This window comes from Coregonus lavaretus (assembly GCF_964263955.1).
Source record: "Coregonus lavaretus genome assembly, chromosome: 32".
Taxonomy (NCBI): Eukaryota; Metazoa; Chordata; class Actinopteri; order Salmoniformes; family Salmonidae; genus Coregonus; species Coregonus lavaretus.
Genome location: NC_140019.1, coordinates 33,109,590 through 33,251,508, shown reverse-complemented (window position 1 = coordinate 33,251,508; position 141,919 = coordinate 33,109,590). Strand labels below are relative to the sequence as shown.

The following is a 141,919-nucleotide window of genomic DNA, read 5'->3' as shown; positions in this document are numbered from 1 at the left end:
CCTGTTCCTGCTCCACGCACTAAACCTACGGTGTGCGTCGCCAGTCCAGCCCGGCCGGTTCCTGCTCCACGTACTAAGCCTACGGTGTACGTGGCCAGCCCAGCCCGACCTGTTCCTGCTCCACGTACCAGACCCACGGTGTACGTCGCCAGCCCGACCCGGCCTGTTCCTGCCACTCGCACCAAACCTACGGTGCGCGTCGCCAGCCCGGTCCGGCCTGTTCCTGCCACCCGCACCAAGTCTACGGTGCGCGTCGCCAGCCCGACCCGGCCTGTTCCTGCCACTCGCACCAAACCTACGGTGCGCGTCGCCAGCCCGGTCCGGCCTGTTCCTGCTCCCCGCACTAGCCCTGAGATGCGTGTCCTCAGCCCGGGACCACCAGTTCCGGCACCACGCACTAGGCCTTATGTGCGTCCCCAGGGTCCAGCATGCCCTGTTCCTTCTCCCCGCACTAGACCTGAGATGCGTGTCCTCAGCCCGGTACCTCCAGTTCCGGCACCACGCACCAGGCCTCTAGGGCGTCTCGGCCGGCCAGAGTCTGCCGTCTGCCTAACGGCGCCTGAACTGCCCGTCTGCCCAACGCCGTCTGAACTGTCCGTCTGCCAAGCGCTGCATGAACTGCCCGTCTGTACTGAGCCTGCTAAGCCGCCCGTCTGCCATAAGCCTTCAGAGCCGTCCGCCAGACCGGAGCCGCTAAAGCCTTCCGCCAGACAGGAGCCGCTAGAGCCTTCCGCCAGACAGGATCAGCCAGAGCCTTCCGCCAGACAGGATCAGCCAGAGCCGTCCGCCAGCCATGAGCAGCCAGATCCGTCAGCCAGCCATGAGCAGCCAGATCCGTCAGCCAGCCATGAGCCGTCCAGCCGGGATCCGCTAGAGCCGTCCAGCCAGGATCCGCCAGCCAGCCAGGATCCGCCAGAGCCAGCCAGCCAGGATCCGCCATTCAGTCCGGTGCGGCCCCTTAGTCCGGTGCTGCCCCTTAGCCCGGTGCTGCCCCTTATCCTGGTGCTGCCCCTTATCCTGGTGCTGCTCCTTATCCTGGTGCTGCCCCTTATCCTGGTGCTGCCCCTTATCCTGGTGCTGCCCCTTAGTCCGGTGCTGCCCCTTAGTCTGGTGCTGCCCCTTAGTCCGGTGCTGCCCCTTAGTCCGGTGCTGCCTCTTAGTCCGGTGCTGCCCCTTAATCCAGTGGGGTTAAGTTGGAGGGTGGTCATTTGGAGGAGGCTACGAAAGCGGGTAGTGACTATGGTGGGGTGGGGACCACGACCAGTGCCAGAGCCGCCACCGTGGACAGACGCCCACCCAGACCCTCCCCTAGACTTTATGCAGGTGCGCCCGGAGTTCGCACCTTAAGGGGGGGGTTATGTCACACCCTGGCCTTAGTTATCTTTGTTTTCACTATATTTTAGTTAGGTCAGGGTGTGACATGGTGAAGTATGTGTTTTGGTTTGTCTAGGGGTTTGTAGGTTTATGGGGTAATGTCTTGTCTAGGTGTTTGTATGTTGATGGCTGCCTAGATTGGTTCTCAATTGGAGACAGCTGTGGTTTATTGTCTCTAATTGGGAGCCATATTTAAGGCAGCCATGGGCATCATGTGTTTGTGGGTAATTGTCTATGTTGAACGTTTGTTGCTTGTGTGTGCACTTACGTTATTTAGCTTCACGGTCGTTTGTTGTTTTGTAAGTTTTGGATAGTGTTCGGTTTCGTGTTTTTCTCTCTTCCAAAATAAAGAGATGTATTTTGCACACGCTGCGCCTTGGTCCTCCTCTATGCTTGACGATCGTGACAAAAACTGAGTTTAAATGTATTTGGCTAAGGTGTATGTAAACTTCCGACTTCAACTGTAAATATTCATAACTGGCACGCAGATCGGTAGAAATGGTAGGATAAATTGTAAGCTTCCCCAAACTTGAAACTCATGAGCTGCCTATGGTCTACCCATATTATCCTGACAGCTTCTGGTTGGTAGTTGTGACCCATATTATCCTGACAGCTCCACTTAATTGGGCCCAGCAACTATTCATACACTCTCTCAAGCACTTTCTTAGTTCAAAAACTAGTCCAAAAAAACATCACATCACTAAAACTTGAAGAAGAAAATACATTTACACATTTACATAATCTGAAGGACATTCAGATAGAAATGAGCTGTTACTCTTTCTCTTTCTAAACTCATTAACTCTCTCTCTCTCTCTCTCTCTCTCTCTCTCTCTCTCTCTCTCTCTCTCTCTCTCTCTCTCTCTCTCTCTCTCTCTCTCTCACACACACAGAGGGTGGGACTATGGCTGCCGAGAGTCTGGCTGAGCTCCGTGATTGGCTCTTCCTGCTTCTCCTGTGCCTGACTCTATTGGCCGAGATGCTGGAGTTGGCGGCGGCAGCAGTTGCCATGGAGGAGGGCGAGGAAGAGTTCCCGTGCCCGTCGGTGTGCCGGTGTGACGAAGGCTTCGTCTACTGTAACGACCGGGGCCTGAGCATGATCCCTCCGCTACCGTTAACGGCTACCGTTCTCTACCTACAGAGCAACCAGTTGGCCAATTCGGGCCTGCCGCCGTCGTTAGAGCGCAGCAGTAGTATCCGTGTGGTCTACCTTTACGCCAACCAACTAGACGAGTTTCCTATACACCTGCCGCCATCGCTACGGGAACTACACCTGCAGGACAACAACATTCGGACGTTGCCACGCACAACATTGGCCAGGTTACCATTACTAGAGAGGCTACACCTGGACGACAACTCCATCTCCACGGTGAGCATCCAGGAGCGGGCCTTCTCCGGCACGCCGCGGCTGAGGTTACTCTTCCTCTCCCGGAACCACCTGTCCAGCATCCCAGCCGGCCTCCCGGCTTCTTTAGAGGAGCTGAGGTTAGACGACAACCGCATCAACACCATCCCCACCCACGCCTTCCGGGGCCTGGCCTCACTGAGACGCCTGATCCTGGACGGGAATCTCCTGGCCAACACCCGCATCGCCGACGACACCTTTTCCCGCATGGCCAACCTCACGGAGCTGTCGCTGGTCCGCAACGCCCTGCAGGCCCCGCCCATCAACCTGCCCAGCACACACCTGCTGAGACTGCACCTGCAGGACAACGGGCTGATCCACGTGCCCCGGGGGACCCTGGACGGGATGAGGAGGCTGCAGAGGCTGGACCTGTCAGGTAACCAACCAGGGGTTGGAACAGAGTTCCCAAAGCTAAATAATTCCCATAGCTAGAATCCTAAGATTTTACATTGCTGAGTTTCCAGAGTCTAGACTAAAACGCAGCCTGTATTTTGCAGAGTAACTTTAGTGAACTACTCAGAAAATATGCAGCAGATTAGCGTATTATATTACAGCAGGTCCCATACTAGTGACTTGTGTCCATTTCCATCCCTGCAGGTAACAACCTGACCACTCTGCCCCGGGGGCTGCTGAGGGACACGGACGGCTTAGAGCTGTTTCTGCTCCGGGGGAACCCCTGGTACTGTGGCTGCAACCTGCACTGGCTCCAGGCCTGGCTGTATGGCCGCGGGGCAGCGGTGACGGTACGGGGCCTGACCTGCCACGGGCCGGAGGCGGTGCGAGGCCAGGCCCTCAGGGACATCTCTGGGCTCATGGACCAGTGTGAAGGCCCCCCAGGAGGGGTGAACACTGTCTCTAGTACTACCACCACCTTCCCCCCCACCCAGGGCTCTATGTTTACCCTCAGGGCCATGCGGCCGGGCCTGGTGATGACGTTACCACCGGGAGGAGGAGAGGCAGGGGGGCACGCCTCACACGACACTCTAGAACTCACGGTGAAGCCTCTGTCTGCGGACAGCGTGCAAGTGACGTGGCTGTGCCCACGGCCGGCGCCCTCCTTCCGGCTGTCATGGCTAAGGCTGGGCAGCAGCGCCGCTCTGGGTTCCATCACAGAGACGCTGGTCCCCGGGGAGAGACAGCAGTACCTACTGACCCAGCTCACGCCACGATCACACTACCTCATCTGCCTGCTCCCCCTGCGCTCCTCTTCCTCCCACTCTGGAGGGTCACAGAGAGGACCGCAGCAGGAAAAGGACACAATGGACCAGAGCCCCGTCTGCGCTCAGATTGAGACGGGGGAGGCTCTGCGCCCCGAGGGGGGAGACGGGGGTGAGGACTCGAACACAGAGATGGCAGCCCTCCCCCTGGCTGAGATCATCGGCGGAGCCACGGCCCTCGTCTCCCTCATACTCATCTTCGGCATCTTCTGCTGGTACGGCCAGCGCGCCGGGTACGTCTCGGGGGAAACAGACTCCTATGGGGTCAGAGGACAGCGCGGGGTCGGAGTGGGGAAGCCGTATGATGACTACGTGGAGTCCGGCACTAAGAAGGACACCTCCATCCTGGAGATCAGGAGCCCCAGCTTCGCCATGACGCCCATGACGACCCATCAGCCACTGCAACCCAAAGGAGGGGAGGACGTGACTTACGTGCACACAATCTTCCCCTCATCGCACGGTAACGGCACCTACCGGAGCGACCAGAGTCACAACGGCATCATCAACCAAATGGGTCACACAGCGGGCTACAGGACCAACCGGGGTTACCGGGAGCAAGGGATGATCCCGGATATAGACTACACCTACACGTGATGACATCATCTCAGACACACTTCTCCCACCCCCCACCGGTTGGACGCTGTTCTAAGGATACGGTTCTAGCAGGCGGTTGGTTGGTTGGTCTCCTTGGTTCCAAAGTATCCTCTGTGCCTCCTCAGTTCTGCTCTGAATCTTATTGCTCTGTTACTTAGCTGACTGGCTTGGGCTGCTGTGTCCCCACAGGGCCATCATACATACCTGTTAACTGGGTGACGGAAGTGCCAGTCAAGTCGTACCACACTGGGTATTGACCTACTATAATGTTTCAGTGCTTCATGTTTAAACATTGTTTTGAGGTCTCAGTATCTTTACAGCTACTGTACTCTTCCTTCTATTCCGTAAAACACAGTTAGTAGTTTGAGGTGGATGTTTAGGCCTAGGTAGACGATATAGGTAAATATATACCAGAGAGAAGCACTTATGTAGATGGCTATACTGCTACCTACTTCTGTACACGCTGTGTAGACACACATGTAAGGGTTTGATGGTACTAGTCATAACAACCTACAAACAACAACTCATCATCACTGACTGACAAAAAATATATGTTTCTATCTTAGAGATATATTTCTATCAGAGAGAGAGAGAAATAGAGAGAGAGAAATAGAGAGAGAGAGAAATAGAGAGAAATAGAGAGAAATAGAGAGAGAGAGGGAGAGAGAGAGAAATAGAGAGAGAAATATATATATAGAGAGAGGGAGAGGTATATATATATATATATAGAGAGAGAAATATATATATATATATATATATATATAGAGAGAGAGAGAGAGAGAGAGAGAGAAATAGAGAGATAAATATATATATAGAGAGAGAGAGGGAGAGATATATATATATATATAGAGAGAGAGAGGGAGAGATATATATATATATATATATAGAGAGAGAGGGAGAGATATATATATATATAGAGAGAGAGAGGGAGAGAGAAGAAGCCTTTGTTCTAGCTGAGTGGAGCTGACAGTTCTGATAACAGCGCATAAGGGATGCTACTGCCGCTGCCTGCCCCTGGACTCTAATGAGAGAGAGAGATAGTGAGAGAGAGAGAGCGAGAGTAGGAGAGGGGGGAGAGAGAGAGAGGGTGAGAGGGAGAAGGAAGAGAAAGGAGGTTAAGAGAGAGACAGAATAATTGAGGAAGAGAGTGAGAGAGGAGATAGGGAGAGAAGGTGGAGAGTTAAGAGGGAGAGCAAAGAGAGAAGTAATGACAGAGTGAAACGGTGAAAAGGGAATTCAAGGAGAGTATTTTGCTTATTGTCATCACAATATGAAAAGCAAAGGCATGTTAACTGGACAATCCTAGAGAAATGTCTCCAATCAAATTACTCAAATCAACCCAAGGTAAAAGGCATTTTCTATTGGTCTATTGGTTGCTATCAGGAAAGATGTAGAAAAATACATGCATTTACACTGATGTACCCATTCACCCCACAAACATCTGAACACAGTAAGCTGTAATAGCCGTAATAACTGTACCATCATACAGCGCTATTATACTATATGATAGCTCCCCATTATATAGCTACTTAGTATCTCTATGTACAGTACCAGTCAAAGGTTTGGACACACCTACTCATTCAAGGGTTTTTCTTTATTTTTACTATTTTCAACATTGTAGAATAATAGTGAAGACATCAAAACTATGGAGTAACACATATGCAATCATGTAGAAACCAAAAAAAGTGTTAAACAAATCAAAACATATTTTATATTTTTTATTCTTCAAAGTAGACACCCTTTGCATTGATGACAGCTTTGCACACTCTTGGCATTCTCGCAACCAAATCAAATCAAATTTGATTTGCCACATGCGCCGAATACAACAGGTGTAGACATTACAGTGAAATGCTTACTTACAAGCCCTTAACCAACAATGCAGTTAAGAAAAGAGCAAATAATTGAAGAGCAGCAATAAAATAAAAGAACAGTAGGGAGGCTATATACAGGGCGTACCGGTACAGAGTCAATGTGCGGGGGCACCGGTTAGTCGAGGTAATTGAGGTAATATGTACATGTGGGTAGAGTTAAAGTGACTATGCTTAAATAATAAACAGAGTAGCAGCAGCGTAAAAGAGGGGGTTGGGGTTGGGTGGGGTGGGGTGGAAATGCAAATAGTCTGGGTAGCCATGATTAGCTGTTCAGGAGTCTCATGGCTTGGGGGTAGAAGCTGTTAAGAAGCCTTTTGGACCAAGACTGCTTCACGAGCAAAGCTTTTCCATCAATCTTGAAGGAGTTCCCACATATGCTGAGCACTTGTTGGCTGCTTTTCCTTCACTCTGCAGTCCATCTCAATTGGGTTGAGGTCGGGTGATTGTGGAGGCCAGGTCATCTGATGCAGCACTCTATCACTCTCCTTCTTGGTAAAATAGCCCTTACACAGCCTGGAGGTGTGTTTTGGGTCATTGTCCTGTTGAAAAACAAATGATAGTCCCACTAAGCGCAAACCAGATGGGATGGCGTATCGCTGCAGAATGCTGTGGTAGCCATGCTGGTTAAGTGTGCCTTGAATTCTAAATAAATCACAGACAGTGTCACCAGCAAAGCACCCCCACACCATCACACCTCCTCCTCCATGCTTCACGGTGGGAACCACACATGCGGAGATCATCCGTTCACCTACTCTCCGTCTCACAACGACACAGAGGTTGGGACCAAAAATCTCAAATTTGGACTCATCAGACCAAAGGACAGATTGCCACCGTTCTAATGTCCATTGCTTGTGTTTCTTGGCCCAAGCAAGTCTCTTCTTATTATTGGTGTCCTTTAGTAGTGGTTTCTTTGCAGCAATTTGACCATGAAGGCCTGATTCACGCAGTCTCCTCTGAACAGTTGATGTCGAGATGTGTTTGTTACTTGAACTCTGTGAAGCATTTATTTTGGCTGCAATCTGAGGTGCAGTTAACTCTAATGAACTTATCCTCTGCAGCAGAGGTAACTCTGGGTCTTCCTTTCCTGTGGCGGTCCTCATGAGAGCCAGTTTCATCATAGCGCTTGATGGTTTTTGCGACTGTACTTGAAGAAACTTTCAAAGTTCTTTACATTTTCAAGATTGACTGACCTTCATGTCTTAAAGTAATGATGGACTGTCGTTTCTCTTTGCTTATTTGAGATGTTCTTGCCATAATATGGACTTGGTCTTTTACCAAATAGGGCTATCTTCTGTATACCACCCCTACCTTGTCACAACACAACTGATTAGCTCAAACGCACTAAGAAGGAAAGAAATTCCACAAATTAACTTTTAACAAGGCACACCTGTTAATTGAAATGCATTCCAGGTGGCTACCTCATGAAGCTGGTTGAGAGAATGCAAAGTTGTGTTCAAAGTTCTCATCAAGGCGAAGGGTGGCTACTTCGAAGAATCTCAAATATAAAATATATTTTCATTTGTTTAACACTTTTTTGGTTACTACATCATTCCATATTTGTTATTTAATAGTTTTGATGTCTTCACTATTATTCTACACTGTAGAAAATAGTAAAAATCAAGAAAAACCCTTGAATGAGTAGGTGTGTCCAAACTTTTGACTGGTACTGTACATCACAGACAGACACAGTCAGGTCACAGGTAGGGGGCAGAGAGTTCTGTAGAAATCAGGGATGAACCAAACTTAAGCACTGTGCATCTCTGCACTCTAATCACACACACAAATGCCACACACACACACACACACACACACACACACACACACACACACACACACACACACACAAGGAAACATAGTGAGAAACAAGGCTCAGAAGAGAATCTCTGTCTATGTATAGTATAACAATGTTCTGGCCTCTTGATCACAATTTAATCATAATGCAGAGGAGAATAAAGGGAGTGATGGGAAAAGGAGGGAGAGAATGATAGCAGAAGAAAAGAGAAAGATATGTATAGACTATAGGTTTTTATAAACCATGATAAACTTAATTAGCCTTATGTCTTTTTCCAATCCAAAACTCCACTGGGAGAAGCACTCTGGTGTGAGAGAAAAGCTCTAAAACCTCTTCACTGTCTTAGAAACCTTTCCTTTAAATACTCTCAGCTTTTCAGAAAGAATAAAGTCTTATGTATAAATCTAAACGGTGAGAACTGTTTGTTTGGTTCAGTTTGTTTGTTTTTCTATGCGAATAAAAAAGGATGGATAAAAGTGAAAATGTTTTCATACTCTATGTGTTTTAGTGGGAGGTGGTGTTGGGTTGTGCTAAATTATACTGTACAAATAAACTGGCAGAATATTAGAAAGAATCAATATCAACATAAATACATAATGAGGCAGTGATGTTCATTAAATATACTCTCTGAATACATAGTAGCTGTGTTATTATTACTGACTAGATTTACTAGCCTTGGGAAGCTACCTATCGATGTGTGTGTGTGTGTGTGTGTGTGTGTATCAACATGGTCTGGAGACCTGTGTGTCTAGTCTACATGGTCAGTCTGTGTGTTAACATGAGGACATGCCTCCAATTCTAAATGAGTGCTAATGCTGTAAGCACAAATCAATATAACGAGCCAGAGAGGGTGTAAGTGTCTATCTCAGACAAACAGATTGTGAAACACAGTACAGGCTCTCTCTCTCTCTCTGTGTGTGTGTGTGTGTGTGTGTGTGTGTGTGTGTGTGTGTGTGTGTGTGTGTGTGTGTGTGTGTGTGTGTGTGTGTGTGTGTGTGTGTGTGTGTGAGCGTCTGTCTGTGTGAGTGTGTGTGTGTGTGTGTGTGTGTGTGTGTGTGTGTGTGTGTGTGTGTGTGTGTGTGTGTGTGTGTGTGTGTGTGTGTGTGTGCGTGCGTGTGTGCGTGCGCTAGGGTTGCAAAGACACCGGTAGTTTACCAGAGTTTTAAAAAAATATATTCATACATAGTATACATTTTTCATATCTGTGTCCATATTGTTCATGTGTTTCTAGTAGATAGATCATATGGTTAAAGAGAAAATAGCCTAATTAATAGAAAATGCATCTAATCAACAATGGCATTATTTTCAACTAATTCTGTAACTCTTACAACTATTTACTTTTTTCACAACTGCCACCAGTTTGAAGTCAAAACATTGACAACAAATACATACTGACATAGTAAAATAAATAAGTGTGTAAAAAAATTATGATGGATATTTCATGCTTAAACCCTCAAATTAAACACTAATGGTGTTCACTAAATTGATGGTTTATATTTAGGATAATGTTTTACAGCTTTGACATTCTATTTCATCTTATTTAATTATTTCATATATTTGACATGTTATAAGGCCACACAGAGGGCCAGAGAAACAGTGCCTTCAGAAAGTATTCACACCCCTTGATTTTATCCACATTTTGTTGTGTTACAGCCTGAATTGAAAATGGATGAAATTGAGATGTTTTTGTCACTGGGCTGCCTACGCACAGTACCCTATAATGTCAAAGTGGAATTATGTATTTCAAAAATTTTGCAAATTTATTAAAAATGAAAAGCTGAAATGTCTTGAGTCAATAAATATTCAACCCCTTTGTTATGGCAAGCCTTAATAAGTTCAGGAGTAAAAATGTGCTTAACAAAAGACATTACATGACCAAAAGTAGAGAGACCTGTGGTAGAGAGACCTGTGGTAGAGACCTGTGGATGTGGACACCTGCTCGTCAAAGATCTCATTCCAAAATCATGGCCATTAATATAGAGTTGGTCCCCCCTTTTCTGCTATAACAGACTCCACTCTTCTGGGAAGGCTTTCCACTAGATGTTGGAACATTGCTGCGGGGACTTGCTTCCATTCAGCCACAAGAGCATTAGTGAGGTCGGGCACTGTTGTTGGGCGTTTAGGGCTGGCTCACAGTCGGCGTTCCAATTCATCCCAAAGGTGTTTGATGGGGTTGAGGTCAGGGCTCTGTGCAGACCAGTCAAGTTCTTCCGCACCAATCTCAACAAACCATTTCTGTATCGACCTCTCTTTGTGCAGGGGGCATTGTCATGTTGAAACAGGAAAGGGCCTTCCCCAAACTGTTGCCACGCAAGTTGGAAGCACATAATCATCTAGAATGTAATTGTATGCTGTAGCATTAAGATTTCCCTTCACTGGAACTAAGGGGCCTAGCCCGAACCATGAAAAACAGCCCCAGACCATTATTCCTCCTCCACCAAACTTTACAGATGGCACTATGCCATCCGCAAAACCCAGAAAAATACATGATCTAAGTGATTGATAGTTGGCATTTGTCAGTCAAAAGTATGCCTTTTTAATTTGAAGAACTACAAAATAGTGATTTTGTCAGACAGCATAGGCAGCATCTCTATAGAGATGAGATGATGACTTGGAATTAAATAATAAAGTAATCAAATAAAACAAATGTAATATACACAACAACTGAAATATTGTATTAAGGTAAAGTAATGTGAATAAATGATGGTTAATAAGTGATAAGCAGTAATGGGCAGTCACTACCATCAAAAAGCATTAATCGCTAAGCACTACCACAATGCAAAACAATATAAATAAACAGAAGAATAGGAACATTAAGTAAAAGGCTCAGTAGAATAGAATGAACATTTTAGCATCAGTATAATACAGGAAGGCACAATTTATAGTCCAATATTTACATGTGTTTTGGGGAAGGGGGGATGGGGAGGCAAGTGTTTATACAGTGAGGGAAAAAAGTATTTGATCCCCTGCTGATTTTGTACGTTTGCCCACTGACAAAGACATGATCAGTCTATAATTTTAATGGTAGGATTATTTGAACAGTGAGAGACAGAATAACAACAACAAAATAAAAAATGTTATAAATTGATTCGCATTTTAATGAGGGAAATAAGTATTTGACCCCTCTGCAAAACATGACTTAGGTCAGACGTTTCTTGTAGTTGGCCACCAGGTTTGCACACATCTCAGGAGGGATTTTGTCCCACTCCTCTTTGCAGATCTTCTCCGAGTCATTAAGGTTTCGAGGCTGACGTTTGGCAACTCGAACCTTCAGCTCCCTCCACAGATTTTCTATGGGATTAAGGTCTGGAGACTGACTAGGCCACTCCAGGACCTTAATGTGCTTCTTCTTGAGCCACTCCTTTGTTGCCTTGGCCGTGTGTTTTGGGTCATTGTCATGCTGGAATACCCATTCACGACCCATTTTCAATGCCCTGGCTGAGGGAAGGAGGTTCTCACCCAAGATTTGACGGTACATGGCCCCGTCCATCGTCCCTTTGATGCGGTGAAGTTGTCCTGTCCCCTTAGCAGAAAAACACCCCCAAAGCATAATGTTTCCACCTCCATGTTTGACGGTGGGGATGGTGTTCCTGGGGTCATAGGCAGCATTCCTCCTCCTCCAAACACGGCGAGTTGAGTTGATGCCAAAGAGCTTGATTTTGGTCTCATCTGACCACAACACTTTCACCCAGTTCTCCTCTGAATCATTCAGATGTTCATTGGCAAACTTCAGACGGCCCTGTATATGTGCTTTCTTGAGCAGGGGGACCTTGCGGGCGCTGCAGGATTTCAGTCCTTCACGGCATAGTGTGTTACCAATTATTTTCTTGGTGACTATGGTCCCAGCTGCCTTGAGATCATTGACAAGATCCTCCTGTGTAGTTCTGGGCTGATTCCTCACCATTTGCGAATAATCGCACCAACTGTTGTCACCTTCTCACCAAGCTGCTTGGCGATGGTCTTGTAGCCCATTCCAGCCTTGTGTAGGTCTACAACAGGGGTGTCAAACGTCCGGCCCGCGGGCCGGATCAGGCCCGCAAACGGGTTTAATCCGGCCCGCGAGATGATAAAAAAAATATATATATAAAAAAAAAAAAAACATTGTAAAGTATAAAAATGCGCTGCAATTTTTCTATTAAATTAACTGCTGTTCCAATTGCGTCCACTGGATGGCGCAATAGCAATTGTGTTAAGCAAGCAAACTGTTTATACCGGGGCAGAGCAAGTAGGTCAAGCACGTGCAGCCAATGAGCTACTTTGTTTTGCCCGCGATATTTATTACGGCTTCTACTTTTAACATTATGTGCTTTGGCACCCTCATTGCCCCAATATGTCTCTGTCAAAAAAGAGAAAAGTGGACGCAGAGTGCAGAGTGTTCCAAGAAAAATGGTCATCCTATTTATTCACGGAATTGAATGGGAAAGCTGTATGTTTGGTGTGTTCAGAGCATGTTGCAGTGCTGAAAGAATATAACCTTCGTCGCCACTATGTGAGTCTTCATGCCGACAAATATGACAACTTTCAAGGACAGCGGAGATGAGAGAAGGTGAATGAACTGTTGGCGGGTCTGAAGAAACAGCAGTCTGTGTTTACTCACAGCCGAGACATCAGTGACGCTGCAGTGAAAGCTAGCTACCTCATTGCTAATGAAATCGCAGTGGCTTCAAAACCATTTAGTGAGGGTGAATTTGTAAAAACATGCATGATGACGGCAGCGGAGATTGTGTGCCCTGAAAAGCGGCAGGCTTTTGCAAATATCAGCCTGACAAGAAACACAGTTGCAGACAGGATTTCCGATCTTTCAGTGGATTTGGACAGCCAGTTGAAGCAAAAAGTAAAGTCATTTATTGCGTTTTCGGTTGCAATTGATGAAAGCACGGACATTACAGGTGTTGCACAACTGGCCATTTTCATCCGCGGAGTTGATGACACATTGACCGTCACCGAGGAGTTCGTGGAGTTGGTGCCGATGACAGATACAACGACAGCAGCTGATATTTTTACCGCACTCGTCGGCGCGCTGGACAGGGTCGGAGTGGACTGGTCCCGCGCTGTCAGCCTGGCTACAGATGGTGCGCCCTCAATGATCGGGAAAAAAGCAGGCGTTGTGACAAAGTTCAGAGAGAAAGTGCAATCTGCAAATGGAGGACGTGATTTTTGGACTTTTCACTGTATTTTGCACCAGGAGGCTTTGTGTTGCAAGTCATTTAAGATGGATAACGTCATGAAGGTGGTCATCCAAACTGTTAATTTCATCCGATCCAGAAGCCTGAATCACCGTCAGTTTGACAGCCTTCTCAGAGAGAAAGACCACATCTATGGCCTGCCATACCACACTGAGGTAAGATGGTTAAGCCGAGGTGCTGTGCTGAGGCGTTTCTTTGATTTACGAGAAGAAATTGAACAGTTCATGGAAGAAAAGGGCAAACCAGTGTTAGAATTTCATTCCGCAGAATGGATGCAGGACCTTGCATTTATGGTGGATGTTACAGAGCATCTGAATAACTTGAACAAACAGCTGCAAGGGCGCAACAAAGTTGTCACGCAGTATTATGACAGCATACGTTCTTTCAAGTTGAAGCTGTCATTGTGGGAGACGCAACTTGCCGGTGGTGATGCAGCTCACTTCCCCTGTCTGAAAAATGTGTGCGCGACCCAACATGTGGCAGACATGAAGCGGTTCAAAGATAAAATAACGGGACTGTTACGGGAGTTTGAGCAACGCTTTCAGATTTATGTTTATATGTTTTTATGTTGATGTGCTATTGTTTTTAATTGATTTTATTTTATTTGTATATTTAACCTATTCTTGACTCTGTGGTTCTTGCACTTGTTTGGGGAACAGGATTTCATTATTTTTATCTACATTTCTGCCTGAGAAATGACACCCTGATATAGTTCTGTGATCTGTGAAACAGTTCTGTTAATCACTGAGGCATTGTGTTTGTGTGTTCTTTTTCTTTAGAATTTTCAAATAAACTTGACGTGTTTTATGATTAATAGTGATGTTGTGCTTGTACTATTTTGGACACACTGTCCTCAGGCTCCAGCTTTATGTTGTATGTTGATCGTATTAAAACAAAGAAAACAATCTGAAGTTGTTGTTTTTAAGTTATATATACCATGATTTTTCTGGTCCGGCCCACTTGGGAATAGATTTTCCTCCATGTGGCCCCTGAGCTAAAATGAGTTTGACACCCCTGGTCTACAATCTTGTCCCTGACATCCATGGAGAGCTCTTTGGTCTTGGCCATGGTGGAGAGTTTGGAATCTGATTGATTGATTGCTTCTGTGGACAGGTGTCTTTTATACAGGTAACAAGCTGAGATTAGGAGCACTCCCTTTAAGAGTGTCTTTCTGATTGAGAGGGGGTCAAATACTTATTTCCCTCATTAAAAAGCAAATCAATTTATAACATTTTTGACATGCGTTTTTCTGGATTTTTTTGTTGTTATTCTGTCTCTCACTGTTCAAATAAACCTACCATTAAAATTATAGAGTGATCATTTCTTTGTCAGTGGGCAAACGTACAAAATCAGCAGGGGATCAAATACTTTTTTCCCTCACTGTATCAGACCTGTTGGTATCAGACCTCACGGTAAGTGTGTGTGTGTGTGTGTGTGAGTGAGTGAGTGAGTGAGTGTGTGCACCAGCCATCTAATCTCTGAAACCTTTCAGTGAGCTAGCCTACTTGACTGTGCTCTCCATGTCCATTTAGCTACCTCTCACTGAGTAGTACTAATTGCAGTACAGTACAAAACTCTGACAACCTATGGCGATGACATTCAATTTATAAAACGTAATTAAGAGCAGTAGGAGAGTGAGAATACACATGGGGGACACGCACACTGCTTCAGCGTCAGGAGAGCTGTCGGGCAGCACTGAGCCTCTCTCCGACCTACAGAAGAAACACTGCCTAATTTCCACCTCTCACAGAAGCCATGACCTAATCAATGACCCTAATCAATGACCCTACTCAATGACCCTGCTCAATGACCCTACTCAATGACCCTGCTCAATGACCCTACTCAATGACCCTAATCAATGACCCTACTCAATGACCCTACTCAATGACCCTAATCAATGACCCTAATCAATGACCCTACTCAATGGCCCTACTCAATGACCCTACTCAATGACCCTACTCAATGACCCTACTCAATGACCCTACTCAATGGCCCTACTCAATGACCCTGCTCAATGACCCTAATCAATGACCCTACTCAATGACCCTACTCAATGACCCTAATCAATGACCCTACACAATGACCCTACTCAATGACCCTACTCAATGACCCTAATCAATGACCCTAATCAATGACCCTAATCAATGACCCTACTCAATGACCCTACTCAATGACCCTAATCAATGACCCTACTCAATGACCCTACTCAATGACCCTAATCAATGGCCCTAATCAATGACCCTAATCAATGACCCTAATCAATGACCCTACTCAATGACCCTAATCAATTACCCTAATCAATGACCCTACTTAATGACAGGAACAGAAAAGGGAAAGTATGAGCTCAGAACAATACAACCTTGTAGAATGGGTTCCTGTAGAATGGGTTCCTGTTCCAAGGGAGTTTCATCCTCATCTCTGAAGTGGGTTTGCTAGCTCTTAGAATTAGCAACACAAGTCGAGCATGCCGAGGGGGTTGACTGGGGGTGAGAGCGTCGATCCCAATATTACCCATGTAGGTTGTGGCAATATTGGTTATGGTTTTCAGCAGTGTTGTAGTACTCGAGTCACGATTTGTGACTTGTGACTCGTGACTCGACCATTGGTGACTTGGACGTGAGATTCGCCTTCTCGACCACTCACCATTCCATGCCTTGTATTTCCACTTGAACTGGATAGGCTAATAATGTGTAGATTTTGTTATAATGTTTGAGTGACTCAGATAGCATAAGCCATGGCAAGATGTGTAGAATTGCAGGACATTTGCTTTAAAACTGCAAATTTGTCTCTCAGCCTCATGGCAAAATGTGTAGAATTGCAGGAAATTAGCTTTAAAACTGCAACATTATATCTCCGCCACATGGCAAAATGTGTAGCATTGCAGAAATTAGCTTTAAAACAGCAACATTTTGTCACTGCGGCCAACAGGAGGGCTTCTAAAATGTTCGGTCGGCGAGCGCACAATTGGCCACGCCCACGCCACCACCTAAGCCCCATTTTGATCCAGAAAAAAAACTTTTAAACAACAGTCTAGCTACTTGTCGCTCCCTCCCCTTGAGTATAGAAAAGTAGGCTGTCTTTGACTTATCGCTCTGTCCTCCCTGCATCCCACAGCAAGTCTCCCTTTAGATTTAACGCTGCAATAAAAAACCTACACAAATATCAGATTACAAAAAAGTAGCTGAGAGCCTGATTTACCATTCATGTATGTAGTATATACAGTGGGGAGAACAAGTATTTGATACACTGCCGATTTTGCAGGTTTTCCTACTTACAAAGCATGTAGAGGTCTGTAATTTTTATCATAGGTACACTTCAACTGTGAGAGACTGAATCTAAAACAAAAATCCAGAAAATCACATTGTATGATTTTTAAGTAATGAATTTGCATTTTATTGCATGACATAAGTATTTGATACATCAGAAAAGCAGAACTTAATATTTGGTACAGAAACCTTTGTTTGCAATTACAGAGATCATACGTTTCCTGTAGGTCTTGACCAGGTTTGTACACACTGCGGCAGGGATTTTGGCCCACTCCTCCATACAGATCCTTCAGGTTTCGGGCTGTCGCTGGGCAATACAGACTTTCAGCTCACTCCAAAGATTTTCTATTGAGTTCAGGTCTGGAGACTGGCTAGGCCACTCCAGGACCTTGAGATGCTTCTTACGGAGCCACTCCTTAGTTTCCCTGGCTGTGTGTTTCGGGTCGTTGTCATGCTGGAAGACCCAGCCACGACCCATCTTCAATGCTCTTACTGAGGGAAGGAGGTTGTTGGCCAAGATCTCGCGATACATGGCCCCATCCATCCTCCCCTCAATACGGTGCAGTCGTCCTGTCCCCTTTGCAGAAAAGCATCCCCAAAGAATGATGTTTCCACCTCCATGCTTCACGGTTGGGATGGTGTTCTTGGGGTTGTACTCATCCTTCTTCTTCCTCCAAACACGGCGAGTGGAGTTTAGACCAAAAAGCTCTATTTTTGTCTCATCAGACCACATGACCTTCTCCCATTCCTTCTCTGGATCATCCAGATGGTCATTGGCAAACTTCAGACGGGCCTGGACATGCGCTGGCTTGAGCAGGGGGACCTTGCGTGCGCTGCAGGATTTTAATCCATGACGGCGTAGTGTGTTACTAATGGTTTTCTTTGAGACTGTGGTCCCAGCTCTCTTCAGGTCATTGACCAGGTCCTGCCGTGTAGTTCTGGGCTGATCCCTCACCTTCCTCATGATCATTGATGCCCCACGGGGTGAGATCTTGCATGGAGCCCCAGACCGAGGGTGATTGACCGTCATCTTGAACTTCTTCCATTTTCTAATAATTGTTGCCTTCTCACCAAGCTGCTTGCCTATTGTCCTGTAGCCCATCCCAGCCTTGTGCAGGTCTACAATCTTATCCCTGATGTCCTTACACAGCTCTCTGGTCTTGGCCATTGTGGAGAGGTTGGAGTCTGTTTGATTGAGTGTGTGGACAGGTGTCTTTTATACAGGTAACGAGTTCAAACAGGTGCAGTTAATACAGGTAATGAGTGGAGAACAGGAGGGCTTCTTAAAGAAAAACTAACAGGTCTGTGAGAGCCGGAATTCTTACTCGTTGGTAGGTGATCAAATACTTATGTCATGCAATAAAATGCAAATTAATTACTTAAAAATCATACAATGTGATTTTCTGGATTTTTGTTTTAGATTCCGTCTCTCACAGTTGAAGTGTACCTATGATAAAAATTACAGACCTCTACATGCTTTGTAAGTAGGAAAACCTGCAAAATCAACAGTGTATCAAATAATTGTTCTCCCCACTCTCTACCTCTCTCCTCTGGCTTACAGCTCTCTCTCTCTCTCTCTCTCTCTCTCTCTCTCTCTCTCTTGCTCTCTCTCTCTCTTCCTCTGGCCTACAGCTCTCTCTCTCTCTCTCTCTCTCTCTGTCTCTCTCTCTTTCATTCTCCCTTTCATCCTGTCTGCATCACTCTTTCGCTCTGTTGCTGAGGGCTGAAAGAGAACACATATAACATCCCAAACACTAATCGGCATATCAAATACTTGTTCTCCCCACTGTAAGTAGTTAAACACAGGTATTGAGTAGAACTTGTGAGGTAGTGATGAATGGTAAATTAGTTGGTTTCCTTCACAGGGGCTCTGCCTGCTCGGCAAAGCGCAAGAAGTATGAATGCCCTGACTTCTGCAGAGTTGTTGTAAAGGAAGTTGTCAAGGAAGTGAGTTTGTGTGTAAGGTAGACGCAGGGAGTCAGGAAGCAAGTGCAGTTAGTGAGTTTAATGATGAAGACCATGAACGATACAAAACAAGAAAAGCGTCTAAACATGGAACCATGAACAATATTGCCTGGTGGGTAATCACAACGGAGTGCTACAGTGGCTTGCGAAAGTATTCACCCCCTTGGAATTTTTCCTATTTTGTTGCCTTACAACCTGGAATTAAAATTGATTTTTTGGGGGTTTGTATCATTTGATTTACACAACATGCCTACCACTTTGAAGATGCAAAATATTTTTTATTGTGAAACAAACAAGAAATAAGACCAAAAAAAACAGAAAACTTGAGCGTGCATAACTATTCACCCCCCCAAAGTCAATACTTTGTAGAGCCACCTTTTGCAGCAATTACAGCTGCAAGTCTCTTGGGGTATGTCTACTATAAGCAATTTTCAAGGCAAAACTGCTCCAGCTCCTTCAAGTTGGATGGGTTCCGCTGGTGTACAGCAATCTTTAAGTCATACCACAGCTTCTCAATTGGATTGAGGTCTGGTCTTTGACTAGGCCATTCCAAGACATTTAAATGTTTCTCCTTAAACCACTTGAGTGTTGCTTTAGCAGTATGCTTAGGGTCATTGTCCTGCTGGAAGGTGAACCTCCGTCCCAGTCTCAAATCTCTGGAAGACTGAAACAGGTTTCCCTCAAGAATTTCCCTGTTTTTAGCGCCATCCATCATTCCTTCAATTCTGACCAGTTTCCCAGTCCCTACGATGAAAAACATCCCCACAGCATGATGCTGCCACCACCATTCTGTGGGGATGGTGTTCTCGGGGTGATGAGAGGTGTTGGATTTGCGCCAGACATAGCGTTTTCCTTGATGACCAAAAAGCTTTATTTTAGTCTCATCTGACCAGAGTACCTTCTTCCATATGTTTGGGGAGTCTCCCACATGCCTTTTGGCGAACACCAAACGTGTTTGCTTATTTTTTTCTTTAAGCAATGGCTTTTTTCTGGCCACTATTCCGTAAAGCCCAGCTCTGTGGAGTGTACGGCTTTAAGTGGTCCTATGGACCGATACTCCAATCTCCACTGTGCAGCTCCTTCAGGGTTATCTTTGGTCTCTTTGTTGCCTCTCTGATTAATGCCCTCCTTGCCTGGTCTGTGAGTTTTGGTGGGCGGCCCTCTCTTGGCAGGTTTGTTGTGGTGCCATATTCTTTCCATTTTTTAATAATGGATTTAATGGTGCTCCGTGGGATGTTCAAAGTTTCTGATATTTTTTTATAACCCAACCCTGATCTGTACTTCTCCACAACTTTGTCCCTGACCTGTTTGGAGAGCTCCTTGGTCTTCATGGTGCCGCTTGCTTGGTGGTGCCCCTTGCTTAGTGGTGCTGCAGACTCTGGGGCCTTTCAGAACAGGTGTATATATACTGAGATCATGTGACAGATCATGTGACACTTAGATTGCACACAGGTGGACTTTTATTTAGGTTTATTTAACTAATTGTGTGACTTCTGAAGGTAATTGGTTGCACCAGATCTTATTTAGGGGCTTCATAGCAAAGGGGGTGAATACATATGCACGCACCACTTTTCCGTTATTTATTTTTTCGAATTTTTTGAAACAAGTTATTTTTTTCATTTCACTTCACCAATTTGTACTATTTTGTGTATGCCCATTACATGAAATCCAAATAAAAATCAATTTAAATTACAGGTTGTAATGCAACAAAATAGGAAAAAGGCCAAGGGGGATGAATACTTTTGCAAGGCACTGTATATAAAGGGGAAGTAATCAGAGAGGTGATGAAGTCCATGTGTGCCTAATGAGGTGCAAGTGTGCTTAATGAAGGTTGCCAGGTGTGCATAAGGATTGGTTGCCAGGACCTGTGGTTAGTAGATCGCGCCATAGAGGGGGAGCTGGAGTGGAGGTGACATTGTGTTTATTCAGGACCTCCCGCCCCCCACCTACTGACAACCAATCATGTCAATGCGGAGCTATATGGAGCCCTCCACATTGTTACAAAGTTTTGCAGGCACATGGCAATGCGGTACTCAATTTGGGCTCTGCATGCCTCCAGAGGCTCTGCAATTGCGTCACACCATCCATACAGCGCCTCCGACCACATTTTCGGATCAAGCATAAATCTCTCTCCAGAATGCACTCTCTCCTGCCAATTTGTTTATATCTATCCATTCCCCATGATATATATCACCAGTAGACCATTTACCGTTAATTCCCATAATTTCTCATCTACAATGTTTGGTTACAGTAATTTTTGTTAATGCATTCAATATATTATTATTCCATTAAGAATGACAATAGTTCCTCAATGTATTTGAAAAATCTTTCCAGCTCTCTCCCTTTCGATATCCACTGCGTGAAAGGGAAAAATGTCATGCTCTGATCCAGTGGAAACGTAATAAAATAGGCCTACCTGACTACTTCTTATCCCTTGCGCAAATAGCCTACAGCTGTGTCTGTCCGGAGCTCACTGGCGGGGGTAACTCTGAGGGCCCCGAATATTTTATACAATGTTGCAGGTTTGCTAGCAGGAGCTTCGGGGCTGGACCCAAGTTAATAGTTATTTCAAGTTCGTTGCAGAGAGGCCATGATTTATAGGATATTTATTTTTATCAGTATATTTTCTACCTGCAGGCTGCAATGTTTATATTTGTTGGCTTTATGGGCTATTTTTACATAGTTGGCAATGGCAATAGAAGTTCCTTTTTAGGTTTGTATCATTTTCATTTAGATTTGGATAGAATTTTGATTAACCACATGACAATGATTTTGAGATACGAAGACGTTATTTATCACGACTCAGGATGAGACCCAGATGCAGACACAAGAGGCGGATAGTTCAATTCTCAGATTATTTATTACAACACACGGGGCAGGAAAAGGGCAGGTTGGGGGCAGGCAGAGGTCAGAGTCAGGCAGGTACAGGACGGCATGCAGGCTCAGGACAGGCAGAAAGGTCAGAACCGGGAAGACTAGAAACAAAAACTTTAGAACAGGGGAAACACGCTGGTACGACATGACAACAGATAACGCAGGTATAAATACACAGGGGATAATGGGATTTGTGTCTTATTTCATCAAACAGTGCGCTTAAAGCAGTGGTCACCAACCAACCGGTCGATCTCCAAGCCATTCCTAGTCGATCACCAACCATTTATGTAAAAAACCCAAAGATAAAGCCTTGCTTTCCTATTTTTTTTATTGGTTTCACGCTGTTGACGGTAGATGCATTTGATTCAGCAGCACTAGCGCTGGGAAGTTTTCCCATTTTGAACCATTTCATGTGTCTGAAGTAGAACTCTGCCTGCCCAGCAGGCGCAGAGAGCAAATCAAGTGCACCTATAGGCCTACCGCTGGCCAATCAGATAGCTCAGATCACCGTGTCTGCACAGTTTCCTTGCGCAATAGGCTGTAAAAAATAAGCCTATAATGCACAGCGAAGTTGATAATGTGAGATTTCAAAACTTTTAAAACCATGACTAGAGAGAGACTCAACAAATACAGCAAAGCGCTGCTTTTTTATGAGTAAGTTCATGTTTAAGTTGTTATTCAGCACTGTCAACACTTTGTTCAACACTTTTATAAGCCATAAAATGCGCGATAAGCTTGCGCTGTTATTATTTGCGGCTTGTGCCTTTTTTTTTATATCGAGGAATATTTCAATTTCTCTGGTCATTGGAGCGAGTAACAACATGAATTGGTGCATGAGGCAAAAGTAATGCAGTGCGACTTAAGTTCCGCCATCAGCTGGAAGACTGTCCCCTTTTCTCAGCGGAGGGACGGTGAGTAGGGTGAGAGGCAACCTCATCGCTGCTCCCTCCCTCACATCAGACTGACCATCAGATGCAGGCCATCAGTCCAGTAAAAATAAAGCAAATGATTATGCTCACTCAGCTGTGCCTCACAAGTAAAACAACAAATGAACAATTACCAGTGTGATCATATACCTACAATTTGTTTTATTTCATTTCAAAATGGTCTGAGAAGAACAACATTGGCAGGGCAATTCAAGCTAGCCAATATGCAGTGATAATAAATAATAATATGCCATTTAGCAGACGCTTTTATCCAAAGCGACATATAGTCATGCGTGCATAAATTTTTTTGTGTATGGGTGGTCCCGGCGATCGAGCGTTACAAGCGCCGTGCTCTACCAGCTGAGCTACAGATGACCACCATAATGTATTGGGCCTATAGCCTACTGGACAAACCTCGTTGCTACAGAACTGTTTTTAATTGGTTAATGTTGCATAGGCTTACGTTTTTCAAGTCATGTTTAAAAAAAATCTCAGCGGTAGATCTGGGCTTGCATTTTGACTCAGAAAGTGATCTTGACTCAGAAAAGGTAGGTGACCCCTGGCTTAAAGCATTAGACAAGCTCAGTGCATATATGGAAAAATACACATGTACAATTTTTTTACCAATCGATTGTTCAACATTTGTTTTTTGTCAGGGACAGCCATAGAACATACTTAGGCCTAATTAAGGTCTAGCTCAGTTGAACACACAACAAAGCACGTAGCCTTGATGAACACAGCCTTAATGAACGCAGCCTTGATGAACACAGCCTTAATGAACGCAGCCTTGATGAACACAGCCTTAATGAACGCTGCCTTGATGAGCACTGTGCTGATGAGCAGGCCGACTCCTCTCTGAAATTTCCACATTGCTCTAGGCCAATCAGGCTAATGAGCCTCTCACTTCCTCTATTCGAGCTAAAGTGGCGATTGATTGGGGTGGTGGGAAGCCTTTTACGGAGGGGAGAAATAATTGCTATGAATGGGCGATCTGCAAACTTACCGACATACCGGTCATTAGGAATTGACTCTGGGGGCTCCTGTTAACTTGTCAATGTCAAACATTTAAATGAAATATAAATCAGACTGCTGTAAATTCTTCTAGGATAATTTGTCTGTCTGTTTTTGGAGCGCTTCAGAATTGCAGTGGTTGCTGATGGTGGTCCGACCTAGCTGAATGTGTGTGTGTGCGTGCATACAAACTTCCTAACTACAGTGTGGATACAGTTGGCCTACAGTAGAGTATCCACAGTTAGAGATACACTAACTAAAACTGACAGAAATAGCCTGAAGTCACTACAGAAACTACAGCAGAGTTCAAGTAGAGATAGCAGTCAGTTACAATACCTACAGCCAGAGATATAGGCCAGCCAGCAGCCAGTAGAGATAGCAGTCAGTTATAACAACTACAGCCAGAGATATAGGCCAGCCAGCAGCCAGTAGAGATAGCAGTCAGTTATAACAACTACAGGCAGAGATATAGGCCAGCCAGCAGCCAGTAGAGTAGACATTGCAGTCAGTTATAACAACTACAGCCAGAGATATAGGCCAGCCAGCAGCCAGCAGCCAGTAGAGATAGCAGTCAGTTATAACACCTACAGCCAGAGATATAGGCCAGCCAGCAGCCAGTAGAGTAGACATTGCAGTCAGTTATAACACCTAAAAGCCAGATATAGGCCAGCCAGCAGCTAGTAGAGATAGCAGTCAGTTATAACAACTACAGCCAGAGATATAGGCCAGCCAGAAGCCAGTAGAGATAGCAGTCAGTTATAACACCTACAGCCAGAGATATAGACCAGCCAGCAGCCAGTAGAGATAGCAGTCAGTTATAACACCTACAGCCAGATATAGGCCAGCCAGCAGCCAGTAGCGATAGCAGTCAGTTATAACACCTACAGCCAGAGATATAGGCCAGCCAGAAGCCAGTAGAGATAGCAGTCAGTAGAGTAGACATTGCAGTCAGTTATAACAACTACAGCCAGAGATATAGGCCAGCCAGCAGCCAGTAGAGATAGCAGTCAGTTATAACACCTACAGCCAGAGATATAGGCCAGCCAGCAGCCAGTAGAGTAGACATTGCAGTCAGTTATAACACCTACAGCCAGAGATATAGGCTAGCCAGCAGCCAGTAGAGATATCAGTCAGTTATAACAACTACAGCCAGAGATATAGGCCAGCCAGCAGCCAGTAGAGTAGACATTGCAGTCAGTTATAACAACTACAGCCAGAGATATAGGCCAGCCAGCAGCCAGTAGAGATAGCAGTCAGTTATAACAACTACAGCCAGAGATATAGGCCAGCCAGCAGCCAGTAGAGATAGCAGTCAGTTATAACACCTACAGCCAGAGATATAGGCCAGCCAGCAGCCAGTAGAGTAGACATTGCAGTCAGTTATAACACCTACAGCCAGAGATATAGGACAGCCAGCAGCCAGTAGAGATATCAGTCAGTTATAACAACTACAGCCAGAGATATAGGCCAGCCAGCAGCCAGTAGAGTAGACATTGCAGTCAGTTATAACAACTACAGCCAGAGATATAGGCCAGCCAGCAGCCAGTAGAGATAGCAGTCAGTTATAACAACTACAGCCAGAGATATAGGCCAGCCAGCAGCCAGTAGAGATAGCAGTCAGTTATAACAACTACAGCCAGAGACATAGGCCAGCCAGCAGCCAGTAGAGATATCAGTCAGTTATAACAACTACAGCCAGAGATATAGGCCAGCCAGCAGCCAGTAGAGATAGCAGTCAGTTATAACAACTACAGCCAGAGATATAGGGCAGCCAGCAGCCAGTGACTAAAACAGGAGCCCTAGCTAAATGACTAAAATGTCAAATGTAAATGTAAGTACAGTGTAGATAAGTATGGAGGTAGTGTACCTGTGGGGCCTGTACTGTAGATTACCTCCCGTCACTGAGAGTGAAGCGGTGGAAATCACTCAAACTCCCTGTGGCTATTGGGGCCAGCCACCAGTCAGTGCTGCTGCTGTGTGTGTGTGTGTGTGTGTGTGTGTGTGTGTGTGGCCAGTCAATGCTTCTGTGTTTTCTCTAGACTACAGTGTTTAAGCGTTGAGGTTGAAACACAGCTGCTCTGCTCCTGTCTGTGGGGCCTGGACCTGGACCGACAGGATTGGCGTTTATCTTGTATCTGAGCTACTGCTGCCACGGAGACAGTGAGGGTTCCCCATGGCAACCAGGGGTCTCTTATCGCTAAGAGGCTGGAGACCATGGAATCTAATCAGCGAGAACATTTAGCCTCTGCCCATACCTTCCATAACTCACACTGTCTGACAGCAGGTAGTCTAAATTGAGCTGTGGGTTTAATTTAAATAAAATAAATAAATAAATGCAATCTAATACATTTACATTTACGTCATTTAGCAGACGCTCTTATCCAGAGCGACTTACAATACAACAACAGAACTAAAAGCTTGTTGATTTTACCAGAGTGTAAAGTTGCACACCCACTCACATTCACCTCATCACTCCAATGACAATTCACAATTCATTGCGTAATCCATCTTAATCAAATAGCCCATCAGAGACAATATATCCTCCCCTCAATCTCTTTCTCTCTCCGCTGAGGTCGGATGGAGTGATTGAGGGGTGTAAAGAAAAGGATGTTTTACCCTCCAACCCGCCCTCCTCCCCATCTCTAAGACAGCTCTTAAGTGCTTGTGGGTTTTTATGTTTGCAGTGTTTTATAGGAGAATGCAGGAGCCAGCAGCAGTAAAAGGTTGAAGGGGTGGGAGTGGGGAGGTACTGTAAATCCAATCTTTATTGAGAACGACACAAACTACAAAAACAGTCCTCCCCTATCCTCGATCAGCAGCACAGTGAATGAAGTGATGCGAGTGTGTGGCGCTGTGTGTGTGTGTAGTTCTTCCTCTATCATTACTGTAGCAGGGAAGGCCCCCCCCCCCCACCAAACTCCATGTTACCATAGTGACAGAGATACTCAGGAAAGGTCCCCTTCAGCCATCTCTCTGTTACTCCTTTCTCACTGTAGCTTTGTCCAAAATCGTACCCTATTCATTATATAGTGCACTACTTTTGGTGTGCACAATATTGGTGTCCACATTTGTCTGGCCAAAAGTAGTGCGCTAAATAGGGAATAGGGTGCCATTTGGTTTCGGACACACCCTCAGTCAGCCCGTCTCGTTCCCTCACCTTGCTCTGCCTGTCCCCTCTCCTCCAGGGGTTGTTTACAGCTCTGTGTATCTTGTTATTCAGTGGCACTTTGCATAGTGAGAGTGGGACTCTATAAAAAGCCTTGTAAAACATACAGGCTGTTGGCTCTGATGTTGGAGCCAACATGATGTTAATGAGAGATGAGTTTTTCACACAGCACCACACCATGTTGTTTTATGACAGTTGACACTAAATTACCAATGAAGAAACATAATTTTCTATGCAAAACCTGATCATCAAGTAGCTCTTTTCATGTTGGACTGGACACATCACCCACTGTGATGCCAATTCAATGCCAAACACAGTACTGATGATTAAAGTCTAGCAATGATCACAAAGCAACTTCAGGCTGATATAGTATGATACACTTGACTTTACTGCCATCTAGAGGTGGACAGTTACATTACACCCAAATGGCACTGAGCAACCAGTGTATCCTATGATATTAACATCTTTCTAAATCACACATAATAAATACATAAATACGATTCTGATTAGTTAATACTATAGTTTGGCCCTGCAGACAGCCAATTGGGCGATCTCTTGCTGGAAACAGGGTCAGGGTGGGTAGTTCAACAACAGAAGTAGAGCATAACCATTAGCTCTTTAAAAGCTCTCTGAGTGTCACTCTGAGTACAGTACAGTAGTCACACACGCACACACACACACACACACACACACACACACTCACAAAGAAGATACGGTTTTCAACAAACTCCCAGAGCATTATTTCCCAAAATGGAGGGATTATAAATGTGGGTGTGTAATCAGGTCAACTGTGACGTGGGTCGTGAAATAAATTACAGTTCACTCAAAAATCTATAATATAATATAATATAATATGCCATTTAGCAGACATTTTTGTGTATGGGTGGTCCCGGGGATCGAACCCACTACCTTGGCGTTACAGGCGCCGTGCTCTACCAGCTGAGCTACAGAGGACCACGATGGGATCAGGAAAATGTATCACCGCCAGGACATGGCCTGTCTTGGTTAGAGTCAAAACTCTATCAGTACGATAATACTTCTAATTTCAGAGTGATTTGTCCCATATAGAGTCCTGAGGCCTCAGGATATGCACAATATGTTATACTATAACAAATGTTACTTATTATTACTATAGGTAACATTTTATTACTTTAAGTAGTGCTGTCTTACTTATTACTAGTAAAGTTATTTTATTACTATGTAATACTATATTATTACTAAGTAATGTTATTACTAAGTAATGCTATGTTATTACTAATTAATGTTGTGTTATTACTAAGTAATGTTATGTTATTTCTAAGTAATGTTATTACTACAAGTTAAAGTTGGAATCCTTAATGGTGAAACAGCCACATCCGTTTGCAATATTACAATAACAAAGAGGTAACTGCAACCAACGAACACTGTTTTCCCCCCTTGGACATCATTGCATGCGCGATAGAAGAGCACAATGTGTATGCTGCTCAACGATCTTCAGATCGGTAACAAAAACACTAACAAAGGTGGAGGGGCGACAAGTGGCGCTGTTTCCCCCTACAGCAGATTCCATCTTTAAGTTAAGTTATTACTATGATGTTATGTTAATATTAACTAGGTTACTATATGATCACCTGCATTGACGATCTGATCGATCTCCAGCTTGGTGATGTCACAACTGAACAGGGAAATCTTCTTGTCCAGAGCTTGGTTCCTCTTGAAGTGGGGCCGTTTGACTGAATCACCTGGGAGACAGAGAGGAAAACCTGCTCCTGTCAACGCTGTTATAATAACATGTTTTTACTGTTTATGTGATCTTTTCAGATGATCAACAGTGGACAGTCATGCTGGTCCCCAGTGTTTTACAACTCCAGTCTCGGGGACCTATAGGCTTACTAATCCAGCATTAACTAATTGACAGTGCGTAGTGCTGGGCTGGAACAAACACATGTTGCCCTGTGTTGTGGGTTCCAGAACGGGTGTTGAGAAACAACACAGGTTTAGAGTGAGGAAGGAGAAAGAGGAGACACCTGGCAGTAAGGGAAGATAATTTACTTGATGTGCAGCAGGTACTTAACATGCTAGCTGACTTGGCAGTCCACACAGGCACCTCGTCCAGGGACAGGTAGGTAGTCCTGTAGTGCTTTCTTCTCTCCTCCTGACTCATACGGAGCAAGGCATCTGAGGAAGAGGAGAGGAAGGGACAGAGAGTTGATGATGATGATGATGATGATGATCATTCCATTAATCACTGCTCTTTTCTATCCCCGGGTGTGAGCAATGTAGAGACAACATAGTGAAAATGGAAAAGACAAATGAACTGCTGTAATGCACTAATGGCTTGGTAGTAACCTAGTACCACATAAGGCCATGATGAGCCACTGCAAAGCACCTTCAAACTTTGAGAGTAGAAACCTACTTGCTTTCTATTTCAATTTAGGCCTCACAGCTTTGACAACTTTACTTGTCAAATCAAATCAAATTGTATTTGCCACATGCGCCGAATACAACAGGTGTAGAAATTACAGTGAAATGCTTACTTACAACATGCAACAGGTCCTGATGAACAACCAAACCCTCAACATGAGCAGCTATAGTCTCCCACCCAGTGGTGGAAAAAGTACCAAATTCTCATACTTGAGTAAAAGTAAAGATACCTTAATAGAAAATGACTCAAGTAAAAGTGAAAGTCACCCAGTAAAATCCTACTTGAGTACAAGTCTAAAAGTATTTGGTTTTAAATATACTTAAGTATCAAAAGTAAATGTCATTGCTAAAATATACTTAAGTATCAAAAGTAGTTCTCTTGATAAGTGTGTGAATTAGACTATTTTCCTGTCCTGCTAAGCATTCAAAATGTAACGAATACTTTTGGGTGTCAGGGAACATGTATGGAGTAAAAAGTACATTATTTTCTTTAGGAATGTAGTGAAGTAAAATTTGTCAAAAAAGATCAATAGTAAAGTAAAGTACAGATACCCCAAAAAAACTACTTAAGTAGTACTTTGAAGTATTTTTACTTAAGTAAAATGCACCTGACGATTTGCAACAACGAAAAAATTATAAATTTGGTGCACACACCGATATCACTAGTATTAAAGTCATCACTACGGGAAAGTGGACCAATGGCTCTGACACGTGAAGAGAGAGTTGATATTTAAAATGCCATGACGTGAGTGTGATACAAAAGTCAAACCGCCACAGAACTACAACGTCAGTTGCAGGTGTGTATTTCAGTTCGGTAGTTCGTTTCGTTTTCGTTATTTAAAGCGCTTTTATCCAGTTTGAATATGGAGGAAGAAATACTTGGCATGTGCCATTTTGTTGTAAACAATGACGCATGGATTGTACCAAATGGGAGGGGAGCTTAATGACCTATATAAAGTATGACTATAAGGAAAGTCTGTCTTGTTGTGTTATACGACACCATGCAGAATATAAACAAATGAAATGTTCATATCGAGGTTCACTCCTCTGCCTATATCGAATCATCAACCCCGTGTGTGGAATGTGAATATATTATGGTAGGAGCTCAGATTTGAGCTGATCTAGTTTACTGTTTCTCTCACCACCCCACTACTGGCCAACAGCTAAAATGACATCTTACTGTATAACGTCATTTGTAGCCTAATGACAGAGACCAATGGAAAAGAAAAACAATACAAATGTTACTTAGAACTCATCTCCTTTTTCCTCATCTCCTCATCTCCTTTTTCCTCATCTCCTATTTCCTCATCTCCTCTTTCCTCATCTCTTCTTTCCTCATCTCTTCTTGTACTCTTTATTTTCAGGTCACCGACCACAGAGGAAACATGAGAAGGAGAGAAGAGGAAATGTAGAACTGTTGGGACATAGCCTTGCTTTAGCTTTTGAAGGATGTCTCATCCAAGTGTCAAAGGTAATATAACAACACCCCTTACTCCTGTGTGTGTGAGAGAGAGTGTGTGTGTGTCTTTCACATGTCAATTGTCACATAGGACTAGGGTGGCTGGAGTCTAACAATTTTTTGGCCTTCCTCTGACACCGCCTGGTATTATTTTATTTTTTATTTTTTGTTGTTGTTATTTAACCTCTATTTAACTAGGCAAGTCAGTTAAGAACAAATTCTTATTTACAATGACGGCCTACACCGACTAAACCCGGACAACGCTGGGCCAATTGCCGCCCTATGGGACTCCCAATCACGGCCGGTTGTGATACAGTCTGGAATCGAACCAGGGGGTCTGTAGTGACGCCTCAAGCACTGAGATGCAGTGCCTTAGACCGCTGCGCCACTCGGGAGCCCATAGATGTAGAGGTCCTGGATGGCAGGAAGCTTGGCCCCAGTGATGTACTGGGTCGTACACACTACCCTCTGTAGTGCCTTGCAGTCGGATGCCGAGCAGTTGCCATACCAGGCAGTGATGCAACCAGTCAGGATGCTCTCGATGGTGCAGCTCTAGAACCTTTTGAGGATCTGAGGACCCATGCCAAATCTTTTCAGTCTCCTTAGGGGGAATAGGTTTTGTCGTGCCCTCTTCACGACTGTCTTGGTGTGCTTCGACCATGTTAGTTTGTTGGTGATGTGGACACCAAGGAACTTGAAGCTCTCAACCTGCTCCACTACAGCCCTGTCGATGAGAATGGGGGCGTGCTCGGTCCTCTTCTTTTTCCTGTAGTCCACAATCATCTCCTTTGTCTTGATCACGTTGAGGGAGAGGTTGTCGTCCTGGCACCACATGGCCAGGTCTTTGACCTCCTCCCTATAGGCTTTCTCGTCGTTGTCGGTGATCAGGCCTACCACTGTTGTGTCATCGGCAAACTTAATGATGGTGTTGGAGTCGTGCCTGGCCATGCAGTCATGAGTGAACAGGGAGTACAGGAGGGGACTGAGCACGCACCCCTGAGGGGCCCCCGTGTTGAGGATCAGCGTGGCGGATGTGTTGTTACCTACCCTTACCACCTGGGGGCGACCCGTCAGGAAGTCCAGGATCCAGTTGCAGAGGGAGGTGTTTAGTCCCAGGGTCCTGTCCTTAGCTTAGTGATGAGTTTTGAGGACACTATGGTGTTGAACGCTGAGCTGTAGTCAATGAATAGCGTTCTCACATAATTGCAAATTGGAGTGGGTCTAGGGCAGGGGTGTCAAACGTCCGGCCCGCGGGCCGGATCAGGCCCGCAAACGGGTTTAATCCGGCCCGCGAGATTATTTTTTGTAAAGTATAAAAATGCGCTGCAATTTTTCAATAAAATAAACTGCTGTTCCAATTGCGTCCACTGGATGGCGCAATAGCAATTGTGTTAAGCAAGCAAACTGTTTATACCGGGGCAGAGGAAGTAGGTCAAGCACGTGCAGCCAATGAGCTACTTTGTTTTGCCCGCGATATTTATTACGGCTTCTACTTTTAACATTATGTGCTTTGGCACCCTCATTGCCCCAATATGTCTCTGTCAAAAAAGAGAAAAGTGGACTGTAGTTTATTAGGATTATGTCTTTGTTAATGTTTTTTAAGTGGAACTGAAAGGAGGTTTATTTTAGTGTCAGAGGGAAGGTTTTAATGGGACACCCCGGATAGGACAGAGAAGTCTGTGTGTTGTAGACAGGGGATTGGACAGTAGAGGGAGCCACCCATATCTTGGGAAGATTATATATACTGGGTAAAAAGCGAAGAAGAGGTTAGAACGGCCATTGCAATCTGGGACGCCGTTCTCCGGGTGTCATGACATCCGTCACTTATGCTGAAATCTTGTGATATGAATAAAACGTATGATCAAAGGTTCAGTATGAGCGGACTCCTTTGTTTGACAGCAATGAGCACCAACAGCGACAAGATACACGACAGGACGCAGAGTGCAGAGTGTTCCAAGAAAAATGGTCATCCTATTTATTCACGGAATTGAATGGGAAAGCTGTATGTTTGGTGTGTTCAGAGCATGTTGCAGTGCTGAAAGAATATAACCTTCGTCGCCACTATGTGAGTCTTCATGCCGACAAATATGACAACTTTCAAGGACAGCGGAGATGAGAGAAGGTGAATGAACTGTTGGCGGGTGTTACGGATACAGGTATCCTGTGTTTTTGTGTGTTTCTCTCCTTCTGCCCTAATCACAGGTGTCCTGTATGTTCCTGATTGGTGGTCGTTGAGGTGTCTGCTGATTGGACCAATCAGTGAACATTCCTGTGTATTGCACCACCTGTTACTCGTTTGTTCAATCACACATCCCATTGTATAAAAACCAGTCTTGTGTTTGTTGAGAGAGAGAGAGAATATTTCCGTATGTGAGTATGGACACGGTGGTGTCCTGTTTTTGATTACTCACTAAGTGCTGTTTACTATGATTGGTAATTCTGTTAGACTACTGTTTTGTATGTGAGTAATGGATACTGTGATGTCCTTTGTTTAGAGTACTCACTAAGTTGCTGGTTACTCTGTTTGGTAACTATTGTGTGTTTCTGGGAAAAGGGGAGTTTGAGCTAGCTGCCCTTGGGCATACATTTCCCGTAGAAAGAACTGTCTATAAACACTAGTTAGACCTGAGCGGACCACCCACTGTATTTTTGTATGGTAGCAGTAGCCTAGCGGTTCTTGAGGCAGGCAAGATCAGTTTAGAGGTGTTTTACACTATTGTTTCATTTCTTGGGTCCTGCTCAGCCCTTTTTCCCAAACCCCATACCGTGTGTTCAGAAATAAACCATTTGTGTTTGACGGTAGTTCATGGTAGTTGTGTCATATTTGTTCTCACTGGTCCATGCCACACTTATAATTTACATGCATTATGTTACGGGTCTCATGTCCATCACCCTAGACGTTCAAAGCCACGGGGTTCGTAACATAAAGTGGGGGCTCGTCTGGGATCTATCCCATGCTACTCATGCAAATTAGCAAGTGTCTGGTTCAGTGTTGAGCTTGGCAGCTGTACTACCTGTTTTTTTTTGTGTTCAGTAGTCGACGGCTCGTGTTGCTAGTAGGATGGCTACTTTTGAGTTGGAGGCATTTTTGGAAAACCCTACGTGGGAGGTTTTTGATAATTGCCGTAGAGTGGATCTACAGGCTTTGGCTGACCATTTTTCTGCACCCATACCGAGGGGTTTAGTGAAAGCAGAAGTTAGGGAAGTAGTGCTAGCGATGTTGTTGAACGAGCGAGTGCTTGAGTTACCGCCGCCTGAGTCTGCTGCTCCTGTAGGGGAGGTGGTGGCTGTTCCTGTAAGCCCATCAGTGTCTGAGGAGGAGGCTAAGGCTCCAGCCACATTGCCCCGTTATGACCCACTCTCCCCACTGACTGACAGTGATGCCAGGATCGATGTCCGCTCGACACGGCTCCAAATGGAGGCGGAAGAGCGGGCACAAATCAGGCAAGACAAGCTGGAGATGCGTAAAATGGAGCTAGAGGCAGAACAGGAGACGCGTAGGCTTGATCAGGAACTGGAGACGCGTAAGATGGAACTGGAGACGCGTAGGCTTGATCAAGAACTGGAGACGCGTAAGATGGAACTGGAGGTGCGTAAAATGGAACTAGAGGCAGAAACAGCGAGGTTAGTCTCTGCTAATACTATGCCTGCTAGTGAGCCATCCTCACCAGCTGTGTCGGCTGCTACGTTTGATATTAGTAGGCAGATCACCTTGGTACCTGTGTTTAGGGAGTCAGAGGTTGATTCCTATTTCAGTGTTTTTGAACGTATAGCAGTAGCATTGAAATGGCCCAAAGAGGTATGGTGCCTATTACTTCAGTGTAAACTAACAGGTAAAGCCCAAGAGGTTCTGGCAGCGCTACCTCTTGAAGACAGTTTGAATTATGACGTGGTCAAAGCTACTGTTCTTCGTGCCTATGAGCTTGTTCCTGAGGCATATCGACAGAGATTTAGGTCTCATAAAAAGTCTCCTACTCAGACTTATGTGGAGTTTGCTAGAGACAAAGGAAATCTGTTTGACAAATGGCACAGTGCTAGTAAAGTAACTGATTTTAACTCTCTACGGGAGTTAATCTTGTTAGAAGAGTTTAAAAATTGCTTACCCGAACGCATTGTAGTTTATCTGAACGAACAGAAAGTATCCTCACTGTCGGAAGCATCTGTATTGGCAGACGAGTTTGTGTTGACGCATAAGAGCGTGTTTTCGGCTCGGACGGAGGGCAGGGTTGCGGAGTTGCTAACTTTTAATCCTAGTCGACCAGCAGTACATCCAGCACGCCCAAAAGATGTGCGTCACTGTTTCTATTGTCATAAGGTGGGACATATGGTTAATGATTGCTTTCTGCTAAAACGCAAACCGGGGATGCCTCAGCACGCCAGGCCGCCAACGGGTGTTGGGCTGATTCGTACGGTTGTAAGGCCGGAATCAAGACAGAAGCCTCATAGTGAATGTGGTTTGAAAGTCCCTGTCCCAGATCACAGTTATGAACCGTTCATTTTTGAGGGGTTTGTTTCTATATCAGATGACGAAGCGTCTCAGCGTCCAGTTAGAATCCTCAGAGATACTGGTGCGGCGCAGTCGTTCATACTAGCTGATGTGTTGCCCTTGTCTAATAATACATATTGTGGTTCCAGTGTGTTAGTACAAGGAATTGAAATGGGTTTCGTCCCAGTGCCATTGCACTTTGTGAACGTACACTCTGAGTTAGTCAGTGGATTGTTCAGAGTTGGCGTACGTCCTATGTTGCCAGTAAAAGGTGTGACATTTATAATGGGCAACGATATTGCCGGAGGAAAGGTGATACCCGTATTGGAGGTATTGGATAAAAGTGACCAGTCTCTCTCCGAGGAGCTGGCACAGGGTTATCCAGATGTGTTCCCCGCTTGTGCTGTCACACGTGCTCAAGCACGACAAGTGGGTGAAGTGATAGATTTGTCGAACACGATTCTATTCAGAGAGTGTGACCCAGAGGATAGTTCGGGTGCTACCTCTGGTAAGCTGGTGCAGTCTGACCAACAGTCCAGAGAAAGGAAGAAGGATGTGGAACTTGTTGCTGAGGCAATACCGTTACCAGTTACTCGTGAGCAGCTGATCGCTAACCAACAGGTTGACATTAGCCTGGCTAAATGTTTTTCTAGTGTTGTCTCAGAGGACGAGCTAAAGAAGAAAAACATGGCATATTTCATTAATGGTAATCTCCTCATGCGTAAATGGACATCCCATGTTGACGCTGGCGAAGATTGGAATGCTGTTTACCAAATAGTGATTCCTACAGCCTTTCGACAAAATGTTTTATCCCTCGCTCATGATCACCAGTGGTCCGGACATCTGGGAGTCACCAAGACTTATGATCGTGTTTTGCGACATTTCTTTTGGCCTGGCTTAAAACAAGATGTGGCTCAGTTCTGTCGGACTTGCCACACCTGTCAAGTAGTTGGGAAACCGAACCAGGTTATTTCCCCCGCGCCTCTTTGTCCCATACCGGCCATAGGTGAACCCTTCGAACATGTGATGGTTGATTGTGTTGGACCATTACCAAAAACAAAATCTGGTAACCAGTTTATGTTGACAATTATGTGTGTGGCCACCAGGTACCCAGAGGCCATTCCTCTGCGGAGGATTACTGCTCCGGTGGTGAGTAAAGCGTTGATCAAATTCTTCTCAACTTTTGGATTACCTAGGGTGATACAAACTGATCAGGGTACGAATTTCCTTTCTAAACTTTTCAAACAAGTGTTAAAATCCTTGTCAGTTACACACCGTGTGTCAAGCGCATATCACCCAGAGTCTCAGGGTGCGCTTGAACGTTGGCATCAGACCCTGAAGTCTATGCTCCGTAAATATTGCTTGGAATCTGAGAAAGATTGGGATGAGGGAGTTCCTCTAGTGTTGTTTGCTGTCCGTGAGACAGTACAGGAATCTCTAGGGTTCAGCCCAGCTGAACTGGTGTTTGGACACACCATGAGAGGACCTATGAAAGTCCTTAAGGATCAGTTTTTGTCACAAGAGTTGTGTGTGAAAGAAAATGTGTTGGACTACGTTAGTCGCTTTCGTGAGCGCCTACATGCTGCCTGTGCTCTAGCAAAGGAAGCGCTGTCTTCCTCCCAGAAACGGATGAAACGACACTATGACACACAGGCTGTTTCTCGTTCACTGCAGCCAGGTGACCGAGTTCTTGTATTGTTGCCTGTGCCAGGAGCGTCATTGTCAGCACGTTTCTCTGGTCCTTATGTCATTGACAAGAAACTAAGTGAAACTGACTACGTGATACAGACTCCTGATAGAAAACGCCAATCTCGTGTGTGCCACGTTAACATGTTGAAGACATACCACACCAGACCCGTCACTCAGGTAGACAGTCCAGAGAAACTGGCCGAGTCGGCTGTCTCTATTGCTGCTACGGCTGTAGTGGGAGGTCATGTTAATGATGTGGACGGAGATGGTTTGGAGTTGCGCAATACTCAGCAGCAGTGTGCTAGATTGCCCAATTCAGAGATGCTGCTGTCTCTCCCGTCAAGCCTGATTCATTTAACGGACAGACAGTCAGATGATATTGTGAGACTATTACACAGCTTTCCATGTCTTTTTAATGATGTTCCTACATGTACTAATGTGTTAGAACATGACATTAATGTTGGAAACGCTGCACCTATCAAGCAACATCCTTATCGTGTCAACGTCTCTAAGAGAAAGATAATGAGAGGTGAGGTCGGTTATTTGCTGGAGAATAACCTGGCTATGCCAAGTTCAAGTCCTTGGAGTTCTCCGTGCATTCTGGTTCCTAAACCTGATGGGACATCCAGATTATGTACGGACTATCGGAAGGTCAATGCTGTCACAGTGCCCGACTCGTTCCCGTTACCCAGACTGGATGACTGTATTGATACTGTTGGTGCTGCTACTTATGTAACCAAACTAGATCTTCTAAAAGGTTACTGGCAGGTGCCGTTAACCCCACGTGCCTCCGACATCTCTGCCTTTGTGACCCCAGATCACTTCCTACAATATGCTGTCATGGCATTTGGGATGCGGAACGCACCAGCCACTTTCCAACGCCTGGTTAACACAGTATTGGCTGGAGTTCCTAATTGTAGTGCTTACCTTGATGATCTGGTAATTTATTCAACTGAGTGGTCTGATCATGTTAACACTCTAAGGGTAGTGTGTGAACGTCTAGCAACCGCTTCTCTAACCCTGAACTTAGCAAAGTGCGAGTTTGGGAAGGCCACTGTTACTTATCTTGGTAAACAGGTCGGCCATGGTCAGGTGCGCCCTGTAGATGCCAAGGTCTCAGCTATAAACGCATTTCCCGCACCTACCACCAGAAGAGAGCTACGCCGTTTTTTAGGGATGGTTGGCTACTACCGTAGTTTCTGTAAAAATTTCTCTGCGGTAGTTGCTCCATTAACGGATTTGCTCAGTCCGGCAAGAAAATTTGTATGGTCTGAAGATTGTTGTACTGCTTTCAACACTGCTAAAGCACTCTTATGTAGTACTCCTGTTCTTGCTGCGCCAGATTTTGAACGACCGTTTAAACTGGAGGTAGATGCAAGTGCCAGAGGTGCTGGTGCTGTTCTACTGCAGCAAGACCAGAGTGGAGTGGACCATCCTGTCTGTTATTTTTCACGGAAATTTAACAAATGTCAGACAAACTATTCCACCATTGAACAAGAAGCTCTAGCTTTGTTGTTAGCTCTGCAGTACTTTGAAGTTTATGTTGGTTCCAGTGCATTACCAGTGATAGTTTATACTGACCATAACCCCTTAGTTTTTCTCCACCGGATGTACAACCAGAACCAACGCCTTATGCGTTGGGCACTTGTCGTGCAAAATTATAATTTGGAGATCCGCCACAAAAAGGGGTTAGATAATGTGATGGCAGATGCTTTGTCTCGTGTTTGATGATCTAGGTTTTTTTTGTTATCCCGGCAGGATGATTTGTGAATTTGGGTGTTGTGATAGTACGTGTGTCGCAAACCATTGTGGTTTGCTCTTTTAAGGGTGGGAGTGTTACGGATACAGGTATCCTGTGTTTTTGTGTGTTTCTCTCCTTCTGCCCTAATCACAGGTGTCCTGTATGTTCCTGATTGGTGGTCGTTGAGGTGTCTGCTGATTGGACCAATCAGTGAACATTCCTGTGTATTGCACCACCTGTTACTCGTTTGTTCAATCACACATCCCATTGTATAAAAACCAGTCTTGTGTTTGTTGAGAGAGAGAGAGAATATTTCCGTATGTGAGTATGGACACGGTGGTGTCCTGTTTTTGATTACTCACTAAGTGCTGTTTACTATGATTGGTAATTCTGTTAGACTACTGTTTTGTATGTGAGTAATGGATACTGTGATGTCCTTTGTTTAGAGTACTCACTAAGTTGCTGGTTACTCTGTTTGGTAACTATTGTGTGTTTCTGGGAAAAGGGGAGTTTGAGCTAGCTGCCCTTGGGCATACATTTCCCGTAGAAAGAACTGTCTATAAACACTAGTTAGACCTGAGCGGACCACCCACTGTATTTTTGTATGGTAGCAGTAGCCTAGCGGTTCTTGAGGCAGGCAAGATCAGTTTAGGGGTGTTTTACACTATTGTTTCATTTCTTGGGTCCTGCTCAGCCCTTTTTCCCAAACCCCATACCGTGTGTTCAGAAATAAACCATTTGTGTTTGACGGTAGTTCATGGTAGTTGTGTCATATTTGTTCTCACTGGTCCATGCCACACTTATAATTTACATGCATTATGTTACGGGTCTCATGTCCATCACCCTAGACGTTCAAAGCCACGGGGTTCGTAACAGCGGGTCTGAAGAAACAGCAGTCTGTGTTTACTCACAGCCGAGACATCAGTGACGCTGCAGTGAAAGCTAGCTACCTCATTGCTAATGAAATCGCAGTGGCTTCAAAACCATTTAGTGAGGGTGAATTTGTAAAAACATGCATGATGAAGGCAGCGGAGATTGTGTGCCCTGAAAAGCGGCAGGCTTTTGCAAATATCAGCCTGACAAGAAACACAGTTGCAGACAGGATTTCCGATCTTTCAGTGGATTTGGACAGCCAGTTGAAGCAAAAAGTAAAGTCATTTATTGCGTTTTCGGTTGCAATTGATGAAAGCACGGACATTACAGATGTTGCACAACTGGCCATTTTCATCCGCGGAGTTGATGACACATTGACCGTCACCGAGGAGTTCGTGGAGTTGGTGCCGATGACAGATACAACGACAGCAGCTGATATTTTTACCGCACTCGTCGGCGCGCTGGACAGGGTCGGAGTGGACTGGTCCCGCGCTGTCAGCCTGGCTACAGATGGTGCGCCCTCAATGATCGGGAAAAAAGCAGGCGTTGTGACAAAGTTCAGAGAGAAAGTGCAATCTGCAAATGGAGGACGTGATTTTTTGACTTTTCACTGTATTTTGGACCAGGAGGCTTTGTGTTGCAAGTCATTAAAGATGGATAACGTCATGAAGGTGATCATCCAAACTGTTAATTTCATCTGATCCAGAAGCCTGAATCACCGTCAGTTTGACAGCCTTCTCAGAGAGAAAGACCACATCTATGGCCTGCCATACCACACTGAGGTAAGATGGTTAAGCCGAGGTGCTGTGCTGAGGCGTTTCTTTGATATACGAGAAGAAATTGAACAGTTCATGGAAGAAAAGGGCAAACCAGTGTTAGAATTTCATTCCGCAGAATGGATGCAGGACCTTGCATTTATGGTGGATGTTACAGAGCACCTGAATAACTTGAACAAACAGCTGCAAGGGCGCAACAAAGTTGTCACGCATTATTATGACAGCATACGTTCTTTCAAGTTGAAGCTGTCATTGTGGGAGACGCAACTTGCCGGTGGTGATGCAGCTCACTTCCCCTGTCTGAAAAATGTGTGCGCGACCCAACATATGGCAGACATGAAGCGGTTCAAAGATAAAATAACGGGACTGTTACGGGAGTTTGAGCAACGCTTTCAGATTTATGTTTATATGTTTTTATGTTGATGTGCTATTGTTTTTAATTGATTTTATTTTATTTGTATATTTAACCTATTCTTGACTCTGTGGTTCTTGCACTTGTTTGGGGAACAGGATTTCATTATTTTTATCTACATTTCTGCCTGAGAAATGACACCCTGATATAGTTCTGTGATCTGTGATATACTTCTGTGAATCACTGAGGCATTGTGTGTTTGTGTGTTCTTTGTCCTCAGAACTTTCAAATAACTTGAGGTGTTTTATGATTAATAGTGATGTTGTGCTTTTGGACACTGTCCTCAGGCTCCAGCTTTATGTTTATATGTTTTTATGTTGATGTGCTATTGTTTTTAATTGATTTTATTTTATTTGTATATTTAACCTATTCTTGACTCTGTGGTTCTTGCACTTGTTTAGGGAACAGGATTTCATTATTTTTATCTACATTTCTGCCTGAGAAATGACACCCTGATATAGTTCTGTGATCTGTGATATACTTCTGTGAATCACTGAGGCATTGTGTGTTTGTGTGTTCTTTGTCCTCAGAACTTTCAAATAACTTGAGGTGTTTTATGATTAATAGTGATGTTGTGCTTTTGGATACTGTCCTCAGGCTCCAGCTTTATGTTTATATGTTTTTATGTTGATGTGCTATTGTTTTTAATTGTTTTTATTTTATTTGTATATTTAACCTATTCTTGACTCTGTGGTTCTTGCACTTGTTTGGGGAACAGGATTTCATTATTTTTATCTACATTTCTGCCTGAGAAATGACACCCTGATATAGTTCTGTGATCTGTGATATACTTCTGTGAATCACTGAGGCATTGTGTGTTTGTGTGTTCTTTGTCCTCAGAACTTTCAAATAACTTGAGGTGTTTTATGATTAATAGTGATGTTGTGCTTTTGGACACTGTCCTCAGGCTCCAGCTTTATGTTTATATGTTTTTATGTTGATGTGCTATTGTTTTTAATTGATTTAATTTTATTTGTATATTTAACCTATTCTTGACTCTGTGGTTCTTGCACTTGTTTGGGGAACAGGATTTCATTATTTTTATCTACATTTCTGCCTGAGAAATGACACCCTGATATAGTTCTGTGATCTGTGAAACAGTTCTGTTAATCACTGAGGCATTGTGTGTTTGTGTGTTCTTTTTCTTTAGAATTTTCAAATAAACTTGACGTGTTTTATGATTAATAGTGATGTTGTGCTTGTACTATTTTGGACACACTGTCCTCAGGCTCCAGCTTTATGTTGTATGTTGATCGTATTAAAACAAAGAAAACAATCTGAAGTTGTTGTTTTTAAGTTATATATACCATGATTTTTCCGGTCCGGCCCACTTGGGAATATATTTTCCTCCATGTGGCCCCTGAGCTAAAATGAGTTTGACACCCCTGGTCTAGGGTTTCTGGGATAATGGTGTTGATGTGAGCCATGACCAGCCTTTCAAAGCACTTCATGGCTACAGACGTGAGTGCTACGGGTCTGTAGTCATTTAGGCAGGTTACCTTAGTGTTCTTGGGCACAGGGACTATGGTGGTCTGCTTGAAACATGTTGGTATTACAGACACAGACAGGGAGAGGTTGAAAATGTCCGTGAAGACACTTGCCAGTTGGTCAGTGTATGCTCGGAGTACCCGTCCTGGTAATCCGTCTGACCCTGCGGCCTTGTGAATGTAGACCTGTTTAAAGGTCTTACTCACACAGATACAGTGCCTTCGGAAAGTATTCAGACCCCTTGACTTTTTCCACATTTTGTTACGTTACAGCCTTGTTCTAAAATTGATTAAATAAATAAAACAAATCCTCAGCAATCTACACACAATACCCCATAATGACAAAGAAAAAACAGGTTTTTAGAAAATTTAGCAAATGTATTAAAAATAAAAAACTTAAATACGTTATTTACATAAGTATTCAGACCCTTTGCTATGAGACTCGAAATTGAGCTCAGGTGCATTCTGTTTCCATTGATCATCCTTGAGATGTTTCTACAACTTGATTGGAGTCCACCTTTGGTAAACTCAATTGATTGTACATTATTTGGAAAGGCACACACCTGTCTATATAAGGTCCCACAGTTGACAGTGCATGTCAGAGCAAAAACCAAGCCATGAGGTTGAAGTAATTGTCCGTAGAGCTCCGTGACAGGATTGTGTCGAGGCACAGATCTGGGGAAGGGTACCAAAACATTTCTGCAGCATTGAAATCCCCAAGAACACAGTGTCTCCATCATTCTTAAATGGAATAAGTTTTGAACCACCAAGACTCTTCCTAGAGCTGGCTGCCCGGCCAAACTGAGCAATCGGGGGAGAAGGGCCTTGGTCAGGGAGGTGACCAAGAACCCAATGGGCACTTTGACAGAGCTTTAGAGTTCCTCTGTGGAGATGGGAGAACCTTCCAGAAGGACAACCATCTCTGTAAGATGAACAGAGCAAAGTACAGAGAGATCCTTGATGAAAACCTGCTCCAGAGCGCTCAGGACCTCAGACTGGGGCAAAGGTTCACCTTCCAACAGGACAACACCCCTAAGCACACAGCCAAGACAACGCAGGAGTGGCTTCGAGACAAGTCTCTGAATGTCCTTGTGTGGCCCAGCCAGAGCCCGGACTTGAACCCGATTGAACATCTCTGGAGAGACCTGAAAATAGCTGTGCAGCAACGCTCCCCATCCAACTTGACAGAACTTGAGAGGATCTGCAGAGAAGAATGGGAGAAACTCCCCAAATACAGATGTGCCAAGCTTGTAGCGTCATAGCCAAGAAGACTCGATGCTGTAATCGCTACCAAAGGTGCTTCAACAAAGTACTGAGTAAAGGGTCTGAATACTTATGTAAGTGTGATATCTAAATTTTTTATTTTGAATAAATTAGCAAAAATGTCTAAAACCTGTTTTTGCTTTGTCATTATGGGGTATTGTGTGTAGATTGATGAGGGGAAAAAAACATTTAAATCAATTTTAGAATAAGGCTGTAACATAACAAAATGTGGAAAAAGTCAAGTGGTCTGAATACTTTCCAAAGGCACTGTATGTGATCGTATATACAAATGTAAGCAAGTTTTGAAATGATTATGTTTTAGTTTAATATTATATCTGTTTGGGCTTCTTGCGGTCAATTTGCAGTCTACAAATTATTTGTAATTATGTTCCGGCCCACTGACCATCTGCTCAATAAAAAATTGGCCCGCCGCTGAATCTAGTAGATGATCCCTGGCTTACTATATGTATCCCATGATGCCTCCCCTCCTCCCCAGACTCATACACAACCAATGAGACTGCCATACAGTCGATATAACTGAAAAACACACACACACACACACACACACACACACACAGCTAACCTCAGTGGCCGGAAACGGACAAAAGAGGAACACCCTTTTTTTGTCAGCACTGACAGATGCACTGAACATCATACATAGACCACAACTCGAGACGCAACCCAAAAGAGAGACAGAGAGGGGAAGTGTAACAGGCAGGTTTCACCAAATTATTCCAGAAGGGTAGTTTACAGACCAAGCAGAAGAACGGGGAGAGGGTATTTTGTTTATAAAGCTGCCAGAATCCCCTGCATTTTGGAAGGTGGAGAGGGTAAGATGCACAAGAGTGTGTAGCCAATGTGAGACGGACTATGTTGTGTATGAGAGTGTTTCTCCCGGGGTCTCAGAGAGAGATAGAGAAAGGTGTCTTTCTGATCGATTGTGATGTTGGAGGATGGGACAGAGGGATGGATGTGAACAGTATAGGACGGCAGAAGGCTTCTGTTCCATCTATGAGCCAAAACTCTTACTCTCCTGTACTGTGAATAGAACAAGACAACTAGTCAAGTTACAGAACGGCAGGTAGCTTAGTGGTTAAGAGCATTGTGCCAGTAACCGAAAGGTCGCTGGTTCTAATCCCCGAGCCGACTAGGTGAAAAATCTGTCGATGTGCCCTTGAGCAAGGCACTTAACCCTAATTGCTCATGTAAGTCGCTCTGGATAAGAGCGTCTGCTAAATGACAAAAAAAAAAAAAAGAATGCTTAACATAACAACATGTTGTTATTACCGTACTTGACATGACACACACACACACATATGCACACAGACACACACACAGTTGGATATTTGGAAGGATGTGGGTGTGTTTGTGTGATTGGGACTGGGAAGTGTGTTTCTGTGTCAGTCTCCTTATCATGTGACATACACACACATTTTCTGTCCTCTCCCTTCACTTGTTCCTCCCTTAATATTCTCTCTCTCTCTCTCAGTATGGCAGTGTGGGACCTGTCAGTTACGGTGGAGGACCTGGGAGCTGATGCTCCGCCCATCACTGTCAGTGTGACCTCTGACCTACACATAGGTGGGGTCATCCTCAAACTGGTGGAGAAGTCACGTGAGTCACACAAATGTTCAGATGTATGATGGAGACCAGCAGTCCCCCTACACTACACAGCTTATATCCAAAGACAGAGCACTATGTAGAGGTGATATTCACTCATACTATCCACCACAAGTAGATCCCAAAGTACTGACTGTACGGGTGATGCATGGCGGACATGTTGTGTCAGAGGGCTCACAAGTTTCCTCCCCTGTGCAGAGGTAAAGCGCGACTGGTCGGACCATGCCCTGTGGTGGGAGCAGAAGCAGCAGTGGCTCCTGCGTACGGCCTGGACCCTGGAGAAGTGTGGCATCCAGGCAGACGCTGGGCTCATCTTCATGCCCCAGCACAAGCCCCTGAGGCTGGGCCTGCCCAACGGCCTGACCCTCAGGCTCCGGGCCTGCTTCTCTGGGCCTGTGTTCCACACTGTGCTGGGTATCTGCAAGATGCTGAGTGAGTTCAGAAATAAATTATTTATTTTCTATTTTCCAGAAGTTTGTTTTAACATCAACATAACAAATTAATCCACAAACTACTACCTGACCTGCGTATAGATTGAAGTGAAAGAATGTTTGACACTCCACAAAATGCCTTTTCACCCATCCCTCCATTCTCCATCATCCCTCTCTCATTCCAGACATCCGTCGGCCAGAGGAGCTGTCCCTGCTGCGTACTGTAGAGGAGAAGAAGAAGAAGAAAGATAAAGACTTGTCAGAGGAAGTGTATGACCTCACAGAAGTGCCTCTCACCTCAGGTACACACGATGACATCATCGTGGCCCCATCGACCCGCTGACCAATCACAATATGAAGAGCAGAACCAGCATAGTTATGTTTGCTGTAGCAGTAGTAGTAGTAGTAGTAGTAGTAGTAGTAGTTGCAGTAGTAGTAGTAGTAGTAGTAGTAGTAGTAGCAGCAGTAGTTGCAGTAGAAGTAGTAGCAGTAGTAGTAGTAGTAGTAGTTGCAGTAGAAGTAGTAGCAGTAGTAGTAGTACCATTAGTAGTAGTAGTAGCAGTAGTTGCAGTAGCAGTAGTAGCAGTAGTAGTAGTTGCAGTAGCAGTAGTAGCAGTAGTAGTAATAGTAGTAGTAGCAGTAGTAGTAGTAGCAGTAGCAGTAACAGTAGTAGTAGTAGCAGTAGTAGTAGCAGCAGTAGTAGTAGTAACAGTAGTAGTAGTAGCAGTAGCAGTAGTAGCAGTAGTAGTAGTTGCAGTAGCAGTAGTAGCAGTAGTAGTAGTATTAGTAGTAGCAGTAGTAGTAGTAGCAGTAGCAGTAACAGTAGTAGTAGTAGCAGTAGTAGTAGCAGTAACAGTAGTAGTAGTAGCAGTAGTAGTAGCAGCAGTAGTAGTAGTAACAGTAGTAGTAGTAGTAGTAGTAGTAGCAGCAGTAGTAGTAGTAGCAGTAGAAGAAGTAGCAGTAGTAGTAGTAGTAGTAGCAGTAGTAGTAGTAACAGTAGCAGAAGTAGCAGTAGTGACAGTAGTAGCAGTAGTAGTAGTAGCAGTAGTAGTAGTAACAGTAGTAGTAGCAGTAGTTGCAGTAGTAGCAGTAGTAACAGTAGTAGTAGTAGTAGTAGTAGTAACAGTAGTAGTAGTAACAGTAGCAGTAGTGGTAGTTGCAGTAGAAGTAGTAGCAGTAGTAGTAGTAGTTGCAGTAGAAGTAGTTGCAGTAGTAGTAATAGTAGTAGCAGTAGTAGTAGTAGTAGCAGTAGTAGTAGTAGCAGTAGTAACAGTAGTAGTAGTAGTAGTTGCAGTAGTAGTAGTAGCAGTAGTAACAGTAGGAGTAGTAGTAGTAGCAGTAGTAGCAGTAGCAGTAGTAGCAGTAGTAGCAGTAGTAGTAGTAACAGTAGTAGTAGTAGTAGCAGTAGTAGTAGTAACAGTAGTAGTAGTAGTAGTAGCAGTAGTAACAGTAGCAGAAGTAGCAGTAGTAGTAGTAGTAGTAACAGTAGCAGTAGCAGAAGTAGCAGTAGTGGTAGTTGCAGTAGAAGTAGTAGCAGTAGTAGTAGTAGCAGTAGTAGTAGTAGCAGTAGTAGTAGTAACAGTAGCAGTAGCAGAAGTAGCAGTAGTGGTAGTAGTAGTAGCAGAAGTAGCAGTAGTAGTAGTAGTAGCAGTAGTAGTAGTAACAGTAGTAGTAGTAGTAGTAACAGTAGTAGTAGTAGCAGTAGCAGTAGAAGTAGTTGCAGTAGCAGTAGTAGCAGTAGTAGTAGTAGCAGTAGTAGTAGTAACAGTAGTAGTAGTAGCAGTAGTTGCAGTAGTAGTAGTAACAGTAGTAGTAGCAGTAGTTGCAGTAGTAGCAGTAGTAACAGTAGTAGTAGTAGTAGTAGTAGTAGTAACAGTAGTAGTAGTAACAGTAGCAGTAGTGGTAGTTGCAGTAGAAGTAGTAGCAGTAGTAGTAGTAGTTGCAGTAGAAGTAGTTGCAGTAGTAGTAATAGTAGTAGCAGTAGTAGTAGTAGTAGCAGTAGTAGTAGTAGCAGTAGTAACAGTAGTAGTAGTAGTAGTAGTAGTAGTTGCAGTAGTAGAAGTAGCTGTAGTAACAGTAGGAGTAGTAGTAGTAGCAGTAGCAGTAGCAGTAGCAGTAGCAGTAGTAGCAGTAGTAGTAGTAGCAGTAGTAGTAGTAACAGTAGTAGTAGTAGTAGCAGTAGTAGTAGTAACAGTAGTAGTAGTAGTAGTAGCAGTAGTAGTAGTAACAGTAGCAGAAGTAGCAGTAGTGGTAGTTGCAGTAGAAGTAGTAGCAGTAGTAGTAGTAGCAGTAGTAGTAGTAGCAGTAGTAGTAGTAACAGTAGCAGTAGCAGAAGTAGCAGTAGTGGTAGTAGTAGTAGCAGAAGTAGCAGTAGTAGTAGTAGTAGCAGTAGTAGTAGTAACAGTAGTAGTAGTAGTAGTAGTAGTAACAGTAGTAGTAGTAGCAGTAGCAGTAGAAGTAGTTGCAGTAGCAGTAGTAGCAGTAGTAGTAGTAACAGTAGTAGTAGTTGCAGTAGTAGTAACAGTAGTAGTAGTAGTAGTAGCAGTAGTAGTAGTAACAGTAGCAGAAGTAGCAGTAGCAGTAGTTGCAGTAGCAGTAGTAGCAGTAGTAGTAGTAGCAGTAGTAGTAGTAACAGTAGTAGTAGTAGCAGTAGTTGCAGTAGTAGCAGTAGTAGTAGTAACAGTAGTAGTAGTAGTAGTAGTAGCAGTAGTAGTAGTAACAGTAGCAGAAGTAGCAGTAGTGGTAGTTGCAGTAGAAGTAGTAGCAGTAGTAGTAGTAGTTGCAGTAGAAGTAGTTGCAGTAGTAGTAGTAGCAGTAGTAGTAGTAGTAGCAGTAGTAGTAGTAGCAGTAGTAACAGTAGTAGTAGTAGTTGCAGTAGTAGTAGTAGTAGTAGTAGCAGTAGTAGTAGTAACAGTAGTAGTAGTAGCAGTAGTAGTAGTAACAGTAGTAGTAGTAGTAGCAGTAGTAGTAGTAACAGTAGTAGTAGTAGTAGTAGCAGTAGTAGTAGTAACAGTAGCAGAAGTAGCAGTAGTGGTAGTTGCAGTGGAAGTAGTCGCAGTAGTAGTAGTAGCAGTAGTAGTAGTAGCAGTAGTAGTAGTAACAGTAGCAGTAGCAGAAGTAGCAGTAGTGGTAGTAGTAGTAGCAGAAGTAGCAGTAGTAGTAGTAGTAGCAGTAGTAGTAGTAACAGTAGTAGTAGTAGTAGTAGTAGTAACAGTAGTAGTAGTAGCAGTAGCAGTAGAAGTAGTTGCAGTAGCAGTAGTAGCAGTAGTAGTAGTAACAGTAGTAGTAGTTGCAGTAGTAGTAACAGTAGTAGTAGTAGTAGTAGCAGTAGTAGTAGTAACAGTAGCAGAAGTAGCAGTAGCAGTAGTTGCAGTAGCAGTAGTAGCAGTAGTAGTAGTAGCAGTAGTAGTAGTAACAGTAGTAGTAGTAGCAGTAGTTGCAGTAGTAGCAGTAGTAGTAGTAACAGTAGTAGTAGTAGTAGTAGTAGCAGTAGTAGTAGTAACAGTAGCAGAAGTAGCAGTAGTGGTAGTTGCAGTAGAAGTAGTAGCAGTAGTAGTAGTAGTTGCAGTAGAAGTAGTTGCAGTAGTAGTAGTAGCAGTAGTAGTAGTAGTAGCAGTAGTAGTAGTAGCAGTAGTAACAGTAGTAGTAGTAGTTGCAGTAGTAGTAGTAGTAGTAGTAGCAGTAGTAGTAGTAACAGTAGTAGTAGTAGTAGTAGTAGTAGTAGTAACAGCAGTAGCAGTAGTAGCAGTAGTAGTAGTAGCAGTAGTAGTAGTAGCAGTAGTTGCAGTAGCAGAAGTAGCAGTAGTGGTAGTTGCAGTAGAAGTAGTAGCAGTAGCAGTAGCAGTAGTTGCAGTAGAAGTAGTAGCAGTAGAAGTAGTAGCAGTAGTAGAAGTAGTAGTAGTAACAGTAGTAGTAGTAGTAGTAGTAGCAGTAGTAGTAGGAACAGTAGCAGAAGTAGCAGTAGTGGTAGTTGCAGTAGAAGTAGTAGCAGTAGTAGTAGTAGCAGTAGTAGTGGTAGTATTAGTAGTTGCAGTAGCAGTCGTAGCAGTAGTAGTAGTTGCAGTAGCAGTAGTAGCAGTAGTAGTAGTAACGGTAGTAGTAGCAGTAGTAGCAGTAGTCACAGTAGTAGTAGTAGTAGTAGTAGTAGTAGCAGTAGCAGTAGTAGTAACAGTAGTAGTAGTAGCAGCAGTAGTAGTAGTAACAGTAGTAGTAGTAGCAGCAGTAGTAGTAGTAGTAGTAGTAACAGTAGTAGTAGTAGTAGTAGCAGTAGCAGAAGTAGCAGTAGTAGTAGTAACAGTAGTAGTAGTAGTAACAGTAGTAGTAGTAGTAGTAGTAGTAGCAGTAGTAGTAGTTGCAGCAGTAGTAGTAGTAGTAGTAGTAGTAGTAGTAGTAGTAGTTGCAGTAGCAGTAGTAACAGTAGTAGTAGTAGTAGTAGTAGTAGTAGCAGTAGTAGTAGTAGCAGTAGTTGAAGTAGCAGTAGCAGTAGTTGCAGCAGCAGTAGTAGTAGTAACAGTAGCAGTAGTAGCAGTAGTTGCAGTAGAAGTAGTAGTAGCAGTAGTAGTAGTAGCAGTAGTAGTAATAACAGTAGTAGTAGTAGCAGTAGTTGCAGCAGCAGTAGTAGTAGTAACAGTAGCAGTAGTTGCAGTAGTTGCAGTAGCAGTAGTAGCAAAAGTAGTAGTAGTAGCAGTAGTAGTAGTAACAGTAGTAGTAGTATCAGTAGTTGCAGCAGCAGTAGTAGAAGTAGCAGTAGTAGCAGTAGTAGTAGTAGCAGTAAAAGTAGTTGCAGTAGCAGTAGTAACAGTAGCAGTAGTAGTAACAGTAGTAGTAGTAGCAGTAATTGCAGCAGCAGTAGCAGTAGTAACAGTAGTAGTAGTAGTAACAGTAGTAGTAGTATCAGTAGTAGTAGTAGTAGTAGCAGTAGCAGTAGCAGTAGTTGCAGTAGCAGTAGTAGCAGTAATTGCAGCAGCAGTAGCAGTAGTAACAGTAGTAGTAGTAGTAACAGTAGTAGTAGTAGCAGTAATTGCAGCAGCAGTAGCAGTAGTAACAGTAGTAGTAGTAGTAACAGTAGTAGTAGTTGCAGTAGTAGTGTTGCAGTAGCAGTAGTTGCAGTAGTTGCAGTAGCAGTAGTAGCAGTAGTTGTAGTAACAGTAGCAGTAGTAGTAGTAGCAGAAGTACATTTTACATTTACATTTTAGTCATTTAGCAGACGCTCTTATCCAGAGCGACTTACAGTTAGTGAATACTTTTTTTTTTTATACTGGCCCCCCGTGGGAATCGAACCCACAACCCTGACGTTGCAAACGCCATGCTCTATCAACTGAGCTACATCCCTGCCGGCCATTCCCTCCCCTACCCTGGACAACGCTGGGCCAATTGTGCGCCGCCCATGGGTCTCCCGGTCGCGGCCGGCTGCGACAGAGCCTGGATTCGAACCAGGATCTCTAGACCACTGCGCCACTCAGGAGTAGCAGTAGTAGTAGTAGTAGCAGAAGTAGTAGTACAATCTATATATATTCACTATATGAGCCAATATTGACCCTGTCCTGTTTCCCTTCCTACCCAGTGTCCCGCCCCTGCTTGTATAATGGAATGCCTGCCCATTTCGCTGACTCCCCTAAGACTGAGAAGGTGTACAAGATGCTGTCAGTCTCCCAGCCTGCTCCCACCCCAGAGGCTATCGCTAAGCTGTACCGCCCCGCCAGTGTGGTAGACAAGGCCCACATCCACAGCAGGTAGACATACAGACTTACAGACACTCACACGTTTCTCTGTCTCTATCTTCACTTCTCTCTGTAGTCGTCTTTCGTTCTAACTAATTTCTCTCTCTCCTATCTCTCTCTCTCAGTTGGCTGGACTCTTCTCGTTCACTGATGCAGCAGGGAGTTCAGGAGAATGACAGACTCTGGCTGCGCTTCAAATACTACTGCTTCCATGACCTGGAGCCCAAGGTTTGTGTATGTCTCTGTGTGTGTGAGTGAGTGAAATAGAGAATGGAAAGTGATAGTTTGATTGGAAATAGCCTCTAAAATAGAAGTGTGAACTCTACTCTTGAATCTGACCATCTGGGTTTCACTGCCTTGCTTCTGTGCCATCGTCTGACCTCTCTCTCTCTCTCTCTCACATCTTTTTCTCACTCTATCTTCTCTCCCCCCTTTCTCTCACCCTCCCTCCCTCCCTCCCTCCCTCTCAGTATGATGTGGTGCGTCTGACCCAGATGTATGAGCAGGCTCGCTGGGCCATCCTACTGGAGGACATAGACTGTACTGAGGAGGAGATGATGCTGTTTGGAGCTCTACAGGTACACAGGATGGACAGTATCTTCATGCTAATACCTGAACCCCAACAATCATACACTAAAAGAGAGCATCAACTGTCAAAATGAGATACTGTCATTGTAAACCAGATATACAGTGCCTTCGGAAAGTATTCAGACCCCTTGACTTTTTCCAGATTCTGTTATGTTACAGCCTTATTCTAAAATGGATTAAATAAAATAAAAACTCCTCAGCAATCTACACACAATACCCCATAATGACAAAGCAAAAACTGGTTTTTAGAAAATGTAGCAAATGTATAAAAAAAATGTAATATCATCCTTGAGATGTTTCTACAACTTGATTGGAGTCCACCTGTGGTAAATTCAATTGATTGGACATGATTTGGAAAGGCACACACCTGTCTATATAAGGTCCCACAGTTTACAGTGCATGTCAGAGCAAAAACCAAGCCATGAGGTCGAAGGAATTGTCCGCAGAGCGCCAAGACAGGATTGTGTCGAGGCACAGATCTGGGGAAGGGTACCAAAAAATGTCTGCAGCATTGAAGGTCCCCAAGAATACAGTGGCCTCCATCATTCTTAAATGGATGAAATTTGGAACCACCAAGACTCTTCCTAGAGCTGGCCGCCCAGCCATACTGAGCAATCGGGGGAGAAGGGCATTGGTCAGGGAGGTGACCAAGAACCCGATGGTCACTCTGACAGAGCTATAGAGTTCCTCTGTGGAGATAGTAGAACCTTCCAGAAGGACAACCATCTCTGCAGTACTCCACCAATCAGGCCTTTATGGTAGAGTGGCCAGACGGAAGCCACTCCTCAGTAAAAGGCACGACAGTCCGCTTGGAGTTTGCCAAAACGCCCCTAAAGACTCTCACACCATGAGAAACAAGATTCTCTGGTCTGATGAAACCAAGATTGAACTCTTTGGCCTGAATGCCAAGCGTCATGTCTGAAGGAAACCTGTCACCATCCCTACGGTGAAGCATGGTGGTGGCAGCATCATGCTGTGGGGATGTTTTTCAGTGGCAGGGACTGGGAGACTAGTCAGGATCGAGGCAAAGATGAACGGAGCAAAGTACAGAGAGATTCTTGATGAAAACCTGCTCCAAAACGCTCAGGACCTCAGACTGGGGCGAAGATTAACCTTCCAACAGGACAAAAACCCTAAGCACACAGCCAAGACAACGCAGGAGTGGCTTTGGGACAAGTCTCTGAATGTCCTTGAGTGGCCCAGCCAAAGCCCGGACTTTAACCCAATCAAACATCTTTGGAGAGACCTGAAAATAGCTATGCAGCAACACTCCCATCCAACCTGACAGAGCTTGAGAGGATCTGCAGAGAGGAATGGGAGAAACTCCCCAAATACAGATGTGCCAAGCTTGTAGCGTCATACCCAAGAAGACTCAAGGCTGTAATCGCTGCCAAAGGTGCTTCAACAAAGTACTGAGTACAGGGTCTGAATACTTATGTAAGTGTGATATTTCCGGGTTTTAAAAAAAATACAATTGCAAACATTTCGAAAAACCTGTTTTTGCTTTGTCATTATATGGTATTGTGTTGATGGGGAAAAAAACAATTTAATCAATTTTAGAATGAAGGCTGTAATGTAACAAAATGTGGAAAAAGTCAACGGGTCTGAATGCTTTCCGAATGCACTGTAACATTACCACAATCACGTACTGACATGTAACAGGCCTGTGTTGTCCTATTTCTAATGTCCTGTAAGTATAACTATGACTAACTCTCTCTTATCATCTTCAACCCCCCCCCCCCCCCCCCCCCCCCCCCCAGTACCACATCAACAAGCTGTCCCTGTCGGAGCCCCAGACGATGACCTCCAGTCCGGCCATGGATGACCTGGACTCAGCCCTACAGTGTCTGGAGGTCAAGCTGGATGGGGCAGACAGCAGCCCCCAAGACATGCTGGTCAGGAAATTATGACTCTTTATTTCACCTTACAGAAATAATAATATATTGTATTGTGAAGTCAAAATATACAGTGGGGGAAAAAAGTATTTAGTCAGCCACCAATTGTGCAAGTTCTCCCACTTAAAAAGATGAGAGAGGCCTGTAATTTTCATCATATGTACACGTCAACTATGACAGACAAATTGAGGGGAAAAAATCCAGAAAATCACATTGTAGGATTTTTTATGAATTTATTTGCAAATTATGGTGGAAAATAAGTATTTGGTCACCTACAAACAAGCAAGATTTCTGGCTCTCACAGACCTGTAACTTCTTCTTTAAGAGGCTCCTCTGTCCTCCACTCGTTACCTGTATTAATGGCACCTGTTTGAACTTGTTATCAGTATAAAAGACACCTGTCCACAACCTCAAACAGTCACACTCCAAACTCCACTATGGCCAAGACCAAAGAGCTGTCAAAGGACACCAGAAACAAAATTGTAGACCTGCACCAGGCTGGGAAGACTGAATCTGCAAAAGGTAAGCAGCTTGGTTTGAAGAAATCAACTGTGGGAGCAATTATTAGGAAATGGAAGACATACAAGACCACTGATAATCTCCCTCGATCTGGGGCTCCACGCAAGATCTCACCCTGTGGGGTCAAAATGATCACAAGAACGGTGAGCAAAAATCCCAGAACCACACGGGGGGATCTAGTGAATGACCTGCAGAGAGCTGAGACCAAAGTAACAAAGCCTACCATCAGTAACACACTACGCCGCCAGGGACTCAAATCCTGCATTGCCAGACGTGTCCCCCTGCTTAAGCCAGTACATGTCCAGGCCCGTCTGAGGTTTGCTAGAGTGCATTTGGATGATCCAGAAGAGGATTGGGAGAATGTCATATGGTCAGATGAAACCAAAATATAACTTTTTGGTAAAATCTCAACACGTCGTGTTTGGAGGACAAAGAATGCTGAGTTGCATCCAAAGAACACCATACCTACTGTGAATCATGGGGGTGGAAACATCATGCTTTGGGGCTGTTTTTCTGCAAAGGGACCAGGATGACTGATCCGTGTAAAGGAAAGAATGAATGGGGCCATGTATCGTGAGATTTTGAGTGAAAACCTCCTTCCATCAGCAAGGGCATTGAAGATGAAACGTGGCTGGGTCTTTCAGCATGACAATGATCCCAAACACACCGCCCGGGCAACGAAGGAGTGGCTTCGTAAGAAGCATTTCAAGGTCCTGGAGTGGCCTAGCCAGTTATTGTTATTGACCAAATACTTATTTTCCACCATAATTTGCTAATAAATTCATTAAAAATCCTACAATGTGATTTTCAGGAATTTTTTTCCTCATTTTGTCATTCACCATCGAGAGCATCCTGACTGGTTGCATCACCGCCTGGTATGGCAACTGCTTGGCCTCTGACCGCAAGGCACTACAGAGGGTAGTGCGTACGGCCCAGTACATCACTGGGGCAAAGCTCCCTGCCATCCAGGACCTCTATACCAGGCGGTGTCAGAGGAAGGCCCTCAAAATTGTCAAAGACTCCAGCCACCCTAGTCATAGACTGTTCTCTCTGCTACCGCACGGCAAGCGGTACCGGAGTGCCAAGTCTAGGTCCAAAAGACTTCTCAACAGCTTCTACCCCCAAGCCATAAGACTCCTGAACAGCTAATCATGGCTACCCGGACTATTTGCACTGCCCCCCCACCCCATCCTTTTTACGCTGCTGCTACTCTGTTAAGTATTTATGCATAGTCACTTTAACTCTACCCACATGTACATATTACCTCAACTACCTCTACTAGCCGGTGCCCCCGCACATTGACTCTGCAACGGTACCCCCCTGTATATATAGCCTCCCTACTGTCACTTTATTTTACTGTATATATAGCCTCCCTACTGTCACTTTATTTTACTTCTGCTCTTTTTTTCTCAACACTTTTTTGTTGTTGTTGTTTTATTCTTACTTTTTTTGTTTAAAATAAATGCACTGTTGGTTAAGGGCTGTAAGTAAGCATTTCACTGCAATGTCTGCACCTGTTGTATTCGGCGCATGTGACCAATAAAATTTGATTTGATTTGATTTGACTAAATACTTTTTTTCCCCCACTGTATGTGTTTGTGAATATGTATTTCAGTTATGTATTTTAGTTATAAATAAATAAAGTAGTCTAAGTAGAATGACATTATAAAATTATATCGACACAGTAACAAGATGCCTATTTGAAAAGTCAGACATGGAATCATTAGCATCTTGCTTTGTCTTCCACACAGGAGAACCTGACTGCCCCAGAGCTGAATGATTATTTAAAGATATTCCGGTAAGATCCGGCATTTATGTGAAAAAAATTCTGATTCCTAATTTCCCTACTCTATATTTAGAATGGAACACACCAAATCACACACACACACAAACATGCATAATCAGCACACACACACCCAGCATGTGAAGGATAATAACAGTAATAACAGTGTACTTCTGTTTCAGGCCCAAGAGGTTGACTCTGAAGGGATACAAGCAGTACTGGTTCAAGTTTAAGGATGCCTCCATCTCCTACTATAAGAGCAAAGAGGACAGCCTGGGAGAACCCATTCAACAGATCAACCTCAAAGGTATGAAGCACACACTTAGGGAGAATCTCAATTGCATTTCCTTGATTTCTTGCATCCTCTCTCCTGGCCTCTTTCTCAAAACCCATTGGATGAGAAGGTCAGAGGAGAAGGAATCAAGGAAATGCAATTGAGATTCTCCCTTAGATCCATTGTATTTTGTCTCTTTCACCTGCTTATACACACAGTACAATGACCGTATACCTTTTCAGGCTGTGAGGCCGCTCCAGATGTGAACGTCGCTGGACAAAAGTTCTGCATCAAACTTTTGATTCCAGCTCCAGAGGGCATGAACGAGGTCTACCTGCGCTGTGAAAATGTGGGTTACACACACACAAACGTACACTGCCAGATACATGAGTAGTACATTTCTTACAATATAAGATCCACAATAAATCCAAGATCTTGCCCATGACTGAAGTATACCTCTCTCTATCTCGCTCTCTCTCTCTCTCGCTCGCTCGCTCTCTCTCTCTAGGAGGAGCAGTATTCCAGGTGGATGGCAGCGTGTCGACTGGCCTCTAAAGGGAAGAGTCTGGCAGACAGCTCGTTCCAGAGCGAGGTCCAGAGCATCCGCTCCTTCCTGGCCATGCAGCAGACCAACCCCAACACACACAACACACACACCGACGACAGCATGAGCATCAACACACACAGTCTGGTGTCTCCACGCTACAGCAAGAAGTACAAGGTCAAACAGGTACCAAGTAGAGATGAACATCTTCATCATCATGTGTGGACCAATGATAAACCCTGATGAACTACATAATGATATACAGGTAACTGCATAGATTATACAAGTGTCTGGAACTCTATTGGAGGGATGTGACACCATTCTTCCACGAGAAATTCCATTAGTTTTTGTTGATGATGGTGTAAAACGCTGTCTCAGGCACTGCTCCAGAATCTCCCATAAGTGTTCAATTGGGTTGAGATCTGGAGACTGAGACAGCCATGGCATATGGCTTAGATCGTTTTGTGTATTAATTGGTGTTTACCTTGCCCGGAAAATGCAACCCACACCATGAGAGCTGCCAGAACCTTAATTTACTCAAGTGTTTCCTTTATTTTGGCAGTTACCATTATATCAAACACAGTACAACTCAGTTGAGTCACTTGAGAGACCATTATATCTCCCTCTAACCCCACATAATATAACCTTGACTCTCTCTCTCTCTTTGGCCATGCCCAGTTGACCCCTCGTATCCTGGAGGCATTTCAGAACGTGGCTCAACTCTCCCTGACCGACGCCCTCCTCCGCTTCCTCCAGATCTGGCAGGCCCTGCCAGACTTTGGCATCTCCTTCATGGTGGTGAGGTAAGGAGGATCTGGCAACCCAGTGTATTACACATTTCACAGTGAGGCTAGTCTCGGTACCTAGAACCAAATATTGCGTGCACTAGCTAGGCAGTTACCTCAATTTACATTTATGTTTAATCTATCACCAAAGATTAGTGGGAGGCTAAGGGCTTGTCTAAGGATAAGTTGTTGTGGTGAACTTGAGTCTAGTGGCTGATCTAATGATAAGTTGTGGTGAAGTTGAGTCTAGTGGCTGGTCTAATGATAAGTTGTTGTGGTGAAGTTGAGTCTAGTGGCTGATCTCTGACCCGTTTAGGTTCAAGGGCAGCAGGAAGGACGAGGTGCTGGGCATCGCCCCCAACCGTCTGATCTGTATCGACCTGGGGGTGGGATACGTGGTCAAGACCTGGCGCTACAACAACATGAGGCAGTGGAACGTCAACTGGGACAAACGACAGGTGACCTGACCTGTCAATCAATCAAACAATCAATCAAAATGTTCACATAATCTACATAGCCAAATACACACTGAACACTGTATCCCTTTTTCCTGGTCATTTAGCATTTGCTCATCTTTTCTATGTGTGTGTGTGTGCTACTAACCCTCAGGTGACCATAGAGTTTGATGAGAACGTGAACATAGCATTCAGTTGTGTGACGGCTGACTGTCAGATCGTCCATGAGTTCATTGGAGGCTACGTCTTCATGTCGACACGCAGCCTTGAGCAGAGCGACACGCTCAACGAAGAGCTCTTCCACAAGCTGACAGGGGGCCACGAGGCTCTGTGACACCCTCACTCCACCCAGTGCTGCTGCAGCAGCCTTGAAGATAAATGACAACCAGTCCACCCTGGGATGCTAAAATACATGGGAGTTGATTGTTCAATAATTCAAGGAAGAGGTGACCCATGAATATAGTGTTATGGAAAATTATTAACAATGTAATGAATTGTCAATTCTGAAATCCAGAATTAAATATGTTTATTGACATATATAAAAACAGTTGACAGGTGTTTTAATTTCCAGATGAGGCATTTGGCTTGATGGTTGTGTCCTTAAGAGTATGGTGGCAGAGTTTCCTGAAATGTGACTAACTGCACAGGAAGCCACAGGCAGGCAGTGTGTGTGTTCCTATCTCTGTGGAACAGTGGAGACTGTCTGTTGGCTAACCCACAACTTGTACCTGCTGGTTGCCATCTGATAGCATCCTCTTGTGTCTTTGTCATGTGACAGTGTTGTCAGGAATACCAGTCAGTCTCTGTGCCTGTACTGTGGCCTGTATGGTAATAGAGCTGTTGTTGAGTTGTTGTTGAAGGTGTTTTCAGTCTCACAGTCTTATTCACCCAGAGTCTTCAGGGTGCTGGTCTCAAACAGTATCGGTTACCATGGAAACAGTCTAGACAGAACTGGAAATCAACAGACGTCTGGTAACACATTCAGCCATGTCTTTTACCTCCAAAGCACAGATAAGCCTCTTCACCTACTCCAGTTGCAGAATACTCTCTGAAACAGAAGATTTCTATAATTTGTCAATATTCACTTCCCTCTCTATCCATCATCCCTCCCATCTAACATCCTTCCCCTCATGAGTGTGTGTCATGTGTGAGGTACTCACGTGTGGGTCTTAGTTTTAGGGCACGGCTGAAGTATCGGGGATGTAGTTTCCCCTCAGTATCCCCAGGTGTCAGCAATACACTGTTCTCCGACCAGAAGAACTGGATACCCTCTGCACAAGAAACAAAAACACATAAAGAAAAATATGCATTTAGACATGAGAGCACTACAATGGCAGCACTCTGCTACTGTAAATGACCTCGGTTGCTCTTACCAGACAATGCTTTGGGGACGTCAATGAATATGGCCAGGTCACAGTCTCTCCTCATGCCTGGAGCAAAAGGCACAAAAGGGAGCCCATCTATGAGAGGTTCTATGGGGAGTTTCCCAGACCCAGATTAAGCCAATTCCGGGACTAAAAGCACTTTAGGAAATCCTTCATTGAGCATGCTTTTAAACCCAGGAGTAGGCTATGATCAAGGAGTATTTGGGCCAAAATACTTTCACAGTGCTCTCTCCCCCATCTCTCTTACCGCTGATGACCCCGTCCTCCCCCGGTAGGCCCAGGGCCAGGTGTATGTGTGTTCTGTTCATGCGGCTGAGGCCCTGGGAGCGGATGGAGGGCCAGAGGCGGAGATAGGAGCCATGGATCCCCTCCCTGGGACAGTCAGGAGAACCAGGCTGCACAGCCTTCAGGTCCAGATCACACACCTGCCCAGACAGACACACAGCAGACCCTTACTACTGACACTAGACCTGGCACTGTTTTGTCATTGTTTATGACCACGTCATGCGCCACCTAGGGATGCGTCAGAACTGGCACCCTATTCTCTATAGTGCACTACTCTTGACCCTAAGTGGGCTGAGCTCTGGCCAAAAGTAGTGCACTATTTTGGAAATAGGGTGCCACATTTCCAGCACAGCCCTAGATTTTTTTCCTACCTGCACAGAATGTCCCTGATTGGCTCGGATCTGCAGCCGCCCGTCCTCAGGGTGTGGGCAGAGCTTGAATCGCTGCTTGTCATTGGTGGCCACAACTCTCTTCACGTCCTCCAATGAGAAGGAGTGGAACTGTGCATGAGCCAGTAGGTCCTCCACAAATAGGAAGCCATCTAGGGACAATGAGGGAGAACATTATTATTCAGACCTAAATGAGGAGTACAGATTGTAGATTGCATGTAATGTTTATTGTGCAGCAATATGAAATGCTGGTAAAGTGATATTATAAGCTAGACAAAATGCAGCTAAATAAACTGCATTTCTACCAGGATTCATGTGAAGTCCCATCTGATTGGCTCCATGGCGCAGGGCAAAGGAAAGAGACTTGGACAGGCTGACATCCTTGTCCTGAAAGGCAACACATGTACACTGGTGGTGACCCACACAAGAAAATACTACAGTATAGTTTAAATACTATATTATAAACTGGGTCGTTCGAGCCCTGAATGCTGATTGGCTGACAGCCATGGTATATCAGACCGTATAAAATGGGTATGACAAAACATTTATTTAATTACGTTGGTAACCAGTTTATAATAGCAATAAGGCACCTCGGGGGTTTGTGCTGTATCGCCAATATACCATGGCTAAGGGCTGTGCCTAAGAACAGCCCTTAGGCGTGGTATATTGGCCATATACCACACCTCCTCGGGCCTTATTGCTTAAGTATTCACTGTAGTGTTTTTACAGACTTTAGTCCAACAATACTGTAGTGTATACTGTAGTAATTACAGTTACCTATAGTATAAATACTGCAGTAAAAGAAAACGGTAGTATATACTATAGTAATGAATTTAGTGTTTTTACGGATTGTAGTATACTGTAGTATTTACTGTAGTGTTTTTGCGTACATTACTGTAGTACAATAATGTACGCATTCGGTCTTCAACGAGGTTGGTTATACTTCCTTACCGTCAAAAAAAGTTTTTGAAATGTTCGATGTCTTAACTGTCTAGTGATTATTAGCGAGCTGGACTGTCAAGAAACTGTATGAGCTGTATGAATGTAGGTCCATTGACTGCGCACAGTGGTTATTAGCGAGCTGGACAGTCAAGAAACTGTATCAATATAGGTCCATTATCATTTCTACACAGTTTCGGCCCGTTTGTTTGACACCCCTGCTATAGTAGGCATATTTCCTGCTAATGCTGGTACTGTTGTTGTTTTATTATCTTTGACATAGCAGTGGAAGTTTTCTCCTTCAGGGAACCTACTGGAGAAATACTAAAATAGCTCATTTTCCATAACCTGTAGGTAGGACAGGGGTCTGACTCAGAGCTTCTGCTCTTTCTATAACCTGTAGGGGAAACAATATCTCCAGATGCTTTCCAGTAACCCTGCTACTAGCTAGAATAGAACAGAATAACCATACGTCTAGTCCGAACTAGGAAACTCGGGAGTTTCTGATTAGCTTATTCGTTGAACGCGGCACGTGATTAACTACAACTAGTTAGCGAGTCATAATTTCCGAGTTTTCTAGTTCCGACTAGCATGTAAAGCGGCACTGGAGAAGGGACAAGGAAAGATAGAAATAGGGCACAGCTCAAAAGGGACTAATATCAGTCTCTTCTCTTACCTCTACACGATTACCTCGCCTCCCCCTTCCTCCTCTTCCACGTCCTCTTCCTCCACGGTCCATTTACAGTTATTTCTGTCGGTTCAATGTGGAATGGATCTCTCTCAACTCTCATTACAGTAGGCTACACAGCAAGGCAAGCTACCACAATGATTCAAATGGTATGGTGCCCAACATGCCTACTAAACATGCCTATTGCCATGCGTACTAAAGATAAGTTCGCACATTCAAAGCGCAAATGTTGAACGTAAGCACAAGCAACCACTGTGGTTGTAAAACTCACTGGCAAAATATACATTGACATATATGGTAAAAACAGCACGAAATGTAAACAAGCAGGCACATTCCACTTCCACTTTGTTCAGACACCAACCAGTAGGTGGCAGTAAGTGACTTTAGCTCTTTGTTTTGTGTCAAAGGAAAGAGGGTACGTCTTTAGCAGGTAAGAATATATTGTAGCAGCTGGCCAATGATTGAGTTAAATATAACAATTATGTTTCTAACTATATTTTGGTACAAGTCCCGATAGCCTTTATCAAGTGATATGAAACATGTTTATTTAGAGTACGGGCATAATTCAGTGTCAGCAAGTTAAAGTTAGCTAGCTAACATTGGGCCAGCTAGCATCAAAACAGCTGTAAACCTCGCATAACTGGTAAATATTAAAATACATGAATCACTCATGTTTATCGTGCACTTACTCGCTACTAAGAACTTGTAATGTTTTCAAGTGATGAACAACAGTGCTTGGTGTGTAGCTATCGAAAATGACTGATAGTTCTGTCTTGCCTGCAGCGCTTGTCGGGAAGAGAAGCATTGAGAGTTTTCTTGCCTTCATGCATACATGGAGGGGAACCAGAGCCTGAGGATTAAGCCTAAAGTCGTAGGCGATAGCCTCTTAGAATCCTAGAGTTTAATACTTATACACTCGTCTCTAACATGTAGGCTCAGCGTTCTTGAACAGTCCCATTACAAGTCAGAAGCGTTACTAGCCCGCTGGTCTGTAAATGGTTGGTATTTCCGGTTTTTATTTTCGATACTGATTATGGACGCGCCTAACCGAACCACACAGCTGATTGCAAGGAAACATGCTTCGGGCGACAATGTTCGGTTACATTCTGCTATTGTTGACATATTGTGCATCACCTGCAATGCATTAAGAGATTTAAAATACAATTGACAGACCCTACCGGCGCTGCAAGAAATCGGGAAAACAACCCTTTCCTGTGGATACCCTACCTCCACCTCCTACCGCCAAAAGGACCAACAGCATGAACAACCGGTAAAGTAAGTGTAAATATAATTGCATTGGCTTGTAGAGACTATTGCATATTTTTTAGGGCGACTTCAGTCAGACTGATAATCCATGGAGTAACCATGGTAACAGTCTGATGTTTAGAAAAGGGAGGCGAGTCCAACCAGACTTCTCTGAAGCAGACTGATTGCCAGTGTGAGGGAGCACATTTCAACACTCCAGTAGGTACTTAACTGGTTCTTTGTTTCTTACATGTTCAGGCTCTGTCGCAGCCGGCCGCGACCGGGAGACTCATGGGCGGCGCACAATTGGCCCAGCGTCGTCCAGGGTAGGGGAGGGAATGGCCGGCAGGGATGTAGCTCAGTTGATAGAGCATGGCGTTTGCAACGCCAGGGTTGTGGGTTCGATTCCCACGGGGGGCCAGTATAAAAAAATATATATATGTATTCACTAACTGTAAGTCGCTCTGGATAAGAGCGTCTGCTAAATGACTAAAATGTAAATGTAATGCTATCCATCAGATCCCCTTGTAACTCATTCTCTCTCTCTCTGCCTTCTCTCTTTCTCTATGTCCCCCTCTCCCTCCAGTAATGGAGTTCCCCCAGCACTCCCTGCAGCTCCTGTCAGGTCTGCGTTCTCAGCGTCAGCGTGGGTTCCTGTGCGACTGCACCGTCCTCGTGGGTTCCTCCCATTTCCTGGCCCATCGGGCTGTCCTGGCCTCATGCTCTCCATTCTTCCACATGTTCTACTCCGATCCCCCAGGGGCCGCTGGTGCCGGCAGGGCCAGCTCGGTCACGCTGGACGGGGATATCGTGACAGCAGCGGCATTCGGCCTGTTGTTAGACTTCATGTACGAAGGCGTGCTGCGGCTGGAGGCCCCTCCCCCAGCAGAGGACGTGCTGGCGGCAGCGAGCTTCCTCCACATGAACGAGGTGGTCCGGGTGTGTAAGAGACGGCTACAGCACCGACCGCCACCGGCTGAGGCAGACAGCACGCGCCCGGAGGAGAGCGGAGTGGCAGCTGTGGGTGGTAGTGGACCCGGAGTCGGCATGGCAACAGGAGCTGCCAAAGCGGTGGCCATGGCAATGTCAGTGTCTCAGTGTCCGTCAATGCAGAGAAACCAGTTGGGCTGTTCTACAAGGTCAGACAGGAGGGTGGAGGTTCAGGCGCACGCCCCTCTGAGTCCAGACATGGCCGACACCACCCAGCCGGGCATGGACCACACTCTCACTCATGTGGGTGAGCTGGTTACCCTCTCCTCCGGTCCCACTCTCAGGCTGGGGGGTCAGGGAGAGGGTCAGGGGGGCTCAGCCCTCTGTAGCCCCTGCAGCTCCACAGAGTCATACAGTTACAGCAGCCACCATCGCCAGCCCTCTTTATCAGCAGCATCATCATCATCAGTGGTACCTGTGACCCAGACTGATGGCTCCAGCTCCATGGTGAGGATACTGACCCAGTCCGACCACAGCAGCTCCTCCAGCCCAGAACAGGACAGCCATGACCCTGTCTCTGACAACAAGAGCACAGTCATCACACCAGGCATACAATGCCAGCAGCATGGTCTCAGTATCAACACACACCCTCAGATTAGAATACAGCATCCACAGTCACTCCACCTCACCTCACCTCCCAACCTGAACCTTGTAACCCATCAAGACCAAACCTCGGCCCTGTCCAGGCCTGAAGGGCTGCAGCAGGGTGGGTCAGAGAGGGAGAGGGGGGAGGCTAGTGAATACTCTAACATGGGGACTGTGGGAGTGGAGGAGCCCCTGGCAGGGAGAGGAGAAGTGGTGGAGGTGGAGCAGGAGGATGTGGTAAAGATAAAGGTGGAGGCCATAGTGATCTCAGACGAGGAGTTTGAGGAGATGGAAGGAGTGCTGATGAGGAGAGGAATAGAGGGGAGAGAACGAGGGATGATGGAGGTAGAGGACAGGAATGACTTTGATGATAATAACCACGGAGACGAACTGAACAACCCCCACTTACTCCCTTTTCACCCCCACCACGCCTTACTCCAGATGACCCACTCCCACCCCTCTGAGCCTCTCTCCTTCCCCCTCTCCCCCTCCGGACCCGGCACCACCTCCTCTGACGTTCCCCCTTTCCCATCCTCCCTCTTTCCCTCTGTGGGCCAACATTCTGACCAGCCCGTCTACTTCCAGGATTCCATGGGGAACTATGTTGAGGATGTCCCAACGTGCAGCGTCTGCGGGAAGACATTCTCGTGCGCGTACACCCTGAGGCGACACGCCATCGTGCATACGCGCGAGCGCCCCTATGAGTGCCGCTACTGTTACCGTAGCTACACGCAGTCAGGTGACCTGTACCGCCACATTAGGAAGGCTCATGACTCCAGCCTGCCGGCCAAACGCAGTAAAGGAGACACTGAGGAGGGCCAGCCTCCACACAGCTAACACACACAGCTAGCTGTATACTTCTCCATACTACAGAGAATGACACATTATTTATGCCTTCCCCCTTCCAACACCAGACATCCTGGTCTTGCATGTCCGTGGCAATGATCTGGGATACTTTCAAAATGACCTTCCAAATGATCTGGGATACGTCAGAGGCCCAGACCTAGTGTGCAGGTTGAGTGAGGATTTAGACGTTTCCCTCCACCAGGATCATCTTTTCAGACATAGTGGTGCGACAGGTGGAGCGTGCCAGACATGCCCATGCCCGGGATTGAGCAGACCTGGCACTCGGTCAACTAGCTGGGTCTGCATTCCTGAGGGACAGGGGCCAGTGGTGTTTTAGCTATTTTAAATGGGCCTTTCATGACTTTTGTCTTTTACATATTTATCTGTACCAGTTGTCTTACTATGACCTCAGTGCCAAAATAATTTGTGTACCTTACTACAGGTAACTGCCAAAATAAATGAAACACTTGAGTAAATAAGGGATACAAAGTATATTGAAAGCAGGTGCTTCCACACAGGTGTGGTTCCTGAGTTACTTAAGCAATAACATCCCATCATGCTTAGGGACATGTATAAAAATGCTGGGCAGGCCATTATTTTGCCTACCATGGCTATGCCCCCATAGGATGACAATGCCCCCATCCACAGGGCACAAGTGGTCACTGAATGGTTTGATGAGCATGAAAACGATGTAAACCATATGCCTTGGCCATCTCAGTCACCAGATCTTAATCCAATTGAACACTTATGGGAGATTCTGGAGCGGCGCCCGAGTCAGCATTTTCCACCACCATCAACAAAGTACCAAATTATGGAATTTATTGTGGAAGAATGGTGTCGCATCCCTCCAATATAGTTCCAGACACTTGTAGAATTTATGCCAAGGTGCACTGAAGCTGTTCTGGCTCGTGATGGCCCAACGCCCTATTAAGACACTATGTTGGTGTTTCCTTTATTTTGGCAGCTACCTGTATGTTAGGACATATTCCAGATTAAAATCGGCAGTTGTCAAGGGTACAGTTTTTGTCAACGTTAATAGCGTAAAATTATCTGTACTATATAGAAGTCTCCATTGTTGCCAACTTTTACGATTGGCTGAATATCACTACTACTTCATTGCTGTGAATAGAACATGGACAGTTCTTTAGTCCACATATCTAGATATTTCCTTCCATTGGAGTACTGTTTAGTAAATGACTTCCAACACGATCTGTATCACAATGGCCTATAATATGAGTATAATTGTTGACAGAAATATACAACAAAAAGAACATGGTACAATAGTTACAGAAGTCACAAGAAGAAGCAAGCACAATTCACCCCTATGGATCTGTAAAAGATAGACACAATGTCCACTACAACACTAGGGACTGTTCTACCTATTGTCTGTCCATAATTCCTATTTTCACAAGCTAAGCAATGGCAGTCTTCGGGCTCCAGCAGTAAAATTAGGGTAGGGAAGGGATTGATCTTTGCTTTGGCCTCTTCTGTGTCAGTCATCCACTGGCCCGTGTATCTGTCAAAGATGAATCATGTGTTGTTATTACTTATGGGCCACGTATGGTAATGCATGCTAATGGTGCTCTTCTCTTAAAACAAATTCTTGTTTTGCACACTCACCGCTTCTGCCAGATCCGGCCAGGCCATTGCCATGATGATACCGTCATCAGAGTTGGGCGGAGTCTCGAGGTTCCAGTAGGTGACGTTATGGAACACTGAAGACACCTTCACTGTCCTGTCCTGGACACACACATTACCTCACATATAACATTACTGTAAGTGTGTGAAGAGTTTAAATATGCAGTATGGTGTTATACAGTATGTGTGTCCCTGCTGCAGACAATGGAAAAGGAAGTGTATCATATTTCCTGGTTGGTGTGTGGATTTTGGTCAGTGATTACAGATAGATTTGAGCAGATTCTGACAGCATTCCTTTTGAGTTGTTGACCTGCTATGGTACATTATGTTGATGTTGGTCAGACAGTGATGATTTTGGCAGCATTTATTGTTTACCTCCTGGTCAGAGCCTGGTTTGTTGACCTCTCTTAGCACCAGGCCTGTGTAGCCCTGCGGACAGCTGACCTCCTGACCTTTTAACCCACGACCCCTGAACGACACAGTTTTCTCTGTGGGAAATGTGGAAGAGACACAATTTGTATTAAAGTAATCTACACACAGCACTAGGTACTCTTTGTGACATCAGATGTTGGTCTTCCACGACGGTTTATGTACAGAATGCATGCATGCAGCTACTGCTGTCTCAACATACCGTGTTTTCGGTCTTTGATGGTGGCTGTAAAGAACTGGGACACCTCTGCTGGCCCGTCGTGCTCTATCTCACAGGGTAGCAGGTGAACAGGGTGGCGTTCTGCCTGGCTCACCGAGTCCAGCTGTAACGTGGTCACACTGCAATTGGATGACATCCTGAAAGCTAGGGGCAAAATGTCAGAAAAAAGGATATGCCCATATTCACTATTATAGATGACAATACATTCCCTTTATGGGCCCATCACACGTTGTTCCTGTGTTTATATTTCGCGGCTGTTACTTCCCACTTCCTCTCTCTCTTGCAACGTCATTTGAGTAGTCGGGATTTAGCGCAAAGACACACCTTGCTCAGAACAGAAGGCAAGTTAGCTGGCTATGTCACTGATCTTCCTTTCTAGTATACCCCTCTGCGGATTTCAGTTTTAAGGAAAATGTATGCACTGCAGTGAATTTTCAAAAAGGACTATCATTGGCAAACCTATGATAACCGTATAATTGTGCAGACGCTAGCTAGCTTGTTGACTAGCTAGCTTGTTGGACTGATTCCCTTGCTCAGCCTGCAAGATAGATTTTCTGGGGCACTTTCACAAACAAAAATATTCGAAACATTTGGTTAAGAATATTGATACAGTGTGTAGACTGAAAAACACATTTACACTATATAGAAAATACTGTCATAAACAGATATTTCATTAGCTACCTTTCAATGGTCCAGATTTCTAATGTTTTCCTCCAACTTCCATGTGCAAGTGAACTTCGACGTGATTGGATAAGAGCGTCTTCTTCACCGCAAAAATATATATTTTTGGCGCGTGCAGTCTCAACTCATTTGGGGTATGCTGCCCCCTACTGTACTGGAGTAGTAATGATATGTCTCGTCAATCTAAAAACAGCATTTTCAAAATTATATTTTTAATAACATTCATATAATTTATTTTCAATGCATCTTGACATTAGATAAGGAATTTTCATTTTATGTGTTGTGGATGTCATTTTCAAGTGTATAGGATTTAAGAGTCTGGCATTAGTATTGCAGTCACTCATATCTTGCTGAGGTTTTAGGTGAACTGGAACACGCAGCTTGTCAGTCATAGAAGTGATCAAAATGTTCTGAGTCTGTGTCCTGATTGGCTCCTTTCTTTTTGTCGAGTGCTTTTACTTCAGATAAACTGTCCAAGTCTTAAACTATGGCTATAAAGACACATAGCACAGGTTAGGTTATAAGTAGTGCATATTACTGACTAGTAGCTAACCTTTTTAAGTTGTATCTATGGATTGCAGTGTGCAGAGATCTTACCTTTGGGTTTGACAAAGACCACTGTCTTCTCCTTCTCTTCTTTCTCACTTAAAACAAACAAAGATACTTTTATTTTTTTTAAGGTGGCCAGAGCAGGAATTTGTCAAAGAAATAACAACACTTACTGTTTTTCCTGAGACTTTGCTTGTGGAGCAAGAAGACTTTCAATATCATAATCCTCATCTATAAAGAGATCTACAGACTATGAATATCCCTTCACTTTGTCAACTTCATCATTATCACCGATCACTTCTTCCTCCTCCTCTTCCGCTACATCTGCCAGGCCTTTGGATGACCTGAGAATCACAACAATTGAGTCATCATCATCATCCCTATGATCAACATCATTATCATCATCTTCATCCTCATTATCATCATCCCTATGATCATCATCATTATCATCCTCATTATCATCATCCATATCATCATCATTATCATCCCTATGAACATTATCATCATTATCATCATCAGCCCTATGATCATTATCATCATCATCATCCCTATGATCATTATCATCATCCCTATGATCATCATCATTATCATCATTGTCATCATCATCCCTATGATCATTATCATCATCCCTATGATCATCATCATCCCTATGATCATCATCATAATTATCATCATCCCTATGATCATCATCATTATGATCATTATGATCATCATCATTGTTCTTATCACCATCGTCATTATCATCATCATCATTATGATCATCATTGTTCTTATCACCATCGTCATTATCATCATCATTATGATCATCATCATCATTGTTCTTATCACCATCGTCATTATCATCATAAGTGTGTTTAACCTGTGTTCTGGTGGTGAGATGATGCTGTTGTCAGTCTCTCTCCTCTTCATCCTCAGTCTGCCCTGCTGCTGAGTCTTCCTCTGCATCCTGACTACGCTGCTCCTCTTCCTCACCCCCTGACCCCTCCTCATCCTCATCTCTTTCACCCCCACATCCTCCTCTTCTTCTCTGCTACCCTTAACTACCTCTTCTATCTCTCCGTCCTGAGAAGTGTGTGATTCCTCTCTTTTGTTCTCACTCTCATCCTCTATGCCTCTATCACTCCACCTCCTCGCACTCTACCTGCCCTTCTGAGTCCTGCACCTCCTCTGCTGTGTGCTCCCTTATAGAAACGCTTTCACTCACTGGTTGGGATTCCTCTTCCTCCTCTCCTTCCTCTCCGGCTTGTCTCATTTCCTTTAACCCCATATACTCCTTGTTCTATTTCACTATCATGTTCTCCCACTCCCCTTTCTTCCTCTGTTTCTCTCCCCTCCTCTCTGTCATGTCCAATTTCTCCCCCTCCTCTCCTGTTGCTCCCTCCTCCACACTGAGTCCGACCACTCTCCTCTTCTCCTTCAGTGTCCTCCATGTCATTCTCTCTTACTTCTTTCTCTATGACTCCCTGACTCAATTTGACTTCTTGACTCCTCCATTTGACTCACTGCCTCTGCCCTATGACTCCCTGATTCCTGAATTTGACTTGATTCCTCCATTTGACTCACCGACCCCTCCTACTCCTCTTGCTCCCTGCCTCTGATGTCCCATCATTCTCTGAGCTTTGTACCACAGAGGCAGAAGATACTGAAGCCTCAGCAATAACCACCTCCCTGGATCCTGCAGAGGACCTGTCTGTTGAGCTCTGTCCTCCTCTTCCTCCCTTCTTCTCCTTCCTGTTCCTCCTCTCCCTGCTGCCGACGCTCTCTTTACTGGCCTGACTGGAGGTTCTGCTGCTCTCACTGCTCTCTCCATGTCCACTCCACAGACGGACTGCGCACACACACACACACACACACACACACACACACACACACACACACACACACACACACAGATTTCAGTTATGATTAGTTCAACAATTACAGTTAGCAGTCAGCTAGGGCCAGTGTGGCCAATGTTGACAGTTAGCTTGGGTTTAGTTGCTGGTTCATTGTTAGTTAGTGTACAGTTAGGCAAGTTTAGATTATATGAAGCAATGGTTTTTACCTGGTTTGATGTCCAGCTCATGTGACAGATCGCTACTCTTATCTCTCCACGAGGTCACTCTGCAGCTTCATCCTCCTGCGCTCACTGGGGAGGAGGACACGACAGAACAGAGCTACTGAACATGCTCCGATTTCTTTTTTTCCAGTGCTTCCTAACATGGATTATTCCATAATAAAGGCGACACTGACCCCTAGTGGTGGACAGATTGTCCTTTTTCTGGTAGCCTGCCCTAATGTACAATCAACAAAAATGGATTTGTCATAATCAAAATAACAATGTTGAAAAAGCAAATTGACCAACAACTAAAAAATACTTTAATGTCATACTAGTAGTCACATCAAGTCACAGCATCTAAAATTAAAGGATACATGAGAGGTTCTCTCTGGTTTTATATGAAATGATGATTGACAGTTCTCGCTCTCACCTCTGTCGCAGACTTTCTGGTCCCTGTTTTGTATAACCACCTCGGTTATCCTCGGCACCGTCCATATACCAGGTATGAGGCAGAGGTTGATCCGTGCTCGGGGCCAGGAGGAGAACGGTTGGGCCACATGGGGAATAGAGAATGGTGGGACGGGGGACAGTGAGAGGCAGCCACTGGAGGGGGACGGAGACAGGGATGGGGGGCCAGAGGGGAACACAGGGGTTACAGCCCAAAGAGGAGGAAGAGGAGGAGCTGGAGGAAGAAGAGGTGGTCCCCTTCAGTCCCTTCATAGTGCCAGGTGAGTGTTACCTTACACACACATTTACAAACAAGTAACCTGTTGCTATATTCTGACGATAGAGTCTGGTTCCTATCAACAAGTAACCTGTTGCTATATTCTGACGATAGAGTCTGGTTCCTCTCAACAAGTAACCTGTTGCTATATTCTGACGACAGAGTCTGGTTCCTCTCAACAAGTAACCTGTTGCTATATTCTGACGATAAGAGTCTGCTTCCTCTCAAGGTTCCTTGCTGCTGCTTCTTTTTTAGGTTGAGGTCAGGTTACTGTAAAGCTCTTTGGGACGACTGTTGCACTTTGTGATTGATTGATGATTGGAAAACCAAGGCGCTGCTCCCTCCGTCCTCAGGAGGGCACTGTGAGCGTGTGCGCTGGCTGGTGTCATTGCCTCTATGCCTGCTGCTCTGCTGTACCATACCCAACTGTGTCCTGCCTCGCTGGAGCCGCTGGTACCTCCTGACCTTCACACTGGATCGCACTCTTCTCCTACCTCACGGTATGGACTACAGCAGGACTGCCCAACCCTGTTCCTGGAGAGCTACCCTCCTGTAGGACAATGGTGTATGTGTTGTAGGTATGGGGGACATGGCTGTCTCCAACTCCATTGGCAGTAATATCTTCGATGTGCTTCTGGGACTTGGGTTCCCTTGGTTCCTGCGCACTCTGGTGGTCGACTACAGATCAGTGGTAGGGACATATTTTTTGGTGTTGATTTGTTTCTGTGTGGTTCTGGTTGACAAATGTTCATCAACCAAAAAGCTGCTAGATGTTGTGCCTTTCAGGTTACCTGATGCAGAGATTTTGAGTGTTTTTATGGATGGCAGGTGTTCATCAACAGTAAAGGCCTGGTGTATTCAGTCATTCTGCTGTTGGGTTCAGTGTTTCTCACTGTGAGTATCACTGTAATATTTCTTAAAGTCTATATTTTTTGGACAAAATCAGACAGTATACAGTACTTTCTCCTCTATCACTCTCTCTCTGCAGGTCCAGAGTGTTCATCTGAACCGTTGGTGGTTGGACCGCAGACTGGGTCTCTGTCTCATGATGCTCTATGCCATCTTCCTACTCTGCTCAGTCGGCTTACAGCGACCGTAGGCCAGGTTCACACACATTTTAGTATGATTACGATGATACTATTTGACGTGATGTTTTCACTTGTTTACCTTATTGATCAGTTGTATGTGTACGGGTATTTAGGGTTCATTTGCATTTCTGAGACATAGTTATGAATATTGTTATATTGATGGGAAACCTCACATTTGATCTTTGATAAATGTTGCAAACGGGATCTTTTACATAGTTTTATACAGAGCAACTAGAAAAGTGTGATATTCCAAGATGACTATTTGAGAACATGCACTTCACACAATGGATTTATAATGTATTGAATCTATCTACAGTTTACAGTTACGTAATGTCAATGAGGAATCATATTCTTTAGTGTTAAAGGCCCAGTGCAGTAAAAAACGTGATTTTCCTGTTTTATATACATTTCCACACTATGAGGTTGGAATAACACTGAAATTGTGAAAACAATTATAATGCCCTTTTAGTGTAAGAGCGGTTTGAAAAGACCACCTGAAATTTCAGCCTGTTTCAGTGGGATGGAGTTTTGGCCTTCTATGGTGACATCATTTGTTAATAGACCAATAAGAGTTCCAAATCTTTTTTTGACCATTTTAATTTAAAACAACCACAGTTAGGTACTTAACTGTTACCCATAAATCATTTGATATTGAGATTTAAAAAAAAAAACAGCTGCATTAGACCTTTAAGACCCACTATTGTATTGCTTTTAGGAGTGCCACAGCAGTAGCCATACTCAGATTTATCATACATCATCTGCATCATATGCTTGTAGTATCACTCTTCATGTATGTACTTGTATGTGTTCAGCACGTTCTATTCATTTACGGTTGGACTGATGAGTGCACTATCATAGCACTGTTTTCATTGCTGTAAATACTTTGGAGCATACAGTTTTGTTTAGAGAATGAGTGTTGAGTGCAATCAATACCACAGTCTGTGCAATAATCCCTTTTGCAGCATCCCTCCTTCTATAGTTTACATAATTTAGCCAAAATGCACCCCTCCCTGAGTTTCTTGTAAGTTTTGGAGGTGCCTATTGCTGAAGTATGAACAGAAGCTTGGGGATTTCCTATATGTCCTTGTCACTTCCCTAAGACACTTTTTCCAAGACATTTTTGTTAGCAGATACATTTACATTTTAATAGGGCAAAAGCAGTTTCAATACCAAAAAAATGTAAATAAAAATACATTATTTACCATAACAAATACTCATTACGGAGGTCATTAACATATCACAAAAGAAAATCAATCTAAATGTCACTTAAAACAAATAGAAAAGGTCATACAGTACTGACATTGTGTAATATGTATTATTATTATTATTTTTCATTGATGTTAGTATATACCGGTACTTTACAAAATTCTACTAGAAAAAAATCCCCAACCCCATGGAATATCAAGTGATATATAAAATGTAAAAAAAATAATGAAACAAACTAAAGAATTGTGTGAATGTGTGCATTCGTACTCATGTACAGGTGCAAGTTTGCATGCAATGTGCCCCGCTCATTGTGGCACAGACATGAACAGCTACATAAACCATAAAGATGATAGCTGACAAATGTTCAATAATGTTAGGTTTAAAAATCAGACCAGCAGTAAAATGTGATTCAGTCACGATAGAATGACTATGGTTGCGTCCCAAAGGGCACTCTATTGGACCCTGGTCAAAAGAAGTGCACAATATAGCGAATAGGGTGCCATTTGGGACACAGCATATGGACCTTGGCACCAGAGGTTCCTTTGTTTTTTTGTTGTTGCAGGAAAACCTTTGAGATAAAAATGTTTTTAAAACATCCAAAAGAAGTACACAGACAAAACTTCACTACAAAAGTCCACTATTAATATCCCTCAACAACGTGATCATATTTTGAAATCCATAAATCAATACACCTGGTTATTTGTTTAACAAGTAAAAATAGATAATTTGGCAACAAATTAAGCACACTGCCTGTCTTAGCAGTCCACACTATATAAAGGAGAGGGGGAGTTGAGTTGGGGAATAGTTAGCATGAGATGCTAATCCTTTCTTTCTAACATGGTCTCTGCAGAGTGTGTAACAGTCCGGGTGAGTTAACAGCCGTGATAGGAGGAGAGACAGGGAGGGGCAGGGCTTGCCGACAGGGTGGTGGTGAGAGGACTCCCTCCTTTCCAGTCCCCAACCAGACCCAGACCCTACCTCCTGGTCATTGAAGGGGTGTGGACCAGGGTGTGAGGGGCTTACTGTCGTTGTGTGGGGTGGTAAGGTGGGGTCCCCTGGCTGAGGGCAGGGTGGGTTACTCTGGGGTGGCCCCAAAGATACTATTAACTAACCGCTATTCATCCTCTGTGGTGAGGCTCTGCTGCTTGTATATGGATGCCTTGTCCTTCAGCAGCGCCAGGCAAAGGTGACAACTCCAACTACCTGTAGAGAGAGAGAGAGAGAGAGAGAGAGATTAATACATGGAAACTCACCAGTTCAACATCAACATAGTAAATGTGGGCTTCATTGAAGTCAAAGAGGAGTTGTGGTTAGACTGTGACATACCTTCTGGGGGCTCAGTCATAGGAGGGTCGAGGCAGTACATGTGGTATCCTCGATCACAGTCATCACAGAACAGCAGCTGGTCCTGACAGACAGAGAAACAGAAGCAGTGTGTGTGAGGAGACACAGAAAATGAGAAGTGTGAGAAGGCAGGGGTGGAGCAGCACTTACGTCGTTCTCCGAGGTTCCACAGACATTGCAGCACTTGCACTCGATACACTGCCAGCGATACGTCTTCACTGCTGCCATCATCACATCTGTGAACTGCAGGCAGGATGGGTGACCTGAAGGGAGACAGACACAGGTCTGTTCTTAAATGACTTACCAACCTGGCTAAATATAGGTTTAAATAGACAGAACACTGAAACAGAGCCAGATGACTACATTACATTCATGAATTTTGACGATGCCAACTCCTGGCTGTGGCAGAAATAAATAATGGATTATTGTGGAATCTGTCACTATGATCCTTCAGACACAACTCAAGTTAAGGGTAATTCGACACAAACATAGATTTTGCCTGAACTATTCCTTTAATGGAAATGTAGGACATGGGTGGGAGGTTCGTACCAGAGCGTCCGCAGTCTGAGCAGGACACCAGCTCCTCTGACTGGCCGGTCTTCTGGTTGTGGGCGGAGTCTCCCAGACAGAAGTCGCAGTAGTCGTTGGGCAGGGCAAGACCGTTAGGGCCTTTCTTAGGAGCTGAGATAAGAGAGGAGACAGAGAACAATGAGAATGAAAGACAATACACTCAACCTGCCCTAGAACATTGACATCCCTCTGAAACTAGAGTAGAGTGACTCTTTAACTTTGTAATAGTTTGACTCGCTCTCGAGGTGCGCTTCATTTAGCTTTGGGTATTCACTTTTGGGACTATTCCGTTGTAGTAAATGAAGCGCACCTCAACTATTAAGACATGCATTTGACCCAGGTCTGGTAACATGAGATAAGCAAGAGTGATTCTAGATCTATAATAGAAATGACCAGCTCTATAGTAGACCGTGATTCCAGTGGCTATCATTACAGACAGTGACTCACTCTTGTGCGCCTCAGGCTGGCGCCGGGGGGGAGGGGACTCTATCTCCTCTCTGTCCTCCCCCTCTTCCTCCGCCAGATGGGAGTGTGTGTAGTGGTAGCTCAGGCCCGGACGGTTCTTATAGCGCTTCCCACAGACTGCAAACACACACAGCATCATGGTGTAAGTCATCACACACATCAACAACTGGATTTGCATTACGCATACATACACCAGAATTTACATCAAAATAAATCTATACTCACTGTCACAGGCGTAAGGTTTGTCCTGCTCCTCCAGGGCTGCAGCGGCTGCCTCCATTTTCTTCTTTCCATTGGCCACTCCACGACCCTTGGACTTGCCCTTCCCTCGTCTCTTTGGGGTCTCGTCCTCAAAGTCCTCATCGTCCAGATCATCCAGGTAGTCATCGTGGTCCAGCACCCTCTGAAAGTAGAGTTCAAGATGAGACAGGTGCACTGACAGACCATTGGGAGCAAGTCAAACCTTTTTGTAAAGGGTATTAGGAGTCTGGAGCCTTGTTTGTAAAATGTGCATTGATCTCTGAGGTCAGAGGTCCCATCTAACCTTGCGGATGCGTCCAGAGGAGGTGTGGCTGGAGACCATGGCGGCCACGGGTTCAGGTGTGGCTGGGTTGTCCTCCGGAGCCCGGGGGTCCGGCGGGCCCCTCCTCTCCAGGGGCTCCCCCTTCAGCAGGGCCTCCAGGCTGCTGCCGTCCACCGCTCCCACGGCATCCCGTTTAAGACCCAGCTCCAGCTCCGCTACACAGAGAGACAGAGGCTTATTCAATCTTATTCAATACATTTTACATTTTAGTCATTTAGCAGACGCTCTTATCCAGAGCGACTTACAATTAGTGAGTGCATACATTTTTCATAATGGCCCCCCGTGGGAATCGAACCCACAACCCTGGCGTCGCAAGCGCAATGCTCTACCAACTGAGCTACACAGGGCCTGAGGCAGAAGACTAACAGGCCACACTATTCCCTCTGACATATAAAGAAACAATGAAAAGCCATAGGATGAGGAATTGTACCTGATTTGATAGGGGGGAAGGCCAAACGGGGGTCCTCGGGAGGGTGGGATCGTCGTTTCTTCCTCCAGCGTCGAGACGGATAGCTATACAGCTGCCCAGGAGCAATGCCTGATCCCCCAAAAAAGTGTTGATCATTAAAGTGTGCTTTTGGGAGAGTGAATGTGTGTGTGTCTTCGCTACAGACCTGCACTCCTGTGTCTCTTCTCCATCCAGATGTAGCAGTTGCTTTGAGCAACACCCGTCTGAGAGTCGATGAAAGGCATCAGGATGCTCCTCTCCGCACACAGACGGGCGTTATAGCTGTGGCACTGTTCCATAGCATCCTTATAGTACTGCTCCCCGAGCCTGAAACAAGAAAACACAATCACACTCATGCTAGACTAGAAATGATCATGGTGGTTAATCTAACCATTTCAAAACGAATAATCCTGTATAGTTGTACAGGACCACTCCGTTCTCTGTAATATTACAGGATAATACCTAGCTACAGTTTTACAACAATCAAACCATATGACTGTGTGTATCCCACAGAATCCGATTGACGATGTTCGAAAAGTTATGAGCAAATGCACGAAAACACTTGGCTGCTTTAGCGAACAATACAGAGACGGTAGGTAGACAATGCCGAACCGCAGTCAAGGTGCACTTGAATTGTTGGCAGGCTAGCTACGCTGGTCTCAGTGAACGATGGGCCTATTTATAAAGCTAGCTACATAGCTATTCGTTAACGTTAGGTGCAATTTAAATTCACACCATAATCTTTGTCGACCGTTTATACATGTACGTCTTGTACTGAAACAGTTTACAGTAAGTTAACAAAGGACAATCGTTTTCAACTGTAGCATTGTCTAATATAACTAGCTAAACTTGCTAGCTAGTTAGCAAAGAGAAACAATAGCTAGTTGGCTAGACAACGCTTTGCCGTAAAGACTAGACGGCAAACAGTCATTTTCTACATAGTTTCCAATACAGTGTCAACTCCTGCGTCGGGGCCTACATCTCTAAAAGTGTCACATGCTCCTACTCCTTTAAAAAATAAAGGACAACTTACACTTTCACAACACTATCTACGGCCGCCGCCATGTTTGCTCAGTGCGGTTGTCAAAATGTCCACTGCGCCTGCGCGTGTTGCTGGGTTCCAGTTTATCAAAACAAAGGTCCCCTTCTGAGCGTTCTCATGTAAACTTGAGCAAATTGCATTGGAAAAATCACCGGTTGGACAATGTCAGCTGAAAAATAAATACAACACAATAAGCAGATTGAGAAATAATTATTTATTGACAAGAAGAGTGTGAGAATCTGAATGCATGACTGATAATCATTGAAGTGCCCAACATCATGTCTCAGGAAAACGCCATTGTAAAATAAGGAGTGATTCAAAAGAATACCAAACACATACAGGACTGAGCAAGTTATCCAATGAAATTACCGTAAGCAGATAGCTACATTAATAGTCGTTGTAGAATAGATAATTTTGTAATATGAAGAGGATATGAGAGGTAGGGAGAGAAATCAATCTTCAGTCAGTCTTTAATTCAGGTTAGATCTTGACCACTTGGCTGGCTACACAGGGACTGACTCTCTTCCCATCTATCAATATGGAGCTCCTCTGGATGAGCAGCCTGCCGTAAGTCCTTCCCACCTGGCCTTTGGTCAGGCGTCCAGGTTTGACACATCCGCAGCCGATCACGTCCTGTGAAAAATACACGTTTTTTAAACGTCATTGTAAATGTGTGTGTCAGAGAGAGAGGGAGGAAGAGAGAGATAGAAAGAGGGAGAGAGAAAGATGGAGAGAGAGGGAAAGAGAGAGCGAGGCCGAGTGAGTTTCCACTGTGTGAACCAGCCATGTTGTTTTTCAGCCAATGAAAAAACAATGTAACACGTTATTGAGGTAGGGCATGCCCGTTTTTCTATGACAGAAGATGTCTCTTTTCCTGTATGATAATACATTATATTGTCTGAGTGACAGCAGGTGTCTCAGTTCTGAATGACATCATGTGGGTCACTTCACCTTTACGTCGTCCTTGCAGAGGTTCGGCAGGGTGAAAAGGTGTTGTGAGTAAATTAAGTGATGGTGGACATCTCTCTGGGAGGGAACAAATATCAACTGACATCCAACTCTGAGGAGGAAGCAGAACTATGTTTACAACAGCAAGGGAAGCGTTTCAGCTAATGTGGTCGGTATGTAGAGGGTAAAATGAGTGTGAGTGTGTGTGTGTGTGTGTGTGTGTGTGTGTGTGTAGTGGATAGGTAAATATAAAGTCATATTTACCCTTTGGTGCCTTCCACGATGCTTCCCACACATCTGGAGAAGATGGCATCAAATGTCTCGGTCACCAGAGATTTCTGTCAAAGAAAGAAAAAACAATCAACTTCTGATAGAAAATGCAAGTCAACATCCTAGATATGGAAAACTAACTCTAGAGTCAGTAACCAAGACAGAGAGAAGGAAAATGTACCTCTATCTGCTGATGTTTGGAGTCCACGAAGGGTCCCAGCTGTGGGTTAGAGAGGAGATGTGAGGAACAAACATTCAAACTTCAGTCAGAGAGCAAGTGTGTGTGTGCGTTACCTCATGAAAATAGGTAAATTCTACTGACCAGTATGCAGACATCGGGGCGGTCCCTGACGATGACGTTGATGAGGCCCACCAGGGTATCAAATGTCAGGCCGTCAGAGGGGGTGTAGGGGCCGCAGGCCACAATTACCATCAGCTGCTCTGGTGCTGTGATAGAGCAGGGACGTTAGGGTGTGTGTGTGTGTGGTGTATACTTATAGTTCCCTTCCTTCCCATCAGGAATGTCCATGTCCATTTCCTGTTTGATGGGATTAGAGTAGAATGGAAGAGGGACTCCCTAAGAGACAGAACATATCAAACAGAGAAACAAGAAGTTAGAATTCCTACCGGTCAGCTTGAGAATCTCCATGAAGTCCTACCGTCAGCCTGAGAATCTCCATGAAGTCCTACCGTCAGCCTGAGAATCTCCATGAAGTCCTACCGTCAGCCTGAGAATCTCCATGAAGTCCTACCGTCAGCCTGAGAATCTTCAGGAAGTCCTACCGTCAGCCTGAGAATCTTCAGGAAGTCCTACCGTCAGCCTGAGAATCTCCATGAAGTCCTACCGTCAGCTTGAGAATCTCCATGAAGTCCTACCGTCAGCTTGAGAATCTCCATGAAGTCCTACCGTCAGCTTGAGAATCTCCATGAAGTCCTACCGTCAGCTTGAGAATCTCCATGAAGTCCTACCGTCAGCTTGAGAATCTCCATGAAGTCCTACCGTCAGCTTGAGAATCTCCATGAAGTCCTACCGTCAGCTTGAGAATCTCAGTCTAAAGTGCTTTTAGTCCTGGAATAGGCTTGATCAGGATCCAGGAAATCGACCAAAGATGTTTTAGAGGAATCCCACTGACCAATAGTTTAGATGCTACCAACTTCCTCCCTGAGGTATTCATCCCCTCCATGGCGACCACCTGTCCAGGGAAGAGCGAGTACTCTCTGAGTTCAGACAGGTCTACTGTCACCTGCCGCCCACCCTGATCAGGCCCCGCCTCCAACAGCACTGATTGGGCGTTAAGCTTCCCATTACTGTCACTGCATACCTGTCCCAGTACAGTCACACTGTCCTACAGAGGCAGAGAGAGAGCAGGAGAGAGGTTAACACACACAGCAGTGAAAGTAACAGGGAGATGGAGGGAACATACTGTGTGAGAGTGACTGGGAGGCAGAGTGAGGTGCTTGTAAGTACCTGAGCAGGTAGCGACACAGGGGAGAACTCTTCTATGTTGAAGTTCGTCCTCAGTTCCTCTCCCAGCTCCTCAATCTTCTCTGTCAACACTGGCAAAGACAAAAGACAACATTCACGTCAGCACATAAAAAATGTAATGGAAAGTCCAACAACATTACTGATCTAACAGTCAAGATGAATGATGGATGAGGAATAAGGAAGTAGTTGTGTCATCACAATGTTAGTATAATCCAATAAAGATGTTTAAATAACTATCGTAGTTGTAGTTTTGTTGCCTACCGTTGCGGACATCCCTCAGCCTTTGGAACATGTACTTGTAGTTGTTAATCAGAGAGTCCTCTGATCCCTCCAGGAGCTCCAGCTGAACCCAGTTCTGCTGCCCTTTCCTCCCTGCCCAACGTGTGCCCTGGACGGCCCCGAAAGTAGACACCACCTCCCCCCACGCTGAGAAGGGGTCGCGCTGCAGAGAGGAGACAACATTTGGGGATAAGGCAAGGGTGAGTGGGTGTGTATTCACAGATTATTGTAGCGTTGTATCCATGTATGTAGTTGTGTGTGGTGTACTTGGGGGAGAAGCTGGCTGGGGACAGCAGCAGGCCAGGGCTGGCTATGAGAGCTGCTCTCCTCTTACATTTACGTCATTTAGCAGACGCTCTTATCCAGAGCGACTTACTGGAGCAATTAGGGTTAAGTGCCTTGCTCAAGGGCACAGACAGGTTTTTCACCTAGCCGGCTCGGGGATTAGAACGAGCGACCTTTCGGTTACTGGCACAACACTCTTAACCACTAACCTACCTACACTTGGGGTGTTCTGGGGTGTTCGGTGCACGCTTCTGAGATGCCTAAAAACACACAGAGCAGAGATAATGCTTTGTACAGCACATACAATATCAACAAACAGACAACTCACCAAAAGGAGCATTTGCACAAAGACATACACTCACCGGCCAGTTTATTAGGTACACCACTGGAGGAAAAGGGGGAGGAGGAGGGTCCAACCCGGTACTAGAGGAGTGTACCTAATAAACTGGCCGGTGAGTACATGTAAAATACCTTAGCTGGGTTGGAATAGGAGTCCAGAAGACTCTCCTCTTCTTCTTCAGCTTTGATTCTGGAAAGGCGAAGTTAAGGGACACCACCAGACAGAGTCCTGTATTGTTCTAACTGTTATACATACAGTGGGGAAAAAGTTTTTAGTCAGCCACCAATTGTGCAAGTTCTCCCACTTAAAAAGATGAGAGAGGCCTGTAATTTTCATCATAGGTACACGTCAACTATGACAGACAAATTGAGAGAAAAAAATAATCTCCCTCGATCTGGGGCTCCACGCAAGATCTCACCCCGTGGGGTCAAAATGATCACAAGAACGGTGAGCAAAAATCCCAGAACCACACGGGGGACCTAGTGAATGACCTGCAGAGAGCTGGGACCAAAGTAACAAAGCCTACCATCAGTAACACACTACGCCGCCAGGGACTCAAATCCTGCAGTGCCAGACGTGTCCCCCTGCTTAAGCCAGTACATGTCCAGGCCCGTCTGAAGTTTGCTAGAGTGCATTTGGATGATCCAGAAGAGGATTGGGAGAATGTCATATGGTCAGATGAAACCAAAATAGAACTTTTTGGTAAAAACTCAACTCGTCGTGTTTGGAGGACAAAGAATGCTGAGTTGCATCCAAAGAACACCATACCTACTGTGAAGCATGGGGGTGGAAACATCATGCTTTGGGGCTGTTTTTCTGCAAAGGGACCAGGACGACTGATCCGTGTAAAGGAAAGAATGAATGGGGCCATGTATCGTGAGATTTTGAGTGAAAACCTCCTTCCATCAGCAAGGGCATTGAAGATGAAACGTGGCTGGGTCTTTCAGCATGACAATGACCCCAAACACACCGCCCGGGGGGAATGAAGGAGTGGCTTCGTAAGAAGCATTTCAAGGTTCTGGAGTGGCCTAGCCAGTCTCCAGATCTCAACCCCATAGAAAATCTTTGGAGGGAGTTGAAAGTCCGTGTTGCCCAGCGACAGCCCCAAAACATCACTGCTCTAGAGGAGATCTGCATGGAGGACTGGGCCAAAATACCAGCAACAGTGTGTGAAAACCTTGTGAAGACTTACAGAAAACGTTTGACCTGTGTCATTGCCAACAAAGGGTATATAACAAAGTATTGAGAAACTTTTGTTATTGACCAAATACTTATTTTCCACCATAATTTGCAAATAAATTCATAAAAAATCCTACAATGTGATTTTCTGGATATTTATTTCTCATTTTGTCTGTCATAGTTGACGTGTACCTATGATGAAAATTACAGGCCTCTCTCATCTTTTTAAGTGGGAGAACTTGCACAATTGGTGGCTGACTAAATACTTTTTCCCCCCACTGTACAAACACACATTGATAAATAGTTATTCAGAAATCCTAAGAGAAACATAACACTGAGATTGTCATGGGCCTCTCACTCCACCGGGTTACCACCTTAATTTTCTTCCACTCTGCTCACCACTCTCTCTACTCAGCCTAACTAGCTCCACCTGTCCCTGCTCTGCTCTGCTCTAATTACTCTGCCAGCTGCGCTGCATTACCCACTACCTCTCCCAGTATTTAAGGCCCTGTCTTTCAGCTCTCCGGTGTCAGATCGTCTGCAAAGCTCACACCCGGAACCTGTTTGCTCGCGCTTCTGGCTCACCCTGGTTTTGTGACCCCGGACCTGCCTGTTTTTTGGATACTCTTCTGCCTCAGGAGATCCAGACCTGCTTCTGCCATTACGACTCCTGACTACTCTTCAATCCCGGTAACTCTGACCAGCCTTCTGCCTTGCTACTACGTATTTTGGATTTCCGTTGAACTGTACTGCTGCCTGGTTTCATTCCGCCCTGTTGTGTCTGTGTCTCCCCCCCCCAGGACTTCTGGACCACCCACCACCGGCTTCATAGGACGCATCGCTGCCACTGGGGGGGGCACAGACCCAGCGCATTGGACGGGATCCCTGTTACCCCTGGAGCCTTCATTCACTCCCTACTTCCCTTTTTCCCTTAAGTTTAATAAACTTTCTGGTGTGACGCAATTGTGGTCCTCTGGTCGTCTGTCTGAACCGTGACAGTACGATCTGACCATTATGGACTCAGCGCACACTTTCCCCGACATGGAAACCGATGAGCATGAGCAGCAGTTCCAGCAGCAGCAACAACAACTCGCCATGATCATTCAACTCCTCACCAACCTTACCCCAGCCAGTCTGCCCACCAGCCCAGCCCCCGAGTTACCTGCCCCGGTCATTGCAGCCGCTGCTCCGGAACCCAAGATTGGAAACCCCGAGCGGTTCAACGGCGATTCAACCCAGGTCCGGCCATTCCTGACTAGCTGCCGACTTCAGTTCTCCTTGCAGCCAAGGACCTTCGCCACGGAGGGGGCTAAAGTTGGGTATGCCATCACTCACCTGACGGGCCGAGCTCGACTCTGGGGAACAGCAGAGTTCGAACGTCAAACCCCCGCATGTGCAACCTTCGACCTGTTTGCTGAGGAGATGCTGAAGGTGTTTGACCTGGATTCACCCACCGCAGAGGCGTCTCGTGAACTGTTCAGTATTCGACAAGGCAGACGTACAGTCGCAGACCATTCCATCGACTTCCGAACCCTGGCTAGACGAAGTTCTTGGAACACACCATCGTTGGTGGACGCGTTCTTCCATAGTTTGGCTGACTATATCAAGGACGAGTTGGTCTCCCATGAACTGCCTTCCACTCTTGATGAAGCCATCGCACTGACTGTCAGGATCGACAGAAGGATACAGACCCGTCGTCGTGAGAGGGGGCGCCAAGGTCCACCTACTACCGGCATTCGGAGAGATCCGACTGGGCTCCTGTCATCTACTGCCACTCACCCAGGTCAGCTTGATCAGTCTGAGCCTATGGAGATTGGGCGAGCCTCCCTCACTCCTGCAGAGCGCCAGCGCCGCTTCACCTCAAACCTCTGCCTCTATTGTGGAGGTGATGGACATCGTGTGGTAACCTGCCCTTTAAAGGGCCGAAGCTCACCGGGCATAGGGGGAGTCCGGTTGAGTTCAATGACCATCCAGTCCTCCGACCGCAAACCCCTGCTGCAAGTTCACCTCCGCCTCTCTGACTCAACTCACACCCTGGCTGCTCTGGTGGATTCTGGCGCCGAAGCCAACATAATGGACATCAAGCTGGCACGCCAACTGGGACTGGAGAACCTCCGTTTGACACCTCCTATTCCTGCCCGGGCACTGGACGGACACTTACTCGGATCGGTCACTCATGTCACGGCCCCGGTCTCGATGGGTCTGTCCGGAAACCATCAAGAAACTATCCAGTTTCACCTGCTCCCCTCTCCAGGCCAACCCCTCATCCTGGGTTACCCATGGCTCCGCCGGCACAACCCTCAGCTCGACTGGGTGACCGGGGTGATCAGGGAGTGGGGAGAGGACTGCCACCGAACCTGCCTGCTTGCTGCCGCACTACCCCCTCGGCCAGTACCTACTAACTCCGCTCCTGACCTCTCCAATGTCCCAGAATGCTACCATGGTCTCAGAGAGGTGTTTAACAAAGCAAGAGCCACATCTCTGCCCCCTCACCGACCGTACGACTGTGCCATCGACCTCCTCCCTGGAACAGCTCCTCCAAGGGGTCGTCTTTATTCGTTGTCTGCTCCTGAAAGAAAGTCCATGGAGGACTACATCAATGGCTCTCTGTCCGCAGGATTAATCCGTTCATCTTCATCTCCTGCTGGTGCTGGCTTCTTCTTTGTGGGGAAGAAGGACGGATCTCTTCGCCCCTGCATCGACTACAGGGGACTCAACGACATCACAGTGAAAAACCGTTACCCTCTGCCTCTGCTCACCTCTGCTTTTGAGTTGCTCCAGGGAGCCACTGTTTTTACCAAGTTGGATCTCAGAAACGCTTACCACCTAGTGCGGATCCGGGAGGGAGATGAATGGAAAACCGCATTCAATACACCAACAGGCCACTACGAGTATCTGGTTATGCCTTTTGGCCTCACCAATGCTCCTGCTGTGTTCCAGGCTCTAGTGAATGATGTACTGCGGGACATGTTAAACAAGTTTGTCTTCGTTTACCTGGATGACATCTTAATCTACTCCAGAAACCTGTCTGAACACACCCGCCATGTCCAGCAAGTCCTTCATCGTCTTCTGGAGAATTCCCTCTACGCCAAGGCAGAGAAATGTGAGTTTCACGTCAAGACAGTGGCCTTCCTGGGGTACATAGTGGCAGAGGGAAGTATCCAAATGGATCCTGCCAAAGTATCAGCAGTCACTTCATGGCCAGTTCCGGAGAACAGAAAGAAGCTGCAACAGTTTCTGGGGTTTGCTAACTTCTACAGGAAGTTTATCCGGAACTACAGTACCGTTGCTGCCCCTCTCACTGCTCTAACCAGCACCAAGCAACCCTTCACCTGGACCCCAGCAGCCGACAAAGCCTTCAGTACCCTCAAGGTGAGGTTCACCTCCGCTCCCATCCTCCAGATGCCTGATGTGGACCGGCAATTCATTGTGGAGGTGGACGCCTCGGATGTGGGAGTTGGTGCTGTGATTTCTCAGTGGGCTGCGGAGGATAGGAAGCTCCATCCCTGTGCCTTTTTCTCACGTCGGTTGTCCCCCTCTGAGTGCAATTACGACATAGGGAACCGTGAGCTGCTGGCTGTGAAGCTTGCCTTGGAGGAGTGGCGTCACTGGCTGGAGGGGTCCACCATTCCATTTCTCGTTTGGACCGATCATAAGAACTTGGAGTACATCCGCACGGCCAAACGGTTGAACTCCAGGCAGTCCCGCTGGGCCCTGTTCTTCACCAGGTTTAATTTCACTCTGTCATACCGGCCTGGATCACGCAACACCAAGCCAGACGCCCTCTCCCGTCAATTCCAGAAGGATGACACCCCCTCCAAGGACCCTGTGTCGATTCTGCCAAGTCCCTGCATCGTTGCAGCTCTGACCTGGGCTGTTGAGGAACAGGTGCTGGAGGCTCTCCGTAACCAGCCAGGTCCCAGCACTTGCCCAGCTGACCGCCTTTTTGTCCCCGAAGACCTGAGGTCCCAGGTCGTTCAGTGGGGACATGACTCCCGCCTAGCTTGTCACCCTGGCTCCACCCGCACTTACAACCTGCTCGCCCAGAGGTTCTGGTGGCCCTCTCTGAGGAAGGATGTACGGGAATTCGTCCAAGCCTGCCCCATCTGCAACCAACACAAGTCGTCCTGCCAGCCCCCAGCCGGATTGCTGCAGCCCCTGCCTGTGCCCAGACGTCCCTGGTCTCACATCGCCCTTGACTTTGTCACGGGGCTGCCCCCTTCAAGTGGCATGACCGTCATTCTCACCATCGTTGACCGTTTCAGCAAGATGGCACACTTCATTCCCCTCCCCAAGCTCCCAACCGCCAAGGAGACCGCCCAGGTGGTCCTGGAACACGTCTTCCGGATCCACGGACTGCCAAAGGATGTAGTTTCTGACCGTGGTCCACAATTCTCCTCCGCTTTTTGGAAGGAGTTCTGTCACCTGCTGGGAGCCACAGTCAGTCTGACTTCCGGATTCCATCCCCAATCCAATGGGCAGTCAGAGCGGGCTAATCAGGAGCTCGAGAAGGCACTGCGATGCATGACTTCACGCAACCCCCACTCCTGGTCGCAGCAATTGACATGGGTGGAGTACGCACACAATTCTCTGACCTGCTCTGCCATCGGTATGTCCCCTTTCCAATGTGTTTATGGATACCAGCCTCCTCTATTTGCCAGCCAGGAGGAGGAGGTTACTTGCCCATCTGCACTTGCTTTTGCCCGTCGATGTCGCCGCACCTGGTCACAAGCCCGAGCCACACTCCTCAGATCCGTTGCCAGCTACACTACCGGGGCCAACCGTCGGAGAATTCCTGCTCCCACCTACCATGTTGGTCAAAGGGTGTGGTTGTCATCGAAGAACCTGCCACTCAGGGTGGAGTCGCAGAAGCTGGCACCTCGGTTCATTGGCCCATTCCCTATCATAAGAGTGATTAGCCCAACTGCTGTCCGGCTCCAACTGCCTAATTCCCTGAGGGTGCACCCCACTTTCCATGTGTCTAAGATTAAGCCCATCCATGAGAGTCCGCTGGTCCCTGCTGCGCCTGGTCCTCCTCCTCCACGGCTCGTCGATGGTGGTCTGGTTTACACCGTCCGCCGCCTGCTTCGGTCCAGACGGAGGGGTAGGGGTCTCCAGTACCTCATTGACTGGGAGGGCTATGGACCTGAGGAAAGGACCTGGGTGCCAGCTAGTCGGATTGTGGATAGGACTCTCATCACCGCTTTCCACCAACGGCATCCTGATCAACCTGCAATCCGTAGGGGCCGCCCCAGAGGGGTCCCTAACCGTCCGGCCCGCTCGGCTTCCTGTCCTGTGCCTGATCCTGTCTCGGGACCTGTCCCATCTCCCGACCACGGCCCTCCGGCTTCCTCCGAGGATGAGGACGTTCACTCGGACCGTTCGGAGGAGTTCTAGCCCTCCTCCGGCTCCCCTCCTCCCGCCCGGCGTGGTGTTGCTCTTGGGACTTCTGGGGCCGTCCCTTGGGGGGGGGGTTCTGTCATGGGCCTCTCACTCCACCGGGTTACCACCTTAATTTTCTTCCACTCTGCTCACCACTCTCTCTACTCAGCCTAACTAGCTCCACCTGTCCCTGCTCTGCTCTGCTCTAATTACTCTGCCAGCTGCGCTGCATTACCCACTACCTCTCCCAGTATTTAAGGCCCTGTCTTTCAGCTCTCCGGTGTCAGATCGTCTGCAAAGCTCACACCCGGAACCTGTTTGCTCGCGCTTCTGGCTCACCCTGGTTTTGTGACCCCGGACCTGCCTGTTTTTTGGATACTCTTCTGCCTCAGGAGATCCAGACCTGCTTCTGCCATTACGACTCCTGACTACTCTTCAATCCCGGTAACTCTGACCAGCCTTCTGCCTTGCTACTACGTATTTTGGATTTCCGTTGAACTGTACTGCTGCCTGGTTTCATTCCGCCCTGTTGTGTCTGTGTCTCCCCCCCCCAGGACTTCTGGACCACCCACCACCGGCTTCATAGGACGCATCGCTGCCACTGGGGGGGGCACAGACCCAGCGCATTGGACGGGATCCCTGTTACCCCTGGAGCCTTCATTCACTCCCTACTTCCCTTTTTCCCTTAAGTTTAATAAACTTTCTGGTGTGACGCAATTGTGGTCCTCTGGTCGTCTGTCTGAACCGTGACAGAGATAGAGATTGTGTGTGTAAACTGTAGAGGATACAGGTCCTGCAGACAGTTGATCTCCATGGTCCAACTCATCCTTGACTGCTGGCTATGTCCCTTCCGTCTTCAAGAGAGCGAGAGTTGCACCCCTTCTCAAAAAAACCAACACTTGATCCCTCTGATGTCAACAACTACAGACCAGTATCCCTTCTTTCTTTTCTCATGTCTGGCAAACATATCAGTATGGATGACGGATCACCACCTCAAGCTGAACCTTGGCAAGACGGAGCTGCTCTTCCTCCCGGGGAAGGACTGCCCGTTCCATGATCTCGCCAACACAGTTGACAACTCTGTTGTGTCCTCCTCCCAGAGTGCGAAGAGCCTTGGCGTTACCCTGGACAACACCTTGTCGTTCTCCGCTAACATCAAGGTGGTGACCCGATCCTGTAGGTTCATGCTCTACAACATTCGGAGAGTACGACCCTGCCTTACACAGGAAGCGGCACAGGTCCTAATCCAGGCACTTGTCATCTCCCGTCTGGACTACTGCAACTCGCTGTTGGCTGGGCTCCCTGCCTGTGCCATTAAACCCCTACAACTCATCCAGAATGCCGCAGCCCGTCTGGTGTTCAACCTTCCCAAGTTCTCTCACATCACCCCGCTCCTCCGCACACTCCACTGGCTTCCAGTAGAAGCTCGTATCTGCTACAAGACCATGGTGCTTGCCTACGGAGCTGTGAGGGGAACGGCACCTCCGTACCTTCAGGCTCTGATCAGTCCCTACACCCAAACGAGGGCATTGCGTTCATCCACCTCTGGCCTGCTGGCTCCCCTACCTCTGCGGAAAGCACAGTTCCCGCTCAGCCCAGTCAAACTGGTTATCCCACTGGCTATAAGGTGAATGCACCAATTTGTAAGTCGCTCTGGATAAGAGCGTCTGCTTAATGATGTAAATGTAAATGTAAATGTAATGGTTCTGTTGTGTGATTCCTCTCGCGTTGCGAAGCCCGGTTTGGCCTTGTTTTTCTTGTTTAGAACCTGCAGCACACCAAGATCAGACATGCAACAACAAACACCAAGCCACAGAGAGAGGGGTCATGGGTCCTTCTTTCTCCCACCTCATGCTCCAGTGTGTTCAAACAGAGTTTCAATCCTCCCTTGGTGGTGCTGAAAGCCACACCCACTCCAGGACTATCTCACCCCCCTATCTCTGTGGCAGTGTTGCAAACACTGCTCCAACCCTGGGAGAAGTAGAGAATTTGCAACAAATGTTACAAGAGTAAGCCAATATCACTGGCCATTTGGCTAACAAAACATTTGCAAAGCAAGTTTGTTAGCTAGCTAAATGGGACAAGAGTGAGGCCAGAAGAAAATATCACTTACTCTTGTCCAATATTATGTCGTCGTCTCCACAAGCAATGTCGAACATTTCCAGCTCCGATTTGATGCTGTCTGTATTTACTGATGCCATTGTTTTACAAATTAACTATGCTAATTAACGTGTGCAATATCTAATAAGAAACAACTACAAATAAACATATCTAGCTAGCAAGAGAGATCAGCCACCTGCTGCTAAGGTTGTGATAGTTTCTAAGCCTGCTAGCTAGCTATTTTGACAGCATTGATACCACTTCCGACATCATTAATATAATGATTCCCAAATATGCGAACAATCAACTAAAAGACGAATAGCTAACAATTATATGACGTACACCGATAACTTCATCAATAACAACAGCGGCTGGCAAACTACAATTACTTTTCCCGTACACTTCTGTTAAGTTGCGTCAATTCAAATCTGGTATTGGAACAAAAAGAGGTCAATACACGTCTTCTAAAACAGACTAGTATTTTAATTAATGCAAAACACTTCAATGGTAAATATGATGTTCGTATATACGGGTCCACTGAAAAACCACGCAGGGCAGTCAGAGAACTGGTCCATTGTTATAAGTTCTTCTTTAAATACTCTGACAGAGATAGTTCCCGCTCCCTGCTGGCCTATCAGAGTAGAGACTGAGCGTGGTTTAGACTTACTCAGCCTATCGTTGGCGCACAGGCTGGTCCCAGGCCCTTGGCGCTTCACTGTTGCCAGGTTTTTAGTTGTTTTGCAACTTGTCCAGAGAGTCAGCACCCATAGACATCTTTGTAGCAGAACACATGTCCTTGAGCGGTCTAACAAAGAGGCAGTGTTTGTGTCTGTGTGAGACACAAGCCTTATCTCAGCCTACCCCCTAATAGTTCCCCACATTAATCACAGCTTGTTATGTTAAACAGTCTATATCAGTACAGCACAAACCTATTATGTTTAATCATTAATGCTTTCTTATTAAGCTAACAGCACATCTAAAATATAAGATAATAATTTCCCACACTTCTCATCGATTTTATTTTGCCACGAAATTTCGTCGCATATCAAACCAGAGCCACAAAACCAAGAGAAGCTAGGGGTATTTGCCAAGCTGCACTGCCATCTCCTTCTTCTTTTGATAGTGGGGCTTAATGTTTTAATCCATAAAATAAATAAATAAATGGCAAAAACAATGTCTCGGTGTGTCTTCCTGTTTTAATTTAAATTAATATCATATAAACATACATATTTACATTGCACTTCATGTGGTCCTCTGTAGCTCAGCTGGTAGAGCACGCGCTTGTAACGCCAAGGTAGTGGGTTCGATCCCCGGGACCATCCATACACAAAAAATGTATGCACGCATGACTGTAAGTCGCTTTGGATAAAAGCGTCTGCTAAATGGTATATTATTTTTTATTATTATAAATATCACAACAAATACAATAAATTGACTGTTATGACACAAGAGAACGAAAATGTCAGCATGTTCAGATTTCATTCCCACTTGCATAGTTCTTGGAAGGTCTGCTGCCGGTGAGTGTGTCTGCCTAAGGAACACAGTGGTAAACATAGGACTAGTAAATCATATGCTCACATACCATTGCCACGGCTACAAGGGTATTTATAATACTGAACTCAACTCAGCTCCTGCACAATCTGGAACATTTCATAGAAGTAACATAGCCATAGTGTTAGGCTTGGCCACTTATCATGATAAAAACAACATCATATTATAAAATGTTTACAAGGCAACATTTATCAGTGGACTTCCACAGGTACTCTATCATAAGTAAAGATAATATTTTACATTTACATTTTAGCAGACGCTCTTATCCAGAGTGACTTACAGGAGCAATTAGGGTTAAGTGCCTTGCTCAAGGGCACATCGACAGATTTTTTACCTAGTCGGCTCGGGGATTAGAACCAGCGACCTTTCGGTTACTGGCACAACTAAGCTACCTGCCGCCATCACTGAAGTTCAGCTGAGGGTCTGGTGTCATTTAGGGCCCTGTGTTTTGTGCAATCATATGAAATGCCTGGATTTGAACCTTTATTTAAAGCTTTTTCATCAAACTGTCCACCTTCCTTTTTATGTCAGATGGTCCAAGACAATCCTCAGACCATTGCTTTAATTTTTGTTGTAATTCTATTTTTTTTTTATAAGGACTAGTCTGACTTGAGCATGTTTTAATTGCATATTGAGCCATGGATACCTGTATAATCAGCCTGATTAGTAATAACTTGTATACCTGTATAATCAGCCTGATTAGTAATAACTTGTATACCTGTATAATCAACCTGATTAGTAATAACTTGTATACCTGTATAATCAGTTTGATTAGTAGTACTAACTTGTTATTGGTTAGGATGTTGGAGCGTGTGTTATTGCAGTGACAAGGGAAAGTCCAGAAAGTGTGTTTGTCCAGACGTGTTCATGCTTTTCTGTATATTAACATTTCGAAGGGAGTAGGTAAAGGGCCACAGTCGAGTCTCAGTTCCTGATAAGCTAGACTAGTCTCTGTGGAACTAGGGTCAGGAGAGATGTGGAACTCAACATGGAGGTCGAGGTGAGGACAAGAAACCTCCGGGATGTGGGCCAGAGGGGCCCAACCCAACAACACTCCAACTGAAGCCTTATCTCACACACACACACACACATCCCGGGCCCACGAAAGTTTTGGGTTAAGGCCGGGCCAAGACAATACCAGTAAGAGGAACAGACTTAGTTCCTGCCCAGCAACAGAGAATGACTGTTTATCTTAGACATACAAGGAGATGACTCCGCCTAGTTGGAAGGTATAAATACAGTGGTGTGAAAAAGTGTTTGCCCCCTTCCTGATTTCTTATTTGTTTGCATGTTTGTCACACTTAAATGTTTCAGATCAAACTAATTTAAATATTAGTCAAAGATAACACAAGTAAACACAAAATGCAGTTTTGAAATGAAGGTTGTTATTATTAAGGGAAAACAAAATCCAAACCCACATGGCCCTGTGTGAAAGAGTGATTGCCCCCTACAACCTAATAACTGGTTGGGCCACCCTTAGCAGCAACAACTGCTATCAAGCGTTTGCGATAACTTGCAATGAGTCTTTTACAGCGCTGTGGAGGAATTTTGGCCCACTATCCTTTGCAGAATTGTTGTAATTCAGGCACATTGGAGGGTTTTGAGCATTAACTGCCTTTTTAAGGTCATGCCACAGCATCTCAATAGGATTCAGGTCAGGACTTTGACTAGGCCACTCCAAAGACTTCATTTTGTTTTTCTTCAGCCATTCAGAGGTGGACTTGATGGTGTGTTTTGGATCATTGTCCTGCTGCAGAACCCAAGTTCGCTTCAGCTTGAGGTCACGAACAGATGGCCGGACATTCTCCTTCAGGATTTTTTGGTAGACAGCAGAATTCATGGTTCCATTTATCACAGCAAGTCTTCCAGGTCCTGAAGCAGCAAAACAGGCCCAGACCATCACCACATTTTACTGTTGGTATGATGTTATTTTTCTGAAATGCGGTGTTACTATTACGCCAGATGTAATGGGACACACACCTTCCAAAAAGTTCAACTTTTGTCTCGTCAGTCCACAGAGTAGGTCTTGGGGATCATCAAGATGTTTTCTGGCAAAAAATGAGACGAGCCTTAATGTTATTTTTGCTCAGCAGTGGTTTTCGTCTTGGAACTCTGCCACGCAGGCCATTTTTGCCCAGTCTCTTTCTTATGGTGGAGTCATGAACACTGACCTTAACTGAGGCAAGTGAGGCCTGCAGCTCTTTGGATGTTGTTGTGGGGTCTTTTGTGACCTCTTGGATGAGTCGTCGCTGCACTCTTGGGGTAAGTTTGGTCGGCCGGCCACTCCTGGGAAGGTTCACCACTGTTCCATGTTTTCGCCATTTGTGGATAATGGCTCTCACTGTGGTTCGCTGGAGTCCCAAAGCTTTAGAAATGGCTTTATAACCTTTTCCAGACTGATGGATCTAAATTACTTTCTTTCTCATTTGTTCCTGAATTTCTTTGGATCTCGGCATGATGTCTAGCTTTTGAGGATCTTTTGTCTACTTCACTTTGTCAGGCAGGTCCTATTTAAGTGATTCCTTGTTTGAGAACAGGTGTGGCAGTAATCAGGCCTGGGTGTGGCTAGAGGAATTGAACTCAGGTGTGATAAACCACAGTTGAGTTGTGTTATAACAGGGGGGGCAAACACTTTTTCACACAGGGCCATGTAGGTTTGGATTTTGTTTTCCCTTAATAATAACAACCTTCATTTCAAAACTGCATTTTGTGTTTACTTGTGTTATCTTTGACTAATATTTACATTTGTTTGATGATCTGAAACATTTAAGTGTGAAAAACATGCAAACAAATAACAAATCAGGAAGGGGGCAAACACTTTTTCACACCACTGTATGTGATTGTGTGACTTGTATGTTGTGTTATGTAGCGGCAGCATCCTGCAGGGTGTAATACATCTAGTTTGAGCTTACCCTTGGAGTCCGTCTAAATTTGTACCAGAACTTAAGAATCTAACAAAATACAGGATAAAATCTTGCTATGTCACATGTTTGCGCAAAACACAGGGCCCTAGCAGAATACACTGAACTCCACTTGTGTCACACTCAACTCAACACCCAGGTTGATATCCCACTGACCTGTCCCCAGTAACACCTGCGACTAGGCACTACACAGCCAGCTGTGACTCTCTGTAGAGACTCATGGAGAGAGGCTGACAGCTCATAGGTGTCCTGCACCTAAAACACACACACACACAAACACACCACATGCATGTACGCACACACAATTCGTACACACAAATGCACACACACACACCCGCACACACACACGCAGTCACCAGTCACATACTGTTAAGAAAAGTAGTGAAATCAATCTAAATGTATTGTTCAGGCTCTGCCACAGTACAGTAATTGCAGGAGTTATGTAGCTACCATCATGCGGTCCAGACAGGCAGCTCTGAACTCCATGTTGGTGCTGCTGCTCACCACACAGCATATAGATCTCAGCATCACCCCCAGGGCAGAGCACATCTTCTCCTGAGCCTGACAGGCAGGCAGACAGATCGACAGGCAGGCAGACAGATCGACAGGCAGACCGACACAGACAGAGCGACAGGCAAGCAGACAGATTGACAGGCAGGCAGACAGATCGACAGACAGTCATCCAAACGTACATAGTTGTGGGAAATATAATATAGATTAGAAGAGGATCTCTGATAGTGAATTTTTGTTTGTATATAGAGCCAGAGTGCTTGCCTTTTGTGTCTGTGTGAGTGTGTGTGTGTGTGTGTGTGTAAGTGAGTGAGTGTGTATAGACTCCGAGTGCTTGCCTTGTCTCTCTGCTGCTGGTCTTTCAGTGTGCTCTGCAGCAGTGTGTTCAGGGCTGCTGTCACCGCCTCCCTGTTGTACCTCAACACATCCTCCAGGTGGAGCTCTAACAGCTCCTCACTGGCTGCAGGGAGACATGAAACCTTGAGATGAGACCATGAGCTAAACAACTTCTTTGCTGAGTTTGGATACCATGTCATTGGATGTTTTCGATGTGACCTTTGATTGAACTACCAAATGGCAAATGTCAGAATCCATGATATGAAGAAGAAGAAAAAACATATGGTCAATGCGGTCGCTCAAAGGGTGTGGTAACTTCATAATTGTGGTCTTTGAGTAACCAAAAATATACATTTACATCATTTAGCAGACGCTCTTATCCAGAGCGACTTACAGTTAGTGAGTGCATACATTTTCATACTGGCCCCCCGTGGGAATCGAACCAACAACCCTGGCGTTGCAAACGCCATGCTCTACCAACTGAGCTACACGGGACTACAGCCTCCTCTTCTAATTCCAGTGGGTGTTACTCATGAAGTCTCAATTAATCACAATTTGATAAACAGGAGGTTGACTGTGGTCTGCTTCCTATCTCCTGAGCACAGTGAGCTGTAACTGCATGTTAAATATTTTTGTGTTGAAACTTTGAGTCAAGCCTGTGGTAAGACACAGACTCATTTGATTGTTGAGTGAACCACATCTTCTTCAGTCAGGGTAACTAAAGCAGAGGTTTTGTTTGTTGAGTTTATTTCCTCACCCATGAAGTCAGAGAGCTGGGAGTGGAAGGGGTCACTGTGCTGGAGGAACAGGAACAGAGAGAGGGTCTGATCCACAGCGGGGATCCATTCTGGCTCAGTTTCCTGACACTGTGCTCTGTCTATACTGTACACAGTGTCACTGCAGAGGGGATCTGTTGAGAGGTGGTAGCAAGGTAATGTTAATGGTAAGATAGTGTTGAAAGAATGACTTTGTTTGAAATTAGCAGATGGATGCGTCATCACACACTAAATTAGTTTGTCAGCAAGGCTCTGGTATGAACATAATAATTAGCTTGTCAGCAAGGCTCTGGTCTGAACATTATAATGCATAACAAGCCGTGTTCAGTGGATGGCATTTCAGAATGTAAACATTTCTAAATATTTAGGTCATATTTAGGTCTGATGATAATAATAGGCTACATGCAACAAACGCCTCTTTGCATAATCATGCCTAGTCAATGCTAAATTATGGAAATGTTTTTAATGCCCCATCTACAGTCATTGGTGAATGCAAACAATTGTCCAAATTCTGACTCAATCCCTCACTGCAAGGAGTGGTGTTTACCTGTGCATCAGGATACGTTTTATGTTGTATCTATGTTATAACATTATACTTAGATTGTATTTATTTATAATAAAACACTTTATCATCACTAGATAAACAAATCAAACGTGATATATGATTGAATATTTTGCTCATCCCAGTACCTGAGGTGGTGGAGTGTGTTGGGGTACAGGTCAGCCCCTCCAGGGCCAGACAGGCAGGCAGCTGCTGTAGGAAGGCTGAGGGCCCCAGCAGGGGAAGGTTACTGGGGCTGTACAGCAGCACGTACGACTGCGGTTAAAGACTGATGGTTCAGTAGGAAATAAGGGTCTACTGTCACTACTCAGACATCTTTCAAATGGCCTTATCTAAACAACTAGCCCCCAAGGCAAGGGGATATCAACACATAACACACAAGACATAACACAGGAATGAGAGTGAAGGGGTGTGTGTGTGTGACGTGATAGATCAAGGATATCTGCATGCGTGTGACTCTGGTTGCCAGGTTGGGGTATTGCAACACACATGGGGTGAGAACTGTGACTAGTAGGAGGTTCAACTCCCCATACAGGCCTCTCTCCATGGCCTCAGGCGGGATAAGTAGAGGCAACCCACCTCCTAATACAGGATGGCCTCGCTGGCACCACGGGCCTGCTCCCACTGACATGGGAGGCCTGCAGGACCAACACACACACACACACATACGCCACAGACACATAATTACAATATGATGTACTGTGAATGACAGAGGTCAACTGTCTCTCCAACCTATACGATGACAAGAGGCATCGGAGTAATGCTGACTGCATGATAGAAGAAGTAACGTCCATGATCACAGTCTGGTCCTTCAGGGCAAGTCTCTCTGCCTTTCCACTAAGAAAAAACAGAGTAAAACACATGAATAACATAATATTATTCCACAATACTCACACACATTAAACATATTCAGTGGCAGTAATAATAATAGAAGGAGAATATTACCTAAAGATTCGCTGGTATGTTTCTCCTTCCAATTCCAATTTGAGGTGAATTTTCACCCCTGCGTTGGTCAGGCTCAGTTTGTGCAAGAAGCCCTCTGTGTGTGACCGCACCTTACACCTGTCCAGGTTCACCTCACTGTTCTGGAGAATAAAAGACACAGAGTCACATACACCACTCAGTGTCACACCTTTCCATTGAGAGAGGTGTTATTTCAGTTTGCCCACTGTGCTCTGTGTGGTGGCTGAAATTAAAATTGTGCAGTACACTATTTTGTGGAGATAATCTCTTGTCTATTGTCAACTGACTTACTGACCAATGGGGTGTACATGTGGCTGAGCCTGGTGGGTACTGTAGTTCACCCACCTGGAGGGAGAGAAGGAAGTGGAGAGGGCCGTAGATTTCGGTGAAAGCACACAGTTCCTCTGGGTCAGGGGCAGGGCAGGGGGAGGCAGAGGGGTCCAGTCTCTGCCAGAACTCTGAAAAAAATCCATTAGAGAGGAAGATAAACACAGGAACTCAGTTGGCAAACAGGCAGAAAGCCAAGACACATTAAAGGGCATGACTTGGCACATATACTAAAGAGCCTATGCACAAAGCTGCTGGCACAGTTGTGAGTTGATTGTGTGTGTGTGTGTGTGTGTGTGTGAGACCCCAAATCACCCAAAACAGGACCAATTTATCTCAACCTTCTGTGTAATATAAGTACTACCATGTGTCTAAACTATTCATACACTCTGTAGTTCAGAACCCACCTTGTTGGACTTCTTCCACTGGGACTCCTGAGCACCAGGGTCCTGCAGCTGCAACTGTACAAAGAAGACATTAGCTAGACCCACTGCTAGTCTAACCTTATGTTTTTTAAAATGATTTATAAACGCTTCTAGGTAATTCAGACCTGTCCATACCTGTGCAGTTGACCACCTGGCCGCTGGGTGGCTGGCCGGGCGTGGCCCACAACAGGACAAGTAGTCCCCCTCCATTTACGACTAAGGACCTTTTTAGCCGTTCCCTCCCCCGACGGGCCAGCAACATCAGTGACCGTAAAACCTAACACAAAACAAACGATTATTTGGGATAACTAAACTCAAAGACAAAGACACATTGTGGCAGCTGTAAAAAAAATAATAATCCCCTGTACTAACTTAGAGGTTGGTTGTGTGGTGCTAGCTAGCCAGCCGCAAGAAAGTAAAAACGGACTAGCTAGCTAACTAGACCAGAGATAACGGCTAATTTTGGTTTATCTTTATATTTCAACAAATTCACCTGTTGTATATTTTTCATCATCTTCATCGAGAGTTCCCTTCCCTAGCAGAGATGACACAGGTGTCGTCTAATGTGTGAAAGAGGTGCCGAGTTTCGTCAATGACTGTCAGAGAGGTAATGAGTTCAAAACATTTGCACCGCGCCTTTGATCCCTTCGGATTGAAATCTCGCGCCACAAATGGATGCGCGTTGGCTTGCTGCAGGTGCAAGGCAAATACGCACATCTTGCGTTCCCCCATGCCCTTATCTCATCCTTCAATATTTTCAAAATGACAAATCCCGAGTTTATTTAAAACAAGAACAGTTTAATTCAGTATATGACAAATTGTGTTCAGTGGTGGTTTCATCCATTAAAAAAAATCAGCCCTATCATTTGTGTGGGTCATCAAGGGGTCAAGGGACAATAACATGCTTTAAATGGGTCTATGAAAGGCCCTGAGCTTACTCCTTGACGACCATGGACACCTACATGACTCACTGCCAGACATTTGGGTAAAACTTGATTTACTACAGACCTGTGATTTGCTTTCATTATAGGCCATCTCTTGCAACTCTGGTCTGTCCATATGTAATGTGTAGTCTAATTACTGCTCTCCTCTCTTTTCCATCCTTAACTGCTTCTCTCCTTTTCTTCCTGCAGAATACCTCTGTGAGTGGCACCACTGCTCAGCTCTGCCTCGCGCCCTAGGAGTGACCACACACGACGAATGAAGGCCTACAAATTAATTCAGCGGACGCTGGTGAGGGGGATGCTGATCTTAGCATTAATTGTGTGTATTTGTATTTATTATGGATCCCCATTAGTTCCTGCCAAGGCAGCAGCTACTCTTCCTGGGGTTTATTATGGATCCCCATTAGTTCCTGCCAAGACAGCAGCTACTCTTCTTGGGGTTTATTATGGATCCCCATTAGTTCCTGCCAAGGCAGCAGCTACTCTTCCTGGGGTTTATTATGGATCCCCATCAGTTCTGCCAAGGCAGCAGCTACTCTTCCTGGGGTTTATTATGGATCCCCATTAGTTCTGCCAAGGCAGCAGCTACTCTTCCTGGGGATTATTATGGATCCCCATTAGTTCCTGCCAAGGCAGCAGCTACTCTTCCTGGGGTTTATTATGGATCCCCATCAGTTCTGCCAAGGCAGCAGCTACTCTTCCTGGGGTTTATTATGGATCCCCATTAGTTCTGCCAAGGCAGCAGCTACTCTTCCTGGGGTTTATTATGGATCCCCATTAGTTCCTGCCAAGGCAGCAGCTACTCTTCCTGGGGTTTATTATGGATCCCCATTAGTTCCTGCCAAGGCAGCAGCTACTCTTCCTGGGGTTTATTATGGATCCCCATTAGTTCTGCCAAGGCAGCAGCTACTCTTCCTGGGGTTTATTATGGATCCCCATATGTTTCTGCCAAGGCAGCAGCTACACTTCCTGGGGTCCAGCAAAATTAAAGCAGTTATACAATTTAAAAAACATTACAATAAATTCACTACAGATTTCACAACACCATTAAGTGTGTGCCCTCAGGCCACTACTCTACTACCACGTACTGTATCTACAACACAAAATCAATGTGTACGTGTGTGTATAGTGCGTATGTTATCAGGTGTGTGTATGTGTGTGTCTGTGCCTGTGTGTCTCTACACAGTCCCCGCTGTTCCATAAGGTGTATTTTAATCTGTTTTTTAAATCTGATTTTACTGCTTGCATGAGTTACTTGATGTGGAATAGAGTTCCATTTAGTCATGGCTCTATGTAGTACTGTGCGCCTCCCATAGTCTGTTCTGGATTTGGGGACTGTGAAGAGACCTCTGGTGGCATGTGTTGTGGGGTATGCATGGGTTTCCGAGCTGTGAGCTAGTAGTTTAAACAGACAGCTCGGTGCATTCAACATGTCAATACCTCTCACAAATACAAGTAGTGATGAAGTCAATCTCTCCTCTACTTTGAGCCAGGAGAGATTGACATGCATATTATTAATGTTAGCGCTCTGTGCACATTTAAGGGCCAGCCGTGCTGCACTGTTCTGGGCCAATTGCAATTTTCCTAAGTCCCTCTTTGTGGCACCACACAACTGGACAGTAGTCCAGGTGTGACAAAACTAGGGCCTGTAGGACTTGCCTTGTTCATAGCATTGTTAAGAATTCAGAGCAGCGCTTTATTATGGACAGACCTCTCCTCATCTTAGCCACTATTGCATCAATGTGTTTTGACCATGACAGTTTACAATCCAGGGTTACTCCAAGCAGTTTAGTCTCCTCAACTTGCTCAATTTCCACATTATTCATTACAATATTTAGTTGAGGTTTAGGGTTTAGTGAATGATTTGTCCCAAATACAATGCTTTTAGTTTTTGAAATATTTAGGACTAACTTATTTCTTGCTACCCATTCTGAAACTGACTGCAGCTCTATGTTAAGTGTTGCAGTGATTTCACTTGCTGTGGTAGCTGACGTGTATAGTGTTGAGTAATCAGCATACAGTATCTCACAAAAGTGAGTACACCCCTCAAATTTTTGTAAATATTTGAGTATATCTTTTCATGTGACAACACTGAAGAAATGACACTTTGCTACAATGTAAAGTAGTGAGTGTACAGCTTGTATAACAGTGTACATTTGCTGTCCCCTCAAAATAACACAACCCACAGCCATTCATGTCTAAACCGCTGGCAACAAAAGTGAGTACACTCCTAAGTGAAAATGTCCAAATTGGGCCCAAAGTGTCAATATTTTGTGTGGCCACCATCATCTTCCAGCACTGCCTTAACCCTCTTGGGCATGGAGTTCACCAGAGCTTCACAGGTTGCCACTGGAGTCCTCTTCCACTCCTCCATGACAACATCACGGAGCTGGTGGATGTTAGAGACCTTGCACTCCTCCACCTTCCGTTTGAGGATGCCCCACAGATGCTCAATAGGGTTTAGGTCTGGAGACATGCTTGGCCAGTCCATCACCTTTACCCTCAGCTTCTTTAGCAAGGCAGTGGTCGTCTAGGTGTGTTTGGGGTCGTTATCATGTTGGAACACTGCCCTGCAGCCCAGTCTCCGAAGGGCGGGGATCATGCTCTGCTTCAGTATGTCACAGTACATGTTGGCATTCATGGTTCCCTCAATGAACTGTAGCTCCCCAGTGCCGGCAGCACTCATGCAGCCCCAGACCATGACACTCCCACCACCATGCTTGACTGTAGGCAAGACACACTTGTCTTTGTACTCCTTACCTGGTTGCCGCCACACGCTTGACACCATCTGAACCAAATAAGTTTATCTTGGTCTCATCAGACCACAGGACATGGTTCCAGTAGTCCATGTCCTTAGTCTGCATGTCTTCAGCAAACTTTTTGCGGGCTTTCTTGTGCATCATCTTTAGAAGAGGCTTCCTTCTGGGACGACAGCCATGCAGACCAATTTGATGCAGTGTGCGGCGTATGGTCTGAGCACTGACAGGCTGAACCCCCGCCCCTTCAACCTCTGCAGCAATGCTGGCAGCACTCATACGTCTATTTCCCAAAGACAACCTCTGGATATGACGCTGAGCACGTGCACTCAACTTCTTTGGTCGACCATGGCGAGGCCTGTGTTGAGAGGAACCTGTCCTGTTAAACCGCTGTATGGTCTTGGCCACCGTGCTGCAGCTCAGTTTCAGGGTCTTGGCAATCTTCTTATAGCCCAGGCCATCTTTATGTAGAGCAACAATTCTTTTTTTTCAGATCCTCAGAGAGTTCTTTGCCATTAGGTGCCATGTTGAACTTCCAGTGACCAGTATGAGGGAGTGTGAGAGCGATGACACCAAATTTAACACACCTGCTCCCCATTCACACCTGAGACCTTGTAACACTAACGAGTCACATGACACCAGGGAGGGAAAATGGCAAATTGGGCCCAATTTGGACATTTTCACTTAGGGGTGTACTCACTTTTGTTGCCAGCGGTTTAGACATGAATGGCTGTGTGTTGAGTTATTTTGAGGGGACAGCAAATTTACACTGTTATACAAGCTGTACACTCACTACTTTACATTGTAGCAAAGTGTCATTTCTTCAGTGTTGTCACATGAAAAGATATACTCAAATATTTACAAAGATGTGAGGGGTGTACTCACTTTTGTGAGATACTGTACATAGACACACAGGCTTTACTCAGAGCCAGTGGCATGTCATTAGTAAAGATTGAAAAAAGTAAGGGGCCTAGATATTTACCCTGGGGAATGCCTGACTACCTGGATTATGTTAGAGAGGCTTCCATTAAAGAACACCCTCTGTGTTCTGTTAGACAGGTAACTCTCGATCCACAATATACAGTGGGGGAAAAAAGTATTTAGTCAGCCACCAATTGTGCAAGTTCTCCCACTTAAAAAGATGAGAGAGGCCTGTAATTTTCATCATAGGTACACGTCAACTATGACAGACAAATTGAGAAAAAAATTCCAGAAAATCACATTGTAGGATTTTTAATGAATTTATTTGCAAATTATGGTGGAAAATAAGTATTTGGTCACCTACAAACAAGCAAGATTTCTGGCTCTCACAGACCTGTAACTTCTTCTTTAAGAGGCTCCTCTGTCCTCCACTCGTTACCTGTATTAATGGCACCTGTTTGAACTTGTTATCAGTATAAAAGACACCTGTCCACAACCTCAAACAGTCACACTCCAAACTCCACTATGGCCAAGACCAAAGAGCTGTCAAAGGACACCAGAAACAAAATTGTAGACCTGCACCAGGCTGGGAAGACTGAATCTGCAATAGGTAAGCAGCTTGGTTTGAAGAAATCAACTGTGGGAGCAATTATTAGGAAATGGAAGACATACAAGACCACTGATAATCTCCCTCGATCTGGGGCTCCACGCAAGATCTCACCCCGTGGGGTCAAAATGATCACAAGAATGGTGAGCAAAAATCCCAGAACCACACGGGGGGACCTAGTGAATGACCTGCAGAGAGCTGGGACCAAAGTAACAAAGCCTACCATCAGTAACACACTACGCCGCTCAAATCCTGCAGTGCCAGACGTGTCCCCCTGCTTAAGCCAGTACATGTCCAGGCCCGTCTGAAGTTTGCTAGAGTGCATTTGGATGATCCAGAAGAGGATTGGGAGAATGTCATATGGTCAGATGAAACCAAAATAGAACTTTTTGGTAAAAACTCAACTCGTCGTGTTTGGAGTACAAAGAATGCTGAGTTGCATCCAAAGAACACCATACCTACTGTGAAGCATGGGGGTGAAACATCATGCTTTGGGGCTGTTTTTCTGCAAAGGGACCAGGACGACTGATCCGTGTAAAGGAAAGAATGAATGGGGCCATGTATCGTGAGATTTTGAGTGAAAATCTCCTTCCATCAGCAAGGGCATTGAAGATGAAACGTGGCTGGGTCTTTCAGCATGACAATGATCCCAAACACACCGCCCGGGCAACGAAGGAGTGGCTTCGTAAGAAGCATTTCAAGGTCCTGGAGTGGCCTAGCCAGTCTCCAGATCTCAACCCCATAGAAAATCTTTGGAGGGAGTTGAAAGTCTGTGTTGCCCAGCGACAGCCCCAAAACATCACTGCTCTAGAGGAGATCTGCATGAAGGAATGGGCCAAAATACCAGCAACAGTGTGTGAAAACCTTGTGAAGACTTACAGAAAACGTTTGACCTGTGTCATTGCCAACAAAGGGTATATAACAAAGTATTGAGAAACTTTTGTTATTGACCAAATACTTATTTTCCACCATAATTTGCAAATAAATTCATTAAAAATCCTACAATGTGATTTTTTGGAATTTGTTTTCTCATTTTGTCTGTTATAGTTGACGTGTACCTATGATGAAAATTACAGGCCTCTCTCATCTTTTTAAGTGGGAGAACTTGCACAATTGGTGGCCCACTGTATATTGGTTCCTAACTTCCCTGAAAAGTTGCATATCGCGGGGGCTATTTGATGCTAATGCAGTACGCCACAGGATGTTTTTGTGCTGGTCAAGGGCAGTCAAGTCTGAGGAGAACCAGGGGCTATATCTGTTCTTAGTTCTGTATTTTTTGAATGGGGCATGTTTATTTAAGATTGAGAGGAAATTACTTTTAAAGAACAACCAGGCATCCTCTACTGACGGAATGAGATCTATATCCATCCAGGATACCTGGGCCAGGTCAATTAGGAAGGCCTGCTCGCTAAAGTGTTTTAGGGAGCGTTTGACAGTGATGAGGGATGGTCGTTTGACCGCGGACCCGTTACGGACGCAGGCAATAAGGCAGTGATCGCTGAGATCCTGGTTGAAGACAGCGGAGGTGTATTTAGAGGGTAAGTTAGTCAAGATGATATCTATGAGGGTACCCATGTTTACGGATTTAGGGTTGTACCTGGTAGGTTCGTGGATAATTTGTGTGAGATTGAGGGCATCTAGTTTGGATTGTAGGATGGCCGGGGTGTTAAGCATATCCCAATTTAGGTCACCAAGCAGTATGAACTCTGAGGATAAATGGGGGGCAATCAATTCACATATGGTGTCCAGGGCACAGCTGGGGGCTGAGGGGGGTCTGTAGCAAGCGGCAACAGTGAGAGACTTATTTCTGGAAAGGTGGATTTTTAGAAGTAGAAGCTCAAACTGTTTGGGCATAGACCTGGATAGTATGATAGAGCTCTGCAGGCTATCTCTACAGTAGATTGCAACTACACCCCCTTTGGCAGTTCTATCGAGACGGAAAATGTTATAGTTGGGGATGGAAATTTCAGAATTTTTGGTGGCCTTCCTAAGCCAGGATTCAGACACTGCTAGAACATCAGAGTCCCTGCCCAACTTCTGAAAACATCTGAAACCCTACCTCTTCAAAAAGTATCTTAAATAATCCCACAGCATCCCTCCCTCCTGCTAAATGACTAAAATGTAAATGTGTGTGTGTGTGTGTGAGTTAGAGTGAATGAATAATGCATTGAGGTCAGTGATTCTTTTTACCAGTGAGCACTTCACTTTTTTTTTTTTTTTGACTGTAGGCCAATCGTATCTCTCCCATATATCTCCCCTTCAACCCATACAGTATCACCATGGGGTGGGCTGCCAGAAGGGTAACGGTGGCCATCCCACCTATGTCTACCCAACAGAGCTGAAGCAGTTAATGCGCACTGTGTTCCCAGAGGACGTCTGTGACTACCCTGACCCCTGCCACGTACAGGTCAGACACAGAGGTTAAAGGTCAAATATGTATTTGAAGCAAAAGCCTTTGCTATGGGTTCTGCTCTTGACTTGGGTTGATATTCACACTAGGTTTATAATGGGTTATATCAGTATTGATTTACTTTACTATTTAAATGTTATTCTACATTATATAATTATGCTGCTGGCTTTCTAAAAGTGCTCTGTTGTGTTCTGAGTATAAACACTCTTCTTCATGGCCTATGTGTGCAGGTGACTATGGAGGACCTTCAGGGAATTGAGTCCTCTTGACTGAAAAGGGCACTTACATAGCGACAGCGTCAGCAATGGGTAAATAAGTAAAAGGCCTTGGTTTGTTTATTAAAGACCTTTAAAGTTGTTACCACAAGCACTGTTATTAAAGCATTTTATCCCCCATTATTATTTATCCTCCTCATATTAAGACATCCTGTTATTATTTATCCTCCTCATATTCAGACATCCTGTTATTATTTATCCTCCTCATATTAAGACATCCTGTTATTATTTATCCTCCTCATATTCAGACATCCTGTTATTATTTATCCTCCTCATATTAAGACATCCTGTTATTATTTATCCTCCTCATATTAAGACATCCTGTTATTATTTATCCTCCTCATATTAAGACATCCTGTTATTACAGTGAGGGAAAAAAGTATTTGATCCCCTGCTGATTTTGTACGTTTGCCCACTGACAAAGACATGATCAGTCTATAATTTTAATGGTAGGTTTATTTGAACAGTAAGAGACAGAATAACAACAACAAAATCCAGAAAAACGCATGTCAACAATGTTATAAATTGATTTGCATTTTAATGAGGGAAATAAGTATTTGACCCCTCTGCAAAACATGACTTAGTACTTGGTGGCAAAACCCTTGTTGGCAATCACAGAGGTCAGACGTTTCTTGTAGTTGGCCACCAGGTTTGTACACATCTCAGGAGGGATTTTGTCCCACTCCTCTTTGCAGATCTTCTCCAAGTCATTAAGGTTTTGAGGCTGACGTATGGGATTAAGGTCTGGAGACTGGCTAGGCCACTCCAGTACCTTAATGTGCTTCTTCTTGAGCCACTCCTTTGTTGCCTTGGCTGTGTGTTTTGGGTCATTGTCATGCTGGAATACCCATCCACGACCCATTGTCAATGCCCTGGCTGAGGGAAGGAGGTTCTCAACCAAGATTTGACGGTACATGGCCCCGTCCATCGTCCCTTTGATGCGGTGAAGTTGTCCTGTCCCCTTAGCAGAAACCCCACCCCCAAAGCATAATGTTTCCACCTCCATGTTTGACGGTGGGGATGGTGTTCTTGGGGTCATAGGCAGCATTCCTCCTCCTCCAAACACGGTGAGTTGAGTTGATGCCAAAGAGCTCGATTTTGGTCTCATCTGATCACCACACTTTCACCCAGTTCTCCTCTGAATCATTCAGATGTTCATTGGCAAACTTCAGACGGGCCTGTATATGTGCTTTCTTGAGCAGGGGGACCTTGCGGGCGCTGCAGGATTTCAGTCCTTCACGGCGTAGTGTGTTACCAATTGTTTTCTTGGTGACTATGGTCCCAGCTGCCTTGAGATCATTGACAAGATCCTCCCGTGTAGTTCTGGGCTGATTCCTCACCGTTCTCATGATCATTGCAACTCCACAAGGTGAGATCTTGCATGGAGCCCCATGCCGAGGGAGATTGACAGTTATTTTGTGTTTCTTCCATTTGCGAATAATCGCACCAACTGTTGTCACCTTCTCACCAAGCTGCTTGGCGATGGTCTTGTAGCCCATTCCAGCCTTGTGTAGGTCTACAATCTTGTCCCTGACATTCTTGGAGAGCTCTTTGGTCTTGGCCATGGTGGAGAGTTTGGAATCTGATTGATTGATTGCTTCTGTGGACAGGTGTCTTTTATACAGGTAACAAGTTGAGATTATGAGCACTCCCTTTAAGAGTGTGCTCCTAATCTCAGCTCGTTACCTGTATAAAAGACACCTGGGAGCCAGAAATCTTTCTGATTGAGAGGGGGTCAAATACTTATTTCCCTCATTAAAATGCAAATCAATTTATAACATTTTTGACATGCGTTTTTCTGGATTTTGTTGTTGTTATTCTGTCTCACTGTTCAAATAAACCTACCATTAAAATTATAGACTGATCATTTCTTTGTCAGAGGGCAAATGTACAAAATCAGCAGGGGATCAAATACTTTTTTCCCTCACTGTATTTATCCTCCTCATATTCAGACATCCATGGACTATGTGTGCTTTTGCTTCTGGTAAATATGAAGATGCAAACCAGTTTTAATGACATTTAACAAGAGGAAAATATGTTTTTCATGTCAAACAGAGTGAGATTTGATCCATCCTGTGAGTGATAATGATGTTAGTAGAGAACAACACTGAACTGGAGAGGTATTACATTTACATTTAAGTCATTTAGCAGACGCTCTTATCCAGAGCGACTTACAAATTGGTGCATTCAACTTAAGATAGCCAGTGGGACAACCACCCCTTTTTTTTATTTTATTTTTTTATGGGGGGGGTAGGGGGGGTAGAAGGATTACTGTTATACTATTCCAGGTATTCCTTAAAGAGGTAGGGTTTCAAGTGTCTCCGGAAGGTGGTCAGTGACTCCACTGTCCTGGCGTCGTGGGGGAGCTTGTTCCACCATTGGGGTACCAGACCAGCGAATAGCTTTGACTGGGCTGAGTGGGAACTGTGCTTCCGTAAAGGTAGGGGGGCTAGCAGGCCAGAGGTGGATGAACATAGTGCCCTCGTTTGGGTGTAGGGTCTGATCAGAGCCTTAAGGTAAGGAGGTGCCGTTCCCCTCACAGCTCCGTAGGCAAGCACCATAGTTTTGTAGTAGATGCGAGCTTCAACTGGAAGCCAGTGTAGTGTGCGGAGGAGCGGGGTGACATGAGAGAACTTGGGAAGGTTGAACACCAGACGGGCTGCAGCGTTCTGGCTAAGTTGTAGGGGTTTAATGGCACAGGCAGGGAACCCAGCCAACAGCGAGTTGTAGTAATCCAGACGGGAGATGACAAGTGCCTGGATTAGGACCTGTGCCGCTTTTTGTGTAAGGTAGGGTCGTACTCTGCGAATGTTGTAGAGCATGAACCTGCAGGATCGGGTCACCGCTTTGATGTTAGCGGAGAACGACAAGGTGTTGTCCAGGGTCACGCCAAGGTTCTTTGCACTCTGGGAGGAGGACACAATGGAGTTGTCAACCGTGATGGCGAGATCATGGAGCGGGCAGTCCTTCCCCGGGAGGAAGAGCAGCGCCGTCTTGCCGAGGTTCAGCTTGAGGTGGTGATCCGACATCCACACTGATATGTCTGCCAGACATGCAGAGATGCGATTCGCCACCTGGTTATCAGAAGGGGGAAAGGAGAAAATTAATTGTGTGTCGTCTGCGTAGCAATGATAGGAGAGACCATGTGAGGATATGACAGAGCCAAGTGACTTGGTGTATAGAGAGAATAGGAGAGGGCCTAGAACTGAGCCCTGGGGGACACCAGTGGTGAGAGCATGTGGTGCGGAGACGGATTCTCGCCACGCCACCTGGTAGGAGCGACCTGTCAGGTAGGACGCAATCCAAGAGTGAGCAGCGCCCGAGATGCCCAACTCGGAGAGGGTGGAGAGGAGGATCTGATGGTTCACAGTATCAAAGGCTGCAGATAGGTCTAGAAGGATAAGAGCAGAGGAGAGAGAGTTAGCTTTAGCAGTGCGGAGAGCCTCCGTGACACAGAGAAGAGCAGTCTCAGTTGAATGACCAGTCTTGAAACCTGACTGGTTTGGATCAAGAAAGTCATTCTGAGAGAGATAGCAGGAGAGTTGGCTAGAGACGGCACGCTCAAGAGTTTTGGAGAGAAAAGAAAGAAGGAATACTGGTCTGTAGTTTTTGACATTGACAGTTACAGCTTGATGTCATGTTGGGTCCTCCATGCCTTCTTCTAGTAGTATTCATACCTCTGACAGCTGTATGTCTGCCACACTGCAAAAGAAAGGACTATGTGTCACACAGAGAGCATACTACTGCTTAAACGTAGTGAAATTTTTTAAATACAACATGCAAACACAACTAACCACACAGTATTACATAGGCATTACTGCGTTATTATTGGATAGCAACTTTACCACGAGAGCAGTCGGCTTTGGGGACATAGTAGTAGTAGTAGTGATGTCCAGACGTTGTTGTGTCACATCCGTAAACAACTTGGAGATAAAAATGTAAAATCAAAATTAAATGAAAATGTATTTTTTCAATTTCTCTTACATTTTAAAATGTTTTTTTTTTTTTTTTTTATCAAAATCTGGAGAGTGATGAAAGCGGGCGTTTATATTGGATATACTGTACTTCTTATTCTAAGCACATATGCTAACATGTGTGTAAATCAAAACCAAACCTCCATCACTGTATATAAGATAAGTATGAGGAACTTGCTGTGTGTGTTTCTGAGGCTATTCCTCTAGCTACAAAATCGACTGTACGTTAATCAACATCATCCTGACATTAATATTTTTCAATTGCCAAGCCAATAGATACAACAATCACAAAATTCCACTATGTTAACCAATCAGTCTCAGACCAAGATCTTTTACGGTGCCCCTTTACACTAAATTAGTGGCGAGGTTAAAGGAGAAGACCCACTCAGGGATTTGATAAAAAAGGCATTTAACCATCAAGCAAAAACACACATACACTACATGTCTGATAACATGTCTGATAACGGACTCATTTCAGGCAAAGCCAGGGTTTCCCTCTATGTCTATGGGATGTTCCCTAATGTGCAACGGTGCAACTTCAGTGGTACTGTGCATGAGGAGGTGATGAGGGAAAGGGGATCAGTTTCGGGGAAAGTCTTACTGAAGGCAATAAGCAGTGCAAGGCTACAGCCATGATAGAAGTAGAAGATGGGAAAAGTGGAGCGCTATGGGGAAACGTGGTCAAAAACACAAAACAACTCATTGTACAATCTTATTCTCTATCTTTATTTTAAAACATACATAACACATGTGCAATAACAAATAAAAGTAGCGAAATGTTTCAGCAGAATGTGAGCATCATTTGTGCGTTTTTATGCCCTGCTTTCACAATGCAGGCTAATCGTGCGCCCCATTTCCCCTCTTTCTCAGACCACTCCTTGTATCCTCCGGCATAGTTGACGTCCCTGAAATGAGAGAAGGAAGATGTCATCATTTACAAAAAGTTCCCAAGGCATCAAACACAGTATACAGAGCAGTATTTTTCAAAATGTACACTCATACTTTTGGAATCCCAGGCCTCGTGCCTTGTCTGTGGCCACGCCTCCTCGCCGGCCCATCTGACAGTGAAACACCAGCTCAGGGGTGTCCAAGGGGGGCTTGGGCACCCCGTATTTGGCCTGGAACTCAGTAGGGTCCAGCGCTAGGGCACTCTCCACTGTATCAACTGGGAGAGGAGACACAGGAAGTTTACAATACGGCACAATTTACAATGTAATAAATATACCAAAATAGCTGGCTCAGTGACAACAACAATAAATCAATCCTGCTTTGCACATTTTTGGCTGAATTGGGGTTGATTATGTTTCCAAAGGTTTGGACTCCGGACAGCAAATTCCAATTGGACCTGAGAATATAATTTAACTCTAGGACTCCCGCTGAAGCTCACCTGGAATATGTATGGATCCTGGAATGTGTCCTCGGTCTACCTCCTCTTTGGTCCGTACATCAACCACCAGAAGACCCTTGTTGCTCTTGTCCAGAAGGGCCTTGAGGTCAGAGTAGGAGATATCCTTATCTGTGGCGAGGTCAATTTGCTACAGGTAACACCATGATGACAAGGCTTTGTTTAGCCTAGTGCAAAATTAACATATATGATTTACAACTAACTTCATGCTGCTTCCTGGCACTGACCATAACCTTTCTTTGAGGAAATGAACGTGTAAGAAAATAACATTTATTCTACTACTGAGACAGACAGTGAGATTGCAGTTGGCCAAATAAATGGCAGTAGAAAAGATCTGAGTCATTGTATAATAACACACGACCAGACACTTTCAAACCACATATTGCCTATCAAATCAAACTGGTGTTACACTGACAAAATCAATGATTGACATTTGATACAACGTATTGTCGTATTATGGATCACTGAGACAGATGATCAGTAACGATCTAGCGGCGCCGCGAACTGCACGAAGAAGGTACATTTAGAATACAGTCGTAGTATACGCACTTACCTGAGTTTGCCATCTTGTTTATAGGTGTCCATTTGAATGGAATCTTCTCACGTAGTACAGTATTTCCTCATTCGTTCCATGTTGATTGTTTGAGCGGTAACTTCTTCTTCTTCTTCAATGAGGTTTAATGGCGGTTGGCATCCAATTTGTTGCATTACCGCCACCTACTAGACTGGAATACAACTCCCTTATCTTTTCTTGAAAAATAAAATAAAACAAAGCAAAAAAATATCCTACCAGCTAACACTACACTCACTACTTCAAAACTACTACTACTAATTAACTTCACCCTTCTCCACTACTTAAATATACTCACTCCTACCTCATGCCCTCAACCTAAAATGATGGGACATCACCACTTAACACTCCCTGTAACTCTTCTGCTGTCAAGTCTCGCACAACCAAATATCTCTCGGCAGCTGCCACCACAACCTCAATTTTCTTCGATTTGCATTCCATCCCTGCAGTACAATTAATAACCATTGCTATAAACGCTAAAAACCCAATCTTACTGAAACATATATCACTTGCTTGCCTATCCCACTGTACTGGTATATATCTCCTACTCTCACCACTCCCCCCCTGACCCATCTTCCTCTACTTTCTTCACTGCCTCCGCATATGACAACTTCTTCTCTACTCTTACCCTGGAAACCTCAACCTGCTTCTCTCGCACTGGACATGTCTGATCCCCAGGTCCATGGCCACCCCTACAAGTAGCACATACCACCACTTTCCCCACTGCTTCACCCTCCTTATTATTATTATTAATTTTTTTGTCATTTAGCAGACGCTCTTATCCAGAGCGACTTACAGTTAGTGAGTGCATACATTATTTTTATTTTTTTCATACTGGTCCCCCGTGGGAAACAAACCCACAACGCTGGCATTGCAAACACCATGCTCTACCAACTGAGCTACACGGGGCTATAGGTCTCATGGGACTTAGTCTCATGCCCTTCTGCACACTTCTCACACCTTGGAATCTCCCTCCTACATACTGCTGCCACATGCCCATAAGTTTGACACCTGTAACATCGTAATGTACTCGGCACATGAGCTCGCACAGGATAACTTATATATCCTAACTTCACTTTATCCGGAAAAGACTCAACTTCAAAACTCAAAAGAACAGACAATGACTCTTCTGTTTCCCCACTCTCGACACCCTGTTTGCGTCGCACCAAACGACGAGCATCACACATACCGGGAATCTTCTCCTTCAGTTGATCCACTTTTACATTTACTGCTACCCCAGTAATCACTCCTCTCAATGGCGCCCTTTTCCATTTTCCATTTTAGTCATTTAGCAGACGCTAATATCCAGAGCGACTTACAGTTAGTGAGTGCATACATTTCTTTCCCCCATCTGTTTAACTCTGAGCGCCTTCTCCCTCTGCCCAACAAACACAAACAATTATCACTAGACCACTTCTGGTTACCCTCACCGATTCCACTTTACCCAACACTTTTTTCACCCATCTTGAAACCACAAATGGATCAACCAAAAGGCAAGGATCCACTTTTTCCACAAACTTCACTCCTATTGTCACAGACTCATCTTTATCCTGAACCACTGTGCAATCCTCAGGCTCCGAGTACTTAACCACACCTTCCACCTCCGATACATCACCCTCATTCACTTCCATTTCTCCTCTGGTCTTCAGCTCACTTTGCTTACATTTCCTACCACTCTTCTTTAACAAACCTTCCCTTTTTCCCGCCATTTGTAACTGACTCAAACTCACAATCTTCCTCCATCTCTCTCTTAGACCTCTGCCTCTCTTTTTCCCTCCATTCCTCCTCATTCATCCAAGTATACGTCTCCTTATGATAATACTGCATTTCTCCTGACCAATATCTATTTCTTGCCTTCTCAAAGGACTCCACTTTCCCCCTCCTTTCCCTTCCGGCGTTTACTCTATCCTCTGCCTCACAGTCCACAGTGACCTCTTCATTGCTCCCCCCGGTGTCTATTCTATCCTCTGGACTTGTGTTGACATCTTGGTCTGCGTCTTCCATCTTCAACGGCTCATCTTACTCAAGTTTCAAAATAAAAGTTGCATTACTGTAATAGGAACTTTTACTTCCAACAATATTAATGTAGTTTTATCAAAATATTATGTTCCTTCCATTAAAAACAATCACTCACACAAACTCAGCCAAAATTATGAAAACACTTTTATTAGAAAAACAATTGCTTTTGTTATTTATCATAAGTATTCAGTTACTTTTATTTATTCTACACATGAATCCGACTGCCATAACTCGGCCCTGTCATGATCCTATCGTACACAAGTTAATTTGCCAGCAAACAACCTGCAGTCTCTTTAGTCACAAAGCCTCTTAAGATTTTGTTAGGGTTATTTAGTCCACAAAAGTCCAAAGTTCTTGTTTAATTTCTATATTCATAAGTAGAGGATTCTGAACAACCTGAGCACTGTGCTGGTGAGTCACTGGTGAGTGAAGCGATTTTGGCTCTGTCCTGTCCCAGTTGCTTTACTCCTACATTCTCTCCAAGGGTCGTCTGTGCTACTGAGTCACTGTACCATCTGTAATCACAGCGTTCCCTCCGTGCTGTAGGAGGGGTTCCCCAGCCCCTCTGCTGAGTTTTCCCCTGTTTTACACATCTGTCGCCTCCAGAGGACCAGGGCGACCAGGGAGAGGAACAGGAGTAAACCCAGCCCCCCTACGATAACCCCCGCCCTTAGGGCCAGGTTGATGGCCTCAGGGGGGTCGTAGTGCAGGCAGGAGAGCTCCGAAGGGGCGCTGGTTCCCGCCCTGTTCACCGCCTCCACACACACCTTGACACCTGCCTCTAGTTCCCCCAGCACCCCGCTCCGAGAATCACCCCCGAACTGGAGAGGTGCTCCCTTTCGATCTTCGATCACGACCCGGTACCCAGATACCACAGAGGCTGGGGCGCACCACCGTACCTCTGCCCCCCCATCAGTGCCTGGCACTAGCTTCTGGAGGTGTGGAGCGTGAGGGGGCTCGTCTACCCCGCTTAGACCAGGGCAGAGGCATCCGGTCTGGGCAGAGAGCTGGGAGCAGGGGATCTGGTTGTCTTGGCAGGGGTGGTAGTCACAGGGCTTGGACTGCATCGGAATCAGAGTAGAAGCTGATGAGGCTTTGCTGTGGTTAGAAGGGAAATGGGAAGCATCCTCTTCAGTGTAGTCATCTTCATTGTAGTCGAAGCCCAAGCCGGTAACGTATTGGATCTTGGGGTATGTGACTGGCTGGGAGGTGGGGACGGCGTGTGTGAGGACGGGGTGGGTGTTGATGAGGCGGGTGGGAAGCAGGTCAGGGGTCAGTAGTAGTAGAAGGAGCAGAGCAGCCAAGTTCCAGCAGAATGACATCATCTCTGTGGGACAGAAATTGAAAGATTATAACCACAAGTAGGAATTAACTCCCACATTATTACCATATGAACCCATACAGGAGGAGGCACAGGATACAACAGACAGAAAGATACAGAGAGATAATGTACTGTAGGACAACCGGTTCACAGAGAGATAATGCACTGCAGGACAACCGGATCACAGAGAGATAATGTACTGTAGGACAACTGGTTCACAGAGAGATAATGTACTGTAGGATAACTGGATCACAGAGAGATAATGTACTGTAGGACAACTGGTTCACAGAGAGATAAATGTACTGTAGGACAACCGATTCACAGAGAGATAATGTATTGTAGGACAACGGTTCACAGAGAGATAATGTACTGCAGGAAAACTGGTTCACAGAGAGATAATGTACTGTAGGACAACCGGTTCACAGAGAGATCATGTACTGTAGGACAACCGGTTCACATAGAGATAATGTACTGTAGGACAATCGGTTCACAAAGAGATAATGTACTGTAGGACAACCGGTTCACAGAGAGATAATGCACTGCAGGACAACCAGATCACAGAGAGATAATGTACTGTAGGACAACTGGTTCACAGAGAGATAATGTACTGTAGGATAACTGGATCACAGAGAGATAATGTACTGTAGGACAACTGGTTCACAGAGAGATAAATGTACTGTAGGACAACCGATTCACAGAGAGATAATGTATTGTAGGACAACGGTTCACAGAGAGATAATGTACTGCATGAAAACTGGTTCACAGAGAGATAATGTACTGTAGGACAACCGGTTCACAGAGAGATCATGTACTGTAGGACAACCGGTTCACATAGAGATAATGTACTGTAGGACAATCAGTTCACAAAGAGATAATGTACTGTAGGACAACTGGTTCACAGAGTGATAATGTACTGGAAGACAACTGGTTCACAGAGAGATAATGTACTGTAGGACAACCGGTTCACAGAGAGATAATGTACTGTAGGACAACTGGTTCACAGAGCGATAATGTACTGTAGGACAACTGGTTCACAGAGAGATAATGTACTGTAGGACAACCGGTTCATAGAGAGATAATGTATTGTAGGACAACAGTTCACAGAGAGATAATGTACTGCAGGACAACTGGTTCACAGAGAGATAATGTACTGTAGGACAACCGGTTCACAGAGAGATAATGTACTGTAGGACAACGGTTCACAGAGAGATAATGTACTGTAGGACAACTGGTTCACAGAGAGATAATGTACTGCAGGACAACTGGTTCACAGAGAGATAATGTACTGTAGGACAACTGGTTCACAGAGAGATAATGTACTGTAGGACAACCGGTTCACAGAGAGATAATGTACTGTAGGACAACCGGTTCACAGAGAGATAATGTACTGTAGGACAACGGTTCACAGAGAGATAATGTACTGTAGGACAACTTGTTCACAGAGAGATCATGTACTGCAGGACAACTGGTTCACAGAGAGATAATGTACTGTAGGACAACTTGTTCACAGAGAGATCATGTACTGCAGGACAACTGGTTCACAGAGAGATAATGTACTGTAGGACAACTGGTTCACAGAGAGATAATGTACTGTAGGACAACCGGTTCACATAGAGATAATGTACTGTAGGACAACTGGTTCACAGAGAGATAATGTACTGTAGGACAACTGGTTTACAGAGAGATAATGTACTGTAGGACAACTGGTTTACAGAGAGATAATGTACTGTAGGACAACTGGTTCACAGAGAGATAATGTACTGCAGGACAACTGGTTCACAGAGAGATAATGTACTGTAGGACAACTGGTTCACAGAGAGATAATGTACTGCAGGACAACTGGTTCACAGAGAGATAATGTACTGCAGGACAACCGGTTCACAGAGAGATAATGTACTGTAGGACAACTGGTTCACAGAGAGATAATGTACTGCAGGACAACCGGTTTACAGAGAGATAATGTACTGCAGGACAACCGGTTCACAGAGAGATAATGTACTGCAGGACAACTGGTTCACAGAGAGATAATGTACTGCAGGACAACTGGTTCACAGAGAGATAATGTACTGCAGGACAACTGGTTCACAGAGAGATAAACTAATAAGGCTGATTTTCAAGGAGTTAAAAAAAAGAAAGAAAAGACAGAATGAACAGATGAATTAATTCTGCACAAAGGTGGACAACACTGCCCACCACATTTAGTCAATATTGTACATAGAGCAGAGGTAGATAACAGTGGAGGCTGCTGAGGGGAGGACGGCTCATAATAATGGCTTCAATGGAGCGAATGGAAGGGCATCAAACCATGTGTTTGATGTATTTGATACCATTCCACCTATTCCGCTCCAGCCATTACCACGAGCCCGTCCTCCCCAATTAAGGTGCCACCAACCTCCTGTGGTAGATAAGCATCCTGGGGTTATATAGGATGTACAAATGTATGTAGGTGAAGGGTCACTTGTTAGGGCTTTAATAATGAGCATGCATTGGCTCAGATGAGTAACCATTAAAATGACATAAAAACAAAGGGAGAGTGTAGTCTCCACCAGCTAGTACTCTCTTCTCAGTTGGTAGGGTGCCAGACAAATCTGTGGGAACCCAAGCTGAACTCTCAACACATGCTAGTCCTCCTTTTAGCTTCCACATACTTTCATCCATAGAATAACACAGCAACATTCTAAATTATTAAAGTTGTTGTATGGCTTTATCTGAGTTGATGTCGACTATGTTAATCAATCATTTCTCATATTTTTTTGTGGTTGTGAAACATTAGTACAGTCATGCTCTCAAACTTCTCACCATAGCAACCAAGTGAAAGAAAACTGAAACAAACCAATGCCAGTAGTTAATTTTTTACTATACCTGAATTGTAGAATAATAGGATATCTAATGTATTTTCTCGCTCTCCCTCTTCACTCTTCTTTGTTCTTCTCTTAACGCTCACATTCTCTCTCTCTCTCTCTCTCTCTCCCTCTCTCCACACCAGCCGTCTTCTTTTATTCTCACCAAACTTTCCCCTCCTTTTTAACACCCTCTCATTTGATCCCCTCTGTGCTTCCCCCCCCCACCCCCTCTCTCCGTCTCTCTCTCTCTCACTCCAGGTCTCCTTGGCTCTTTCAGGAAGGGGGGAGGGTGTACTGCTCGTATGTGTCCCTCCTTGCATACTAATTTACTCATCAGTAGCAGTAGGTTAGCTTGAGCTGGCTTGTTTGTGTGTGTCAGTGTGTTTTTGTATGAGGAGGTATATAGTATGTTGGCTGTTCATAACATAATTGTATGACAAAGTTACCATGTATTTTTGTGTGTAATGTATGTGTATAGAATATGAGTTTGGATCAGATCATTTTAAAGCATGTGACTCACATACTCACATTCCAGTATGTACAGGAGTGTGTCAGCGTGTGTGAGGGTGAATGCTTGAGTGTGTGTGTATGTGTGTGTGTGTGTGAGGGAGGGAGGGAGGGAGGGAGGGAGTGAATGTTTGAGCGTGCATGTTTATTGTCACAATCCCCGTGGTGTGCATTGTTGCAGACCTGAAGGAGAGGAGGACAGGGATTGGGCTCCAGTCCTTATAAGGAGAGCTGGCAAGGTGGACAAGCTGGGACATGATAGAAGTACCAGCATCTGACTGAGAGAGAAAGAGAGCGAACCAGGAAATCAGAATCAGAGTGGGAATCGCTTAGCTTCCTCTTTGTCCCATGCTACACCCCAAATACTACTGCTACCGAACACCTCACTGATGCCCCCATACCCTGAGTTGTTATCTACTACTACTACAATCCACAAATGACACCTCATCTTGACTATAATATATGGTCACCTAATACTACCCCCAACATGTTACCTTAAACAACAAAATATTATGAGTTGTAACTTTATTGGTGGGCTTTACGCATTGTGTGAATAATTTCTGTATGAAGAAATAGAATGTATGTATCATGGAGTGAGACTGTAGGTGTATACAGTCCCCTGTAGCTCAGTTGGTAGAGCATGGCGCTTGCAACGCCAGGGTTGTGGGTTCGATTCCCACGGGGGGCCAGTATGAAAAATGTATGCACTCACTAACTGTAAGTTGCTCTGGATAAGAGCGTCTGCTAAAATGTAAATGTATACAGTGCATTTGGAAAGTATTCAGACCCCTTGACTTTGTTACGTTACAGCCTTATTCTAAAATTGATTAAATTGTTCTTATTTTTTCATCAATCTACAAACAATACCACATAATGACAAAGCAAAAACAGGTTTTTAGAATGTTTTGCAAATTAAAAAAACTGAAATATCACATTTACATAAGTATTCAGACCCTTTACTCAGTACTTTGTTGAAGCACCTTTGGCAGCGATTACAGCCTCGTGTCTTCTTTGGTATGACGCTACAAGCTTGGCACACCTGTATTTTGGGAGTTTCTCACTTTATTTTCTGCAGATCCTCTCAAGCTCTGTCAGGTTGGATGGGGAGCGTCGCTGTACAGCTATTTTCAGGTCTCTCCAGAGATGTTCGATCGTGTTCATGTCCGGGCTCTGGCGGGGCCACTCAAGGACATTCAGAGACTTGTCCCAAATCCACTCCTGCGTTGTCTTGGCTGTGTGCTTAGGGTCGTTGTCCTGTTGGAGGTGAACCTTCACCCCAGTCTGAGGTCCTGAGCGCGCTGGAGCAGGTTTTTTATCAAGGATCTCTCTGTACTTTGCTCCGTTCATCTTTCCCTTGATCCTGACTAGTCTCCCAGTCCCTGCCGCTAAAAACATCCCCACAGCATGATGCTGCCACCACCATGCTTCACCGTAGGGATGGTGCCAGGTTTCCTGCAGACGTGACGCTTGGCATTCAGGCCAAAGAGTTCAATCTTGGTTTCATCAGTGTCACGCCCTGACCTTGAGAGCCCTGTTTTCTCTAGTTGGTTTGGTCAGGGTGTGAATTCTAGATTTTCTATTTCTATGTTGGCCGGGTATGGTTCCCAATCAGAGGCAGCTGTCGATCGTTGTCTCTGATTGGGGATCATACTTAGGCAGCCATTTTGCCTACCTTAGTTGTGGGATCTTGTTTCTGTTTTGGCTTGTGTTTATGTAGCCTGTTGAACTTCATGTTCGTTTGTATTTTGTTGTTTTGATTCTGTATTCAGTTAATAAAGGAATATGTACGCATACCACGCTGCACCTTGGTCTGATACATCTATCAACGAGCGTGACAATCAGACTAGAGAATCTTGTTTCTCATGGTCTGAGAGTCCTTTAGATGCCTTTTGGCAAACTCCAAGCGGGCTGTCATGTGCCTTTTACTGAGGAGTGGCTTCCGTCTGGCCTACCATAAAGGCCTGATTCTGGAAGGTCCTCCCATCTCCACAGAGGAACTTGGTTTTTGCTCTGACATGCACTGTCAACTGTGGGACCTTTTATAGACATGTGTGTGCCATTTCAAATCATGTCCAATCAATTGAATGGACCACAGGTGGACTCTAATCAAGTTGTAGAAACATCTCAAGGATGATCAATGGAAAAAGGATACACCTGATCTCAATTTCGAGTCTCAAAGCGAAGGGTCTGAATACTTATGTAAATAGGCTATTTCTGTTTTTTAATACATTAGCAAAATTTCGAGAAACCTGTTTTTGCTTTGTCATTATTGGGTATTGTGTGTAGATTGATGAGGAAATGTTTTTATTTAATCAATTTTAGAATAAGACTATAATGTAACAAAATGTGGAAAAAGTAAATGGGTCTGAATACTTTCCGAATGCACTGTACATCTCAAGACATAAATCATGCTAACATGACATCACATAAATCATACTAACGTGACATCACATAAATAATGCTAACATGACATCACATAAGTCATTCTAACATGACATCACATAGATCATACTAACATGACATCACAAAAATCATGCTAACATGACATCACATAGATCATGCTAACATGGCATCACATAAATCCTGCTAACATGACATCACATAGATCATGCTAACATGACATCACATAGATCACGCTAACATGACATCACATAAGTCATTCTAACATGACATCACATAGATCATACTAACATGACATCACAAAAATCATGCTAACATGACATCACATAGATCATGCTAACATGACATCACATAAATCATGCTAATATGACATCTCTGACAAGAATGGAAGAACACTGACAACACACATAGACACACTTTCCCTTCAGCGTTTCCTCTTGTTTGTTTTGTTGTTAACTGCTACTTTAGTCTGGTTCTAACCAGATGGAAACATGGGACATGTCAGACAATATCTACAGGTAGGGATCACTGGGTATGTGCGTGTTAGTACTGCTAATGCAGCAGGCCTTGAACACTTTATTAAAAACAATAAACACCTATTCAGTCCATTTGTTTCCACATTGATGAATTGCCAACATGGACTTTTAAGTGGATAATTCATCATGTACATTTCCATGAGGGAGTCTAGACTGTCAGGGATGATCATTGATAGCTACTGTCTGGTCACCTACCCTGAGATGAAACCATGCATGTCACTTCAGGAGACACAAAATATTGTTTTGTCTGAAAGTTTTTTTCCCCAGTGCGTCACGGTGTGCCAATGACTACAGGTATGAGGGTAACACCTTTCGATTGAAGAGGTTTGCTTCCAATGCAAACCACACCAGGATCACAGACATCAGCTATGGAATACAGCTAGGGAATATTGACTTGTTTTTGTTCCACTGACCGGCATAAACCAGTTAATTGAATTATATAGAACAAACTGCATCACTTTCAGAACCCTGAGGGAAAAGAATGTGATGTGAGTCACAGCAGTGTGATAATGGTTCCGCCAGCGCCACCCCACCCCCGCTGGCTGCTGCATGTTCATGCATGCTGAACACTATTTACATTACCTGCACCTCTCTCTCTCTCTCTCTGTCTCTCTCTCTCTCTCTCTCTCTCTCTCCCTCTCTCCACACCAGCGTCTTCTTTCATTCTCACCAAACTTTCCCCTCCTTTTTAACACCCCCTCATTTGATCCCCTCTGTGCTTCTCTCCCTCTCCCCCCTCTCTCACCCTCTCTCACTCTCACCCTGTCAAACTCACTCACCCTCTCTTTCTTAACCTCCCTCTTTCCCACTCACCCTCTCTGTCTCCCTCCATCTCACCCTCTCTCCCACGCACCCTCTCTCTCTTTCCCACTCACCCACCCTCTCTTTCTCACCTTTTATCTCCCACTCACCCCCTCTTTCTCCCACTTACCCCCTCTGTCACCCACTCACCCTCTCCCGCCCTTTCTCAGTCAGTTCCTGTCTGATCCAGTCTGATCCAGACAGCATGCATCATTCAGCCCTGCTGAAATGAAATGTCTGCCTCCAGACTTCCCCCATATGGTTACATAACGTCTCAGTCTTTTCTCTGCTGGGAGACCACCCGCCCCCAGTCACAGTCATTCCTCTGTGTTCTTGAGCCTGGACCAACCGCCTCCACCTCTCAGAGGAATTAAAGAATCCCAGAATCAACAGGAAATCATGGACCAACCTTCTCCTGGGTCCACTGACCTTTGACCCCTTACATGTGTGAACCGCCGGGAAAGTTCTAGAAACTCCTCAATCATCTATTTATAGGCCTCATAAAGGAGTAGGATGATGCTCCCACAGAGATAAATCATATAATGTAGTGATCTAATTATGAGATCTATGATTATAAAACAAAGCCACCCATCAGTGCATCTACCCCGAGGGACTTTAAGATCAGGAGAGACAAAGAGTGCTTAGCTATGACATCACATCATGCCATACACTGAGATAGGCCAGGTGAGGTATTCAATTCAAAAGCAATTCAGACAGGATGTTATTGGGTATTGGCTTAGGATGTTTTCCAAAGACATCCATAGGGATGCTACCCATGGACGTCAGACACTAGCTGGTTTCTACCTCGACATTGACCTAATTAGGCCTACATCAATTCAATCACAGCTGACCAAGAATTGTAATATGGCTAAAGAGCGGTTTCTCCATCTCCCAACATGAGAGTGGTCAATCAATCCTAACAACACTGTCAACTAAACACATCCTGTGTGTCAACTGTGGCATGTTGGCCCCATCCAATGGTGAAAGTTAGCTATTGCACACAATCACAGCTGTGGTCTATGATTAGGGCCAGTTGTACACGATCACACCTGTGGCTTATGATTAGGGCCAGTTGTACACGATCACAGCTGTGGTCTATAATTAGGGCCAGTTGTACACAATCACAGCTGTGGCCTATGATTAGGACCAGTTGTACACGATCACAGCTGTGGTCTATGATTAGGGCCAGTTGTACACGATCACAGCTGTTTTCTATGATTAGGGCCAGTTGTACACGATCACAGCTGTGGCCTATGATTAGGGCCAGTTGTACACGATCACAGCTGTGGTCTATGATTAGGGCCAGTTGTACACGATCACAGCTGTGGTCTATGATTAGGGCCAGTTGTACACGATCACAGCTGTGGCCTATGATTAGGGCCAGTTGTACACGATCACAGCTGTGGTCTATAATTAGGGCCAGTTGTACACAATCACACCTGTGGCTTATGATTAGGGCCAGTTGTACACGATCACAGCTGTGGTCTATAATTAGGGCCAGTTGTACACAATCACAGCTGTGGCCTATGATTAGGACCAGTTGTACACGATCACAGCTGTGGTCTATGATTAGGGCCAGTTGTACACGATCACAGCTGTGGTCTATGATTAGGGCCAGTTGTACACGATCACAGCTGTGGCCTATGATTAGGGCCAGTTGTACACGATCACAGCTGTGGTCTATGATTAGGGCCAGTTGTACACGATCACAGCTGTGGCCTATGATTAGGGCCAGTTGTACACGATCACAGCTGTTTTCTATGATTAGGGCCAGTTGTACACGATCACAGCTGTGGCCTATGATTAGGGCCAGTTGTACACGATCACAGCTGTGGTCTATGATTAGGGCCAGTAGTACACGATCACAGCTGTGGCCTATGATTAGGGCCAGTTGTACACGATCACAGCTGTGGCCTATGATTAGGGCCAGTTGTACACGATCACAGCTGTGGTCTATGATTAGGGCCAGTAGTACACGATCACAGCTGTGGCCTATGATTAGGGCCAGTTGTACACGATCACAGCTGTGGCCTATGATTAGGGCCAGTTGTACACGATCACAGCTGTGGCCTATGATTAGGGCCAGTTGTACACGATCACAGCTGTGGCCTATGATTAGGGCCAGTTGTACACGATCACAGCTGTGGTCTATGATTAGGGCCAGTTGTACACGATCACAGCTGTGGCCTATGATTAGGGCCAGTTGTTTTGGTTGGTTATTATTGTAATTTTTTTACCGGTGTTTTCAGCATCATCCACTAGGTTTGCTGCAGGTAGAAAATCCTAGGAAATGTTATTTAATTGGCACAAGCTGTCTCCAATCAATCAATCATTGTATTTGTATTTATTAAGGATCCCCCAGCTACTCTTCCTGGGGTCCAGCAAAATTAAGGCAGTCATACATTTTAAAAACATTACAATACATTCATAGATTTCACAACATATTAAGTGTGTGCCCTCAGGCCACAGAATCCATGTGTACATGTGTATAGTGCATGTACATGTGTGTATAGCGAGTGTATATGTATGTCTGGTTGTGTGTGAGTGTTTGGTGGGGAGGCATGGCTCTACTAATCTTAATCGCACAAAGCCTATTAATTGGCAGGGAATATTATTTGTAGATCAGTGATTCTACACCTCACTTTGCTCAAGCTGATCCTCTCCAATGGACTCTGAGTTAATTGGTCAATTAGGGAAGTTTAGAGTGGCAATAAACAGTAGAAACAATAACAAAGCAGACTCCCTGCACCTGTTTCGGGTAAAAAGCTGAGGGATGGGGCTAGAGAAATGTAACCTCTCAAATTCATAGAGAGCTATGGATGCAAGGACATGATATCAAAATGATAGTTTCATTTTAACCATGTTTTGAGGTTATATAATGTTTGTTTACATTTACACACTTTGTAAAACAAGCTTATATTTTGGGTTCTGGCGGGGTATGAACTAAGCTCATGAGGCATTTATAAGTTATATTCTTGAAGAATATTGGGTACTTATAATTAAATGAAGTCCAAAAATGGATAAAACAACTGCTGATTGCCCCCTTTAAGGGGAGAGTCAACGAAACCAACCCGACCGGGATTCGAACCCGGATCCACCGACTGTCATACCAACACAACCGTTGCGGCAAGAAATTGGACAGGAACAGCCTGTGTAAAGGCAAATATATAAGAGGCTTGCTTTACAAGTCACAGTTATTCACCATTAGATGTAAATAGCACGTTTTAACGGTATTTTATCCTGGTCTAAAACGCCTTTGTATGGGATGGGATGTAAACTGTGCATATTTTCTGATAAAATATTAGGCTGCATCATGGCATAGTGAAATTAAATCAGCTGCGATACACCGGATACAAAGTTGCGCCGAAAAATTATTACATTGACACTTTTCCGCGAGAAACTGTAGCCTTCTACAATTGCAACATTGTAACAATAGACCAGAGATGCTATATTTTGGTGGAGAATGATGGCCCACTCCATCAACGTCATTCACTGAGTTGCAGCTGCACTTTCCAAAGTAGTTCGAGTAGTGTTTGTCAGAGACGGCAGAAGCCGTGGGGCAACATTGGAGTCTTTTCGTAATCTCGTGTAGTAGGAATTTTAAACCGTCCTTGAGCTCGTCCATTGGTGACGAGGTCTTGGAGGCGGGGGCAAACTTGTTGAATGAAGGTTGTTTTCTGTGTTGACACCGTGGTACTGAAAGCCCCCGGCCGAGAGATCCACATATTCCAATATAACGTTAAACAAATGAGAGAGGAGGAGCCGACACTCATTTGTTTACAGATTAGGCTAAACGATGTGGAGAGTGGAGACTGTGTGCAACCCGAGGACGAGATTGAGTTGAGGTTGGCGAGCAGCAGACGTTTTCACAGGTTGATTTACATTTTGCACGGAGCAGGAAAGCAAAAGTGAAATATTTTCTGGCGTCATCATTTCCCCTGGAAATAGGCTACGGGGACATCTGATATATACCATGATAAATAAGACTTGCCTGTCCTTTCACTATACAACCGATTTTATAGCGGCACTTCGGATACTGAAGTTGGTGCTGTGACTTCACTTTGTCTACAAAGAAGAGCAGAAAGAAACCTACTTTATTTAAATTTTTTATAGACAATCATTGTCAATCAATAGGCTACTGTAGCTATCTGATGCATGAGCGATGCACCCAGAACACAGCAGTAACCCCTCTACTGGACAGGATAAGATGGGGGTCAACGGGATAGGAGACAATCAGACGGAGGAGGAAGCATCGAGCGGCGAGTCGCCGACAGAACACTGTAATGAGGCTACTGCAGACTCTGAAATGGAGCAGAAAGGTGGTTCTCCCCAAGACCAGGAGGAGAACCAGCAAGCACAGAAGGAGGACAAGGGCCAGGACCTGGGAGATAGCGAATGCAAGATCCCACATGAGGACAGCACTATCCAGCTAATCGAGGCTGGATGTCTCGATAGTAAACCCGGTGTGTCTCCGGATTCCCAGTCTCAGTCCCCCGCACCGATGCCAGGGCAGAGCCCCGGGTTCGTCCCACCCGAGGGCGGGTTCGGCTGGTTAGTTGTTTTCGCTGCTACCTGGTGTAATGGATCCATCTTCGGGATACAGAACTCCTTCGGTATCCTCCACATGATGCTAGTGAACGACCACGCAGACCCCAATGACAAAACGTCGCAGTTTAAAGTAGGTGAGTCTGTCCTGTAACTGTTGCACCTGTTAAAGTTAGCCTACTGATGCTGACTTACTGTCGAAGGTAAGCGAGAAGGGTCAAATAAACATGGTCAGAACTAGAAGAATGCTCAGCATTGTCTCAAGACGATATTGAAGTAAAACATTAGTGACATTTTTGATTATTGATCATATCTATCTTTGCTCCTCTGATGTGTCAGAGAATTTAGGCTACTACTTCAGTCTCATCATCATCTGTCTGAAGAATCTTCAGCCTACTTCAAGTCAATGTATAGACTATACATAGACCTAGGCCATATAGCACCAGAGTTTCCTTGCATTAACTTTCTGGTCACGGCTCTAATTCTGTCATACCGCTGGATAACATACCATCCTTATGTTCTCCTCTTATGTTGTTAATGTATTTTCCACGTGACAAAGGCACTAGTGTGTACCACTAAAATAAGCCCTCTGGTTGCATGTCAGTTTTACCAAAGCCCTCTGTTATGTTGTGTCCTTAATCTTCACGCCCAATCTGTTTAGCATTTATCAGGCTTTTATTTTATAACACAGACACACACACACACACACACAGCTCTTTTGCCTCACCGCATCAGGGCCGTACGTACTCACAAAGCATCTCAGAGTAGGCGTACTGATCTAGGATCAGGTCCCATCCTGTCCATGTGATCTAATGCATTATGATCTACAGTATAAGGGAAAACCCTTAGTGTATACAGGTCCTGATGCAGGCCAGGGATGATCTATAGTATAAGGGAAAACTCTTAGTGTATACAGGCCCAGCTTAATCGGATGACGAGTGTCAAGACCTCTCCCTCTCTTATTTTTCCATCGTTAAGATTTTTTAATGTTTAGGTCCATCCAGGATCCTGATTTCTAATCTTGAAAAAGGCATCCACTGTTCTCATATCAAAAGGGATTAGATTAGTGAGCTGTAGTCAGATCTCCCAGCTCGACTAGCTCGCCCAGGGAAACGGTACGGTGCAAAGGGGTTATAGACCGCCTGGCACGGAATCACATCTCTCAGCTGAGCCCACCCTGAGTGCAGTGCCCAGGCCTGTACCCACTCCAAATACCTCTCCAGAGTGAGACCTGAAGTAGAATTTACATTGATGCGAACTCTGTGTAATCAATGCCCATTGGCCAGTGAGATCCCAGGGCCAGTCAAAACCATATCCACAGTAAGACACACTAGTTCTCCCAATAAGATCGATGAGGAGGGAAATCGGGTACCAATCATTGCCCAGTGGTGCTTGTTTTGATCAAAGAGTCCGAATCTCTACCAAACAGACATCATGACATGTTTAGATTATTACTATGTAATTACACAGGTACAAATTATGGCCTGAGATTATCTGGGGGTATCAACACCATTGGGCTAAGTGTGTAGAAGGATCCACATATCAAGATGGAGGAAATCCTCCTTTTATGTCTTTAATCAAATCAATAGTTTCATGATCTGAACCAGATGGGCGAGAGGTGAATCCTTATCAACTCGCTGCCTGAGGAGCGAGTTTTGGAGGTATCACGGTGAAGTGAAAGAAGGGAGTGAGGGACTTAAAGTAGTGGAAAGAGGGGTGGAAATAGTGAGGGAGGGACATAACAAAAGAGAACGAGGGGTGGAAGGAGTGAGGGAACATTCAGTTCCTTGAAGTTAACACTGTCTGCGTCCCAAATGCAGGTTGGCATTTATTGTCATGAATCTTGCCCTGGAGGCAGCTCTGCAGAGTGGTCACTAGCTGGCACAGCCACAATGTCATAAAATCAGATTTTAAACTGAACCTTAACCACACTGCTAACCCTAACCTTAAATTAAGACCAAAAAGCCTCCAGGGCAAGATTCATGACAATGAAGATCAATCTGCATCCCAAATGGCCCCCTATAGCCTTTATGATGCACTACTTTAGACCAGGGCTAATAGGGTTCTGGTCATAAGTAGTGCACTGAATAGGAAATAGAGTTCAGTTTGGGACGTAACCACTGTAAATCTGAGAGTGTTGTCAGAATGGTAGAAACTTTGGTTTCACTTATCAAATTGCATACTGATCAGTGATTAATTACCTGAAGGAGAGAAGGAAGGAAAACTGATGCATTTTCGAACAGGGTATCAATCTAGGAGTGAGGGGAGGAAAGATATGGAGTGGGTGATGGACATACAGTATGGAGTGAATGATCCCAGGCCAGGGAATTGCTGAAAGAGATACAGACTTAGGCCTTGTGACCCATAAGGCTTGGAATGGCTATGGATTGCAGTGAAATAGAGAGCGACAGTCAGTGATTTATTGTGGGGGTGTGTGTCCTTTTATTGTAGCTTTCTGGAGTCTAAAATAACTGTTATGGCCATGCTCATAAGGGCTATTTACTGTCAGCACTTATGTCTTCATTCCAAACCAACGGAAATGTATTTTATGTTGGCTATATTTGGGGAGTTGATGCCCTCCAGATGCCCTATGGCCTGAAACATGAATAGAGAGCAGACATGACTGTCTGGCGCCATTCATTTACAGCACAACAAACAAGAATCCTCTTACTCCATCTGTCTGGACCTTCTGGTTTAGTGCATTTTACTACATTTTATTTGCCCTGAAATAGAAATATGCATCTGGCTTACAGACTGAGGGAAACGCATTTACAGGATTTAAAGACTTGATGCTTGAAATATTGACACTAGTTTGTACATAACATCCCTGTGTACAGTATTATGGTCAGTTAAATATGAGTAGAATACAGTAGTGGGACTATCCCTAAAATTGGCAATTTGTCCATAATTTCAGAAAGAAGTCTATTCAATGGTATCTGTATGCTGTCTCTCTCCCATCCTAATAAGCCATAGAAATATTCCACTCTGTGCCCATTTAGATCATGAGGTTATGTTAATGATTTATTTGTTCTCTGGGACCTGACAAACATAATCCACTAAAAGGAGATTTGATTTCAGATCTCCGTTTTTGATGTATAGCTGTCATTTGTTTCCATTATTTTACAAGATACTGTTATTACAGTACTGTACGATAGACTAGCGTCCTTACAGGGGGTTTAGTTATACATCAAGCTGCCTCATGTTAGCGAAACAGGCTCCTGCCTTATGGCTAGTTTTGGCTCGGACAAGACTACGCACTTTGTAAGACAATACATTATCTTTACCATGCCTATGATCATTTACCCATGAGTAATGAACTTGTTCCGAAACTTCACCCTCTCTGTAGTCTCTCTGGACTAGAACAGTGGCCAGCTACAGTATAAATCCTAACAACTTGCAGTTTAAGGAAAAATGTGGCATGTTCCAATCGGATCAGGGCCCTTTGTCCAGTCCACTGCCTCCCCCTCCAACGCATTTTAGACCCAATCAAATACTTGCCCAATCCTCAACAGTTTGTCTGTGTATGTACTTTAGGCCACTTAATTGTGCACAGAAGCTGCAAGGTAGTTTCACTCCTCATAGTGTATTTAGACCCATTGAACAACTTCTTTCAAAAGCTCATTATAGTGTGAAACTGTGCATATAGTCTACTCATGCATACAGTAAATACATTAGTGTGTATACCCAGCAAACAAAAATAGGTTCTGTGAACGTTCCCAGAACATTCATTAGGTTGCCCAAAAAGCTCAAATAACACATAAATTGTCCAGTTTTGCTGATAATTATAAAATGTTTGTATGAAACATTTGTCTGATGTTGCAAGAACATTCCCAGAACACATTTTGTTATTACATTACCTGGAAATCTAATAAGAACCTTAGGGGAATGTTCAGTAGTGGTTGTTACAGATGTTGTATATAACATTTTAGTTAATGTTAGGAGAACATTCAAAGGATATTTCATAAAAAAAAGAAAACGTTTTTTTGATGTTATCCAGGGGTTGGAACCAGTTCAGGGAACAGAACTGAAACCTAAAAGATAACGAAACGGGACCAGGAACGAAAGTGACCCATACTGTTCCGGAACAGAATCGTTATTTTAAAAGTATGGGAACCAGTTAATAACGTTGTTATACGTTTCAGCCATTTTTTTCTAGTCCCACAAAACAAAAAAAGCGCCTATGCAAAACCCTCACTCTGTCACTCAGAAACCTATTCCAGTGTCTGCCTGCAAGCTTAAAATCTTTGCCAGTGTGTGTTCGTGTTTAGGCTCCGTGCCCCTCTCCCCTCCGAAGCATAGGCTACTGTACTGACGTTACAAGCGTGATTCAGAAGATGGGGAGAGAGATTTTTAATTAGCTAGAGAAGAATGGATTAACTTTTTCAATGCTAGTTAAGGATACTATATTCCTAGTTATCACGTTTCACATTGGATTTATTAACTACAAAAAGGTAAGACCTCTTTTTCATTCTGGTGCCGCTCTGCACACTCAAGCTTGTTAGCTAGCTAGCTCAAAGGACATTAAAAGTTCCTCCATAGAAGCTGCTCATCCTAGTTATAATTCTGTGGACCTAATTCAGATAATGCATGTCATAACAAGATGCCCAGCACTTCAAGCCTCCTCCTCAACCCTCTCTTGATCTCTCCCCACCCGCAAAATTTCAGTCGCATCTTGCGCCATAGGCTACACTTGTCTGTCCATCATGTATGTAAACAACTAGCTTGCCTGCTCTATCCACACTGATTGGTGAAGTAATTTAATGAGCTTAATGTAAAAATAAAGTTGATTTCACAGGTTAGGGAGATTTCAGGGAGAATAGTGAGCTCACACAGTAAGTGTGGTCACTGTCTCTTTAAGTAGCTAACAGCCTCCTCCTGGCATCTGAGGAACAATCATGCAGCCTGGGGCCCGAGAGGAGGGAAGGAGAGAAAGGGAGAGAGGGAGAGGGGTTTCTTCTCTTTCTGCGAGCCTGTCACTATGTGTCTGTCACTGCTCCTGGATCATGCTCCTAGAAAGAAGCATGTTTCTCTCCCTCCTCTGCATGTGTTTCTCTCTCTTTTCTTTTTTCCCCTCTCCTTCTCCCTCGCTCTCTCTTTCCTTTTGAAGGGTTCAGACCTAATTATTTATGAGTGCACTCTGGCTGCTTTATTAAGACCCTGGGCTGCTGGGAGAGACGTGGGGGATGAGGGGAGAGAGAGATGGAGGTATAGAGGGATGAGGAGATGAGATGGAGGGGTGGAAGGTGGAGGGGTGGAAGGTGGAGGGGTGGAAGGTGGAGGGGTGGAAATGTTGAGAAGATTATAGGGCTCAGTGGGTGGATGGAATGAAGGGGTGTGGAGTTGGTCAAGCATCAAGGGTTTCTACTATATGCTTTCTGTGGCTGCCTCTGAAATGGTAACCTATTCCCTAGATAGTGAACTACTTTTGACCAGGGCCGACGCATTCTGTCTTTATTCCTCCCCTGGTCCGTTCTGCGTGGTTTGCTTCCTTTTGGCTGATGTGAGTTACAGTTATCATTTTGTCTTAAAACCGAACACCAACTAACTGGAAGTTTTACTGTAAAACATAATGTTGTATATAAAACATGTTCGATGAATAATAGTCTCTTTCTTCTTCTCTTCTATATCAATAAACCCCAGAGAGGCCTAACCTAACCTAACAACCTAACAACCTAACCTAACAACCTAACAACCTAACCTAACAACCTAACCTAACAACCAACCTAACATCCTAACCTAACAACCTAACCTAACAACCTAACAACCTAACCTAACAACCTAACAACCTAACCTAACAACCTAACGTAAACAACCTAACCTAAACAACCTAACCTAAACAACCTAACCTAACAACCTAACCTAAACAACCTAACCTAAACAACCTAACCTAAACAACCTAACCTAACAACCTAACCTAAACAACCTAACCTAACCACCTAACCTAAACAACCCAACCTAACCACCTAACCTAAACAACCTAACCTAACAACCTAACCTAAACAACCTAACCTAAACAACCTAACCTAAACAACCTAACCTAAACAACCTAACCTAAACAACCTAACCTAAACAACCTAACCTAACCACCTAACCTAAACAACCTAACCTAAACAACCCAACCTAACCACCTAACCTAAACAACCTAACCTAACAACCTAACCTAACAACCTAACCTAACATAACCTAACCTAACTTAATAAAACGTTTTTTTGTAGTCTATGTACATTCTCCATGTTTCCTACATTGTAGCAAGTTAGCAGCTGATCTATATTCTACTGTAAGGCGGTCCAGCGTATTGCCTCTCATATCGACAAATATCCATTTGCCATGTTTGCTTACTGCTTTGGCCGGGGAAGAAGAAACATTGAATGGCTGCCACGGGAAATATGGGGTCTGCTCAGATCTCACATGAACAGATCCCTCTTTCGTTGTCGTCCTCCCAATAATAAAAATAATAATAATAATAATATATAATTTTATAGTGCTTTTCATTACAAACAGAATCTCAAAGTTGCTTTAAAAACCTGGTTATTATTATACAGTACAGGTTAAATTTAGGTGGGTACAACATGTTTCTATTCAGGTATGATTAACCCTACTGGCACAGTCATACAGCATGTTAATATTATACTAGATCAGCTGTTATTAAATAGGTTACATACAGTGCATTCGGAAAGTATTCAGACCACTTCACTTTTCCACATTTTGTTACTTTACAGTCTTATCCTAAAATGGATTACATTACTTTTTTCCCTCATCAATCTACACACAATACCCCATAATGACAAAGCGAAAACAGGTTTTTAGAAATTTTGTAAATGTATTAAAAAACAACAACAGATACCTTATTTACATAAGGATTCAGACCCTTTGCTATGAGACTTGAAATTGAGCTCAGGTGCATCTTGTTTCCATTGATCATCCTTGAGATGTTTCTACAACTTGATTGGTGTCCACCTGTGGAAAATTAAATTGATTGGACATGATTTGGAAAGGCACACATCTGTCTATATAAGGTCCCACAGTTGACAGTGCATGTCAGAGCAAAAACCAAGCCATGAGGTCAAAGGAATTGTCCGAGACAGGATTGTGTCGATGGCACAGATCTGGGGAAGGGTACCAAAAAACGTCTGCAGCATTGAAGGTCCCCAAGAACACAGTGGCCTCCATCATTCTTAAATGGAAGAAGTTTGGAACCACCAAGATTCTTCCTAGAGCTGGCCGCCCAGCCAAACTGAGCAATCGGGGTAGAAGGGCCTTGGTCAGGGAGGTGACCAAGAACCCGATGGTCACTCTGACAGAGCTCCAGAGTTCCTCTGTGGAGATGGGAGAACCTTCCAGAAGGACAACATCGCTGCAGCACTCTACCAATCAGGCCATTATGGTAGAGTGGCCAGATGGAAGCCACTCCTCAGTAAAAGGCACATGACAGCCCGCTTGGAGTTTGCCAAAACTCTGGTCTGATGAAACCAAGATTGAACTCTTTGGCCTGAATGCCAAGCGTCACGTCTGGAGGAGACCTGGCACCATCCCTACGGTGAAGCATGGTGGTGGCAGCAAGAATGGGAGAAACTCCCTAAATACAGATGTGCCAAGCTTGTAGTGTCATACGCAAGAGGACTCAAGGCTGTAATCGCTGCCAAAGGTGCTTCAACAAAGTACTGAGTAAAGGGTCTGAATACTTATGTAAATGTCATATTTTGGCAAAAATAAATTTAAAAAACGGTTTTTGCTTTGTCATTATGGGGTATTGTGTGTAGATTGATGAGGAAAACAACCCAAAATGTAATCAGCAGGACAATGACCCTAAGCATACTGCTAAAACAACACTCGAGTGGTTTAAGGGGAAACATTTAAATGTCTTGGAATGGCGTAGTCAAAGCCCAGACTTCAATCCAATTGAGAATCTGTGGTATGACTTAAAGATTGCTGTACACCAGCGGAACCCATCCAACTTGAGGGAGCTGGAGCAGTTTTGCCTTGAAGAACTGGCAGAAATCCCAGTGGCTAGATGTGCCAAGCATATAGAGACATACCCCAAGAGACTTGCAGCTGTAATTACTGTAAAAGGTGGACTTTGGAAGGGTGAATAGTTATGCATGCTCAAGTTTTCAGTTTTTTTGTATTATTTCTTGTTTGTTTCACACCAAAAAATATTTTGCATCTTCAAAGTGGTAGGCATGTTGTGCAAATGATACAAACCCCCAAAAAATCAATTTTAATTCCAGTTGTAAGGCAACAAAATAGGAAAAATGCCAAGGGGGGTGAATACTTTCGCAAGCCACTGTAGGTTAACCTTACTGCTGTGGGCATGAGCACCAGGTGTAAGTTAACAGTTTAAATCGGGTTGACGTGTTCTTCTGCAGTGCACACACATGTTGACTTCTGGAGGTTGTCAACAGGTTGGTTGTAAAAGGTTGCACAGAGGTTGTACACGGGTTGTAAATATGTTGCAGACAGGGCATAGACAGGTAGCAGACATGTTGTACTTTAGACAGACTGTCCAGACAGCACAGACCCGTTATCAGTCGACACACATAATTGACATGTACTGTAACAAGTACCATGTTGAAGGACACAGATTAAGGGATTCATCCTACCTTGTCCTTACTGTAGTTAATGACCCTCTTATCTAGGTAGCTCTCGTGTTGCTTGGAAACAGATTTGAGGTTACCTTTTGAGTGTATCAATATGGAAAATAACCATGTATTAATGTGTGGATTATAGTAACTATTTTCCCTGTCCTCCATCCCATCTCACACTACCTTCAATATCCATCCCTCCCTCCCTCTTCCCGACCTGTCCCTACCTCCCTCCCCCTCGCCTCCTTCCCTCCAGCCTGGGTGGGGGCCCTGGCGATGGGCATGATTTTCTTCTGTTCCCCGGTGGTCTCCATGTTCACTGATCACTTCGGCTGCAGGAAGACCGCTGTGGGCGGGGCCACCATGGCCTTCATCGGACTCCTCAGCTCTGGCTTCGCAACGTAAGAGAACCTTCTGTTCTAGAGCCCTTTTAGAACCCTCAAAACATTCTAGAATCATTAGAACACTCCACACCTTCTAGCACTATTACAACCCATCTATTCTAGAGCCCTTCTAGAACCCTCCACAATCTCTCTTTGTATGTTTTGCCACTCTTTTTGCCTATCATTTCTTTTACACGTCCTGCCCTCAGTGACCGGAGCATTACACATTCATGCTAGGGTGTCACAGGCTCTGTTCCAATATTGACACTAACTTATTGCTTATAAGGAAGTAATGTATTGGATATATATTCTAGGTGCTAAGTTATGCTAGTGTGGGTAGTGTGGAACATAGCACAGTAGTGAGAACGCCTGCCTCTTCACCCATTAGAATTGACATGCATTAGTTTTCCACTGTGTTTACTTACCTCTACCCCCTACCCACCAAGGTCCCTCAGCCTACGGTATTTCACCTATGGGATCCTGTTTGGCTGTGGTTCGTCCTTTGCCTTCCAGCCCTCCCTGGTGATCCTGGGCCACTACTTCCAGCGGCGGCTGGGCCTGGCCAACGGTGTGGTGACGGCGGGCAGCAGCCTGTTCTCCATGGGCCTCCCGGTGCTGCTCACCAAGGTGGTGGAGCCACTGGGCCTCAGCAGAACCTTCCAGATCCTCAGCCTCTTCATGCTGGTACTGTTGTGATGTGTCCAATGATCATCCATTACACTGCCTGTTTGTTTACATCTTACTGATTTCTGTCATTTGAATGATGCGACTCGTTGAAGTAAACGTCAGATTCGACTTTGAACAAGTGTTTATTTTCGTTCTTATAAACATAACAGGTCCAAGCCCTGCTGGCCCTGACCTTCAGACCCCTGCTGCCCCAGGGAGCTTCAATGGGACCACCAGGACCAGTGGGCCCCGCCGGGTCCATACCCCAGACAGGAGCCACTGCCCGGGGCAGCCGCTGGAGCAGAGCCCTGACCCAGGTCCGGAAGGCCTTTAACGTGAAGGTGTTCCACATCGTCACCTACCGGGTGTGGGCGTTCGGGGTGGCTACGGCTGTGCTGGGTTACTTTGTGCCCTACATCCACTTGGTAAGGGCTCAGGGACCATCAATACAATTTCTTCAAGATGTGACCTTGTTATTGTGCTGTATTTAGGGCAACGTTTTCTGCTCGTAAAGACACCTGCGCTGTGAGTGAAATTATAATGATAGAATTATAATAATCTGCAGCACAATTTATGATGTAACTTTTCTTTAACAATTTCCATTTAGAATGTTGCTGTGTGTTAGTTCACAGCACAGCTGTTTTTGCAAGGGGAAAAGAATGTCGCCCTTACTGCTTTTAGTGTCAGCTTGATTGGCATGTTGGAAAACTAGACTTTCTGACCAAGAGTTCACCAAGTCGACTTCAGAGGAAATCTTGTGTAATATTGTGTTGTGTTAGGTTACATTGTGTGTTGAGTTAGGTTGTGTCATATTGTGTTAGGTTACATTGTGTGTTGGGTTAGGTTACATTGTGTGTTGTGTTAGGTTACATTGTGTGTTGGGTTACATTGTGTGTTGGGTTACATTGTGTGTTGTGTTGGGTTACATTGTGTGTTGGGTTACATTGTGTGTTGGGTTAGATTACATTGTGTGTTGTGTTGGGTTACATTGTGTGTTGGGTTAGGTTCCATTGTGTGTTGGGTTAGGTTACATTGTGTGTTGGGTTAGGTTACATTGTGTGTTGGGTTACATTGTGTGTTGGGTTAGATTGTGTGTTGGGTTAGATTACATTGTGTGTTGTGTTGGGTTACATTGTGTGTTGGGTTAGTTTACATTGTGTGTTGGGTTAGGTTACATTGTGTGTTGGGTTACATTGTGTGTTGGGTTAGATTACATTGTGTGTTGTGTTGGGTTACATTGTGTGTTGGGTTAGATTACATTGTGTGTTGTGTTGGGTTACATTGTGTGTTGGGTTAGGTTACATTGTGTGTTGGGTTAAGTTACATTGTGTGTTGGGTTAGGTTACATTGTGTGTTGGGTTAGGTTACATTGTGTGTTGGGTTAGGTTACATTGTGTGTTGGGTTAGGTTACATTGTGTGTTGGGTTGGGTTACATTGTGTGTTGGGTTAGATTACATTGTGTGTTGGGTTGGGTTACATTGTGTGTTGGGTTAGATTACATTGTGTGTTGGGTTAGGTTACATTGCGTGTTGGGTTAGGTTACATTGTGTGTTGGGTTAGGTTACATTGTGTGTTGGGTTAGGTTACATTGTGTGTTGGGTTAGGTTACATTGTGTGTTGGGTTGGGTTACATTGTGTGTTGGGTTAGATTACATTGTGTGTTGGGTTGGGTTACATTGTGTGTTGGGTTAGATTACATTGTGTGTTGGGTTGGGTTACATTGTGTGTTGGGTTAGATTACATTGTGTGTTGGGTTAGGTTACATTGTGTGTTGGGTTGGGTTACATTGTGTGTTGGGTTGGGTTACATTGTGTGTTGGGTTGGGTTACATTGTGTGTTGGGTTGGGTTACATTGTGTGTTGGGTTGGGTTACATTGTGTGTTGGGTTAGATTACATTGTGTGTTGGGTTGGGTTACATTGTGTGTTGGGTTAGGTTACATTGTGTGTTGGGTTAGGTTACATTGTGTGTTGGGTTAGATTACATTGTGTGTTGGGTTAGGTTACATTGTGTGTTGGGTTGGGTTACATTGTGTGTTGGGTTAGATTACATTGTGTGTTGGGTTGGGTTACATTGTGTGTTGGGTTAGATTACATTGTGTGTTGGGTTAGGTTACATTGTATGTTGGGTTAGGTTACATTGTGTGTTGGGTTAGGTTACATTGTGTGTTGGGTTAGGTTACATTGTGTGTTGGGTTAGATTACATTGTGTGTTGTGTTGGGTTACATTGTGTGTTGGGTTAGATTACATTGTGTGTTGGGTTAGGTTACATTGTGTGTTGGGTTAGGTTACATTGTGTGTTGGGTTAGGTTACATTGTGTGTTGGGTTAGGTTACATTGTGTGTTGGGTTAGATTACATTGTGTGTTGGGTTAGGTTACATTGTGTGTTGGGTTAGGTTACATTGTGTGTTGGGTTAGATTACATTGTGTGTTGGGTTAGGTTACATTGTGTGTTGGGTTAGGTTACATTGTGTGTTGGGTTAGGTTACATTGTGTGTTGGGTTAGGTTACATTGTGTGTTGGGTTAGGTTACATTGTGTGTTGGGTTAGGTTACATTGTGTGTTGGGTTAGGTTACATTGTGTGTTGGGTTAGGTTACATTGTGTGTTGGGTTAGGTTACATTGTGTGTTGGGTTAGGTTACATTGTGTGTTGGGTTAGGTTGTGTCATATTGTGTCAGACTGACCCACTTATCTAAAATAAGCAGCGAGTGATATTGTTGCATGGTGATGTGAGGAGCATCAAGGAGACACCTTGTCACGGCAATATGTTATATGAAAACTGCCAGAGGGATGAGGAAGGAGGACCGAAGGAGAGAGGGAGGGAAGCAGTGTTGCCAACTAATTTTCAGGGGAAGTTGCTAGAGGTAGGTCGATTTGTTGCTAAAAGTTGCTTGTTGATGTCGTTACTTAATAACGTAAAACTGCGTCATTACGTAGAATACACAAAATCATTACTCAAATAGACTGGCCATCTCGGCAACAAATATGATTTGACATTTGTTAGTTTAGATTTGTTTGTTTACCATCACATATTTTTATTTGTAAAAGTAATATAAACACAACACATTTTATATGATCAGATATTTTTATTTTTAAACACAACACCTTGAATTATTGAACAATTGCACATTTATTGAACAATTACATTTTCTTATTAACTAGTAAACCTACACATTCTGAACAATTATAGTTTTAAGCAGTGTATTGGTAGTTAGTTAACATGCTACCTAACTGATCAACAATTATAGGTACAAGCTAATAACAAGGGATACATGCTATCTTATTGAACAAGCAACTTAACTCAAATAATTATGTGTGCGCTAGGCAGCTCTCTCCAGCTCTCTCTAGGTTGTTGTGCTGCTTGGCTGGCCTGCTGCTGCCTGTGCACGAGATGAGCGCCTGCTGCTGACGTCACTCACAATGCACTTTTGCAGCCAGGCACGTGTGTTGTGACTGAGTGTGTGACAGAGAAAATCGTTTTTGTGTCATTTAGAGGGGAAATGGGTGCATTTTAGCGTTTGAGTCACTTTTCAAAAGTTGCTAAAAGTTCAAAATATATTTTTTAAAGTAGCTAAATTTGTTGCTAGGTGCTGTTTGAAAATAAAGTTGCCAGGGTAGTCTGAAAAGTTGCTAAATCTAGCAACAAAATTGCTAAGTTGGCATCACTGGAGGGAAGGAGTAGAACGTGAGAGAGAGGGAGGGAAGAAGTAGAAAGAGAGAGGGTGGGAAGGAGTAGAACGAGAGAGGGAGGGAGGGACAGAGAGGGAGGGAAGGAGTAGAACGAGAGAGGGAGGGAGGGAAGGAGTAGAACGAGAGAGGGGGGAGGGACAGAGAGGGAGGGAAGGAAGGAGTAGAACAAGAGAGGTAGGGAGGGACAGAGAGGGAGGGAAGGATTAGAACGAGAGAGGGAGGGAAGGAGTAGAACGAGAGAGAGGGGAGGGACAGAGGGGGAGGGAAGGAGTAGAACGAGAGAGGGGGGAGGGACAGAGAGGGAGGGAAGGAGTAGAACGAGAGAGGGGGGAGGGAAGGAGTAGAACGAGAGAGGGGGGAGGGACAGAGACGGAGGGAAGAAGTGGAAAGAGAGAGAGAGAGGGAGGGAGGGAGGGACAGAGAGGGAGGGAAGGAGTAGAACGAGAGAGGGAGGGAAGGAAGGAGTAGAACGAGAGAGGGGGGAGAATCAGAGAGGGAGGGAAGGAGTAGAACGAGAGAGGGGGGAGGGACAGAGAGGGAGGGAAGGAGTAGAACGAGAGAGGGAGGGAAGGAAGGAGTAGAACGAGAGAGGGGGGAGGGACAGAGAGGGAGGGAAGGAGTAGAACGAGAGAGGGGAGAGGGACAGAGAGAGAGGGAGGGAAGAAGTAGAAAGAGAGAGGGAGGGAGGGACAGAGAGGGAGGGAAGGAGTAGAACGAGAGAGGGAGGGAGGGACAGAGAGGGAGGGAAGAAGTGGAAAGAGAGAGAGGGAGGGAGGGAGGGAGGGAGGGACAGAGAGGGAGGGAAGGAGTAGAACGAGAGAGGGAGGGAAGGAAGGAGTAGAACGAGAGAGGGGGGAGGGACAGAGAGGGAGGGAAGGAGTAGAACGAGAGAGGGG

The 141,919-nt window shown here is 44.9% G+C and overlaps 10 protein-coding genes and 1 pseudogene across 13 annotated transcripts in view; 4 read left to right on the top strand and 7 right to left on the bottom strand.

The window, feature by feature from the left end:
- Window positions 1–2,251: 2,251 nt before the first annotated feature.
- Window positions 2,252–4,587, top strand: LOC311107337 (leucine-rich repeat transmembrane protein FLRT1-like; the record flags this gene model as incomplete). Its single annotated transcript, XM_084149821.1, has 2 exons — window positions 2,252–3,152; window positions 3,374–4,587. The coding sequence occupies exons 1-2, from the start codon at window positions 2,276–2,278 to the stop codon at window positions 4,585–4,587; spliced, it is 2,091 nt and encodes a 696-aa protein (XP_084005947.1). The 5' UTR covers window positions 2,252–2,275.
- Window positions 4,588–43,945: 39,358 nt separating this feature from the next.
- On the top strand, window positions 43,946–58,386 carry LOC311107468 (fermitin family homolog 3-like). The gene is made up of 15 exons (XM_084149962.1): window positions 43,946–44,063; window positions 44,723–44,847; window positions 45,052–45,285; window positions 45,470–45,586; window positions 50,848–51,016; window positions 51,130–51,232; window positions 51,475–51,582; window positions 53,353–53,487; window positions 55,758–55,804; window positions 55,972–56,096; window positions 56,306–56,412; window positions 56,572–56,793; window positions 57,286–57,410; window positions 57,709–57,850; window positions 58,002–58,386. The coding sequence occupies exons 2-15, from the start codon at window positions 44,724–44,726 to the stop codon at window positions 58,179–58,181; spliced, it is 1,938 nt and encodes a 645-aa protein (XP_084006088.1). The 5' UTR covers window positions 43,946–44,063; window position 44,723; the 3' UTR covers window positions 58,182–58,386.
- trpt1 (tRNA phosphotransferase 1) lies at window positions 58,338–61,895 on the bottom strand. Of its 2 annotated transcripts, none has more exons than XM_084149964.1 (7): window positions 61,522–61,895; window positions 60,212–60,293; window positions 59,889–60,058; window positions 59,480–59,657; window positions 59,221–59,277; window positions 59,008–59,118; window positions 58,338–58,895 (listed from the first exon to the last, which is right to left on the bottom strand). In XM_084149964.1, the coding sequence occupies exons 1-7, from the start codon at window positions 61,582–61,584 to the stop codon at window positions 58,873–58,875; spliced, it is 684 nt and encodes a 227-aa protein (XP_084006090.1). In that variant the 5' UTR covers window positions 61,585–61,895; the 3' UTR covers window positions 58,338–58,872. The 2 variants fall into 2 exon arrangements, with proteins under 2 accessions (XP_084006090.1, XP_084006089.1); XM_084149963.1 differs by having other exon boundaries at window positions 58,338–58,798; window positions 61,522–61,888.
- Window positions 61,896–61,936: 41 nt separating this feature from the next.
- Window positions 61,937–67,377, top strand: LOC311107439 (zinc finger and BTB domain-containing protein 3-like). The gene is made up of 3 exons (XM_084149930.1): window positions 61,937–61,963; window positions 62,705–62,808; window positions 63,365–67,377. The coding sequence occupies exon 3, from the start codon at window positions 63,367–63,369 to the stop codon at window positions 65,188–65,190; it is 1,824 nt and encodes a 607-aa protein (XP_084006056.1). The 5' UTR covers window positions 61,937–61,963; window positions 62,705–62,808; window positions 63,365–63,366; the 3' UTR covers window positions 65,191–67,377.
- On the bottom strand, window positions 66,627–68,239 carry LOC311107440 (ribonuclease H2 subunit C-like). The gene is made up of 5 exons (XM_084149931.1): window positions 68,168–68,239; window positions 67,469–67,630; window positions 67,213–67,325; window positions 66,820–66,939; window positions 66,627–66,715 (listed from the first exon to the last, which is right to left on the bottom strand). Exons 2-5 carry the CDS (start codon window positions 67,620–67,622, stop codon window positions 66,692–66,694), a joined length of 411 nt encoding a protein of 136 aa, XP_084006057.1. The 5' UTR covers window positions 67,623–67,630; window positions 68,168–68,239; the 3' UTR covers window positions 66,627–66,691.
- Window positions 68,240–73,154: 4,915 nt separating this feature from the next.
- On the bottom strand, window positions 73,155–78,276 carry LOC311107645 (zinc finger protein ubi-d4-like). The gene is made up of 10 exons (XM_084150174.1): window positions 78,216–78,276; window positions 77,349–77,509; window positions 77,165–77,272; window positions 76,696–76,889; window positions 76,377–76,554; window positions 76,134–76,268; window positions 75,666–75,797; window positions 75,267–75,379; window positions 75,099–75,180; window positions 73,155–74,975 (listed from the first exon to the last, which is right to left on the bottom strand). The coding sequence occupies exons 1-10, from the start codon at window positions 78,245–78,247 to the stop codon at window positions 74,887–74,889; spliced, it is 1,224 nt and encodes a 407-aa protein (XP_084006300.1). The 5' UTR covers window positions 78,248–78,276; the 3' UTR covers window positions 73,155–74,886.
- Window positions 78,277–78,704: 428 nt separating this feature from the next.
- Window positions 78,705–89,207, bottom strand: LOC311107252 (DNA polymerase alpha subunit B-like; annotated as a pseudogene). Its single transcript has 13 exons — window positions 89,182–89,207; window positions 81,964–82,021; window positions 81,706–81,752; window positions 81,475–81,534; window positions 81,190–81,370; window positions 80,911–80,999; window positions 80,576–80,788; window positions 80,257–80,314; window positions 79,765–79,889; window positions 79,624–79,662; window positions 79,437–79,510; window positions 79,176–79,284; window positions 78,705–78,857 (listed from the first exon to the last, which is right to left on the bottom strand). The product of its transcript is annotated as a DNA polymerase alpha subunit B-like (transcript).
- A 2,740-nt stretch (window positions 89,208–91,947) lies between these two features.
- On the bottom strand, window positions 91,948–99,126 carry top6bl (TOP6B like initiator of meiotic double strand breaks; the record flags this gene model as incomplete). Its single annotated transcript, XM_084149733.1, has 9 exons — window positions 91,948–92,024; window positions 95,122–95,220; window positions 95,416–95,526; window positions 95,814–95,935; window positions 96,569–96,721; window positions 97,278–97,404; window positions 98,151–98,234; window positions 98,458–98,570; window positions 99,000–99,126. The coding sequence occupies 9 exons, from the start codon at window positions 99,124–99,126 to the stop codon at window positions 91,965–91,967; spliced, it is 996 nt and encodes a 331-aa protein (XP_084005859.1). The 3' UTR covers window positions 91,948–91,964.
- Window positions 99,127–111,457: 12,331 nt separating this feature from the next.
- Window positions 111,458–112,816, bottom strand: LOC311107995 (thiosulfate:glutathione sulfurtransferase-like). Its single transcript, XM_084150627.1, has 4 exons — window positions 112,710–112,816; window positions 112,139–112,267; window positions 111,754–111,916; window positions 111,458–111,656 (listed from the first exon to the last, which is right to left on the bottom strand). Exons 1-4 carry the CDS (start codon window positions 112,720–112,722, stop codon window positions 111,533–111,535), a joined length of 429 nt encoding a protein of 142 aa, XP_084006753.1. The 5' UTR covers window positions 112,723–112,816; the 3' UTR covers window positions 111,458–111,532.
- A 2,063-nt stretch (window positions 112,817–114,879) lies between these two features.
- LOC311107739 (leucine-rich repeat neuronal protein 4-like) lies at window positions 114,880–119,160 on the bottom strand. Its single transcript, XM_084150258.1, has 2 exons — window positions 118,930–119,160; window positions 114,880–116,073 (listed from the first exon to the last, which is right to left on the bottom strand). The coding sequence occupies exon 2, from the start codon at window positions 116,069–116,071 to the stop codon at window positions 115,268–115,270; it is 804 nt and encodes a 267-aa protein (XP_084006384.1). The 5' UTR covers window positions 116,072–116,073; window positions 118,930–119,160; the 3' UTR covers window positions 114,880–115,267.
- A 7,682-nt stretch (window positions 119,161–126,842) lies between these two features.
- Window positions 126,843–141,919, top strand: part of LOC311107599 (monocarboxylate transporter 8-like) — a 274,710-nt gene continuing 259,633 nt past the window's right edge. For both annotated transcript variants that reach the window (XR_014610438.1, XM_084150120.1), the window contains exons 1-4: window positions 126,843–127,836; window positions 136,538–136,682; window positions 137,111–137,348; window positions 137,501–137,755. Coding sequence is in view for 1 of the 2 variants with exons in the window: in XM_084150120.1 (XP_084006246.1) it covers window positions 127,317–127,836; window positions 136,538–136,682; window positions 137,111–137,348; window positions 137,501–137,755 (1,158 nt within the window). In the remaining variant the exon portion in view is untranslated. The remainder of the gene's footprint in view (window positions 127,837–136,537; window positions 136,683–137,110; window positions 137,349–137,500; window positions 137,756–141,919) is intronic.

Coding starts and splice junctions, on each gene's coding strand:
- LOC311107468 (XM_084149962.1), top strand. CDS start 44,724: ATGGCAGTGTGGGACCTGTCAGTTACGGTGGAGGACCTGGGAGCTGAT. Junction 51,233..51,474: donor TCCATGACCTGGAGCCCAAG/GTTTGTGTATGT, acceptor CCTCCCTCTCAG/TATGATGTGGTGCGTCTGAC. Junction 57,411..57,708: donor ATCTCCTTCATGGTGGTGAG/GTAAGGAGGATC, acceptor TGACCCGTTTAG/GTTCAAGGGCAGCAGGAAGG.
- trpt1 (XM_084149963.1), bottom strand. CDS start 61,584: ATGGACCGTGGAGGAAGAGGACGTGGAAGAGGAGGAAGGGGGAGGCGA. Junction 60,294..61,521: donor GGCGAGGTAATCGTGTAGAG/GTAAGAGAAGAG, acceptor GTTGCCTTTCAG/GACAAGGATGTCAGCCTGTC. Junction 59,658..59,888: donor ATCAGGGACATTCTGTGCAG/GTAGGAAAAAAA, acceptor CTGTCTGGGCAG/GTGTGTGATCTGGACCTGAA.
- LOC311107439 (XM_084149930.1), top strand. CDS start 63,367: ATGGAGTTCCCCCAGCACTCCCTGCAGCTCCTGTCAGGTCTGCGTTCT.
- LOC311107440 (XM_084149931.1), bottom strand. CDS start 67,622: ATGTCATCCAATTGCAGTGTGACCACGTTACAGCTGGACTCGGTGAGC. Junction 67,326..67,468: donor CATCAAAGACCGAAAACACG/GTATGTTGAGAC, acceptor CATTTCCCACAG/AGAAAACTGTGTCGTTCAGG. Junction 66,940..67,212: donor AACCAGGCTCTGACCAGGAG/GTAAACAATAAA, acceptor GTGTGTGTCCAG/GACAGGACAGTGAAGGTGTC.
- LOC311107645 (XM_084150174.1), bottom strand. CDS start 78,247: ATGGCGGCGGCCGTAGATAGTGTTGTGAAAGT. Junction 77,510..78,215: donor GTAGATAGTGTTGTGAAAGT/GTAAGTTGTCCT, acceptor TTCTTGTTTCAG/GCTCGGGGAGCAGTACTATA. Junction 76,555..76,695: donor CCTCTGGACGCATCCGCAAG/GTTAGATGGGAC, acceptor CTCTACTTTCAG/AGGGTGCTGGACCACGATGA.
- LOC311107995 (XM_084150627.1), bottom strand. Junction 111,917..112,138: donor AGGATCCATACATATTCCAG/GTGAGCTTCAGC, acceptor CTCCTCTCCCAG/TTGATACAGTGGAGAGTGCC. Junction 111,657..111,753: donor CGAGGCCTGGGATTCCAAAA/GTATGAGTGTAC, acceptor CTCTCATTTCAG/GGACGTCAACTATGCCGGAG.
- LOC311107739 (XM_084150258.1), bottom strand. CDS start 116,071: ATGATGTCATTCTGCTGGAACTTGGCTGCTCTGCTCCTTCTACTACTA.